The sequence below is a fragment of the Schistocerca piceifrons genome, chromosome 8 (genome assembly GCF_021461385.2).
Source record: "Schistocerca piceifrons isolate TAMUIC-IGC-003096 chromosome 8, iqSchPice1.1, whole genome shotgun sequence".
In the NCBI taxonomy this organism is placed as follows: Eukaryota; Metazoa; Arthropoda; class Insecta; order Orthoptera; family Acrididae; genus Schistocerca; species Schistocerca piceifrons.
In genome coordinates this window covers 205,114,825-205,220,470 of record NC_060145.1, presented here as the reverse complement: position 1 = coordinate 205,220,470, position 105,646 = coordinate 205,114,825, and the positions used below count along the sequence as shown (strand labels likewise).

At 39.4% G+C, this 105,646-nt stretch overlaps 1 protein-coding gene across 1 annotated transcript; it reads right to left on the bottom strand.

Annotated features, from left to right (window-relative positions):
• Nucleotides 1–41,110: 41,110 nt before the first annotated feature.
• LOC124712206 (odorant receptor Or2-like) lies at nt 41,111–85,936 on the bottom strand. Its single transcript, XM_047242503.1, has 5 exons — nt 85,164–85,936; nt 76,452–76,551; nt 56,239–56,340; nt 53,262–53,417; nt 41,111–41,232 (listed from the first exon to the last, which is right to left on the bottom strand). Exons 1-5 carry the CDS (start codon nt 85,934–85,936, stop codon nt 41,167–41,169), a joined length of 1,197 nt encoding a protein of 398 aa, XP_047098459.1. The 3' UTR covers nt 41,111–41,166.
• Between the last annotated feature and the right edge of the window lie 19,710 nt (nt 85,937–105,646).

Sequence of the window (105,646 nt, the reverse complement as noted above, 5' to 3'; positions counted from 1 at the left end):
AGGAGCGTAAACGTTGGACGACTCAATAGTGGAAAAACGTTGTGTGGAGCAACGAATCATGGTACATAATGTGGCGATCGGATGGCAAGGTGTGGGTACGGAGAACACTCGGTGAACGCCGTCTGTCAGCGTGTGTAGGGCCAACAGTAAAATTCGGAGGCGGTGGTGTTATGGTGTGGTCGTGTTTTTCATGGAGGGGGCCTGCACCCCTTGTTGTTTTGCGTGGTACTATCACAGCACAGGCCTACATTTATGTTTTAAGTGCCTTCAAAATGGCTTTGAGCACTATGGGACTCAACTGCTGTGGTCATTAGTCCCCTAGAACTTACAACTACTTAAACCTAACTAACCTAAGGACATCACAAACATCCATGCCCGAGGCAGGATTCGAACCTGCGACCGTAGCAGTCGCACGGTTCCGGACTGCGCGCCTAGAACCGCGAGACCACCGCGGCCGGCTAAGTGCCTTCTTGCTTGCTACTGTTGAAGAGCAATTTGGGTATGGCGACTGCTTCTTTCTACACGATCGAGCACCTGTTTATAATGCACGGTCTGTGCGGAGTGGTAACACGACAATAACATCCCTGTAATGGACTGGCGTGCACAGAATCCTGACCTGAATCCTACAGAACTCCTTTGGGATGTTTTGAAACGCCGATTTCGTGCTGTGCCTCACCGACCGACATGGATACCTCTACTCAGTGCATCACTCCATGAAGAATGGGCTGCCTTTCCCCAAGAAACCTTCCAGCTTCTGATTGATCGAATGCTTGCGAGAGTGTAAGCTGTCATCAAGGCTAAAGGTGGGCCAACACGATGTTGCGGGTTCAGGGGGGTCGAACGTGGGACTCCAGATGGTCGAACTGATGCCGGTACCCACCGCCCTGTATTTCGTCTGGAGGCCGAGCATGTTCAAGAGCGTCAAGGGGCAGTGCAGAGTGATACAGCGATATTCGCTAGCATTTCTTTATTCAGCTAATTTACAGTATTTGATGGGTGCAGCGTATTGTCAGTGTGCCGCCCGCAGCGCTGTCCCATGAGTCCAGCTGGCTCAGCAACTCCTGGTAGGCCGACGCTGCTGCTGCTGTCATCAAGGCCGCTCGGCTGGAAGTCGGCCGCGCTCTCCCTGGTCGCTGCCGCCGATGCGTCGCATCTTGCACAGCGTAGTTGCCCATGATTCCAGAGACTGCTACAGTCCCTGGTCCTTGCCGCCCCCCGCCCCTTTTGGCCTGCTCTGTCCGACCATGGGACAAAGGTGGATGTATTGGTCACCCGTGGTCGTCGGGCTGCCGCTGCTCCCAGGCAGCACCAGACCGAACCCGCACCCTTCTGGCCGCTGTGCCGCAACTTGCCGCTAGTGGTGCTTGCTGGATGGCAACACCCGCCGCCGCCGCCGTCTCTGGTGCTGTCGCAGCGCTGCTGTGCCTCCCGCAGCGTATGCCTCACCCGGACCCCTGTGCGCCAGGTGGGAAGTGATGTGGCCCATAGACTGGAGTGGAACCGAGACCCTTCTGGGCCTGCTGCAGACCGCTGTGACTGCTCTCTTTCAGGCAGACCATGTGATCTCCAAGTTCCAGGTTGCCGTTCTGTCCTGCCGTGGTGTTGTGTCCCTGGAGGCGGAATATAGCCTGAACAAGTACATAGAAACAAAGTACAAGTTTATGTCGTATACTTATAACATTGCTGATAGACTGGCCCCTATAAGCGTAGACCATCACAGGTCCATCCCGACACTTGACTTACCTGGCACGCTCTGTCCCGAGCTAAAATTGCCCGTCTATTTATACCGGTATTTCCCTTGCTTCTGACGTAGTGTCAGCGAGAGAAAGAAAATATGGTAGGGATAAATTCACACACATAAGCCACTTACAAATCACCCCCCTGACTCTGGCCTAGTGCCCCGCCTCATACATCATAATAACTTCAAGTAACGCTGCAGTTTCCCGCCTCCTTGTTGCTCCAATCAAAACAAATCGTGCATTCAATGCCGCCGTCACAGCTCTGCACCCGCGAGTGCCATGTTTGCCTTGCCTGGCCTGCTGGCTGTCGTCTGTTACCATACTCTGCCAGTGGCCCCAGGTTTCATCGCCCAACCCCGCCTTCATTGAATTTTGATAAAATTTCCCTTTCCCTCAACTAGAACTGACACTAGGGCAGCAAGCATATTGAATTCCAGCATTACAGGTAGAGGTCGCCATGAACTTGTAAGTCATTTTCAGCTGGGTGTCCTGATACTTTTGATCGCATAGTGTAATTCTCTCTGCTTGGCCGTACCCATCCACGAGTGTATCCCCTGCAGTTTGTGTTGATACTACAGACACAACACCCCTGTCATTCAGGGCAGTGCAAAAGTCAGGGGTAGAAATTCCATTTCATCCGTGTCTCTCATTCTATGGCAGCCAGGAGGTTCTAATCCCCACAGCGCTGATTTACAAATAGGAAATAGTATGCGCAAAATTTGGTTCAAGTCGATCAAATGGTTTTGGTGGCATATGCTGGATAACAGACATACACACGCATGCGTTTATATACAGAGCGTGTCTCCTAAGAGTCATCAGGTGCATATTCCCTTGTGTTTCGGCAGATATTTGTAACTTCGTTGTTGCAATATGTAGCTGGACTCAACAGAAACAACAGCTCATCAAGTCTTTCACGTGACGCCCCATGCAGACGGAAAGTGTCAGCTGTTTCTTGCTAACAACAAAATGATTTTTAAACTGGAATTTTACGTGGTCATTGGATTGAGTGGTCTCACATTGCTGTAATGCCACATTCGTTTCATCCATATGTATTATCAGTTACAGTAAAACATGAAGAATAAACTAGTGCTCCAGCAGGGGCAGAGCAGAACTGCTGCATATAGCCAACAGTGAGCCAGGGTGGATGGTGATTCGCTGCTGGAGTACTGGTTATTCTTCTTGTTTTACTGTCGCTGTTAATAGATGTCAATAAACGAATATCGCACTAGTCTAATTTGGGATGGTTCAATCGAATAGGCACGTAAACATCCGCTTTAAAAGCCATTTTATCGTAACGGGAAACAAACCAATGGACTTTCGGCAGCTGAAAGTTTTTTTTTTTTTTTTTTTTTTTTTTGTTGGATAAGTCAGCACATGAGATTTAAAATAGTACACGCATATTAAATCGCAACGTAACTATAATTTGCCCCTGCACCTTCACCAGTGAACGTGACAATTGGTGACGAACGTGATGCATATCCTGCCAAAACCATTGGACCGACTTTAACCAAATTTTGCACGTACTACTTCCTATCTTTACATTACCGCTGCGGGGATTAGAACCTCTTTGCTGCCTTTGCTGCCATAGGACTAGAGACACGGTTGAAATGGAATTTCTATCCCTGACTTCTGCATTGCCCTAAATGACGTGGGTATTGTGTGGGTATATCAGCGTACTGTATATATATATATATATATATATATATATATATATATATATATATATATATGTGTGTGTGTGTGTGTGTATCTGTGTGTCCGGGCACGGCATGCCCAAGAAAAGTTGAACTTCGCTGCGAAGTTTTTATTAATCCCTTTCGGTAACCTTCGGGTGTGCATTGTCTTTTGTTACAACTACCTGCAGCTTCGGAGGCACGGAATTAAGGTCCGATGAATAAATATTACAGGGGCGTTCGTGTTCAAATGTATTACTTCTTTGTAGTAATGAATATGAACTCAAATCAAACCAGTTGTAATACAACTCAGTGAGTGGAAGACAAATGACATTTAAAATATTTACTGAATACTTAACTTCGTGTCTCATGTCACATCGCGTTTTGCTTTTCGTTGCTCTTCGGGATGTCAAAATTGTACGTGACACTTACTGAACGAGAAATATATTCATCGTCATTACTTGCTAAATGCTTTATTAATTAATACGGTTCACACGTTCACCGTGCAGCTGCAGTACGTCTGTTTGAACATTCTGACTGGCAGCAGTCGAACACAAGATGTCACAGTCACGAAGACTACCATCTGATGCCGGTATGAATCGAGCAGAATTAGGGAACAAGGCGACACTGCAGTAGAACGTACGGTACCTATTGCTGTTTATCTTAACTATTGTGGTTTTATTGTTTTGATTATAAGAAATTATTTTTCGGAAACCTGAATTTCAGGACAGTATTTTGTAAAAACTGATTTCTCAAGTTTTATCACAGGCTTTCAAAAACTTAAACTTTCCATTTTTATGGGTCGGTGGGGGGTGGGAGGGGGATGGGGGGATGGGGAGCGGGGGGGGGGGGGGGGGGTCAGGCGATTGTGTGATGAAAAGCGCCGTTCCGACACCTAGTATTTCGGCAACTATTCTGTGAACCATTGCACCATACGATTTTGTAAATGCATACAATACGTCTGATGATGAAAGCGTAAATTCGAAACTGGCATGTTTGTCTTTTTCAATAAGATGTACCAAAAATAAATTGTGGCTAATTGCTGCTGTACACCACAGACATTCCTATTATACAAGCACGATTCTGAAATAATACTGTTATTGGAGAAAATACTTATTTGTGTGTTGGTTGTTGGTTCTGGAGGTTTTGCGTTGCACGAAAGTCTGTTGAGTCTTTTTTCTAGGACATATTCGGAGAAAAAGAAACAAATTTCAAACCCTACTCGACTAGAGCCTCACTGAAAATTGAGTGGATTTAGTATATTATCCAACAAATGAAAAGTTTTTTACAAGTCTTAAGTTGTTACTATATGCTCCCTGCCGCCATTGGATAAGCAGCTGCCAGCAGCAAGTCGTATACTCTTAGCTCACTTATTTGTTACATAGTTTAATTCTTAATTTCTTTGCGTGTTTTTAGGTACTTGCATTGTTTAATTCATAAATTTCGGGCGTATTATAGTATTTGAGAGTTGTAGCATCGCGTTTTAGTACCTGAATAGTGTAAAATCGCGTAGTCTCCTTCTGCCGCCGAGCAGTGTGTCAACAGTGCGCAAGTAGCAGCATTACTGAATTTACTAGGCAATCTTGTATTTTAATAACCGTTTAAATTTTGTGTCGAATTGTTTGTGCTCTCTGTAGATTAGTTCAGACGTTCTTTGCACAACAGTATTTAGCATGGATAGAGACTGCGACTGCTGTGTTCGGATGCAGGCTGAGTTGGCATCCCTTCGCTCCCAGCTTCAGGCAGTGTTGCCTTCGGTCACACAGCTTGAGGCTCTCGCCAATGGGCATCACTGTAGGGGTCCAGACGGGGGTTTGTCGGGGACGGTCAGCTCGTCCCAAGTATCCCCCGCTCGGACTACGGCTGTGGCTGCCCGGGATACTGCCCACATTGAGGCTGAGCCCTCACCTGTGGTAGAGTGGGAAGTCGAGGTGTGGCAGGGGGCGAAAGACATTCCGGAGGGCTGAACGGAAGGCCTCTCCAGTTTGTCTGACGAACCAGTTTCAGGATCTGTCTCCGGCTGATACTGATCTTAGGCCGGATATGGCTGCTTGTCCTGTTCCAGAGGTTGCCCCGCAGTCTGCAAGATCCGGGCGGTCGCAAAGGGTGGGCTTACTGGTAGTTGCGTGCTCCAACGTCAGGAGCGTAATGGGGCCCCTTAGGGATATGGCTGCAAGGCATGGTAAGGAAACAAATGTGCACTCCGTGTGCATACCGGGAGGAGTCATTCCAGATGTGGAAAGGGTCCTTCCGGATGCCATGAAGGGTACAAGGTGCACCCATCTCCAGGTGGTCGCTCATGTCGGCACCAACGAAGTGTGTCGCTATGGATCGGAGGAAATCCTCTCTGGCTTCTGGCGGCTATCTGATTTGGTGAAGACTGCCAGTCCCGCTAGTGGGATGAAAGCAGAGCTCACCATTTGCAGCATCGTCTACAGGACCTTTGCTTTCTATCAGTGCTTGAAGTTCCGGTACTTTACCAACGCAGCTTCGAAAGTTTACAATTACAATACCGTTTGCTGCTTGGTCCCCGCATGTCCTGACTTCGCCCCGCACCCTTTGAGGCTGTTGCCCTTTCTGTACTTGCCCGAGGCCATCTAACCTAGCCGAGTGGAGGGTCTGAATCAGAGGCTGAGACGGTTCTGCGACCGTGTGGGCTGCAGATTCTTCGACTTGCTCCATAGGGTGTTGGGGTTTCGGGTTCCGCTGGATAGGTCAGGAGTTCACTACACCCAGCAGTCGGCTACACGGGTAGCAGGGGCTGTGTGGCGTGGACTGGGCGGTTTTTTAGGTTAGATCGCCTCGGGCAAGCACAAAAAAAAAAAAAATGTTCAGATGTGTGTGAAATCTTATAGGACTTAACTGCTAAGGTCATCAGTCCCTAAGCTTACACACTACTTTACCTAACTTATCCTAAGGACAAACACACACACCCATGCCCGAGGGAGGACTAGAACCTCCGCCAGGACCAGCTGCACAGTCCATGACTGCAGCGCCTTAGACAGCTCGGCTAATCCCGCGCGGCTCGGGCAATTACAGAAAGGGCAACAGCCTCAAAGGGTGAGGGGCAAAGTCAGGACATGCGGGGACCAAGCAGCAATCGGTATTGTAAATGTAAACTGTCGAAGCTACGTTGGTAAAGTACCGGAACTTCAAGCGCTGATAGAAAGCACCGAAGCTGCAATCGTTATAGGTACGGAAAGCTGACTGAAGCCAGAGATAAATTCGGCCGAAATTTTTACAAAGGCACAGACAGTATTTAGAAAGGATAGATTGCATGCAACCGGTGGTGGCGTGTTCGTCGCTAGTAGTAGTAGTTTATCCTGAAGTGAAATAGAAGTGGATAGTTCCTGTGAAATATTATGGGTGGAGGTTATACTCAACAACCGAGCTAGCTTAATAATTGGCTCCTTTTACCGACCTCCCGACTCAGGAGCATTAGTGGCAGAACAACTGAGAGAAAATCTGGAATACATTTCACATAAATTTCCTCAGCATGTTATAGTCTCAGGTGGAGATTTCAATTTACCAGATATAGACTGGGACACTCAGATGTTTAGGACGGGTGGTAGGCACAGAGCATCGAGTGACATTATACTGAGTGCACTATCCGAAAATTACCTCGAGCAATTAAACAGAGAACCGACTCGGGGAGATAATATCTTGGACCTACTGATAACAAACAGACCCAAACTTTTCGATTCTGTAAGCGCAGAACAGGGAATCAGTGATCATAAGGCCGTTGCAGCATCCCTGAATTTAGAAGTAAATAGGAATATAAAAAAAGGGAGGAAGGTTTATCTGTTTAGCAAGAGTAATAGGAGGCAGATTTCAGACTACCTAACAGATCAAAACGGAAATTTCTGTTCCGACACTGACAATGTTGAGTGATTATGGAATAAGTTCAAGGCAATCGTAAAACTCTGAGGGACGGGAAAAACCCACCGTGGTTCAACAACAAAGTTAGGAAACAACTCCGAAAGTGAAGAGAGCTTCACTGCAAGTTTAAACGCAGCCAAAAGCTCTCAGACAAACAGAAGCTAAACGATGTCAAAGTTAGCATAAGCAGGGCTATGCGTGAAGCGCTCAGTGAATTCGAAAATAAAATTCTATGTACCAACTTGACAGAAAATCCTAGGAAGTTCTGGTCTTACGTTAAATCAGTAGTGGCTCGAAGCAGCATATCCAGACACTCTGGGATGATGATTGCATTGAAACAGAGGATGACACGCGTAAAGCTGAAATACTAAACACCTTTTTCCAAAGCTGTTTCACAGAGGAAGACCGCACTGCAGTTCCTTCTCTAAATCCTCGCACGAACGAAAAAATGGCTGACATCGAAATAAGTGTCCAAGGAATAGAAAAGCAACTGAAATCACTCAACAGAGGAAAGTCCACTGGACCTGATGGGACACCAATTCGATTCTACACAGAGTACGCGAAAGAACTTGCCCCCCTTCTAACAGCCGTGTACCGCAAGTCTCTAGAGGAACGGAAGGTTCCAAATGATTGGAAAAGAGCACAGGTAGTCCCAGTTTTCAAGAAGGGTTGTCGAGCAGATGCGCAAAACTATAGGCCTATATCTCTGACAGCAATCTGTTGTAAAATTTTAGATCATGTTTTTTGCTCGCGTATCATGTCATTTCTGGAAACGCAGAATCTACTCTGTAGGAATCAACATGGATTCCGGAAACAGCGATCTTGTGAGACCCAACTCGCTTTATTTGTTCATGAGACCCAGAAAATATTAGATACAGGCTCCCAGGTAGATGCCATTTTCCTTGACTCCCGGAAGGCGTTCGATACAGTTCCGCACTATCACCTGATAAATAAAGTAAGAGCCTACGGAATATCAGACCAGCTGTGTGGCTGGATTGAAGAGTTTTTGGCAAACTGAACACAGCATGTTGTTCTCAACGGAGAGACGTCTACAGACGTTAAAGTAACCTCTGGCGTACCACAGGGAGTGTTATGGGACCATTGTTTTTCACAATATATATAAATGACCTAGTAGATAGTGTCGGAAGTTCCATGCGGCTTTTCGCGGATGATGCTGTAGTATACAGAGAAGTTGCAGCATTAGAAGATTGCAGCGAAATGCAGGAAGATCTGCAGCGGATAGGCACTTGGTGCAGGGAGTGGCAACTGACCCTTAACATAGACAAATGTAATGTGTTGCGAAAACATAGAAAGAACGATCCTTTATTGTATGATTATATGATAGCGGAACAAACACTGGTAGCAGTTACTTCTGTAAAGTATCTGGGAGTATGCCTATGGAATGATTTGAAGTAGAATGATCATATAAAATTAATTGTTGGTAAGGCGGGTGCCAGGTTGAGATTCATTGGGAGAGTCCTTAGAAAATGTAGTCCATCAACAAAGGATGTGGCTTACAGAACACTCATTCGGCCTATAGAGTATTACTCATCAGTGTGGGATCCGTACCAGGTCGGGTTGACAGAGGAGATAGAGAAGATCCAAAGAAGAGCGGCGCGTTTCGTCACGGGGTTTTTTGGTAAGCGTGATAGCGTTAAGGAGATGTTTGGCAAACTCAAGTGGCTCTGCATCGCGGTGTAGCTTGCTGTCCAGGTTTCGAGAGAGTGAGTTTCTGGATGAGGTATCGAATATATTGCTTCCCCCTACTTATACCTCCCTAGGAGATCACGAATGTAAAATTAGATTCGAGCGGGCACGGAGGCTTTCCGGCAGTCGATCTTCCCGCGAACCATACGCGAGTGGAGCAGGAAAGGGATGTAATGGCATTGGCACGTGAAGTGCCCTCCACCACAGACCGTTGGGTGGCTTGCGGAGTATAAATGTAGATGTAGATGTATGTAGACGTCCTTACCTATTATACGTGGAACACAACAAGAAAAATCTTCCAACGACGAAACCAAGGAATTCCAGTTGAAAATCATCCAGGAATCATGAAAACAGGCGCACTTGGCAAAATGTATACCGTACATCCGAACAACGACGCATGTTTCTATCTCTGGACGTTACTAAACGAAATGCGGACATCAACTAGTTCCACAGATCTCGAGACTGTTACCTATGGCAGACGTACAGAGAAGCATGCCAATGCTTAAGACTACTGGAAAACGAGAACCACTGGGAATTAACACTACAAGAAGCCTCACTCACAGCCTTAGCCGACAAATGAGAAACTTATTCGCCATAATTCGCACAACATGTAACCTATCGAATGAAAAACAGCTATGGGACTCATTCAGCGAGAGTATGAATGAGGATATACTGTACCGAATCCAACAAGTTCATCCTGAACTGACCTTCGTATTCAACGACGATGTGTTCTATGAAACACTCGGTCGCCTAGAAGATAAATGTTTAGCAATAAACAGCTTGAGATGCAAGCACCATGAAAAGATGCTATCAGCCTGCTAAAACTCGATAATTGCAAACGAAAGAAGCTACAGCGTCACCGAAGTACTTCAGTACGTCGCTCACAACAAACCACTACTCAATGACAATCAAAATGAAGTTTACAATGTTATCAAGTATAGGATCGACAACACGACTGACAGTATCATTTACATGGACGCACCAGGTGGCTCCGGCAAAAAGTTTCTAATAAATCTAATGCTGGCGGAAATACGTGCTAAACAACACATCGCACTTTCATTCGCATCGTGTTGCATTGCACACATACTTATGGAAGGAGGACGAACTGCCGATTCCGCCCTACAGCCGAAGAATACTTCCTGGTATGTAAAATCTCAAGAGCATCTGTACGGGATGAACTTTTAAAGCAAGCTAAAATTATCTCCTGCAACGAATGCACCATGGCACGTAAAAAAATCACTCGAAGCCATGAACAGAACATTGCAAGACTTGCGAGGAAACTCTGAAGTGGGGGGAGGAGCTCTACTCATACTCTTAGGAGATTTTCGGCAAAAACTTCCACTTATTCCCAAGTCAATACCAGCAGACGAGATCGATGAATATTTGAAAAATCACGTCTCTGGACACACATACAAATACTGTGGCTAACAAAAAATATGAAAGTTAAACTATCGAAAGATGAAACAACAGCACCCTTTGCTCAGCAGCTTTTAAAAATAGGCAAGGCACATATCCCAGTGACCAAACGACCGGCCTCATTGAACTCAACAGAGATGTTTGCAACATAGCCACTGCTGAAAATGCACTCATCGACCAAACTTACCCAAACATTGTTCACAACTGTATCAATCCGGACTGGCTGTTTGAAAGGGCAATTTAGGTAACTAAAAATAGTATTGTCAACGATATCAACTTTAATATTCAAAAGAAAATTCCCGGTGAAGAGAGAGTATACAGATCGATCGATACGATGGTAAACGTTGAAGGAAGTGTGAACTTCCCTACAGAATTTCTAAACTCTTTGCAAGTACTAGGAATGCCATTACACTGCCTTTCACTTAAAACTGGATTTCCGATCATACTACTCATAAATCTCAACTCATCAAAACTGTGTTATGGAACAAGGACGATCGTCAAACAGCTATAGAATAACATCATCGACGCCGAACTTATGACTGGAAACTCCAAAGAACACACATTATTTATCCCCAGAATACCACTGATCTCTATTGAACAGCCATTTCAATTTGAAAGGCTGAAAATTGTAATCAAATTAGCCTACAGATTTACAATTAACAATGCACAAGGACAAACTACAAAATATTGCGACATCAACCTCAATGACTCCTGCTTCTCTCACCGTCAACTATACGTAGCTTGCTCTCTAGTAGGAAATTCGAAAAATTAGCTCATATATACGCCGGACAACAAGTACTGTAATACTTTAACAAACGTTATAAATAATCACAATACGTTTTCAATAATGTTTTATTATACTTTCAAGTTTATCCTTTTATTTCAGCTACAACACAATCTCATGCCAATTCCCTGGGTGAAGCCTGGTACCCGAGCTAACAGAGAATAAGAAAATAGGAATAAGCTACTATGAACAGCATAGTGAATGCATTATTGTAGCCAAGACAGACACGAAGCCAATACACACCACAGTAGCACAAGTTTATGTGCCCACTAGCTCCGTAGATGATGAAGGGACTGAAGAAATGTATGATGATGAGACGAAACGTTATTCAGATACTTACGGGAGATGAAAGCTTAATAGCGATGAGAGACTGAAATTCGATAGTAGGAAAAGCGAGAGAAGAAGGAATATTAAATGAATATAAGCTAGGGGAAAGGAATGAAAGAAGAAGCCGCATGCTAGAATTTTGCACGGAGCATAATTTAATCATTGCTAACACTTGGTTTAAAATTCATGAAAGAAGGCTGTGTAAGTGGAAGAGACCTTGAGACAACAGAAGGTTTCAGACAGATTATACAATGGTAAGACAGAGATTTCGGAACCAGTTTTTAAACTGCAAGACATTTCCAGCGGCTGATGTGGCCTCAGAACACAATTTTATTGCTTACGCACTGTAGATTACAAATGAAGAAATTGCAAAATGTAGTAAATTGATGGGAACTGGATAAACTGAAGGAACTAAAGCTTGTTGAGAGTTTCAGATGAAGCATCAGGAAGCGATTGACTAGAACAGGGGAAAGGAATATAGTAGAGGAAGAATGGGTAGCTTTGAGAGATGAGTGAAGGCAGCAGAGGATAAAATATGTAAAAAGATAATGCCTAGTAAAAATCGTTGGGTGAGACAAGATATATTGAATTTAACTGACAAAACGAGAAAATATAAAAAAAGTCAGCAAATGAAGCAGGCAAAGGGAATACAAGCGTCTAAAAATGTGCTTACTCACCAGGTTTTACAAGCATTAATTAATAACGTAGCACCGGTTGGTATTTTCTGCTATCTGTTTAATGCATTTGACTATGTGAATCACACTCCTCTCCTAGATAAACTGAAGTTTTATGGGATTGATGACTAAGGCAACCAATGGATAATGCCATTTGTAAGCAAAAGATTGCAGAAAGCTCTACTTAGTATCTGGGGACATAATTCTGACTGGAGAGAAATCATTTATAGGGATCTCCAAGGCTCAATCTAAGATCCACTGTTGTTCCTCATATAAGAAAACAATCCTTCATCTGACATATAACAAGCAAAATAAGTCCTTTTGCAGATAACGGTAGCATATTAATCAGTCCAACCATACATACAGAAACAGAAGGAATGGTAAAAAAAAGTTCTTAGAAGTATCATTCACTGGTTTACTGTGAATGGTCACACCCTCAATTTTAAAATGACTCAACATATTCAGTTCTGCAGTTCCTCATGCATTTTGTTCCAGATAATCCACTACAGTTCATTAGGAACTAAGCCTTTCACTCCTCCACATTAAGATTTACATTAGCGCAAAAAGTGGTCCACAATATTGCAAAAACAATTTTTCATCACTTACCCAATGATATAAAACGTCTGCCAGACAGCAAAACAAAATTTGGAGACACAATAAGAAAGTTTCTCCTTGACAACTCCTTCTATGCCATAGAAGAATTTCTGTTACTGTACTGTGTAACAGGTGATGGGCAGGAATTACTGACTCACATTTCCATCTCTTTTTCTTTTTGTATTAAAAGATTAGAATTGTTCAAAATGTTGTTTGCTTGATTTGGGGAGCCGGCCGGAGTGGCCGTGCGGTTCTAGGCGCTACAGTCTGGAGCCGAGCGACCGCTACGGTCGCAGGTTCGAATCCTGCCTCGGGCATGGGTGTGTGTGATGTCCTTAGGTTAGTTAGGTTTAATTAGTTCTAAGTTCTAGGCGACTAATGACCTCAGAAGTTAAGTCGCATAGTGCTCAGAGCCATTTGAACCATTTGAACCATTGATTTGGGGGAGGGGATCAAGCAGCGAGGTCATCAGATTAGGGGAAGGAAATCGGCTGTTCCCTTTCAAAAAAACCATTGTGGCATTTTCCTGAAGCATTTAGGGAAATCACGGAAGAGCTAAATCTGGATAGCAGGAGACAGGTATGAACTGTCGTCCTCCCGAATGCGAGTCCAGTGTGCTAAGCACTGCACCATCTCACTCGGTTTTCAGAATGTAACTAATTTACAAATTAAGTTGCGATATGAATTTAAAATGAGTCGTACCACAAAATTAAAGCCTGTCATGCAAAATGATCCTCGAAACATGTAATCACTAGCTCATCCACTTTTGTAAAATTCCTACCTAACTCCACTGGATTATCAGTCATCTGGGCCAATCATACACTAGGCTTCATAACGCTGGTGACCTGGTGTATTCGCTCCCCAATATTTCCTGGAACTGTCAGCCTGTGCCTCTCTCACAAGAACTGTTGTGAGTTAATAAGAATTTCGCTCTCATTTAAGTATATGGCCGAAAGAGTCAGCCTTCAGGAATTGTGAAACGAATCATGTCGTTCAGAACCGTGTGCTACAAAGAGCGCAGATTCGCCACGAGATGGGGAAACTGTTTATTGTGCTGAATGAGGCGTAAGCGCTTTAGTGCGCGAGTGAGACAGACGAGAACCTACGTCATAGGGAAACCCCATAGAAGCTGTTTGTGGCCAAGGAGACGTATCAGTGTTAAATATAGCGGATCTAAGATTGGCCATAAAGGGAAACATTTATGAAAACTATTAAATTCTGTAGCAATTCAGGGCATGAAGCCACAGTAATTCTAATCTGCCGTCCTTCATAAATTTTCATGGTAATCCCAATAAACCTTCAATATCGCTCATATCGATAATAGTTTAGGATTTACTGTTGTAGTGAAATTCACAAGTTTTCTAAGAACACCTGAATGCTAAAATCTGAACGGTTTGGTCGATCTTAACGGTCGATATTTCATATAAAAGAGCATCGTTAAAATGAGAAATGTTGTAAATATCAACTGTGTAACTTTATTTGTTTAAAAGATTTAGTAAATTTAAATTATCAGTGTTTTCAGTTATGAATCAGATCATCATTTTCTCCACACAAAACACATTGAACGATAACAGCGTGACACCTTATTGAATCATTACGTAATAGAATATTTGTTGTAATATTTAATGCATAATATTTACTTTTGTTCTTTATTTATTTATCAGGAAGCACATTGGTGCAATGCTACTGGCCGTGATATTCAAAGCTAAGAAGGAAATTGTATTTTATGCAAAAGAATTTAACTTTTTATTACATAATGGATATTATTGTTACTTGTTTATAACGTGAAAGTGGTGAAGCTTTGATTATTTAAATATGTTAAAATATAAAATAATGTAGAATAAGCTGTAGCCAATCAATGGCCGTCTTCAGGGAAGGGGACTGCACTAGCCAGTTGAGCGAGTATGTTCGGCGCGCGGGAAGTGCGACCGGAGAGGGGTAGAGGAGTGCTGATGCAGATGCGAAAGCAGACAGTTCGGCTGGAGACACCAAAGGGTACATTCGCATAGAGATGCGAAAGCCGACAGTCGGTCTTTAGGTAGCTAGGAAGTGAAACGACCTAGAAAATTTCGCGTTGTGTGGTATCCCGAGACTTAGTCTCTGAGCGGTGAGCAGCCGCGCGCCTGGTGTTAATTGCTACTTTTCGTGTAAATGACGAGTTGGAGTATCGGACTCGTGTTTCGCGATGAGATTGTAAATGATCGAACTGTGTCAAATGGATATGCCCTTGAGTGTAACAGTAACTCTGAATACGACCACTTCCACTATTACTACGTAGTTTGCTTTCTGAATAAACGTTATTCTAACCAAATCCCAACTGTGTGGCCTACATCATTTATGGGTCGTTAATTTAGTTCCCGATATTATTATTTCTGTTATTTTATGGTATATTAACTTTGTATTTCGCATACTTGCCCTTAGACAGAGAATTTAACCAAGTACGACACGTGCAGTTCAACTCCTAGACGAGTTTGAGCCAATGGAGCCTAGACATTTCGATGAAGGGGAACTGCATGTCAGCCTGAACATCTTTGGGATGTTAGCTCGCACTATGTAACAGAATAAATTTTCTATTGGTATTTACAACTGAATTTTGTTCCGTACCTGTTGAGATCTGCTGGATGTTTCCTACACTTATGAAAGCCTCCTATTCACTGTTCTCTGTTAGCTGGTCAAATCTACTGGTGACACTCAAAGTTCAGTTGTCTTAATATACACGTTCCTGTGTTGATGTGTAAAAATGTAACAAAATTTTAATTGATCTTACACATGAAAGTGAAATCTGGTGAACAACGTTAAGGAATTGTGAAGATACTTGCTTTTTCAAAAAAAAGTCTGTTACATGTAATCCTGGAAATAACTGTCTATCCATTTACCTATACTTAATGGTGTTTAGAATTTACCAAATAGTAGCCGCACTTACAGTAGATTATTTTTCTTAATACTAATCAACACAAGTTAAAAAAATAGTCAGTGATTCTGGAATCCTGTAGTATGATGAAGTTTTTATACGTAAACATATTCATCAGGAAATTATCCAATTTGAGAAGTTCGTTACGTCTAAATGCTCTAACAATTAACGTCCACCTTCTTTACTATGACTGCTCAAAGTTAACTTGCTTAATGGTGCCAACTTAACAGAGAACAAATTTCTCAAATGGTTCAAGAGAAACATTGTATAACCAACAGAGAATATTCCTAAACACGCTCAAGAAACAACGAACCGTATTAACCATACAAATGTCAATTTACATCTAACAACGCAAAATAAAATAAATAACATAGAATATTTATTACTACTGCAGAATGGCAAGAATGTATAATACTTGCAAGTGCTAAATCAATTCAACATAAAAAATAGTACTTGCATTGATATTTTATAGTGAAAATACTTACATGAAGTATTCAATTTTATTGCAACATTTGATATTCTAAAAGAATAGTTTAAGTGATTCTGCCAGAAACTAATGTGGTTGCGTGTCAACAATGGGAAACTGAATATGGAATAAGTAACAAGAAAGTTTATTTTGTATTGTACAAATTATTTCAAAACCCATAACAGCGAGAGGAGCCTTTCCTTACAATTACTGTATTGAGAGAAAGAAACTTAGCTTTGACAAACTGCAATTTGATTTCCTGTGTTGCCAACACACAAACATATTCCACTGATTGTAATCCTGATTAAGTAATGTTTCTAGAAACTGATAATCAGTATGAATATGCAGTAAAAGATCTGTTTCGTCTTCTCGTTGGTGGAATCGTAGGTGGTCGATGTGGCAGAAAAAATGTAATCTGTTCTGACTGAAATAATATTTGCCAACGTCACTGTATTTAATAAGTACTTGTAACCACTGGTAAGGACTGTCTGTATAATGTAAGAAACGTAAACACTAGTTAGAGAATGTGTTCAATACTGAAATCAGTCGACTGAGTATACCTGACTTCTATAGTCACTATTTCCATGTTTGTCTATTATAGTTTAGTTAACCATAAGAGACATGTTGAACTGTTATAAGGGATCCGTACTGAAATTATATCACTTAAGGAAGCTGTTTCCCAATCACTACTTTCTCATTGCTGTACGACACATTAGTTCACGAAAAGAGGCGTATCAGCACACTGCAGTTATAATATTGCAGCCCATTTTGCGCTTAATAAATTGTTACATTAACAGACACATCTCTGCACTATTGCCAGCCGCTGTGGTCGAGCGGTTCTAGGTGCTTCAGTCCAGAACCACGTGGTTGCTACGGTCGCAGGTTCGAATCCTGCCTCAGGGATGGATGTGTGTGATGTCCTTAGGTTAGTTAGGTTTACATAGTTACAAGTCTAGGGGACTGATGACCTCACATGTTAAGTCCCATAGTGCTCAGAGCCATTTAACCATCTGCACTATTCCTGTGTTGTAGCCTTTACGCTATTGTACTCTTGCACGATTAATCCAGCCATTTTAACCATCTACACAATTCCTGTGTTGTAGCCTTTATGCTATTGTAGTCTTGCACTATTAATCCAGGTTGCACAGAGTTTAAATACAATTTTTCCATTTTTTTATGGCCCACAATACATTGGAAAACTGTCTGTGTCTGTGGTTACACATTTGCTGTCCCTGCCAGTGCACTGGTTTACAACTAACCTTACACAGCTGTTCTTCTGTGTTATATGAAAACTCACTACTTATCGATATACTCGTATATCTATATTCCTTCTCTTGGAGAATATTATTAAAATTAAATGTTATTAAACTTTCATCTGTTTAAACAGACACAAATGATTTTAAAGCCAACAAAAGCAGTAAATAGAAAAACAACAAATAAACCAAAATAAAACCGATACAATTTCTGACAGCTGGAGAGGATATGCTAGTTTTTGTGCAGTAAGCTATACTCAAATACTGTATTAGTATACAAATTAGATTTATATAGATATTTGGATTTATAATGCTGTCTCAAAATGTGTCACATTCCTGGTGACCAAGTGAATTCTATTAATGAAGATGAGCCACATCCTATGTCTAATTATGAAAGGACAAGAACTCATCACAGTCATGGTCATTCCAGTCATGAGACTGTAGACAATGATGTGATGCCTGGTGTTGACTGCAATAATTTTTTATGTGTTCTAGTGTGTCAAGTTTTGAAAATTACATCAGATACTATTCTTCCTCATACACTGTTAGAGAAATTTTATATTTTCCATTCTCTAAACTGGTCTGATAGTCATCAAATTGAGTTTGTGTGTGAGTGTTTGGGACGTCAAACATTAGTAGTTATGTACACATTATCTAGGAACTGTAAGTATTATGATGAGTTCTGACATGTATTCTAATCTGCAGACTGGTATGAGGCAGAACAAGTTGGAGTCAAATATGATACACACTTATGGAGGATTTATCTGAATGGTATGAAAATCCATAAATATGACGTACATGTACACACAAACAAATGATTAAAAATTCAGAGAAAATTTATGATGTACTGAAGAGACAGAGAGAGCTTCCCAAATTGATCAAGTTAGTAATGCCCTGGTTTGCATCTGGCACTCATACATCAGTTATACAGCTTGACATTGACAGAGTAGTTGGATATCTCCAGAGGATATCATAGAAAATTCTGCCCAATTGCCAAGTTAGATAGTCAAACCCCAAGGCAGTTGGAAGGGCGTGCCCAAAATGCTCCAAATATTCTCAGTTGGGCACAGATCTGGTAACACTGCTGGGCAAAGTATGGTTTGGTAACCATAAAGGCAAGCAGTAGAAACTCTTGCAGTGTGCAGGGAGACGTGTGACAGTCTCCCAAGACAATAAATCATAAGAAAATTTTTATCAGAATATTTGGAGTATAACTAGTAAAATTGCTGAATTAGAAGAACATTTGCTTGATCGCCTAAAGGATATTTCAGTATCATGTGTGAATGAACATTGGTTAATTGAAACCAAGCATTTACTGCTAGAATAACAGGATTTGAAATTATTACTAGCTCCTATAGAGATACTTCCGTACGTGGAGGAACATGCATATATGTTAAGCAAGGAAAAGAAATTAAGTTCAGTAAGATAAATAACATTGAAGAAGTGTTTGAATATTCTGTTTGCAAATTCAAAGAATTCAAAATAATCATTGTGTGTGTATACTAATCCCCATCAGACAATTTTATGGCATTCTTAGACAGTTTAGAAAGACTCTTTAATGGATTAATAAATTTTGAAGAAAGTATTGTTTTTGATTTGAATGTTAACTTTAACATAACTTACCAAAATATACCGAAACTTAATAATTGGCCTCATTCACATAATTATCACCCGTTGTCTGTGAATACACGAGACTTGGAAAGACACTTGATCAAATATTTCTGACTTGCCAACATTTCCTTATAGTGTGTAAGTGATTCACACTATATTCTCAGATCGTGAAGTAATAAAATTTAATGTAAATAATGTACTCAGCACAAATTCCAGGAAAAGTGAGAAATAGTTCTACAGAAGAAGTATAAAAGAGGACAGCATTAGGATTTTTAATCCATTGTTAAAAAATTGATACTAGGGTTGCATAAATATGACAATGCAGATATGAAGTTTGAGTCTTTTTTAGCTTCTTACAAACATAACAATGAAACTACATTCCCTCTAAAGAAAATTAACGTAAAATCCAGAAATAACACTCGGATAACGCAGGGGTAAGAAAATCTTCAGACCAACTTAGAAAGTTAATTAAATCAGCTAGGCAAATTACATCTCTGACACAGTATGTAAACTGTTACAGGAAAGTTTGCAGGAAAGTCATTACAGCAGGAAAAAAACTAAGCAACGATTCACACATCAACTGAAACAAGGGTAGTAAAAAAATGAATTCAGTTTGGAATGTGGTAAATACAAACTCAGGCAGAATCAAAGCAAGAATCATGAACATTGTTCTTAAAAACGAAGGCAATGCTATATATGATCCTTTAAAAATTTCCACTATATTCAATAGCCACTATACAAGTCTTTTATAAAATTTTACAAAAATTCAAAGTCACACAAAGGGTATTCATAACATCTCTGTAAATCCTAAAATTATGTTTTTGTATCCTGTAACAGTGCCAGAGGTGGAGAATTCAACATCAAACTAAAAACAAAAAAAATTTCCTACAGTACACATGCCATTCCTGACAAAGTAATTCAACACAGCAAATATATGGCTCCACAGCATGTTGATAAAATTAATGTTTTTTTCAGCACTGGTACTTCCCTTAGAAAACTTAAGCTGTCAAAAACACAACCATTATATAAAAAGTGATCCTTATGATGTAGAAAACTACAGTCCCTTAGGAAAGTTGTCTTGTTCCTCAAAAATTTTTGAAAGGATTGTGTACAAAAGACTCTCTGCTTTTTTGAACAAATGTGGAATATTTGAAAATGAACAAAATTGTTTTAGAAAAAATAGATCAACGGAAACTACTGTATTTGATTTCACAAAATTTGTTCTATATGTAATTAATCATAATGAAATCAAGAGTGGATTGTTTTTAGACTTATCTAAGGCATTTGATGTTACTGATAATAAAATTTTGCTTGAAAAACTATACTGGTATGGAGTCTGTGGCACTGCTCATACGTGATTTAAACCATACTTATCTGATAGACACCAGAAAGTGGAAATAGTTCATGATGGTAAATCCTTCTTTTTTGGATATGAGAAAGTTACTCACAGAGTACTCCTATGATCAGTGTGAGGCCCCGTGTAGTTCTTGGTATTCATAAATGAATTACCAAGTTACCTAACATAAGCTGATGCTGTACTGTTTCCTGACAATACTAATCTCTCTGTCAAACCTCAGAATGTGACAGAATTACACAAAAAAGAAATAGAATGAAGAAATAGTTAAATGGTTTAGAGAAAACAGTCTATTTGTTAGTGAGAAGAAAATGTAATGGATGAATTACAGGCATACTTCAAATGAAGGAATCCCAAACATATTAGTGAAGATAGGCAAGCAGGAAATACTACTAGCTTAAAATACTAAATTTTTAGGAATTTAGTTAGATGAGTTTTTTGAATGGTATAAACATATAGAATCACTCAATAAAAAACTAAGTAAATGCTGTTACATATTAAGAATGCTCAAACATTCCTGCAGTGAAGAAACAGTGATGAGTGTCTCTTATGCATTCATGAATAGTCTACTGAGTTATGGTGTTATATTCTGGGGTGTTTCAAGTCTACCAAAACAGTCCTTTACTATTCAGAAACGAGCAATAACAATTATAAAAGGGATTTATATCTATGGATGTTTTTTTAAGTCCAATGCCCAGGTCTTTTCTTTGAACAGTGACTATCATGACTATGAAAGCAGACACAGAACAGACTTCCATAGAGAACTACATAAGGAAGCCCTGTATCAAAAAAGGGTAATAGAGCATTCCAAAATTCTTTTTAGTGGCATCTCCTTGAGAGTTAAAAAGATACCAAAGCTGCACATTTTTAAAAATGAGCTTAAGGGAATACTTATAAAGGAAGACATCTACAGTGTTGATGAGAACATGAACATAGCCATATGTCACTGGATATAATGTAAACTTAGAAATCTTTGGTTTATGTATTGGATTATCTGTATGATTTTATTTTTATCTGTATGATTTGCTTTTGTTTATTTGCTTCATCATCTGCATGAGTTGTATACAGACACTACTATTTAATTTTTTTGTATTAATATAGAACAAATGTTATATCATTGTAAATGATAAAATGGTTGATAAATAGAGATAAATGTAAATCCAGGATGGCTTTATGTGTTCATAGCTGTGTCACCATGGCACCTTGGCAAAAGCAGCTGCTCTAGTGGTTGATGTGTCACCATATTTTGTTTCAGTGATGCCGCTGGAGGATAGCAAGTAACTTTCTACAGCATTCGTAATATGGTCGCTTCCATTTCAGTATCTTGTCTGTCATCAAAATTTTGCGTGATTATTCGCCAATTATGAAGCATGCGCCGTCCTAAGGTAGCTATGTTTTTCAGTTTTTCCAGCGTTTATGAGTCGTCTGCACGAACATCTTCAATGATATCGACCTGGATCGTTTCCTTGATCACAGTCGGCATCCCCATGTGTAGCTCTTTGGTTTCTTAGCTGTCATGTCAGCCGTTATGTTACTATGACAATGGCGTCCCTTTCAGTATACACTGCTACGATTTCATGGCGGCCATGACAACGCCGTCGTTTTCAATTCTTATCTGAGGGCGCTGCTCAATAAATACACAACGACGTGTATATATTATAATGGTTGCATCTTTTAATGCAACTTTACCAGCTATTATGTGTTTACGTAATATCTTTATGTGAATATAATTTCTACACCCTACTTTATTCGTATATGGACAAAACATTAATAATAACAATGTGTTCGTCATTCACACCAGTGTCACTAGATAACAATGCCTCTTCTTCCCTTGTTCTGTAAGTTTGTTTATTTTAACATAAATGATTTTTTGTTTGATGGTATATAATGATTTAACTTCTTATGAACTCGTAATTGATCTGTGAGAATTTACTTTGCAAATTTCGTCTAGCAACGACGTTTCAGTTCTTGTGAAGCGTTTGGCATTTGTACTTGCTGACATAATTCATAGTCGATGCGGGAACTGCACACCATATAACCCGAGGCTCACAGTGTACGATTGTAGTATCACGTGAAAAACCGAGGATACGCCAGTAGCAGCTATAGGCGTAAACGTAACAGTGTTTCTCTATTTTATTTCAACGCCATATGTAGAAGTTCTGTTGGGAACATCGCTGTTCCTACCCTTGCAGTTCGCAAAAAAACTCACGATGACCTTAACGTAAGCCGAAACCAGTCATAAAAAACAAATGTTGTTGCGTGTTCGACTGTGGTTTTAACTATAGCATCAGCTGGCTGCGCTCGACGTCAATGTTGTCTAAATTTATGGATGTAAGTGTCAGTCTCGATCAATATTGCACATATTTCTTAATGCACCTTAAGGGGTGGGCGTTTATGAAACTGTCCAAAAAGGTCATTTTTAAATTTTTTATACATCTGTAGAACTCATGGATAATATGTTCAAAAGGTTTCAGTGATGAAATGGGATCCAAAGTGTCTCAGGAGTAATTAAATGTGTGATGCGATGTTCCAGTCACGCCCAATTTTTGTAGCAACACGTCAATACTTGGCCAGAGAACAACAATTACGTGCATTACTTTGAAGCAAGCTCGCACAAGATACATCTGGAAGGTTGTGACGTATACTCTTTGACTTAATAGATCATCTGTGACTATTCTGTTGGAAGACCGAAAGGCACTGAGTGGGTAAAACAGACGTGCAAAGAATAAATACAATTTCGGTGTTTATGGCAACGTTATCGTACAGAACCGGTCCACTGTAAGTGAAAAAAGTGCAGTATAGGCTACAGATTTCCACATGATGTCAACACATAAATATCCCATTCATTATCTGTGTCACATTAGCTGGTGTAAATATCTACAGGCTTAGAGAGATAACAGTTCTTATGTTCACAGCCAGAAGCTTCCAGATTGTATTCTGGATGTTGCCTAACCAACTCACAGGTTTCTAGCTCGCACTAAAATTCTAAAAATGTGTGTTCAACGCAAAACTCAGATGCAAATGAGTCTCTAAACTCCATTGTTTGGTAATGGTGTCCTAAAGCCACATTCTCATCTTTTACAGATGTCAGAATTACAATTTATGATGCAATTCTTGAAGTTAGCAATGGGAACTTAGGGAGGATGATAGTATCAGAGAGGATGGTCTTTAAGACAGGAAATTTAACTCAAGATATCTTGTGAAAAGTGGACCTCCAGTGCCTCTCTGCAGCTGAAAAGTCAGTTGAGGACCGCGTAAAGGGAAGAGAGCAGAAGAGAATCCTTCAATGGAAAGAGGATCCTGAGTATAAATTTGAGGTCTTCTGAACAGGTGACATCAGAAAAAAACGTTATGTTGAACTTCAATCTGCATTTCCTTAAAATTATGTTTTTTTAAAGTTTATTTATCTTTTCTCAGAATCTATTAATGATAGAGTTATGAAATTTTATACACTTATTTCTTTAAACACAGTAAATGTTTTCCCAAGAGCAAATTTTGTAATTCCGAGTGTAAGCTGAGATATGGGGCTAAGTACTTGCAAAATTGGTTGAATATTATATAATAATTACTAAAGTATAATTAAGAAATTCTCCTGTTCGATATAGTCAGAAAACCTCACGAGAGAAGTTCACTGTATTGAAAAAAAATTGAACAGAGACAATTTTCTACAAATCTGAGAAAGGGTACATGCGTTACTTTTTGAAACTAAAAGTTTTTAATTGCCAGAGAAAAGTTAAATAAATGCAATCCAAGGAGCTTAACAGAAAACGTGTTAATTTCATGTGAGGTATGGTGCAAAATTTCAATCCAAGGAGCTTAACAGTAAATGTGTTAATTTCATGTGAGGTATGGTGCAAAATTTCATTGCTGTATCTTCAGGATTGTGAATTTATTGCATCTTTTAAAGAGCATGTGCTTCTCATGAACGTCCCCCCTTAACGTGTTTCAGCCAAAACCATCATCAGAATCTGTCAGATAAACAGAACACATGACAAGTAATATTTCTACAAAAGTTACAGTAATAGACTGTATAAAGCAGAATGAAGACCTACCACATTTAAGAAACTTGATACCCCATATTTAGTCAGTTATATATTCAATTTTACTACGTCCAGCGTATTTCAATAAGGGAGCCTGTCTACAATAAAACTTCGTGACCGTTAAACGGCCGAAAAAACGATAGGATATGTAACTATCAACTACAAATAAAGCATGCAGTCATTTCATAAAAGAAAAGAAAAAGCATTGTAATTGTGACCCTGAGATGCAAAATAACGTCTACAAATCGAGCATACAGCCGTTACATAAAACTAATTTGTAATAGTTATGAATAGGACTCGTCACATTAAAAATTCAAATTTACATCATATACTAAACATACAAACATTTAATAAAAGTTATTCTGTAAAAATTGAAAAGGGAGGTTGTGCTGATAAAACACTTTAATATAAAGTTATAACAATACACAAAAAGGGATTTTCATATCTTTACTGTCAGGTATGTAAGGATGCATTTAAACTACTTTTTATTTTCGTAATTTGAGGATACAACACCTAATGACTTACATTAAAACACGTAACAAGACATAAATGTATTAACACAGAAAGACATGTAGGCTTTGGTACTATGGCCTTCTCGCAGCTGTTGTGTTTGTTTCCAGCGTTGATGCTGCAAACGTGGCCATGCCTGCTGCGGCTCATGGCTTATGCACACACGGTGGACGACAGGCAAGCAGCCTACGTGGCTCAGTCTACTCCTCACCACACTGCTACACGAGTAATATCAATTTACGAGTTCAGTCTGAAAATAGTTCGTTCATTAAAGGGGCGCTGTGGTTATTTTCTGCAACGAACAAGGATTTACGTTTCTTCTAGTAACGATTTACGATTCACTCACGGTGTGGACAATCACATGTTGTTACTATGCACTTTTTATCACTAACATCCTGTTTGCAGCCATTAGTCTGACATTTGTAATTGTATCTGTCTTCGTCGGCTTTCTGAGTACTTCAAATAAATGCTTCCCATCTTTTCTTTTGACAGTTACACCCAAAAATATTGTGGTACCACCTTTCCGAGCTCTATCATAAATTTAAATTTTGAATGTATTGCACTTGTCTTTTCGGCTATACTGCAGACATCGTCCAGGTTACTTTTATAGAGCAATGTGAAGTCGTCAACATACCTCATATAATAGACAGCTTAGTCAAAAATGCTGATCTGATTTAAAAAAAAAAAACTGATCTCCAGTTTGTTAGTAAGAATATGGGGCAAGATCCCTTCTTAACTTATTCCCCCCAGCTAACCCATCGGTTTGATAAAATATTTTATCGTAACATTTAAAATAGTTAAAGGACAGATATAATTCTAAAATTTCCAGGAGCTCAAAGTACTTATCATAGCAAAACTTTTATGTGCCAGGAAATTTTTCTTTGTGAAGTTCAAGGTTTCCCTGACAAGTATATTTACATATAGGTTTTCAGAATCAAATGAGACAAGTGGTGTACCTGCTGGAATCTCTATATCTTTGACCAAGTCCATGAACTGATAAGTGTATTTCACACTGAATGGTCTTCCAACAATATAAAACGTGACGATCGTTTTATTGAATTCCCTGTTAATTTTATAAGTAGGTGATGAGATATTATTAAGTAATGCCTAATTCGAAAATTATCTTTGTGCAATTTTATTTGTGTCCTTAGTTCAGAAATAGCTGAATTCATCATGTACAGTTTCTTCTTGTCACCATCGTCACTAAACAAGAAATTACTCTTGAAAACTTTCTCTTTAATATCTTCCTAAAGTTCAATGACAGTTGTTTTCGACCCCTCTGATACCATTACCATTTAAAACTTTCATCGTATTTTATATACAGACATCATATAGAATAATGATAAGGTTACCCATATGTGTCTCTGTGATTGTAGCTTTTCCGGCTTATGATTTAAATATCTAACTGTGCCTTTGGTGTTATGACTTCATTGTTTCTCTTCATATAAAGCTCTGTTAACTTCCACTGTTGTTCTAGCTGTTGCACGTATTGAGCTTAGTCACATCATATGCACTTCTGATTTCTGTGATGGTAATTTTTATTAGGTTGGAGTCTAATTTAGGTGATATATTAAATTTAAGCTGTTTGTTTAGCAATAAATTTTCTTCTTTTGTCCTTAAAATATCGGTAAGATGTGTGACACTATATCTACTATCCTCAACCTTCGCAAAGCATGTCTGTAAATTAAGAAACGTATCTTCGAAACTAATAATTGCTTACAGTTCTTATTATAATTGAATATTAGTAAATAGTGGCTGTGCAATGAAGATTATTTCACAAATCTACAATACAGTCTGAGACCTTTAACAATTCCATTTAACATGAATAAATCTAACCAAAATTTTTCCATTGGGTACAGATTTGTCAATCTCATGAGCCTGTAGGACAGCCACATCTATGGTTTAATTTTATTATTCTTTGTGAGTAACAATTTGCTATGATATACAGAATCATTTTATAAGGGTCATTTTATTAAGTCTATATTACACCCAAATACTTAGTTTTTGTGGTGTAACATTTCAGGATGTTAGTGTCTGTACCACTTTCACTGCCCCTATAGTGAGGCCATACTCAAGTACTCTTTTAGTTTTTTTATGCATTTATATAAGCAACGAGCTCTTTGTGTTCATTACAATCACTGAAGCTAGAAAACAATCATAGCTATATTTAGTTTTCCATTTTAAGCATATTGTGTAGCATTTAGCGTGAACGTTAATAAAACTGACAAACTGTAGGGACCCTATGAACATGTGTCCAGAAATGGGCAACAAATCGTCTTGGAACACACTACAGAGGTGCATCAAACCCACATCAAAAATATGTTCAAAGTGACCTCTCAGGGTTGCAGGTGATAGGGGTAGCAGCGGATGCCACGCAGCATCCACATAATCGTAATTTGGCTTGCATTACGCTGGCGGGCCACTTGCCTGAAACTTGCACTAGGGTTCCTCCCAATATCCTGTAGAACCCGGTCCTCCAAATCCGGTGTATGCACAGTCTGTCGCCTCCCTGCATGCTCGCCAATCCAAAAACACCTGTGATCACATAAACGGCCAAAAAGGGCTTGAGTGTTGTGTGATATGGTTGATGAGTGTGAGGGTACTTAGCCGTGCTGCCTCTCGACAATTTCCATTTGCTTGATCGCACACAACCACGATCTTGGTTTGTTGCCGACATGAATACTGGACCATTCTGCTAGTTACAGTAAGTACAGTGCGCTGCGCCAATCATACAGCCTGCAATGCACAGGGAACACATCGCATACCGTCAGAGGGCTGTCATTTGTTATCGCCATCTACTGTGGCAACGATGCATTTCTGGACACATGTTCATAGGACCTATTTTCCTCCACTTCTAGTCAGGAATCCTTTCTGCAGTTTGTCGGTTTTATTAATGTTCACCCAGTATGAGGATGTTTGTTTCCAGTTGCACCATCATTGAGTCCATAGTGAGGACATATTCAAGTAACTTTCTATATTTGTCCACTTAGGTAACATTAGAATAACTATGCTGCATAAACTTACAAAGATTTAACCGACAATGGGGTCACATTTTGCTCACACCATTAATTTGACTAACGTGTAGCTAATCTATGTGTAAAAAAATGTCATTTAGACCACAGTCAGGTCTTACAAAATAAACAATTATGAGATTCTGTACTTAGGCGTGTAATTTTGATTAATTGTATGAATATGCACTTACTCTTTACCACAGTGAAATCACATTTCTGGGATTAATTATTCGTAAGGAGACTTTCCCACCCGAATATTTTCATTTTGTGAACTAAAGCAAATATAAACTCATTTAAGTAGCTACTTAGATACGATACATTTTGTAATCTTAAGTTGATGTCAGATAGTAATCACATCATTGTGAACCTGTTCTTGTTTCTATAAGATTTTGTCAGACTAACGTATTGATCAATTGCCAGACTACAAATAATACAAGTTTTGCTATGTTTGTAAATGAGAATGGTGTTTATTTATACGATCAGCTTGGTATGTGTTCTTCTGTTCACTCTACAGAAAATGTTCCAAGCCTCCCCTCTGATTAAAGAGAGTCTGACGAAAGTTACCCGTAATATTTGTCAAACTGAATATTTCTCACATTTCCCACGTCTGCTAACTCGCAAGCAATGTGGCATGATAATCTTAGCCTTTTAGTCGGCACCTGTGCTAAAGGCAGTCCCTCATGAGTTGTTGCATGTAGTCTTGATGACATTCCTTTATGAGCGGTATGGATCGTCGAATAGTAAATCAGTGTGACGTGTATGGGGCAGCATGTCTATGTTTCAGTGGGGAACAAAAATTCTGTTCTACACTGTTCTGTGGTGTGTTGGGTATAAGGTGGAGAGATTGTCTGATGAGTGTACAGAAAGAGAAAGAGGGAGAGGGGGGGCAGGGAGAGAGGGAGAGAGAGAGAGAGAGAGTGAGAGAGAGAGAGAGAGAGAGAGAGACTGACTGATGGGTGCAATGTAGGTAACGTATTGTAATATACTGCTTGATGTACCATACTGATACGAAGTATTCACGTCCATAGTGAGCCATTTGTTCAGTGCTATTTGATATGGCTTGTACGTAGACCAGATTGTTTCCTCGATGGTATGCTTTTGAATCATAGATGAGCTATATAAATCAGTTTTTCATTCAGCTCACAGTTCTTGGTACGTCTGTCAGATTTCTTGAGTTCTCTGTGAGTGTAGTCTTAGTTACATCTTGGAACAGATGCGACAACCTTCATATAATTTCAACTATGTTCTTTCAACCAAATTTAAGTTTTTTGTTTTTGCACTGAAATTATCAAAAATTGATACATAATTTTTCTACATTTATTCACGCTTTTTCCCATTATCACACTGCGTGTTATTCTCTTCACCAAGCCATGTGGTCATGCACTTATAAATTATACAGTATTGGAGAGCCTAACACGATAATTTTCCTTCGGCAAAGGTGTTTATTAAGTAAGAAGTCCAGTTGCGTTACAATAATACTTTCATGAGTCAACATTCATAGATATGAGGGCATTTTAATGAGGGTGGTTTCTGTAGTCGTTCTTATATGTACTTAGAGTTTAAATACAACACAGACAGCTTATACCTCTGTTTCATACAAACCCCTACGTCAAATGCCGTTTTTGAACACTAGTCTGTTGCAGGATATTAACCCATTAGTGCCCAGCATTAAATTAATGGTACACGGGTTAGGAATGAAGTAATGTTGATTTCTTTCGTCAGAATTAACTTCTATAATCTTGTTAGGCTTATTTAATGATCAATAAACATGTTTTCTTTAAGACTTGTATCAGTAGTTCTGAGAAGCAGTCCACTACTTGGAGCAATCTTAGGTCCGCTATTGTTCCTCCGATATATAAACTATCTGCTATCTAACATACAACGAGCAGTATCAGTTCTTTCTGCAAATAACGTAAGTACTGCAATCAACCCAAGCATACACACAGCAGTTGAAGAAGTGGTAAACAATGGTCCCTTAAAGTATGAATGACTGGTTTTCTGCGAATGGTGTCACGCTCGGTTTTAAAAAGACGCAATTTATTCATTTCTGTACCTACAGGTACAGAACATGATGAACCAACTTGAAATTTTTTTGGTGTTACTACCGATGAGAATTTAAAATGGAGAAAGCATATTTTGGATATTCTATAACAAGTTGGTTGAGCCACATTTACGTCTAGAATCACTGAACATGTTGGGGGAAACAAATCTGTAACATGATATATTTTGCATACTTTCGTTCAATAATGTCATGTGGAATAATGTTCTTCGTTAACTTATCTTTGAGAAAGAAGGTCTTCATTGGACAAAAACGTGCTATAAGAAATATGTAGTTCTCACCAATGATCATCCTACAGACATCTAAGGAGTTGGACGTTCTGACTGCTGCTTCACATTATATGTATTTACTCATGAAGTTTGTTGTAAATAATCGACTACAGTTCGTTAGGAACAATGATGTATATAGCTACAATACTACAAGAATGAAAGTACATTCACTGCGCCATGTTAAGGTAGTTCTTAGCACAAAAAGGGATGTATAATGCTGAAACCAAAATATTTGTCACTTACCCAGTGATATAACCCTATAGAGATATGACCTTTCCGCTATCCTATCACGGACATAATGGAACCGTTCTTTGGGTGCAGTAAACAAAAGATAACGTCGGCTGATTCTGAGAGTATACAAAACGACAAAACCTAATTACAATGTACTTTTGGACTGAACTCACAGATACAGTAGACGCCAGTTTACACGACTGATGGCACCGCGTTAGAACAGACCTACCCGTCATTACTGAGTCCTTACTGGCTAGCCGCACTGCTCCAACCTGGGGAACTCACCTGCCTTACCTTTCGTGCACTTATACGTTCGCAGCACTTGTGTGGGATGTGGCGCTACTGTGCATGTTGTGTTGTACAATTTCAGCATGATTACAATTGGTTACTTATTATTAATGTAACATAAGGTTTTATCACTGCTTACCCGGCTAATGAATGTTGTTTTGTTAGCGAAATCTCCATCTGGTAACATGTAGCAATGTTGCCAGTCACGCACTGTAAATGTCACAAAGATCATTTACAAAAGTAATCATTTATAAGCAACAAACAATCTAAATGTATGATAAGTAATCTGAATTAAAGAAGAGTAATGATTTTTTAGTAAGTTCAGTGTTGTTGTTTAAAAGACTCTTTGCTAGTTGCAGATCGTTAATCAAATTTAACGTTACTGTTACCTCAAGGTGGCAACACTTTTCTTTTAGGGAAAATGAATAGTTTTGTCAGACAATACCACACATATACAACACTAATGTATTTTCTTGTGGAAATATTTCCTAAAACTTGTTACGAAATTACCAGGCTTCATACATCAGCAAATAAGAATTTATATCACGGAAGATGCTGTTTGCATTCATAGATGTTCCATACGTTCACAATATAACTGCAATTTATTAGCTCAAATTGGGTCCTCAGCAACTACTACAAAATTATTATTGCAATTATAGCCAACAACATTTAAGCCTGTATGGAAAATCAGTTTAAAAGTGCCGCTGCAATATTTTAGTAAGATGGCGGATAAGATAAGACAATCACTTATCGATTCTGCTTCAGGCTGTTTTTAATCGTAATTAATAATTATATATAAAATCTTTTCTCACCTTATGCTTCAGGCTGTATTTTACTCGTAACAAATAATATATATTAATTCTTTTCACACCTTCAGTCTATGCATTAACATTCGAAAGTATTTTTCAATTTTTCGTGACACATTAATATTTACTATTTACCAAAAAAATGAGCTGTAGATCAATAGCGCTAATGGCTGCCCTCTTTGGTAGCTGAGCCGAAAACTTAAGATTTATATAAGATGAGAATTACAAAGAAATAAAACTCCAAACAAAGAAGATTCATTTCAATAACTCATAATCTGTGTTTTCAAATATCAGTTACAGCTTTATATTGACCTTGGTGTTATGAGACATCAATCACATCCTATAAGTAGAACAGTTCGAACAATAAGGGTTTTTCTACAAAAATTATAGGTAACAAGAGATTGATATTTTCATTATCTTTTTACATAGGTATTGTCTAAGATATAATTTTTACAAAATATTAAATTATGTGATTCACAATAATTATTCATTATTTTATTAACAATGAAGTCTCTTTTATACGTGTCTCGAGAATACAATCAAATTTCAGTCACATTCCACATACAATGCTGTTGTGAATATTATTTTGAATAAAATATAGGCATGGATATAATGCACTCCAACATGTGACTCCTAATGAATCTTTTACGTGTAGTGGCACCACCATTTATGATGGGAAAAGGTTAGCTTTGGTGCACACAAGTTACAGCCAGGCGCAAGCCTGTTGACAGGAAGTTATGCTACCAGTGGTTCCGAAGTGGAATGGAGGCCACAGCGCCATAGACCCGCTGAAAAGAGTAAATGCAGCGGTTTGCATGGCACAAGTGACAAGCAGAAGGGGCCCACTGGCCCAACCCAGGTGTTATGAGTACATGACTTGGAGTCGACGCATTACCAAAACAGAGGTGCACAGCCGTGTATAAATAGACGCCGGTTCACTAACAAGGCATTCAAGTGTGACAGCTTTCCTGGACTGTGGAGCGTGTCACACCAGAGGCTACACGTAGCAGCAAATGGGGCGCCACCGTTCCAGTTCATGGCAGGTCACTGGTTCGACCCTCTGAGGCCAATGCGGGGTCCGCAGCCAGGCAGATGCGGGCCATGCCATGGCTCGCTACCATGGGCAGGAGGCATCCCAAGGCGAGGTCTGTAGATTTGGCTGTTGGATCACAGGCGCTTGTTGTTGCTGCGATCCTAATCATGACAGAGAAGAAGTATGCAGCTGGCCACCCTTCCGCTTCCTGGCGAACGGCGCTGAGGCAAGTGGGAATGGAGGCTACTGAGTTAGCTGCCGGAGCATCCTGATGTCGTCACAACTCCGCGGCCATACAGGGCTGACACACAGCAGTGTGCTACATGGGTCGCTGAGGCAGCTATTCTGCGCCAAGCTATTTTGCAGACAGCAAAGTGGAGTCCTCAGCATTGTGGGACCCAGTGATGCAGACCGAGAGGAATAGGGACACTGTAGATGTAAATAATAAATCACTTGAGAAACTCGGATGAGTTTTATTACAACGCATTCTGACAGTTTCCATCCATGTCCAACATCCATCTACACACGAAAGTAGGCTCTGGGATTTTAATTACAGCAACCAATACAAACTAATTCTGATAGAACTGAACTATGCTGTGGAGACACAGTGACCTCATATTAAGAGGCTGTGCATTCATCATTACATTGAAATATATTCAAAACAAACAAACTATAAGAACCCATAGAGCTTGCGCAAGTGTTAGTGTGTGGTTACCAGTGGTACAAAGGCCACACATGAAACTTCACTCACGTAAGAATTTATGTTTCATAAATACCGTAACACAGATAAACAAGAGCGCCCATACCCAGGGGAAGGGGGTGGCACCCCATCTCCATCTTCACTAGCTCCCACGGAAAAGAAAAGATTTAGTGCAGTCAAGTGTTTCGCTTTCAAGAAAAAGATTCAAAAATTGGTATTACCCATAAGTTTAACAGGATCAGGACTGGACGTTTTTAATGGGTACTAGCAAGTCGCCATTTTTCTCCAAAAATATTGAAAGTATTCGATGCCCATAGGCCTTGCCACCCCACATGGGCGCCTTTGCAGATAATCTACGTTGGGAAGATGTAACTAATGCTCTTTGCCACGCACAGCTTCTCACACCTTACCATGCTAGTTAGGGAAGCCATAAATGTCTAATCTGATATTCTCCAAGTCAGTAAACTTCACAAATTGTAAATCATGACCTTAGGGTCATCAGCCACAACCATACAATACTTGAGTAGAGAGCATCTCGTCAGTATGCCTCTCTAACCTATCCTCACACATGTCGCATATGACATAAGCTTTGTTCATGAACTGTTCACATCTAAGTCTCCGCAGTAGGTCTGCAGGAAGCGGAAGGGTGGCCACGGGCTCCAGGAAGTATCACTACGCCAAAACCTGATTAGCTATAGACAGTTATTTAGGGGCTAGAACCAGCCCCGAAGTTCAGTTCTTTCCGGATGCCGACCTCGTATACTTCGACCACTGAAGATTATGTCTTCGTCTCAGAATTGGACTTTTACTAGTGTGTATGTATTACCACAAACCTTTGTTGAAATTTAGAAGTGAACTTTTGTTTGCCTCAATCAGGAGACTTTTACTGGCATCGTCTGCTGTTCAGTCATCAACCTTGTGAACTTATATCAATAAAAGTTTGTGAAAAACTGCGAACTGTCCGTCACAACAGAGAGTATTTCAGTCAATATTGTGAAAAGCTTTCTCTAAGTCTACAAATGCTATAAACATAGGTTTGCCTTTCCTTAACCTGTCTTCTATGAGAGGTCGTATGGTTGGTATTACCTTTCATGTGCTTACATTCCTCCAGAATCCAAACTGATCTCTGAGGTCAGCTTCTACCCGTTTTTCCATTCTTTAATAAAGAATTCGTGTTAGCACTTCGCAATCTTGACTTACTAAATTGATTGTTCGGTAATTTTCACAACTGTTAGCACCTGATTTCTTTGGAATGGGAACTACTATAGTCTTCTTGAAGTTTGAGGGTATTTCGCCTGTCTCATAGATCCTGCTCACCACATGGGAGAGTTTTGTCTTGGCTGGCTCTCCCTTGTTTATATGGTACCATTGAATATTAAGCAGCTGAGTAGTCGGCCTTTGTCTGTGCCCTCTTTTGATTTCAGAAAAGAAATTTAAGTGTTCTATAAATTTCTTTCTGATTTTTCGATGTTACATTACAAACAGCTGCACTGGGGAACTCTTGTGTTAATATATTCTGGTTCTGATAAAGTGTTTCGCTAAAAGTTTAGCCTTATTTGAGGTTTGGTCTTTGAACCACATCTATTATGTATGATCTAATCCAGTCATTAGCTATGCCTGTTATTCCTAATGATTCCACATTATTTAGCAAAATATGATGCTCAAAGTATCAGCAGCCTTTGAAGGATCTAGTAATGTGCCTCTTAGACACTCGTTCTCCTCAAGAGCATCATGTACCACCTTTCGGTATTCTACTACCTTTGACTGATTCTAATATTTCATTTTTATACTATCTTCGGCTAAAAATCGTTTTACAATCAATTTATACCTGTAATGATCATATTCTGGTCAGTCTGCCTTAACGGAATGTATTAAAGCATCAAAGACTTTGTTCCAAGAATAGCAGCACCAGAAAGTAAAGAACGAATAACCTGGCTCACTATATGGGTATTACAGAATGTTTGTCAATCAGGTTTATCATGTATTTTAATTTCCTTAACACAAAACCATAGTGATAAGAGTTGGTGATGAAATGAAATTTCAAAACGTTGTATGTCAATGACTGGTATTAATACCACAATTTGTTAACAATCTCACTAGCAGCTGTTACTGTACATTAACAAAAGAGAACAGTAACGAAAGCAAATTAAACACTACTTACAAATGTATAATAAACTCAACAAATAGATAGTAGTCATCACCCATGTATACTTTAATAGAGCTTTTTAAAAGTTCAGTTTCAGACGATACTGCATTTCCACCGCTCATTACCAGAGATTCTTAAGGAAGTTACTGAATATTGTGGGAGAAAGCATAATCGAAAAAAGTAAAGATAGTTGAGAGTGAGATTATAGAAATTTCTTTTGTAAGAATTGAAAGATTTGTAAATGCAAAGTAAGCAAAGTGTATGGATTGAAGAGACAAGCAAAATTCAACATAATGCTTTTGAAACTGTGTATTTGCTGTTTCATAGACTCATATTAATATCATTTGAGTTCTCGAACTTACTAGCTGATTTTCTCATTAAACAGGCAACAATTAATATAGAGCAACTCAATTTCACAAAATCACTGTCCTAAATGATGAACAGCTACCTTCTTTCTGTTCTGATTTCTTTATGATGTAGAGCAGTCTCTTCTTTCTAGCCTATCACAAGAATCGTAGTAGGAACTACTGTCAACCTGTCCAGCCTTACAGACAAAGTGTCCCAATGAAATACAATTTGCACTTCCGACGATAGATTCAGACTGTACGCAAATTTACGAATCGTTTAATCTATTTAACGATTCGCTCCGCATAATATGCTGAAAGTTGATGAAATTAATCATTAATTAAATAGTATAAATCTTATTTTCCTCTTCATTTAGAGATCACTATACTATGTGTAATCAGAAGATGTTTTCTTGTGGGGCGGAGGAAATTTCCGAGCCTTAATTTCATTATTCGTAATAATTGACAAAATGACGAATATCCACAAAGTTTGGTTTTTTTTAATTGTTTGCCTCGGCTTCCTCACTGCTCTGGGACATTCCGTCCACCCTTTCTCAGAACGTCACCACTCCAGTAAGTACAACCTCTGAACCCTTAGAGCAGGCTTTTGTGGTCAAAATAAATCGTAACTTTCACTCTAGCTAGCGGGCGCTTACTGAGAGTGGCAATCTCGTCCTCAGTCGTTTGCAGTCCTTGGGTGGAGTCGGTTTGTGATCTTGAGGTGTTAACGCCATTTCTCTATCCATGTGCAGGATTACTGTTCTTAGTAGCAGTCATGGATCACGCAGTTCCGATTACAGATTTTTCGCATTCACTGCAATACAACTGCGATTATTTCGATTCCTAATTCATAGAAATGCAAGGGTCTGCATCTAAATCGGCAGACGCGACGAAGATTGCGATGCATTGGTAATAGTACTTTGTACTGACTCTGCTGCAATCTATTCTGAGCTCGCAGCTATTAATCATTTGACGAATCTCCCAGTGTACTCTATCTCTCTCTGATCAGGTGCTGGACGAGTTATCAAAAGGCTCGTTTATGTCGTAACTAGTTGTTCCTTTTGTCTTAGCCTGGAGTCATACTTTTCAGGGTAGGTTGATCAACTGTATGCGGGCAAGTAGTAATTAACTTGTTAGCTACTCTATCGAATTTCCATGAGTCTATAACAATATATGTTACTTTTATAAGATTTGTCAGACGTCTAGTCTGTAGAATTGCCCTGTTGCCTCCTTGAACTATTTGCTTTAGCAATCAGAAACAGCTGCTAGACGAGATGGGATCTGGTTCTGAGCACGGTAGAGACAGCAGTAATTTTGCAAGACTAAATATATGTGCTCATTGGGAATCAGCGGTCAGGCAGTGTGCTATGTCAAAACGCACGGGTTACGTTCGCCTTTACAACTGATGACCATCCGACAGGATAAATGGCTACTGACACCTGGTGATTACTATAAATATACGTGTACGATGTATCAAGGGTGACAAAACATGTTATAGGTGATCCGAGAGCGTCGACGAAAAGAAACAGGTGAAGAGCGCGCGCGACTTCAGCGATGCAACAACTCGCCATCGCTGGGTCCAGAGATGCTGCCTGAGCGACGAGCAGCAGCCGGCCGCTGTCGTACAGAACCGACAGCATCAACGAATAATTAATTAACTGTCAAAAGTTGGATTGGCGCTGCGTGTCTGTTTGTATAAATGGTTCCTATTGTATGACGTAAGAAGGTAGTTAGCTCCAGAGTGATATATCGGGGTACGTCTGGGTCGGATAGGACACTGACCCACTGCGTGGTGAACTGAGGCACCGCAGTTGGTATTTAAGGCTTGGGAGGGGGAAAGAAGTTTTGCTGGTAAAATCAGTAAGCTATTTAGGTGCAGTTCACGGAGACAGCATGGATGCTTTGTCTTTTAAGCCCCTGTTCATATACGTGGGTGTGAAGGTAGTTTCCTCCCAAAGCTGAGCTACGGAATGTATTTAGCCTCTGTTTGATTTTATAAATAATCGCGGACGAGACACTGCTTTTGGCGATTTTATGTGCTAGGGAGATCGATTTATCGTCGTCCTGTGAACAGTTCGGCAGTGAGGAATAGTTTGTTGTGATAGATACAGAGTGAGCCGTGTTAGAGAGAGATTTGCAGTTAATGAATTTTTGGGAATCGTTGGAACCGATATTCTGTCCGTGGTGTACCATTAGTGCTCGCGGCTCGCCCAGAGGTAATTGGGTTATTAGCTGTTTTGATGGAGTGGTGTAGTATTGACTGGTGTGTGTCGAGAAGGGAAAGCCTCGAACACATTTTTGTTGTTGTTGTTTAAATACCACGATCATACAGCGGACCTAGAACTGGCTCGTACAGATTCGAACTGTTTCACTGTAATATGATAGATCGCATAAGTAGTTGAGTTGATAAGCGACGAGGATAAAAGGAACCATTTACAAGCAACACGCAACTAAACGAAAACTTTGTTAGTCAAAGTGACGAGTAGCCTATTTCGATTTAGGTAACTTACCGGGTCGCATTCTGCTAACGCCTGAAGAGGCTTAGAATTGTGTTAAATTGTTACTTAAAGTTAGGGTTAAAGAGGCTGCCGCGCCTAGGATTTTTGTATATTTATTTTGATGACTGAATTTCCGTTTTTGTGGGGTGTGTTAGTCTTTGCTGGCACTCGCTCACTTACGTGAATTAAATTGTATTAAGATACCTAGCCCCAATAAATATTAGTTTTCTTGGGTTAAAAGAAACCTTTAGGTGTGGTCAATTAGTAGCTGTTGTGTATAGCTATATTTTGTGAGAAAAGCAAAGGTTTAGTTTCAGAGATATTAATAACGCTTTGCATGAGACAATTTTACGATGTTATTTGTAGGTTTTGCCTTATCAAAAAGTTCTTTAATTGAGTTGATCCACGCTAAATGTACAGAGGGTGGATATTCTAAGCAGTTAAAACGATTTCATTGTTGGAAAGAGTGTCCTAAGTAACTTCAATTAGAATTGAAGTTGTCGAAAGTTATCACGGACAAGTCACCGATTATGCTAATAACAAAGATTGGTAATTCTGTGGAATATGTTACATCGTATTATTTCCATAGCTACGCTGGACGAAACAGAAAGACATTTACTGGTAGGAGCAATTATCTTAATCCTTATAGATATCGGTGAGAGTAACTTAAAGTGAATTGGTCGTAACACGACGGAATATTGTATAAAAATATTGTAAGTAATTAAAAGATTAGGAGACTTTTCCAGAGATAGTGTGCTGCGTTGTGAGAATTTTGTTGTGTGTGAGAACAACTGCAAGCTTGAGGTGACGTTTAGCTTGACATAATATAACCAGTTATTGTATTTAAAGTGGTTTGGTGTTTTGTTTTGTCCGATAGTACGATACCGGGAGTTGTTATTGAAATCTGCCTGTCTCGTAATTGCTGCTTCATATTGTTTGTCTGCGTAATTGGAATGTTTTAGCGTGTCTATTCGTGGTGTAATAGTGTCACTGTACGATTACGAAGTTTTGTATAGTAAAGGTGCTGTTTATTATTATTCGACATTTGAGTCAGCCGCCTCGTCAATGTTTATGATTGCTGCAGTAGAAATTATCTGACAGTTGATCAGTCTTCAATTTGTCTTTTAAGAGTGCAACTATGGTACGAGCTAGACTTCGAGTATTTGCCAGGCGCTCTGCTACGACTAGAATCTTCTGAAAACTAATAGCGATCCCCAGTCATCGACTGTAAAATTAAAACTGTACCAAATTCATGCTGTAGTGGTCGATTGGTTCGCTCAAGCTATTTTGCGCGGCAGGAAGCCATACATCAGCGGCATAGCGACGATGGTAGAGTACGATCCCTTGTCGTTGTGAGTTCGATCTTGAGTACCACCAGTTGGTTCGTTACAGCAGTTTTCATCAATTCTGTCTCCGCGGATGGTGGTCTTGCGGTAGCGTTGTTCCTTCCCGTGCGCGGGGTCTCAGGTTTGCTTCCCGACTCGGTCAGGGATTTTCTCTGCCTCGAGATGACTGGGTGTTGTGTGTGTTTCATCACCATTTCATCCTCATTCATTCACAAGTCGCCGTAATGGCGTTAAAGAACTTGTGGAGCGGCGGCCGAACCACCCCGCGAGGTGCCCCCCGGCCACCAACGCCATACGCTCATTATTATTATTATCAATTCTGTGATCAGTGTTATCACGTTCTTGTAAAGAACACAGCCGCCTACACAATATCTGACAGTATCACATGGTTAGAACGAACTTTAGTTTTCTTTTGTGAAAACTATTACATATCTAAAATATCATATTTTTCTGGAAATGTCATTTCACAGCAACACTTTATTTCTATTTTATTTGTACTGTTTTATTTGCTATTAGATCTGGTTTGCATTCCCATTCTCAGGCACTCCCTGTATGACACTCTTTCATGGTCTTGCCCACTACTTAGAAGGAGAATTTTATGTGTGGGTCCATAGCTACTAAACTTTTTTTCTAAAAGTAGCAGTTCCACAGTCACACTTTATGTCCTATTTATATTTCTTTGCAAAGAATCAAATATAAATAAAAATGAACAACGAAACTGCTGCTTCAGAATATTTCTTTATCTTCTATTGACAGGATACGTTCTATTATCTACAAAATTCTTTGGGAAGCACACTGTTGAATTTAAAATTCAAGTAACTTGTCTTGTAATAACATAATGGCAAAGTGTATACCTGTTATATTTTTATTCCAAAAATATAGTGTGTTGCAATTCACAAAAAAATTTTCAGTTGTTTATATATTTTCAGCAGCAGAATAACGTAACATTGAGAATGTAACATTTGATACAAAAATATAAAGTTAATGAAGTTGTTAATGCGTTACACAATTTGAAATATCACTCCATATGATATTGTCTCAATTTGAACTTCGCATAAGGTAATGACAGAGCCACTGCTAAAAGAGTAAGAAACATGAAAAATATAACAGAGGAAAGAACTCCATCTTCCCTCAGAACTTTATCAGATTTATAGGATCCTCACAAAATATTTGTATTTATTTCTAAACACATTTCGTTCTCCACCTTAAGCATAAGGAAATGTGGCTGGTACATACAGAAATATTTCAAAATAAACGGAATAAACAGGTGTTAATGAATCATAAATTGCGTTTATAATTGATATAAATAAAGCTAAGTGTACGCATCTGCAGTGCTACAGCATTTCTAATTTTGGGAACATTTTTTAATTTTAATAACGTAAGAAAACTATTTTGTCGCTGTATTTTTTTCTAAATATGGTACTTTTGCAAAGTGGCCTCCTAAAAATCGTATCAACACTACGACTAGCAGATTTGGATATCAATACCCACTGGACTTCAGCTTGCCGACCGCTTGTTCATCTGACCCAGCAATGCGTAGTACGAGTAGGAAGCATTCACCAGCTGCAAGGGATGAGGCGAAGAATAAGAACATTTTCGAAGGAAATTCATAACAATAACAAATATTTATTCTAGTTGAAACGACGTAAATCTCTGATTTTTTCCGAAATCAGAGAACTGAAAATAATTTTTGCACACACACACACACACACACACACACATAAATAAATAAATAAATATATATATATATATATATATATATATATATATATATATATATATACACAGGGTGAGTCACCTAACGTTACCGCTGGATATATTTCGTAAACCACATCAAATACTGACGAACCGATTCCACAGACCGAACGTGAGGAGGGGGGCTAGTGTAATTGTTTAATACAAACTATACAAAAACGCACGGAAGTACGTTTTTAACACAAACCTACGTTTTTTTTAATGTAACCACGTTAGTTTTGTTAGCAGAACTGAACATACAAACAAATCCGTAATCAGTGCCGTTTGTTGCATTGTAAAATGTTAATTACATCCGGAGATATTGTAACCTAAAGTTGACGCTTGAAACCTCCGACGTTCAGTTGCGTGTTGTAACAAACACGGGCCACGGTCGGCGAGCAGCATCTGCAGGGACATGTTTACGATGACGACCGTGTTTACGAGTGTGGCTGTAGTGCACTGTTGTGGTTTGGTCTAGCTGTCGCAGTGTCCGCATGTAGCGCTTGCTGCTATTGTTATTCTGCATTCGTCTCCGCACGCAGACCAACTGTAGTACACCGTGTTACCAGACGTCTCTGATATTGTAGTGTTGTAGGAACTGTGACCATGGTGTATTCGAACTCTGAAAAGGTGGAGATGATACTCATCTATGGCGAGTGTCGACGAAATGCAGCTGAAGCATGCAGGGTGTATGCAGAACGGTACCCGGACAGAGAGCATCCAACGTGCCGCACGTTGCAAAACATTTACCGCCAACTGTAAGCAACAGGTATGGTCGTAGCACGCAATCGAGTCCGTAACAGGCCCGTCACAGGAGAAGCGGGTGCAGTTGGTGTGTTAGCTGCTGTTGCCATGAACCCACACATGAGTACACGGGACATTGCGAGAGCCGGTGGACTGAGTCAAAGTAGTGTGATGCGCATACTGCACCGTCACCGCTTTCACCCGTTTCATGTGGCGCTACGTCAGCAATTACATGGTGATGACTTCAATCATCGAGTGCAATTCTGTCAGTGGGCATTAACAGAGAATGCGTTGCAGTTCTACCTTTTTACCGATGAAGCGGGTTTCACCAACCACGGGGCAGTGAATCTACGGAACATGCATTACTGGTCGGTGGACAATCCTCGCTGGCTCAGACAGGTAGAGCGACAGCGACCGTGGACTGTAAATGTATGGTGCGGAATCATTGGCGACCACCTCATTGGTCCTCACTTCATTGCAGGGGCCCAAACAGCTGCAATATACATCGCGTTTCTACAGAATGATCTGCCAACGTTGCTCGAAAATGTCCCACTGGAAACGCGTCGACGTATGTGGTATCAGCATGATGGTGCACCTGCACATTCCGCAATTAACAGTAGGCTGACCCTTGACAGGATGTTCGACGAGCGTTTCATAGGACGTGGAGGACGCATATATTGGCCAGCCCGTTCTCCTGATCTTACACCTCTGGACTTCTTTCTGTGGGGTACGTTAAAGGAGAATGTGTACCGTGATGTGTCTACAACCCCAGAGTATATGAAACAACGTATTGTGGCAGCCTGCGGTGACATTACACCAGATGTACTGCGGCGTGTACGACATTCATTACGCCAGAGATTGCAATTATGTGCAGCAAATGATGGCCACCGCATTGAACATCTATTGGCCTGACATGTCGGGACACACTCTATTCCACTCCGTAATTGGAAACCACGTGTGTACGTGTACCTCACCCCTCATGGTAATGTACATGTGCGTCAGTGAAAAAGACCAATAAAAAGGTGTTAGCATGTGGACATAATGTGCTGTTCCAGTCTCTTCTGCCCGCAGCTCGTGGTCGCGCGGTAGCGTTCTCGCTTCCCGCGCCCGGGTTCCTGGGTTCGATTCCCGGCAGGGTAAGGGATTTTCTCTGCCTCCCGATGGCTGGGTGTTGTGTGATGTCCTTAGGTTAGTTAGGTTTAAGTAGTTCTAAGTTCTAGGGGACTGATGGCCATAGATGTTACGTCCCATAGTGCTCAGAGCCAGAGCCAGACTCTTCTGTACCTAAGGTCCATCACCGTTCCCTTTGGATCCCTACGTAATTCGGTGCTCTCCAATACACACGATCGAACAGCGGAGGAGTGGTACTCAAGCGTCAACTTTAAGTTACAATATCTCCGGATGTAATTAACATTTTACGATGCAACAAACGGAACTGATTACGTATTTGTTTATATGTTCAGATGTGCTAACAAAACTAAAGGGGTTCCATTTAAAAAAACGTAGGTTTGTGTTAAAAAACATACTTCCGTGCATTTTTTTATGGTTTGTATTAACCAATTACATTAGCCCCTCTCCTCATGTTCGGTCTGTGGAATCGATTCGTCAGTATTTGATGTGGTTTACGAAATATATCCAGCGTTAATGTTAGGTGACTCATCCTATATATATATATATATATATATATATATATATATATATATATATATGATGGTCCATTGATAGTGACTGGGCCAAATGCCTCACAAAATCGAAACTTGTCTATCTTAAAGGGGGAAACCAGATGGCGCTTTGGCTGACCCGCTAGATGGTGCTGCCATAGGTCAAACAAATATCAACTGCGTTTCTTCAAATAGGAACTCCCATTTTTTATTACATATTCGTGTAGTACATAAAGAAATATGAATGTTTTAGTTGGACCACTTTTTTTCGCTTTGTGATAGATGGCGCTGTGATAGTCACAAACGTATGGCTCACAATTTTAGACAAACAGTTGCTAACAGGTAGGTTTTTTAAATTAAAATACAGAACGTAGGTACGTTTGAACATTTTATTTTGGGTGTTCCAATGTGATACATGTACCTTTGTGAACTTATCGGTTATGAGAACGCATGCTGTTACAGCATGATCACCTGTAAATACCACATTAATGCAATAAATGCTCAAAATGATGTCCGTCAACCTCAATGCAATTGGCAATACGTGTAACGACATTCTTCTCAACAGCGAGTAGTTCACCTTCCGTAATGTTCACACATGCATTGACAATGCGCTGACGCATGATGTCTGGCGTTGTCGGGGACGTCTGGCCCGGTGAACGTGCGGGCCATGGTATGGATGGTGCTTAGACGACCAATCCACCTGTCATGAAATATGCTATTCAATACCGCTTCAACCGCACGCGAGCTATGTGCCGGACATCCATCACGTTGGAAGTACATCGCCATTCTGTCACGCAGTGAAACATCTTGTAGTAACATCGGTAGAACAATACGCAGGAAATCAACATACATTGCACCATTTAGATTGCCAACGATAAAATGGGGGCCAATTATCCTTCCTCCCATAATGCCGCATCATACATTAACCCACGAAGGTCGCTGATGTTCCATTTGTCGCATCCATCGTGGATTATCCGTTGCCCAATAGTGCATATTATGCCTGTTTACGATACTGCTGTTGGTGAATGACGCTTCGCCGCTAAATAGAACGCGTGCAAGAAATTTGTCATCGTCCCGTAATTTCTCTTGTGCCCAGAGGCAGAACTGTACACGACGTTCAAAGTCGTCGCCATGCAATTCCTGGTGCATATAAATATGTCACGGGTGCAATCGATGTTGATGTAGCATTCTAAACACCGACGTTCTTGAGATTCCCGATTCTCGTGCAATTTGTCTGCTACTGATTTGCGGATTAGCCGCGATAGCAGCTAAAACATCTACTTGGGCATCATCATTTGTTGCAGGTCGTGGTTGACGTTTCACATGTGGCTGAACACTTCCTGTTTCCTTAAATATCGTATCTATCCAGCGAACGGTCCGGACTCTTGGATGATGTCGTCCAGGATACCGAGTAGCACACATAGCATATGCCCGTTGGGCAGTTTGATCACAATAGCCATACATCAACACGATATCGACCTTTTCCGCAATTGGGAAACGGTCCATTTTAACAAGGGTAATGTATCACGAAGCAAATACCGTCTGCACTGGCGGAATGTTACGTGATACCACGTACTTACACGTTTGTGACTATTACAACGTCATTTATCACAAAGCGAAAAAAGTGTTCAACTAAAACATTCATATTTATTTACGTACTACACGAATACCTAATAGAAAATGGGGGTTCCTATTTGATAAAACGCAGTTGATATCCGTTTGACATATGGCAGTGCCATGTGCGGGCCAGCCATAGCAATTTTAGACGAGTTTCGTTCTTTGTAGTTTTTTTTCCCTTTGATGTTTATTTCGTGAGACATTTGGCCCGGTCACTATCAATGGACCACCCTGCATATACAGGTCGGTCAGAAAATGTCTGAAACGCTTGTCGTGATGTTGTAGGGCAGATTGTACTGAGACATAAATGTTAAGAAAAAAAATGCGATACGTTGCGCCGTTTCCTAGTTATTTAGCATTGAAGTTAGCCAATCGGGGCGTCGCGCGCTCACATTCAAGCGGCCTGCCAGGGGCGGTGTTACCTAACGAGTGCTTTGCTTGGTTAGCAGAAACTTGAATTGACGCGCGCAACGATCTTATTGACTAACTTCAATGCTAAATAACTCGGAAACGGCGCAACGTATCGCATTTTTTTCTTAACATCTATGTCTCAGTACAATCTGCCCTACAACATGACAACAAGCGTTTCAGACATTTTCTGACGACCCTGTATATAGCGGGTGTAAATTTTAAGTTCACGAACCAGAATAACTCGGAAACTAGGCTTCACACGAAAAAATGTGTAGAATTAAAAGTTGATTATTTTCGAGGGGGACATCTGATGGTGGTAAAATTAGCCCGTCACCCCAGCCCCCTGGGGGCGGGGCGGGAGGCAATTTTAAAATTTCAAATGGGAATCCTCATTTTTTATTGCAGAATCAGATTCTACATAAAAAACTACGTACATTTTGTCTTAAACATTAGCCTTGGTTCTTGGTAGTCGGCGCTGTAATTGAAGAAAATTAATGTGGAGAATGGTTACGGATAAATTAAAAATACTTATTTATTTCGTAAATTTTGATTCGCTGGAAGTAAAACTCTCCCTCTCTCCCCATAGGGTGGGGTTTGAGAAAGAGGAATTAGAGTATTACAGATGTTGACCCAAATATTAATTTGCCGCAGATTCGGAAAAACGGCGTCTCTTACCTTTGGAATGCTGTAGCTGGAGGGTACGGCTACAGAATTAGGTTTACTTAAGAAAATAAAGCGAAATGGAATGGTATGCATGAGATTTACAAAGGGAGGAATCTCTATGGAGAATTTCATAAATATCATCAACTACGAAGATCACCAAACAAATTCTTCGAATACATGTGAATGAGCAGACGAGCATTCGACTCTCTCATCAATAAATTATACAAATGCTTTTTACGCGATCGAGAACTTTTAACAACCAATAAATGCTGAGGAATGACTATTACATGACTAACAACGATAAATACAAACATTAGTACACAGATTGATACCACCAGACAAAAGTTAGTTGTGGCGTAGGCGTTGTGTATACAGTTCGTGATCATGAATGTGGAAAACGTACTGTGATCGAATCTGGGCCGTTTTTATATTTTTACTGACTCAGTTACAATTCTATGTCCTAAGTTATATGTATACTGTTTACACTGCATCGCTAAGTATATTTTTAAAGTCTTGCCAAAGAACTTAATCTTCACACCTATCCCAGTATATCACAAACAATTAATTCCTAATAAATTACAATGAACCGTGAAATTTTACAGATATTTGATGTTGCGAGCGTAATTCATCAGCAGTCAATGTTAAGTCCAAGCGTTTCAATTACTGTAAATAGTCTGTAAAAGTAAAGCTTACAAAATTTTTGTAAAGAAAGTCAAACTTTTTGTTTGATGATTTGTCCGAAAGTATGAAAAAAAATATTAGGGAAACGTTTGGTGCACCTGATTTCCTGTTCATGATTTAGAGCATCATTCAAAGGCACATAGAACGTTTCTCTGATCTACATATTTCTTTTACGCAAATCATTTCATAAAATATTTGACAGATTTCTTTCATTTTTAATTTCAATTTTTATTCAGAAAGCATGATATTACTGACTCCTTGTTTGCCTACCTAACGTACTTGATTCGAAGGAAGCGTTTTTGACATTTAAATACCACAAAAAGGTATCTTTTTATATGCAAAATACTTAGGTCTTGAACAGATGAAATTTTTGACACATCATTTACATAGCTTGGCAGCAGCTTCTCGTGATATATTTCAATTTTTCCTCATTTTATTAATTAAGTTTTCGTGAATTAGTCAGATTACTTTCAAGCAGTTAAATATTTTCATGACACTAGACCTCATGCTGGTCACTATGATATCCCGATTACCTGTTTCTCTCCCTCTGTTTGGCTATGAAAATTTGGAAAAAAACCTCATGGTGTAAGTTATAGAGAATCTTGTTTTCGCTTTGCTCAGGCGTTTAAAAAAACGTATCGAGTGTTAATCATATGATAAAATAGTCTTTTCTGCGTGTTGTCATTTCCAAAATTCATCGTTTCGAAATCTTGTACCTTTTATGAGATACGATGATTTTTACGACCACTTGATTCCCGAAACGCAGGAGAAGTTCGGACGCGCCGTGAGCGACCCGTCCGCGGCTATAACAACCAGTATCTCATAAATGAAAAGAGATATCATTCCGGTGTCAGCATTAAATATAATTTAGATATATTGGTTACACTTCATACGCAATAATGTATGACCTTAACTGAACTGTACGGAAAGTCTACACAAGGGGATTTTACCTCTGCAAATTCTTAAAAATTTCATGCAGTCATGTACTCAATTTCGTGCAGCACAGTAACTATGACAAATAACGAAAATAAATTCATACCTCTATCGTTTAAAGATATGAAGCTATAGGTTACGGAAGAATCAATTTTTTCACCTAATAGTTTCCTTAAAATCGGATGTTAAGTAATTCATAGCTGCCGTCGCGTCCGCTCCACTGCTTTGCCAAGAAGACGCGTGGCTGTCGCTCTCTGTCGCGCGTGCTGCAGCGACAAGATTCAAACACATTTGAATTCAAACGTCGCCAGTTGCAGTGGGAGACAGGCAGCGAAACAGATGTCGCTCACGTAGGACACTACCGTTAACTACACCTGCGGTTGTGTTTTGTCGCCTGAAGCGCGCACTGTCGCTCGCTTCTGTCGTTCACGTAGGACACGGCCTTACGAGGCTGTTTGCGACAACTTTTTATCGAACATCGTCAAAGGCGATGAAACACGGATTCATCAGTCCGAACCAGAAAGAAAACAGTCACCTTGGAGTGGCGCCTCATGAATAATAGAGGATATTTTACAAGTAATATGTAGAAACTGGTAATTCTCTACAAGAGTGTGTGCATTGCAGGTACATTATTTACTACAATGCAAGGACAGAACGTGTGCGTGCGAATTACTTACTCTCTGGCTTGCTCTCGCTGTAGTTTTTTTTTTTTTTTTTTTTTTTTTTTTTTTTTTTTTAGAATAGACTGCAAGATCGTCGCAGCAAATCCGTGCCTTCCCGTGTTAATCTAAGTTCACGAACAGGGCTTAATCACACAGAGCACTTTTGAATTATATAAAAAATCGCCTTCCATTCATAACATACATGTTGCTTAAAAGTATACTTATCAGCTTGCGATTGATAAACGCTCATTTTTTGGACCAACTGGATGAAGAAAGCCAGAGAAACGCTTTTGAAGAAAATGGAAGAAGTATGTCTTTCATCAAGAGGAGACACCTCTTCACAATGGATATTTTTACAATAGAGAACTGAGGGAATTTAAGAACGATGTAGTGCTTTATCAACGTATTCATCAGATTTGCGATTCAACCACTGACTTCCATTTCTATCCAAATGTGTGACTGGTTAACTTTTGCATCGAATATGTTACGATGGTTGTAATATTTTGTAGATATTTTACAAAAGCACGATGAGGATGAATCGCGCATTCTGGTAAAACGACTGGCAAAATCCGTTATTGTAGAAAGGGGTTCTGTTAAAAAATAAAAGTGTAGTATTGGAATAAAATTGTGGTCATTCCCTAGCAGTCCGAAACATCTTCAGTTTGTCCTCGTTTCTGGACGTAGTAAATCATACACAAAAGAAAGTGGTTATAGAATCCTGAAAGTAAAACTATGAATAATTTTCTGGTGGAATAACCAACAAATAAGTTAAGTTTTTTATAAATACTTTAACAAGAGGTCCACAGTTTGTACAGAATTATGAAGTTAAATAAATTTTCTTTTTTTCTGGATTATCAGCCCAATGACTACGTATCTCACACAAAATAGATAATGGTAACTGAAGAGAATTTCACTGTCCATGATCGCTGAAACAGCACTTTATTAGATTACCAGTTTCAGCAAGGCTACGATGTCATCATCGGATCTGCAAGAGGTTGAACAGAAACTGATAGTAAAATATTTTACGGTCATGATAACTCGATACAATGTCGTATAACACAACCTATAGAATTGTAACGTACCTTATACTTTAAAATATTGCAATATATTATCCCTCAGCGTTGCAAGTCGTTTCATATTGCATATACACTTCAAACTGTGATGAAGATCACTACAAATCTCTCTGTCAAATGTAAAATTACTACGCACAAACATAAACATAACTGTACAAGTGTTCGTGTTTACCACCAGCCGGCGACTGACAGAGAAGGGGTATACACACAACGACCACTATGTACGTCCACTAGGTCGCAATGGGGCAGTGGACTGCATTTTCATCTTGTATACGTTACAAAACATTGATACGTAGCATATAACTGTTGATATATTATCAAGTATCATTTTATTTACATTTACATACTATCCAAATCAAAGAAATATACAATGTGATCAAAAGTATCTGGACACCTGGCTGAACATGACTTACAAGTTTGTGGCGCAGTCCATCGGTAATGCTGTAATTCAATATGGTGTTGGGCCACCCTTAGTCTTGATGACAGCTTCCATTGTGGCAGGCATACGTTCAGTCAGCTGCTGGAAGGCTTCTTGGGGAATGGCAGCCAATTCTTCACGGAGTGCTGCACTGGGTATCGAGGTCGATGAGGCCTGGTACGAAGTCGGCATTCCAAAACATCCCAAAGGTGTTCAATAGGATTCAGGTCAGGATTCTGTGCAGGCCAGTCCATTACAGAGATGTTATTGTCGTGTAACCACTCCGCACAGACCGTGCATTATAAACAGTTGCTCGATCGTGTCAAAAGATGCAGTCATCATCCCCGAATGCTCTTCAACAGTAGGAAGCAAGAAGGTGCTTAAAACATCAATGTAGGCCTGTGCTGTGATAGTGCGACGCAAAACAACAAGGGGTGCAAGCCCCCTCCATGAAAAACACGACCATACCATAACACCATCGCCTCCGAATTTTACTGTTGGCACTACACACACTGGCAGATGACGTTCACGGGGCATTCGCCATGCCCACACTCTGCCATCGGATTGCCACGTTGGGTACCGTGATTCGCCACTCCACACAACGTTTTTCCACTGTTCAATCGCCCAATGTTTACACTCCTTACACCAAACGAGGCGTCGTTTGGCATTTACCGGCGTGATGTGTGGGTTATGAGCAGCCGCTCGACAGTGAGGTCCAAGATTTTCAACCTCCCGCCTAACTGTCATAGTACTTGCAGTGGATCCTGACGCAGTTTGGAATTCCTGTGTGATGGTCAGCATAGATGTCTGCCTTCATTACGACCCTCTTCAACTGTCGGCGGTCTCTGTCAGTCAACAAGCAAGGTCGGCCTGTACGCTTTTGTGTTGTGCGTGTCTCTTCACGTTTGTACTCCACAATCATATCGGAAATAGTGGACATAGGTATGTTTAGGAGTGTGGAAAACTCGCATACAGACGTATGACACAAGTGACACCGAATCTATTGACCACGTTCGAAGTCCGTGAGTTCCGCGGAGCGTCCCATTGTGCTCACCCACGATGTCTAATGACTACTGAGATCGCTGATATGGAGTACCTGGCAGCACAATACACCTAATATGAAAAACATGTGTTTTTGGGGGTGTCCGGATATTTTGATGACATAGAGTATTGAAACATGACGAGAAAATTATTTTAGACTGGTAAACACAAGTGGTGTTGATACATCATTAAAACTTTTCTTTGTAAATGATGATTTACTTTGTAGATAAGATGTAAATGAAGGTAGTGGTCATATGTACCTCTTGATTTACATTATGTCGTTGAACAACATGGACCACTTATACTGACCCTACGATTTTTGAAAAAAATATAGATTATTGATTTGGATATATTAAGTGTATTACAGAGTCTTTGAAGTTCTGTAATAAAAGACAGTGTACTCTTTCATAAGGATACATTGTTCTTAAAATTTGTTCCATATTTCGATATGTTGCTTATATTTATGGTACTTCCTATATAAATTCCAAATACAAGTCAAAATCATTTTAATTTTTATATTTTTATGAGACAGGTTACGATGATTGTCGTTCAACACACATTCACACCGAGTAACTTAAACAATGGGTGACATATGTGATGCAGATGAGCATTGTATTTCTGTTGTTAAAATTATATAAGTTTTGTTACTGTTTCTTAATGTTGAGCTGTTTATAATATTGTGTGCATGGCATGACTTTTTGAAAAATATTAAGTAACATGTATTGTCTAGCTATTTGATGAGAAAATCGAAATGTAACTATAGGCATTCAGATGTACTTTACAAGCACGACACAGATTACCCCACAACACAGATATACGTCCTTGAAGATAACTTTCTTTTTAAGCACTTATTTACATGTAAAATACTGAGAGCCTAATAATTTCTTTGTTCTCTACTATATGTCAAAAGTATCTTCATCCTACTTAATTTATCAAAGTTATTACTTTAATTGTATATCAAATTTCGGTATTTTCTTATTTAGATTGTATGTTAAAGAAAATAAAAATGGTCCTTAATAATATATTAACAGATATATCTAATTATAGATGTATGTTTTGTGCTATTCACAAGATGGCAATCCCCTCATATGCTGCAGTGCCACCTGATGAATGTACGATGTGGTCATAACGTTTACACCATTCCTCTGTCAGTCATCAGCTGGTGGTGAACATGAACACTCCCATTTGGAGCGATACTGTTATGTTTGTGTATAGTAATTTTACATCTCACATGCCGATTTGTAGTGATATGCATGAAAATGGGAAGTATATATACAATGTGAAACGCCTTGCAACACTGGTGAACAATATGTTGTAATGTTTTAACCCATAATGTATGTTACAAATCCATAGATTGTGTTACAAGACGATTTATCAAGATATGATATAATTACTGAAAAATATTTTCTGGAGAATTTCTGTTCATTCTCTTGCGAATCTGATGATGGCAGTATAGCTCCATCGTTAGCAGTTATCCAATAAAATACGTCTTTAGTGATATTGGCTTGCAGTGTTTTCTTTAGTAACCATACATTGTACCTCGTCCCCATACTGACTATGTCAAGGATATACAGCCTTGCTAAGTGCGAATCGTAGCAGCTGTAATGTGAAATTGGTTTAACTGTGATCAGTGCATTCCCTACTCAGTCATTCTATACAGGTATTGGTGATACACTATTATCAAGTATCGGTATTCACTAAGGAGGGAATTACGTAAATGTATTTGCAGCTTATGCATTCACATACGCAGCCAGACGTAATTTGGAGTTTACATGTAGTTTTCAGAAATATCGATAACTTGAAATTGGCATTAAGTTAAAAGTCCGGTAATTGTATGAGAGTTAAGAACATTTATCCAATAATCTCCGCCACATAAAGGGAAACTTACGCTAATAAATTGCACTGATGAGAGACACAAGTGTGCAATGCAGCAATAGTGCCTCCACATACTAACCGAAAGAAAGGCTCCCCTGTTGATCGGGTAGATATATCCAGCAGTTAGAAGGAGTGGCTTCTGGGCGCGGCTGATGAGGATCCTCATGGCTCGCTTGAAACGAGGATCTGCATCCACCCAAGAACAGCAGTACGCTGCAGTCGAAACCGCATCTGCCTGTTGACATCGGAAAATTAATATTGTGTATCCTGTAACCTCTACTGCAGAGATTGCTTTTCTTCCTTATAGATGGTTATTGAAATACCCAATACATTCTGCTGAGAAAAGTATTCCTACAGCTGCAAACTCTACGCTCATAGAAGAAAGGGAATGTGAATAGTAAATACTTGCCGGCTAGCTGCAGACTTAATCGTTAATAACTCACGTTCCTCGGACAATAGATGGCACATAGTGATGAACTTAGTCAGCTCTGGAGGTAAGCAGTGTTATTCCCTTCTGGGTGAAATACTCTCAGTAGTCATACATTTACCTTTGATTAGGGATTGCTCCATTTGCATCTGCACTTGCTAGAACAATAGATTTGTTTGGTGGTTCTACTTTGAGGCATACGTATTTCTTCTTTACCACTGTGCACCCACATAATCTTTCTGTGATATCATACCATCATCAAAGGATTTCATCTAATTTTATTGTCAAATGATAGGTAATTGTTGATGAGCACTTATATGCATGCTCATCAATTTTTTTGTGCATTTTACTGAGTGTTTATCAAACTAAAAAAAGGACTTTTGCATTTTGGTATGGGGAAAACTCTCTATGACAAAGAATGTCGGTTAATAATACTGTATCTGGAGACTCTCAGTGCAGTTTGTCTGAACAAGCATATCTAAACCAGGAAGTAGAGGTATTTATCCATGTCTTACAGTAGTTGCTACATTTATAAATATAGAAATTTTTTAAATAATTAATGCAGGGGATCATGAGCAGAGTTTCGGTAGGCAGAACTATTTATTAGTTAGTCAATTTCATGTTCCATAGATCATTTGCACAATAAATCATAAAAGTGTCAGTTTACACTCACATTGGTAATGAATTTCTAAATATGGTTTTATACCACTGGGTAAGCGATGAGAAACCTTTGTTACAGTACTATGCATCTACTTTCGTGCTAACGACGACTTTAATGTGGAGCAATGACTGTCTTTTCTCCTCCTGGGATTTTAATTATTACGTCATTGTTTCTTTAGAACAGAAGTTGGTTACTTTCAAAGAGCTTATTCCATATGACATTACTGAATGAAGTGTGGAAAATGTGGAACACGGAATATGCAAAGTATGTTATCTTACTAATTTGTCTCTCTCCAAGATCTGCATTGCTTCTATGTGCAGATGTGACTAAACTTAATAGTTTTAAAAGTTGTAAAACGTTCTTTAAAAGGATTAAAGCCTCATTAATAAGTACACCTAAAATTTTTAAATTTTGTATGCTATTTATTATTTCCTCAGCATATGTTACACTTATCATTCTTCTAATTCCCCTAGGTGTGTAGAATGAGTATATTGTGTCTTTTTAAATTTGGGCGTGAGACCATTCACAGATAATCACTCAGTTATACTGTCAAGAACTCTGGTTACCATTTCTTCTGTTTCTGTATGTATACTTCGACTGATTACAATACTAGCGTCATTTGCACAGAAAGCTCTTTCTGCATTTTGTATGTTAGATGAAAGATCGTTTATGTATATGAGGAACAATAACAGACCTAAGACTGAGTCTGGGGGACATTGTACGTGATTGTTCCCGTCAGAAGTAAGTCCCGGACTACATTGGTTGATTTACGAAGAACAACTTCCTCCCTTCTTTTGGTTAGATATTATGTTATCTATGGTTAGCTGTATACCATGAATCCCACAAAACTCCAATTTATATAGGAGAATACTGTGATTCACACAGTAAAATGCCTTAGACAGATCGCAGAAAATACAAACCCTGCGCTATTTTATTATTTACTGCTAGCAGAATCTGGTAAGTGAACATGCAAATGGCACATTTTCAGTAGAGCAACCCTTGTGAAACCCAAACTGTGATTTTCTGAGGATATTATTCTAGCTAATGTGAGACATTATTCTAGGATACATCAACTTCTCAAACATTTTGGGAAATGATGTAGTAGTGAAACAGATCGCTAGTTATTTACATGTATCTTTCAAATGTCTCTGGAAAAAATGTCTTGACTTAGTGATACACTAAATATTTCAGAGAGGACAAGGCTTATTTATTCGGAACTAAATTTTAACAGTCTGTAGGAAACACTATGAAATCCATATGAACTTTCAGTTTTGAGGGAAAATAAAATTTTCTTTAATTTCGGAGGAAGAAGTTGGTGATATATTTATGTGACTGAATTTTATAAGAGTTTTTTTCAATGTAGTGCTGTGCTTTCTCTCTTGAACGGTTTCTCGCTATATTTTCCGCTATATTTAAGAAATGATTATTAAATATTAGGAATGCTACCGGTAGCAACTGCTACCTGTGGCCCATCATTTACATGGCTTCCATTTAAGTCAATAGCTATGTTATCCTGTTATTTGGCTGGCTGCCGTACCTCTCGTTTCACAACACTCCTAATAGCCTTGAATCAGCTTAATCACTCACGCTATGCTTTTCTTTTACGTGTAGTTCTTGTGCCAGTAATTGGGTTTTGAGGTTTCTGCATTTCGTCATATGCAGAATTTAACACTTATAATTCAAACAACACATGTTATCTTCAAACCATTCACTATCATTCGGTGCATATATCGTATTCGCTTTCGATATGAAGACCTGGAAAGCAAATATTCAGATCTTGCCTTAGTGAAAAACGATTTCACTCACGTTTCTAAGTGTGAGGGTTCTATGTAAGATTCATATTATAATCATCATTTTTGTTGAGGTGGCAACCACCGCAGGTTAAAGAAATATTTATACACATTGCAAAAGGGAAGTATGGCAAAGACAATAAATACAAGAAAAAATTTAGTGCGATATATTTCTTACCTGATCTATTATGAGGTGAGCAGCCCAACAATAAAGATAAACCTGGCCTCCTGGAATGGGAAGAAAAGAGATGCATTTGATAACTGTAGTGATGTCAGTGCTCTGTGAAAAGAAAACACGGGAATCACACATCAGGAAAAAAATTGCCTTCACATTACCATATATATATATTAGACTCAACAATGTATACACTCGTGGGACTTTAGGCAGTTTGAGTACATTAATAAGAAAGACCAATCTGTCAGAAAAAGCAAATTTGAGGGTGCCAAGACTTAGCACTATAATTGTTGTAGCCCTATTAGAGATGTTCATCATACAGTGAGTCCCACTTAAGGTGAATACCCTTAACATATAGTGTCTGTTTCAATATATAAAAAAGAAATATTCTGTTAAGTGTTTGTACACAAAGAAATAATAATTTACTGTGTAGTTAACAATCATAACTTTTATTCTCCACTACACGCATATGGAACCATTCTTCGAGTTTAACGACGTCGCTCGTGAAAAGGAGAAGAAAGTAAACTAGAGTCTGGAGAAGGTATTATCGCTTAAATACCTTTGTGATATGCAACAAGTGAATGGCGGTGGTTGGTGGTGGTGCAAGTACAGTGGAGCTGTAGCTTCATTACGTCATGCTTATTTTGTGATGGTGTAGCTCGACGCTATGCCTTATTTCTCTGGTAATTGTGCAAAACTGTCGCAGCAACTTCAGAAAATAAACCACCCCGTCAAAAAATCGGGTTTGTTATCACCATAACAAAATACGTATCCCGCACTATCACTATTCGAACATATTGTTTCGAAACCTTGAGTTTATGGATTGAGACGTGTGTTTATGGCTCGTATGCGCAGAACAGTCTGGGTGTTATGTATGTGTGTGCGTCCCAGCTTTTCTCCTAAACAACTGGACATATTTCAACCAAGCTTTGTACACAAATCCCTTACTGTCAGGCAACAATCGCTGTTGTGTTAAGAACCAGTTACCAGTCATAGTTTAAGAGACATGATGCCATAAACAACGAGATGAGTGAAAAACTGTTGCTTCATGCATGACGTTCTTCACTACTAAGACACTTCTACAGTCGAACCAGTTTAAGGAAATCACTGACACCGGGCACCGCTTTTGACGTCTTCAGTTGCGAAGCACAAACGGCTGTGGGCGAAACTGATAGCGTTTTGTGGGGCCACGAAGATGCTCTGACATAGAGATGTTTACAAAATGCCGTTGCAGATGCGAGAAGTAGCTGCGCCCAGCCTACAGAAACTGATCGGGATCTTTGTACGACTGTTTTCACGAATACATGGAAATGAAATTTTTTCGATATTGTACTACAATCTCAGTTCATTTCTTGTTTTCGTTTCTATTAGAAAATTGGCAAATACAGTGTCCGGGAAATGCCTAGTTTTGGTCAGCTATTACTTGGAATGAACATTACCTGCACAGCAGCAGAATAGTCAGTTTCCATCTTGCCAACTTCTAGGTCCCTTGTATAATCAGAATCTCAAATGGATTTTTATGTCTCCCTTAGGTGAATAACACCATTCACAGATATAATATGTGTAGTTACAGAGCCGCATAGAAAGTGATCCGAATTGTGGGTTATGTACTGAATTGTGTGCCAAACGACTGCACCAAGGACAACCCTGTCTGTTGTCACGGAAAAGGCTGCTGCCGGATAGACCCATAGTTTCTATAGTACTGGATATGTCATTGACATTATGAGTTCCATTTTTTTGAACCACATGCATAAATTAGGGGAACGTGTTGTACCTTAAAACGCTTCTCTTCGCTTCTAGGGAACCCTGTAGAAGTACTCTTATACATGTTCATATTTAATTTGATATGATAGCATCCACCTTACGTGTGCTGCAGCACTTTTGGGAAATTACAAAAAATTACTCCAGGAAAGTAAAATTTTACAGGTTTAAGAAGTTTTTCAAGGTATAACTTGGTCGTATACCAGGGAACAAATTTTCTACTCGAACGTAATAGTGTTGCAATCAAGAAAAATGTCTTTACTGTACTTAGTAATCTGTGTGTTACATTATTAATCTACTACACACCAATAATCAGTATGCAAAATCAAATTAAGGAGAAGTATTATAAAAGTCAATCACAAATTAAAAATATTTTGAAACAGAAGCTGTTAGCATCTAACACAAATTTCCGTTTTGGAGACAGAGATAACTGTTCAGACACTAAAGAACCTCAGTTCGTTTGCAAGCATCACGTTTTCCATTATGGAAACCTTCCTTTTCAAAATAGAAGATGGTGTATGATCGATGACGTATGGCTTACTCGTCATTAGATTATATATCTAGCTTGAACAATTTACAGAATTTTATCCACTATAAAACTCTGTTACTGAACAATTAACAATATCCTCCTAACAGCTTTAATACTCGTTTATTATATGGAACTTATGTATATATAGAGCTCTTAATATTTGCGAATGGTGCACAAAACACAACCTCATCTCCCACAACAAAAAGTAGTAAACGTCTGATATTGCTTATAGTGGTTTTGTCGAGCGTATTCTTTCATGTGGTTCTAAGATCGGTCACTAGAAAACATCTCTGACACACTATCCCCCAAGTAGAACATTCTCCTCTACTCAAGCGGTATTGTCTGCGACATACAGGAACTTTGGTGAATGATAATTTCGTAAGTGACCTTTTAATACAAGCTTAGTTAGAGCTATAGTTGTTCACAGAGATTCTGGCGTGCACTCTCAGTTATTAGGATGGTATTGTTAAGAAAGCAGTTGGGATTAAATTAGCACATGACCTTATAAACAGAGATATTAGCTACTGTTGAAGCCATCACCTGGCTAAATTCCCATCAGCTGTTTGAACATTACAGATAGGCAAGGACAAATATATGGAAGCATCACAAACACAACACATCACCGTGCCTAATACAGTGCAGGAAGCTCAATGGAATTAAAAACAGTTTCTAGCCACAAAGTATTTTACATTCTTGACAGCCACAGCTGTTGAAAGGCATTATGTTAAAAATAATTCCTTTGACAACTGGTAAATTCTTGTTTTATTGATACACAATCGGTTTCACAGCCCAAAAGCCACATCATCAGGTGCAACAATGTTGAAAGGTCGTAGGGTATTCATCTCTCCAAGTCAAGCTATATTATTCAGTGATATTGTCTACTTTATAGTGGCGAACAAAGGGTGCCTTGTTGTAAAATTTGCCTGGATCGGTGTGACGGAAGGGCAACCAGTGTTGGAAAAGATAGAAGCAGCCCACACAAGCGACTTAAGCCTTCACTGTTCATATGATGGAGCTGCCATAGTTCCACACAGCCGCGGCTGCTGTGTAAGAGCACAAGAGCACGTGAAGACCCTAACTTTCGACTCCTTGCGGATTTTATTGGCTATTTTTCCTTCAATGCTGTTAAACGTAACGTGGTTGCTGCAATCTAAAAGATACAGTACCTAAATCTACCGCGCTACTGTTCCTGTAGACTCAGTGAAACTTGGGAACAGGGTCGCGAGCACACCTTCAGCTGCGCACGTGCTAAGGAGGTTTTGCGCTTTACGTACATACGGACTTGATAAACAACGTGCACGGTTCGTAATGCGCGCAGCTAGCCCTTGTCACTCAACTAGAAGCTTAGGTCAGTGCCCCAAGTGGTAGCACACTGTGGCAAACTTTTATTCCCTTTCGCTCGGCATAAATCCTCCTAGATGACAGGACACTCCTCAGATATGATAATTTACTCATCATATCCTGTAGTAAAATTAGATTGGACGTCAGTATATGTTAAAGTTGTACTGACAGTAACCTACATTGTGGGTTTCTGAATGAGTTATATTAAATTATGAATTTTACAATACAGCAATCCATTTAAGGCACTGAGAATCATAACGGACTAAAGCACATCAAAGTCGGCTGTGAGACTGTAATACTTATGCTTCGGAAATCTGTTAATCTTATAGTGAGTCGGGTTTATCTGTGCTGAGAGGCTACATTGTATATATGAAAATTCACAAAAAACTATATTTCTGGATTTTATGATATTTATTTAAACGTGGGATCGACGGCGATGTGCTTTAGGCACTTAAGGATCTCAGCGCCTCATTTGTATTCTAGACAAGTGACCTTTTTGACAGACATCACTACTTTAGAGAAATCGTTTCCACAGACGGCACTTTGTGTTTGGACTTGGTTGTTCACTGTGAGGGAACTGCAGAGTAAACATGAACTGTGTTGGATCCATTTTAAATGCTAACAGAAAAGTAAAGCTGTGGGGACGGGTCATGACTCGTGCTTGGGTAGCTCAGTCGCTGGAACACTCGCCTGCAAAAGGCAAAGGTCCCGAGTTCGAGTTTCGGTCTGGCGCACAGCTTTAATCTGTTAGTCTCCGCTGTAGAGTGAAAATATCATTCTGGGAATAGGAAAATAAATTACCAGGAAAAGTTAGCCGCAATTGGACTAGGGCCTCTAAGAATCGATCCTTTGATTGAGACAGTGACGAAATCAAATAAGCGTGATCACAAGCGAACGTTTAACAAGGAAGTGTACATTAGCACAAGTTGTTGTGTGTGTGTGCAGCGTAAGATTATCTGATTTTCAGCCTGGAAGTAAATTCGTGGACTAATACATCTGTTAGGCATCTTGTACATTTGTCCGAGAAAATGGAAAAGCACGAAAATTCTCATTTACACTAAAATGCTAAATGGAGAGCTGCGGAAGCTTACACATTATTTTGTTATTGCCATAAACTGTACATAATTATGTACAAAACAATTCTTGCGTTTGTCAGATAAGTTACACATATTATTATTATTATTATTTCTTTCTTGTCTCAGACGTTATGTCTGGTTAAAAATGGAAAGTGACGTGGACCTTGATCAAGCGTGACTTCCTTTTAACTGTACGGTATATGTTACATTGCATTTAGGAACTTTCGGGTAATTGATCAAGTGTCAATAATTACAGATTTCTGTAGTTGTATGTATAAGTTTGGATGTAGCTGTATTGCATTGATGTACTGGTGGATATTGTGTGGTATGACTCCTGTAGTTGATAGTATAATTGGTATAATGTCAACTTTATCCTGATGCCACATGTCCTTGACTTCCTCAGCCAGTTGGATGTATTTTTCAATTTTTTCTCATGTTTTCTTCTGTATATTTGTTGTATTGGGTATGGATATTTCGATTAGTTGTGTTAATTTCTTCCTTTTATTGGTGAGTATGATGTCTGGTTTGTTATGTGGTGTTGTTTTATCTGTTATAATGGTTCTGTTCCAGTATAATTTGTATTCATCGTTCTCCAGTACATTTTGTGGTGCATACTTGTATATGGGAACATGTTGTTTTATAAGTTTATGTTGTAAGGCAAGCTGTTGATGTGTTGGTTTTGCTACATTGTCATGTCTTCTGGGGTATTCTGTATTTGCTAGTATTGTACATCCGCTTGTGATGTGATCAACTGTTTCTATTTGTTGTTTGCAAAGTCTGCATTTATCTGTTGTGGTATTGGGATCTTTAATAATATGCTCGTTGCAATATCTGGTGTTTATTGTTTGATCCTGTATTGCAATCATGAATCCTTCTGTCTCACTGTATATATTGCCTTTTCTTAGCCATGTGTTGGGTGCATCTTGATCGGTGTGTGGCTGTGATACGGGTGCTTGCCATGTAGTGTTTTCTTTTTCCAATTTACTTTCTTCGTATCTGTTGATGTTATGTGATCTAAAGGGTTGTAGAAGTGGTTATGAAATTGCAGTGGTGTAGCCGATGTATTTATATGAGTGATTGCTTTGTGTATTTTGCTAGTTTCTGCTCGTTCTATAAAGAATTTTCTTAAATTGTCTACCTGTCCATAATGTAAGTTTTTATGTCGATAAATCCCCCTTCCTCCTTCCTTTCTGCTTAATGTGAATCTTTCAGTTGCTGAATGTATGTGATGTATTCTATATTTGTGGCATTGTGATTGTGTAAGTGTATTGAGTGCTTCTAGGTCTGTGTTACTCCATTTCACTACTCCAAATGAGTAGGTCAATATTGGTATAGCATAAGTATTTATAGCCTTTGTCTTGTTTCTTGCTGTCAGTTTTCAGTATTTTTGTTAGTCTTTGTCTATATTTTTGTTTTAGTTCTTCTTTAATATTTGTATTATCTATTCCTATTTTTTGTCTGTATCCTAGATTTTTATAGGCATCTGTTTTTTCCATCGCTTCTAGGCAGTCGCTGTGGTTATCCAATATGTAATCTTCTTGTTTCGTGTGTTTTCCCTTGACTATGCTATATTTCTTACATTTGTCTGTTCCAAAAGCCATATTTATATCATTGCTGAATACTTCTGTTATCTTAAGTAATTGGTTGAGTTGTTGATTTGTTGCTGCCAGTAGTTTTAGATCATCCATGTATAGCAGATGTGTGATTTTGTGTGGGTATGTTCCAGTAATATTGTATCCATAATTTGTATTATTTAGCATGTTGGATAGTGGGTTCAGAGCAAGGCAGAACCAGAAAGGACTTAATGAGTCTCCTTGGTATATTCCACGCTTCATCTGTATTGGCTGTGGTGTGATATTATTTGAATTTGTTTGGATATTAAGTGTGGTTTTCCAATTTTTCAAAAAATGGTTCAAATGGCTCTGAGCACTATGGGACTCAACTGCTGAGGTCATTAGTCCCCTAGGACTTAGAACTAGTTAAACCTAACTAACCTAAGGACATCACAAACATCCATGCCCGAGGCAGGATTCGAACCTGCGACCATAGCGGTCTTGCGGTTCCAGACTGCAGCACCTTTAACCGCACGGCCACTTCGGCCGGCTTCCAGGTTTTCATTACTATGTTTAGGAACTGTATCAATTTAGGATCTACTTTGTATATTTCCAATATTTGTAGTAACCATGAGAGGGGTACACTATCAAAAGCATTTTGGTAATCAATGTATGCATAGTGTAGCGACCTTTGTTTAGTTTTAGTTTGATATGTCACCTCTGCATCTATTATCAGTTGCTCTTTACATCCTCGTGCTCCTTTGAACAGCCTTTTTGTTCTTCATTTATAATTTTGTTCTGTGTTGTATGTGTCATTAATTTCTGTGTAATGACTGAAGTTAATATTTTGTATATTGTTGGTAGGCATGTTATGGGGCGATATTTAGCTGGGTTTGCTGTGTCTGCTTGATCTTTAGGTTTCAGATAAGTTATTCCATGTGTAAGTGTATGAGGGAATGTGTATGGGTCTGCAATGTAACTGTTAAATAATTTAGCTAGATGTGAATGTGTTGAGGTGAATTTCTTTAGCCAGAAATTTGCTATTTTATCTTTTCCAGCGGCTTTCCAATTGTGAGTAGAATTAATTGCTTGGGTGACTTCATGTTGCGAAATTATCACTTCAGGCATTTGTAGTATCATCTTGTATGTATCTGTTTCTGCTTGTATCCAACGTGCATGCCTGTTATGTTGTACCGGGTTTGACCATATGTTGCTCCAGAAGTGTTCCATGTCTGTTATGTTTGGTGGATTGTCTATTTTAATGTGTGTGTTATCTATTTTCTGGTAAAATTTCTTTTGGTTTGTGTTGAATGTTTGGTTTTGTTTCCTTCTACTTTCACTTTTTTTGTATCTTCTAAGTCGTTTGGCCAATGCTTGTAATTTCTGCTTCTTTTCATCTAATTGCTCTATCACTTCTTGTTGTGAGATTTCACCTAGCCTTTTTTGTTTTTTTTCTGACATTTCATTTCTTATAAATTGTGTTAGCTGTCCGATGTCTTTTCTCAGTTTTTCTATTCTGATCTGTAGCCTGTGTTGCCATGCTGGTTTTGTGGGTTTCTTTTGTGTGTTGGTTGGTTCTGATCTCTGCGTAGTGTGTATATTTAGTGTAGTGAGTACTCCCATATAAACCAGTAGTTGTAGTTCTTCCATAGTATGTTTTCATTTATTTTGTTGTGTATGATTGTGTTGATAGTTTTTATTGTTGTTTCGACTTGTGGGTTATTTGGCGGTCTATGCAAGAATGGTCTAATGTCTGTATTTGTGTCTTTGTATTCTATATATGTCAGCTGAAATTTTTCTTCTATATCTAACATGTGCGTCACTTCGTGTTCTGTTTGTGCTTGTTCTGGTGGCTGTCTTAAGATTTCGTTTTCCTCTGACTGTTTAATTGATGCGTGTTGTTCTTTGTTTGTTTGCTCTGGGATGTTTGAGTCCATTACTGTATTTTCTTGTTCTTCTGATTGCACATTATTTTGTTCCAGTATTTGTTGTACTTGTTGTTTGAAGTTTTCTAATTCTGACTGGGGTATCCTGTTATTTTTGATTATTACACGGATCTGATCAGCTAGTCGTTGTTCTGTTAAAAATTTTAATTCTGGGTATCTGATAATAAATGTTGTGTATACTTGTGATCTGTATCCAGTTGTGTTGGTTCCTAGGTTTGTTGCTTGGTAATAACAGAACATGAGGTGTCGATTAACTTCATCTGACCATCTCATCCTCTGTCTTTGTTTTCCTTCTAGCGTGGTTGCAGGAAGCATATCCTGCAAAACACCTCTATTTGGATTTGAATCATTTTCCAGTTGGCTAGCAGTGTCGTTACCATTGTGGGCTGGTATAGGGTTCAAGCATCGTCCCCGACCATGACGGCGCTTGTCCGAGGCTTCTTTAGTTCTGTCCTGAACCAACTAATCACACTAAAAGGGGGGTTAGCCCTATTAGTGGTTTGTTCTTTTCGTCGCCTTTTACGACTGGCAGAACATACCGGAGGCCTATTCTTTTCCCGGGCCTCCACGGGAATTATTATTATTATTATTATTGTTATTATTATTATTACTATTGTTATTACTATTATTAGTATTATATTCACAGCGACTGTAGTTGTTGATAAGCATAACTGTTGTACATTCTGAAAACATAACTGTTGTACAGCCGATGCTATTCATTTCACACTTTCAAATTCAACTGAATCTAAGAATTTGTGAACATACAGAAACAAAAGAAAAATTCGGAGTAGGAATTAAAATCCATGGAGAAGAAATAAAAACTTTAAGGTTCGTCGATGACATTGTTATTCTGTCAGAGACTACAAAGTATCTGGAAGAGCAGTTGAACTGAATGGAGAGTGTCTTGAAAGGAGGATATAAGATGATCATCAACAAAAGCAAATCGAAGATAATGGAATGTAGTCGAATGGGAATGTAGGTGATGCTGAGGGAATTAGATTAGCAAATGAGACGCTTAAAGTAGTAGATGAGTTTTATTTTTTGGGGAGCAAAATAGCTGATGATGATCGAAGCAGAGAGGATATAAAATGTAGACTGGCCATTGCAAGTTAAGCGTTTTTGAAGAAGAGGAGTCTGTTATGATCGAGTATAGATTTAAGTGTCAGGATGTCGTTTCTGAAAGTATTTGTAGGGAGCGTAGTCATGTATGGCAGTGAAACATGGACGATACATAGTTTGGACAAGAAGAGAATAGAAGCTTTCATAATGTGCTGCTACAGAAGAATGCTGAAGATTAGATAGGTAGACCACATAACTAATGAGGAGGTATTGAACAGAATTGGGGAGAGAGAGAAATTTGTGGCACAACTTGAGTAGAAGAAGGGATCGGTTGATAGGACATGTTCTGAGGCATCAAGGGATTACCAATTTAGTGTTAGAGGGCAGCGGGGAGGGTAAAAATCGTAGAGGGAGACCAAGAGATGACTATACTAAGCAGATTCAGAAGGATGTACGTTGAAGTCAAACCAGTCTCTGGACTGAAGACCACAACAACAACAGAATGCTTCCGCAGAATGGTTCAACAAACACCTTAAATGAAATTGCATAAGAGTCCATAAGCAGAAATATTACTTGACGATATTATTATTATGTCTCTTAACTACCATTCACCCGACCCTTGGTTTCATCAAAAGATGAAACTGTTAAGACAGTGTTCAATAGTGTAACCTTGCTTTCAACATTGAGCTGCACATTATTCACTTCAGTTGTTACGATAAACTTTAGAAAGGTGCAGTAAATATTAGTTACTCAGCTATTGTAATTGATTACAACTTGTCTTACAGCGGCCGGCTCTAAAAATTTGTGAACTTCCAGGATGCATACTCATTAGCCGCCACTCTTTCCACAATCACTTTAAATGAAATTCCATAGGCGTCCATAAGCAGAACTATTACTTCACGGTATTGTTAATATCATGTCTGTTGAGGACCACTCACTCGACTCTTGTTTTCATCAAAAGACGAAACGGTAAAGACAGTGTTCATTAGTGTAACCTTGCTTTCAGGATTCAGCGAATCACCAGCATCGGTGCAACCGGAATGTGTAGGCCAGGATAATTGGCGACTGTATTTTGGAATCAGTCTTCCTTCCACATCGCCTAACAGACCGGACCTATCGGCGTTTCTTGTGAGTGACTTTGCCTCCCCTGCTGTAAGAAGTGCCATTGGTGATTCAAAGGGTTATTTGGCTGCTAGATGACGATACTCCAGCCCACTTCGCCATTAACTTACAGTCCTGTCTTCCCTGGTCGATGGATCAGATGAGGGGGCATGGCCTGCTCACTCACTGGATTTTGTGAGATTTCTGGTTATGGGGCAATCTCAAAGGTATTGTGTATATAGAGCGCATTCCAGATGTGGTGACAGTGGAGCGGCGTATTCTCCTGTCTTTGACAGTGTTCGGATGCAGCCCTCGCAATTCGAATGTATCAGATAGGACATGCTATGGCGCATACACGCATCTACCTGGGCACATGGAAAACAATGTCAACACATATTGAAACTGTGGCTGCGTGGTGCAGCGCGTATTAGGCCACAGTCTCTGCAGCAATGTATGATTAGATAAACGATTTCTAGCAAGGAAACGATGCTTTTTCCAGGTGTAGTTCATTGTATTTTTTTTTGTTCCACATCCCCTCATCGATCAATCGCTAGAGTTTTTACACAGTGGAAAAAATCACCCTGTGTGCCCGAATACAGCAGACATAGAGAGGGCTTATCTGTTACTCACTTACACTGTCTCACAGCTTAACTATTTTGATATCAGTGATTTAGTTGAGGCAAAAGACAGTTTCTGCTTATGTATATTCTCTGAATTACATATTAAAAAGTATGAAATATATATTCATTATACACAATATTTACGTGAGTACAGGTCATATTAACCATTTTAGTTTTACTCATATCCTTTGACTTTTACATAGATGATGTAAATAGGTTTTCCTTTTAATGCCATTAGGTACCTAACTTCTGTATATATCAGAGATTTTATATATCTGGACAAACTTGTATGTGTATAGAACCTACAGCTACTGTACTTATTTCTTTAGGTCTTAGTGAGGGTACAGTCTTTTAATTCTGATTGAGTCAGGGAAGACAAGTAGCCCACATAGTGAGATATTCTATTTTAAAATGATCTGAATAGATCAGTAGCCAATTGCCGTTTTTATTCCCCAAAGGGATTGTTTTGGGTGTGTTTTCAAAACTATTTATCCTGCACACCAAGAATGAGATTGTGCATTATGTCCATAGAATATTATGGATTCATAGAATATTATGGATTCTGTAGTGATCTGACAGTTTATCAGTGGGATTCTGTAGTGGTACCTGTTTAATACTTTCTCCACCTATGGTCAGCATCCTAGAGAGTTTCCATACTCCTGAAACCGTCTGTGTAGTGTTACCTGTAAGTGTCATCTTTCTCATGTACGATCCAGTAGCCTAATGTTTGCTAGACTAATTTTGAAAATTCCGGAAATCCTTGGGAAAGGTGGAATAAGGCATCTGTCACCACATTCATAACTATGACCACTAACATAGATTATTTCAAAGTCATGTCCTTGAAAAAATGGAGACCTACACACTAGCCATGTACGGCTTTGTAGCTTAAAAGAAAACACAAAGCCTGATGATCACAAAAAATTCTGACATGATCACCATAAAAAGAATAACAGAATTTTTTAAAACTGCATACAACAGCTTAAGTCTCTAATTCAGTGGCACACTATGTTCTTTCATTCTCAAACAGAATACAGCTAGCAAATTTCCTGACAAAAACCTAAGGGTTTGCCACCACATACATATTTTGGAATGAAGAAGCTCCCAAGCCACAGCAGGAAGCATCTGTTCTAATACAGAAGTCCTTAGACATATCAGGATGGTGCAATAGCTGAAAATCCATTAAGGCTTCTTTAAAGAATCAAAAGCTATTTGACAATTTTTTAAACAAACATATTAATATTTTTGCTCAGTAAATTCAGGATCCCATTAATACTGAATGATGGATTAGGTATGAAAAGCCTGAAAAACGAGGCTAATCCTAGGAATGCCTAAAGTTTCTTTATACTTGGTGAAGGAAACATTTTGATTGCATTCATTTTGTCAGTGGCCTCTGCTCCTAAAAATTTCTGTAACCCCCATTTTATCCAACTAAACTGTTCCTACCATCTACTGCTGTAATAAAGACAATGGAACGACATTTAAACCAAAGGGCAGAACACGAAATTGCCATCTTCTACCAGCAGTCATATATGCAGTATATTTGAGAGATTTCTCTGTTAGTAGAACCTGCCAATAGGAGGAACTCAGATCAATACCTGAAAAAAACTTTTGTGTCTTCAATTTTTTTTGTTGTTCATCCTAATTCTCAGGCCTAGTACATAAAGGAAGAATAACTTAATTAACGTGTCTGTCATGAAGCTCAAGGTGAGTGTCATCACCAGGTTTAGTTATTGCTAATAACATGCAACAACATGGTGCTAATGAAGGCTCAGTTATTTTCCAGGATAATATTTTATGTATTTCTTTCGTAACAGCCTGGACCAGTGGATGGAGTAGGTCGTATGACAATAGGTTCTATGAGGAATTACCTCAATATGGTATTTATAACCTTGGATGATGAGTGTCTTTTTTTGCAAATAAAGCTGCATGCTTTAGTAACAAAATAAGTATTTTATTTCACGGCTGTGAGTTAAGGTACTTGGAGTGTGATATTTTGTCACTAATATGATCTTCACTAGAGTTCATGTCCATGGAATATGATTGCTGACTGTTGATAAGCAGCACTTCTGTTCTAAAAATTTTGACCTTAGCACTGTGACATTAGGGGAACATAGGACAGAATGGAATAGCAGGGTACAATGGGATTGTGCTGTTTTTTAAACAGGAGAGTGCTGCAACCTATTATAGGGCTATGTAAACTGTCTCTGAGTAGACAGAAAGCTACACAGCAATTTTGACTTGGTCTGGACTGTGTGTTATAAGTGAATGGGTGTCCCTTAAATTTTCAACAGTAGTTTTGTAACTTTTGTTGAATTTCAATGACAGATAAGCCACTAATTATTAATTGTACGCTCTTAAATTACATGTAATCTTAAAGTGCATTTCATTTGCTTTGTCATAATTATATAATACTACTGTATGCATCAGTTAACATGCTCTACAAAAGTTGCTAACTACAAAGCGTTCTCAGGTCAGAACCAGAGAGGACAGAAGTAGATTTCAAACTACTTCTTTCTTTTTATTTTTTTTACTTGCTTTTGCAGATGCTGTGAACTTACATTAGGAAAAGTGATAGACAGTAATGAGGTATTAAGTCAATGTAAACCGCACTTTTAAGCCGTTTTATGTTCCATAGTTGTACTCTTTAGAAGCACCTAAAGATTTTAACACACCCAAATCAATGTTGAAGAGATACATTCTTAATGTTAAGAACAATAGCAACTACAGACATGATAAATCAGATGGAAAATTTGAAAAATGCGTTCACTGCAGAAAAAAAGTATGAGCTGGCAGCATACCAATGATCAATGGAGAGCAGACTTTTTAGTCCAACTATGAAACATATCATTGGCAGATCATTAGTGTATGCAATAATTTCATAAAAAATTGCCTTATCCCATTCTGCCTCATGGATGGGAGAGAACAGGAAATATGCAAGCATTTCTTTGAAAGACATAAAAAGTAAATAACAAACCGTTGTAAGTGATTTTCATGTAAGACGCATTAGTTCATACTACAAGGTGATTTCTTATAACTTTAAGAAGTGTTTTTTTTTGTTCCTTTAGTTTACAAAAATCGTTTAACATTGAATATCCCATTCTACCATTAGTTCCCCTATTTCTGGTGTTTGACTTTTGTTTGTTTGACTTTTGTTTTTAATAAAACTACACTAATATTCTTCCCATGAGTACACAGATTGCATTTACCATTAGAACCATCTAATTTGGCATCCTCGCTCTTAGAAATTAAATACCAAGAAATCAATTTACACTTAAACTTTCTACTATTACGAACATTCATGTAATGACTCCATTTCCCAGAATTATAGGCACTTGAGTTGAAACACTGAGATTGCTCAACCTACAACCCACTGCGCTAATAATCTTACAATTTTGAACTGGCAAGGTAGGCAGTTTTCTAATCTCACTCATTCCGCTGAAAAGGTCAGTGGACATTACATTTTCAATAGCTCCAGCATCTAGTACAGTCGCAGTTGAACATTCACCTCTACAGTGTTAACAGCAGCCTGGATTAGATTTATGTGTTGTTCATTACATATGTTAAGGTCAGTACATAACTGGTCTCTAATATGTGTTCCACCATGGTATTGCAACAGATTCATGTAACTGGAATCATTTCCTTCACCCCAATCCAGCAACTGACACTGGAAGACATAATGAGGCTGCTTTTAGTTTTTTTAATTTGCCACAAGGGGGTGGCCATTTTCCACCACTTGAACCACAATAACTGTTGGATTCTGATTGTGCCAAGTCAGCAGTGCTGTTTTGCAGTTGATCATTTGTATCATCCTCCATACGTGGGTAACTTCCAATGTTAACATTTGCTCCGCATTACCTAGGTTTATACTTCACTTTCTCTATATAGTTGCCAAGGTGCGATTTTGAATTTTAAAGACAATAGAGCATTCTTCACATCGGGACAATGAGGCTATCTAGCAGCCAGCCAGTGTGGACCTGTAGCCATCCAGTTGTTTTAATGTTTAGCAATTTGCGTAATTCAACAAATGCACTATTGCTATGATTTGGAACTGGCTGAGGACTAGCTCCTTTCGAGTATGAAGCGCCGGCCGCGGTGGCCGTGCGGTTCTAGGCGCTACAGTCCGGAACCGCGGGACTGCTACGGTCGCAGGTTCGAATCCTGCCTCGGGCATGGATGTGTGTGATGTCCTTAGGTTAGTTAGGTTTAAGTAGTTCTAAGTTCTAGGGGACTGATGACCTAAGATGTTAAGTCCCATAGTGCTCAGAGCAATTTGAACCATTATTTTAGTATGAAGCATATACATATATAGCAGTACTGTCGTTCTGCATTAATAAAATCCCGCAATAGTCGCTGGGTGTATGACTATGCCTTCCACAGAAACATGGCATAGCGAATATTATACACTGTGCACTACCTGCCTCTTGTTTAACTAGGCGATTACAATGTCATTGCATCTGAGAGTGACGGCACTTTGGTTGGTTTCTCATGAGTTTCTATAATGATATTCCATGACGCCACTCTGAACCACTTGGCAGTATTTGCACAAATGTCTTGAATTCATTCACAATGTGTTGAGATTTCCTTATTCACCAGTGTATTTATTTACCGCAACACCACAACATGTGTTCAGTAATGGCCATGGGAAACAAAATGCAATACTATCGTGGCTGGGTAGAAGTTACTTAAATGTAAACTATGTAGTCTACTGCTGCTGTTGTCGTTGTTGATTGGCCCACTTCTTTCGTTGATGATGTACTCTTCCTGTAAGATCACTGCAAATGAATATGCACCATGCATTCGTATTTGTTCGATCCAGATGCTTACTCATATCATTTCACGATAGTTAATGCTTGCAGTCATAGTACAGAACATCAGTACTCCTTATTTACCATCATTTTCTTAAGCAGGATAACTTTGCTGTTTGCTCTGACTATTGAATTTCGAGCAAGAATGAATAGGTTCTGATAACGTAATGGGATGCTGGGGAGAGTGGGGAGCCAAATACCTCCTGGCACATGGAGTTTCCCGCCTTTTTAACACAAACAGAGCATTGTCTTTGGCCTCAGCACTTCAATGCGAGATGCCTTTAATAGGTTCCACAACGAAACATTGTCTCGAAATTTGGTGGAAAATCCGAAGAAATTCTGGCCGTGTGTAAAGTACACAAGCGGCAAGACACAGACAATACCTTCGTTGCGCAGTGTCGATGGTACTGTTATCGACGACTGTGCCGCTAAAGCGGAGTTATTGAACGCAGTTTTCCGAAATTCCTTCACCAGACGAATGGAATATGCCAGAATTTGAAACACGAACAGCTGCTAGCATGAGTTTCTTAGAAGTAGATACCTTAGGGGTTGCGAAGCAACTCAAATCGCATGATACGGGCAAGTCTTCAGGTCTAGATTGTATACCGATTAGGTTCCTTTCAGATTACGCTGATACAATAGCTCCCTGCTTTAGCAATCATATACAACCGCTCGCTCACCGATAGATCTGTACCCACAGATTGGAAAATTGCGCAGGTCGCACCAGTGTTTAAGAAGGGTAGTAGGAGTAATCCATCGAACTACAGACTTGTATCATTGACGTCGGTTTGCAGTAGGGTTTTGGAGCATATACTGTATTCAAACATTATGAATCACTTCGAAGGGAACGATCTATTGATACGTAATCAGCATGGTTTCAGAAGACATCGTTCTTGTGCAACGCAGCTAGCTCTTTATTCGCACGAAGTAATGGCCGCTGTCATCAGGGGATCTCAAGTTGATTCCGTATTTCTAGATTTCCGGAAAGTTTTTGACACCGTTCCTCACAAGCGACTTCTAATCAAGCTGCGGGCCTATGGGGTATCGTCTCAGTTGTGCTACTGGATTCGTGATTTACTGTCAGGAAGGTCGCAGTTCGTAGTAATAGGCGGCAAATCATCGAGTAAAACTGAAGTTATATCAGGTGTTCCCCAGGGAAGCGTCCTGGGACCTCTGCTGTTCCTGATCTATATAAATGACCTGGGTGACAATCTGAGCAGTTCTCTTAGGTTGGTCGCAGATGAAGCTGTACTTTACCGTCTATTAAGGTCATCCGAAGACCAGTATCAGTTGCAAAGCGATTTAGAAAAAATTGCTGTATGGTGTGACAGGTGGCGTTGAAGCTAAATAACGAAAAGTGTGAGGTGATCCACATGAGTTCCAAAAGAAATCCGTTGGAATTCGATTACTCGATAAATAGTACAATTCTCAAGGCTGTCAATTCCACTAAGTACCTGGGTGTTAAAATTACGAACAACTTCAGTTGGAAAGACCACATCAATAACATTGTGGGGAAGGCGAGCCAAAGGTTGCATTTCATTGGCAGGACACTTAGAAGATGCAACAAGTCCACTAAAGAGACAGCTTAGACTACACTCGTTCGTCCTCTGTTAGAATATTGCTGCGCGGTGTGGGATCCTTACCAGGTGGGATTGACGGAGGACATCAAAAGGGTGCAAAAAAAGCAGCTCGTTTTGTATTATCACGTAATAGGGGAGAGAGTGTGGCAGATATGATACGCGAATTGGGATGGGAGTCAATACAGCAAAGACGTTTGTCGTCGAGGCGAGATCGATTTACGAAATTTCAGTCACGAACTTTCTCTTCCGAATGCGAAAATATTTTGTTAAGCCCAACCTACATAGGTAGGAATGATCATCACAATAAAATAAGAGAAATCAGAGCTCGAACAGAAAGGTTTAGGTGTTCGTTTTTCCCGCGCGCTGTTTGGGAGTGGAATGGTAGAGAGATAGTATGATTGTGGTTCGATGAACCCTCTGCCAAGCACTTAAATTTGAATTGCAGAGTAGTCATGTAGATGTAGATGTAGACCTATCGTCTACCTGCGGCCGTTTTATCGTGGTCGGAGTGCAAGTGTGGGCAGGAGGTACTCTCTATATCACGACAGCAGTGTCATTCCACCGTCAACTGGTGGGAGACTCACGTATAGTGTACCAGTTTAGCGTTCTGAGTTGGCAGTTCCCTCAATATGCAAACACAAGGCATGTGGCAACGTGTTCTTCAGTGAAATTATGGCAAATAGCAGTGGGAGGTGGGAGTCCATAAAGTAAATGCCATAGCCGCAGTACTTTAATTTAGTCACAGATTATATTCTCGTAAAACATTACATTAATTTTATGTCACAGCTTCCCTTCACTGCTTCCGCCTGAAAAGGAACGATAATAATGGAAAGAAAGAGGGAAGAGAGGCGTATGTTGATTCCTATTGGCCCAGGGCTTGACGTATGTCTTCATCTGTCACAGAACTCTCACAATTGTGTGCCGATCTTCATTTGTAATCACAAAAGAGAAAGAAGAGGCAGCAGAATCAGCAGACTTTGATTTGCTATTTTCTAAGAGGCGCCAATGGTGGCACTTCACGTGCAATTGTCCAAAATGTGTAATGTGGGGGTTCCCGGAAGAGGAAGACTTATAAGCATCTCTTCAAATCACGTCCGTTTGAGTCGCACCCCATTAAATCCACTGCATATCAGTAACTTCAAAATCGCTTCCCTTTAAATCATGCCCCGTTAGATCTAGAACCTGCACTATTACCGTGGGTACTTCAGAGGTGTGCAGTTTGGGTTTTATTGGGGAGCATATTTGTTGGAGGAAGTTGGAAATGTATTAATGGAGAGATTTCACGAAGCAAAGACTAGGATGTGGATAGAGGTGAGTGGTGAAGACAGGAGACCTGAAAATGGAATGAACATGGGACCAGCAAGATTTGGTAGGGTGGGGAGGATATATATCTCGACAGATTTCATGATCGAGTAAGGGGATGTCATCAATGTTTCGTTGCGAGAGGATGTGGAGAGTGTGCAGCTGTAGTGCTGGGGTAATGTGTTGTTATAGGTGTTTCTCTCCCCTTCTCTCAGTGATCATATTTGAATTGTTGTTGGAACAGAGAATCAGTATGGACACTAAAATTTACATATATTGCTCACTGGCAAAACAGTTTCTACATTTACGTCATTCTCTACAGCCCAACCCTTGTTACCTCTTAGACGATGGCTGCATCAGTATGAAGTAGGAGTGTACATCTAAAGCTTTATAGGATTGATCCTACTAAACGCCAACGCAACCGTCGCCTAAGAAGTAATGTCGAGTACTTAGAATGTTGTGAGTGTAGAAACTGGTTTATCCAGTAAACTTGCAGTCGTATATCTCCATGAATAGTGGATAGCGGTTGGGTGGTAGTGGTTCGGGGTGACTCTGAATTCATCCTCACATGGTACGTGTTTTTCATTACACAGCACGACAGATATGCTCTCCGTCGGGGTTGCTGCACGCTATGTAACAACCTGATACATCTCACAGAACGTGCTTGTCACTATCGTTTGGGACCGCAGCGCTCTCCAGCAGCCGTTGGTAGTTGGCTAATCACTCAGATTATTTACGAAGAAGGACGCGCATAAAATAGTCCGTTAGCATTTGTCAAAGCAGAGCGGAGAAAATCTTGGAAAAGCCTCTGGTCTCATCGATGGATTGAACAGCAAACTGCTAGTAGAGGAATCCTACATAATGTTGTACAAAGATCTGAGATACGCGTACATACTGGTGAAAATTCTTTGTTCAATCTATTTAATGTTCATCTCGTTTTCGGTTTTAAATAGAATATAATTAAAATATACTGTCTAATGTCAGCTTGTGCGTGCATAATGTATATATTCTCGATATTGCATTGACTACCATCACTCTGATGTAATATATAACTTTCTTGGGCGGTGATTGTTATTCTTTTATATTTTTTACTAAGCTTGCTATTATATGTTTTGGGTTCGTCACATAAACTTCAAGACTGTGATTCGTTTCGTAATTTCATTTCAATGGAAGAGATTTTTCTAAGCTTCTCACTATCACTGAAGACGATATTTACCAGTAAGATGCAAACATGAGACAGTTAATAAAAGCAAGAGATATGTGTGTGTATATTTTACTCAAACTGTCATAATTTCTAAAAAAAATTACAGTGTGTAACTTGTGTTTACTTTATGACATAGACAAGCAGAATTTATAATAAAAAAACCTTGTCTGTATCAGATACCACTTTTATTCAATTAATAAGAAAGATCCAGAAACTTTTATAGAAAGTGCAGCAGCCGTCATCAGTGAGAAACCGGGCGCTACTCGCAACTAAATATATCTACGTCAGCTGTTCATTACTGTAGCTGTAGATAATACTGAAGATTATGGAAGACCTTACGTATGTTGCCTGGAAGAGCACCAAGCAGCCGACGAGAACACTGAAGACAAACTGCGTCATAGCTATTGGGCTCATCACACCATTTAGGTACCTGACGAACCTGTAACAGGAGAAGCAATTTAGTAAGTCAGTTAATTTCAAGGCTCTTATCGTCAACAGACATCGTCCTTCAGATGAAAAACTTTAGCACTTGAACTCAGAGACTCTCTTAATCTAATCAAAATAGCGATTTACACAATGTAAACAACTTTTGATTCTAGTACAGAAACGCAATTTTTAAATTAACTTTCATTACAGCTTCACCTAATAAACATTATTCCAAAAATATGTTACATAAAGGAACTGGCCAGACTTTTTATGTCAAAGCCCGTCATACTTTTTTCTGGTAGCAGATAACGCCAAGTTAAATTTCAACCGTCGACACACACATTGAAAGCCGATTTCTTTTGTCACCTGTAGCTACGAAAAAGGTACCTATAGATGTTGCTAGGTATTGTCATGGCACTTCCTGCGCATGGTCGAGGAAATATGGTCGGCTTATATCGGCGCAGTGCTGTTTGAAAGGAAATCCCGATTCAAGGGTTTGTCAAAAACAGGAGCTAATATTCGGCTTTCTGTGGTACTTAATTTAACTTATCAGTGGATGTTCGAAATTACTCCGTTATAACCATACTTTACAATTAATAGAATGTTGAGTAGGAACAATGTCGCTATGCAGGTGACTGGAACCCTGTGAATACTTCGTCGTTTGCTATGGAGGCATACCATGCGAGTCACGGGACGTGATCAACCACGAACTCACGAATTTATGTCTTATAATTCAAACGATTCAAATGACTCTGAGCACTATGGGACTTAACATCTGAGATCATCAGTGGCCTAGAACTTAGAACTACTTAAACCGAACTAATGTAAGGACATCACACACATCCACGCCCGAGGCAGGATTCGAACCTGTGACCGTAGCAGTCCCTCGGTTCCGGCCTGATGCGCCTAGAAACGCTCGGCCACACCGGCCGGGATGTCTTGTGGGAAAGAATGGTTACACCAGTATGTTGTGGTTGACAATACGCAATTTTTCTCAAACACAACTTTTATTGAGATAAGTTCACAAGTTTGATGACTGAATAACAAACGAAAAGGTGAAAATAACGATGAAAGTAAAAGTCTTCTAATTGAGGCAAACAAAAGTTCACTTCCAATTTTCCACAAATGTATGTGGTAACACACACACACACACACACACACACACACACACACTAGTAAGAGTCGAATTCAGAGACGAAAACGTAATCTTTAGCGGTAGAAGTACACGAGGTCGGCATCCAGAGTGAACTGAACTACAGGTATGGTTCTAGCTCCTAATAGCTGTCTCCAGCATATCAGGTTTTGGAGTAGTGATACTTGCTGCAGGCCGTGGCTCGAGCTCCCCCTGCAGGAAATAGTGCTCTGAATGTCTGTTTCCATTATCTTGTATGTTAATAGCTGGTGTTTATCATGGTGCTTTTGATACGTCTTGTACATAGATAACCTCATCCTCTGTGCTGTAATATGGGTTGCCGGCCCTCAGAGGGTACCGTGGCTCCGGCGTAATACTTTCGATGACCTTATATTATGTAGACACACGGTTAGCAACGACTGAAGCGCTCAATATAATAGACTGCAAATCCACTAGCAGCTATCAAAAGTATCCGTACATCCCCAAAAGCATATGTTTTTCATATTAGGTGCATTGTGCAGCGACATACTGCCGGGTACACCATATTAGCGATTTCAGCAGTCATTAGACATCGTGAGAGAGCAGAAAACGGTGCTCCGCAGAACTCACGGACTTCTAACGTGGTCATGTGATTGGGTGTCACTTGTGTCATACGTCTGTACACGAAATTTCCAAACTCCTAAACATCCCGAGGTCCACGGTTTCCGATGTGGTAATGAAGTGGAAACGTGAAGTGACACGTGCAGCACCAAAGCGTACAGGCCGATCTCGACTGTTGACTGACAGAGACCGCCGACAGCTGAAGAGGCTCGTAATGTGTAATAGGCAGACATCTACCCAGGCCATCACACAGGAACTCCAAACTGCATCAGGATCCACTGTAAGTACTATGACAGTTAGGCGGGAGGTGAAAAAACTTGGATTTAATGATCGAGCGGTTGCTCATAAGCCACACATCACGCCAGTAAATGCCAAACGACGCCTCGATTGTTGTAAGGGGCGTAAACATGGGACGATTGAACAGTGGAAAAACGTTGTGTGGAGTGACGAATCACGGTACACAATGTGACGATCCGATGGCATAGTGTGGGTATGGCGAATGCCAAGTGAATGTCATCTCCCAGGGTGTGTAGTGCCAACAGTAAAATTTGGCGGCGGTGGTGTTACGGTGTGGTCGCGTTTTTCATGGAGGAGGCTTGCAGCCCTTGTTGTTTTGCGTGGCACTGTCACAGTACAGGCCCACATTGATGTTTTAAGCACCTACTTGCTTCCCACTGTTGAAGAGAAATTCGGGGATGGCTGTTGCATCTTTATTTTGACACTATCGAGCACCTGTTCATAATGCACGGCCTGTGGCGGAGTGGTTACACGACAATAACATCCCTGTAATGGAATGGCTTGCACTGTCCTGACTTGAATCCTTTAGAACACCTTAGGGATGTTTCGGAACGCCGACTTCGTGCCAGACCTCACCGACCGACATCCATACCACTCCTCAGGGCAGCACTCCGTGAAGAATGGGCTGGCATTCCCCAAGAAACCTTCGAGCACCTGACTGAACGTATGCCTGCAAGAGTGGAAGCTGTCATCAAGGCTAAGGGTGAGCCAACAGCACACTGAATTCCAGCATTACCAATGGATGGTGTCACAAACTTGTAAGTCATTTTCATCCAAGTGTCCGGTTACTTTTGAACACACAGTGTAAAACACATGCAATAATACCTACAATAAAACAAAAGAGAAAAAGAAAGGTAGCCAATAGAATTGACTAGTGTCTATGGTGGGATCAACAATTTCAAAAACTTCACTAAAATTGCTTTTATTTTTTAAGAATGCGATTACTTTGAATAGTTCGTCACAAAAGAGAAAAAAATTACTGTTGAAATTACGTGAGAAGCTTTGAAGCTTTATAAAAGTAGAGCGCTTGGCGTTGCATCTTATCTGTGTTAGGTTTATCTACATCTACATCTACATCTACATCCATACTCCCAAAGCCACCTGACGGTGTGTGACGGAGGGTACCTTGAGTACCTCTATCGGTTCTTCCTTCTATTCCAGTCTTGTATTGTTCCTGGAAAGAAAGATTGTCGGTATGCCTCTGTGTGGGCTCTCTGATTTTATCCTCATGGTCTCTTCGCGAGATATACGTAGGAGTGAACAATATTCTGCTTGACCCCTCGGTGAAGGTATGTTCTCGAAACTTCAACAAAAGCCCTTACTGAGCTACTGAGCGTCTCTCTTGCAGAGTCTTCCACTGGAGTTTATCTATCATCTCCATAACGCTTTCGCGATTACTAAATGATCCTGTAACGAAGCGCGCTGCTCTCCGTTGGATCTTTTCTATCTCTTCTATCAACCCTGTCTGGTACGGATCCCACACCGGTGAGCAGTATTCACGCAGTGGGCGAACAAGTGCACTGTAACCTACTTCCTTTGTTTTCGGACAACATTTCCTTAGGATTCTTCAAATGGTCTCAGTGTGGCATCTGCTTTACCGACGATTAATTTTATATGATCATTCCATTTTAAATCACGCCTAATGCCTACTCCCAGATAATATATGGAATTAACTGCTTCCAGTTGCTGACCTGCTATATTGTCGCTAAATGATATGGGATCTTTCTTTCTATGTATTCGTAGCACATTACACTTGTCTACATTGAGATTCAATTGCCATTCCCTGCACCATGCGTCAATTCGCTGCAGATCCTCCTGCATGTCAGTACAATTTTCCATTGTTACAACCTCTCGATATACTACAGCATCATCCGCAAAAAGCCTCAGTGAACTTCCGATGTTATCCACAAGGTCATTTATGTATTCTGTGATAGCAACGGTCCTACGACACTCCCCTGTGGCACACTTGAAATCACTCTTACTTCGGAAGACTTCTCTCCATTGAGAATGACATTCTGCGTTCTGTTATCTAGGATCTCTTCAATCCAATCACACAATTGGTCCGATAGTCCGTATACTCTTACTTGGTTCATTAAACGACTGTGAGGAACTGTATCAAATGCCTTGCGGAAGTCAAGAAACACGGCTTCTACCTGGGAACCCGTGTCTATGGCCCTCTGAGTCTCGTGGACGAATAGGTCGATCTGGGTTTAACACGATCGTCTTTTTCGAAACCCATACTGATTCCTTTTTTTTTTTTTTTTTTTTTTTTTTTTTTGTCATCAGTCTACTGACTAGTTTGATGCGGCCCGCCACGAATTCCTTTCCTGTGCTAACCTCTTCATCTCAGAGTAGCACTTGCAACCTACGCCCTCAATTATTTGCTTGACGTATTCCAATCTCTGTCTTCCTCTACAGTTTTTGCCCTCTACAGCTCCCTCTACTACGATGGAAAACATTCCCTCATGTCTTAGCAGATGTCCTATCATCCTGTCCCTTCTCCTTATCAGTGTTTTCCACATATTCCTTTTCTCTCCGATTCTGCGTAGAACCTCCTAATTCCTTACCTTATCAGTCCACCTAATTTTCAACATTCGTCTATAGCACCACATCCCAAATGCTTCGATTCTCTTCTGTTCCGGTTTTCCCACAGTCCATGTTTCACTACCATACAATGCTGTACTCCAGACGTACATCCTCAGAAATTTCTTTCTCAAATTAAGGCCGGTATTTGATATTAATAGACTTCTCTTGGCCAGAAATGCCGTTTTCGCCATAGCGAGTCTGCTTTTGATGTCCTGCGGAGTAGATTTCTATTCTCCAGAAAAGTCGTGGTCCTCTGGTTTTGAGCCGGGTGGAAGGCTTAAACCACGTTGTTGTGTTGTCGATAACAGGTCGTTGATGCTGGCCCCTGAGTTATTGTAGCTACTCCAGTCATGAATTAGCCATGGATCTGTCCTGCTTGGAATATGGTTTTCCGGGTAGTACTGTTATCTTTTGTATCACAGGCCCAGTACACGAAATTCATATGTGAGCAATGACGACGTTTCTTACACACAAAATTCTGTCATCAATGTTTCGTAAATAATTTTAAAATAGTTTCAAATTCACTTTCATCCGCCGATCGCGGAACTGCATCCCATCGGCTTTTCGCAATCAAAATCGTGAATTCACAGTCCTGAATAAAACGGTGCCACACATAATAATCAACCTGAAAATCTCCAAGGCGACAGTTATTGTTTTAACACATACGGCAGCTCTTTAAGCTGCAAACAAGATAGCAAATTCAAAGAATCCCTTAAAAGGAAGTATATACCTTACAGACATGCATGCACTTTTATTTTGTGCTTACTGAATATTCTATGAGCTTGTGGGATTGCAGCCGGATCATGTTGAGTTCTTGATCCGACTGCAATCGTGGAACCTCCTAGAATAGTTTCAAAAGTAATATTTTTATTTCTAGTGAGAGGAGTTAGATGCAGCTAATTTTCGTTTCTGTTAGACATTCATTTACTTAACAAGGCCTAGCATTTTTTCAATATATTACTCAGGTGGTAAAAATGGAGTAGGTTCCATCTACGTCACGAAAAAGAAGACGAATAGAGGTATTGAAGTAAGATCCAAACTGTAAACACAAATATGCTGGGATACAGGAAGAAGTAGATGGACAGGAAATAGATATAGATGTTTGTTTTTTGACTTTTACGATTGTGATCCCCTATTTTCTTCTGAAAAAGCTCCCTTTAGGTCTCCCCTCTGATGAACAAGACTGTTTCAGGTATTGACTTTTCCTGCACGTATGACCAAGAAAATAACGATATTTCACTTCCTTTTGTTCACAAAGGAAAAGTGGATTTTATGTGGAATCAAAATAACCAACTAAAACTAAACGTGTATACCATGGTAACATAATATGGGGAATACCGGATATAAAAAGGGCTGTTAAAAGTTTAGGTGATAAGTGCAGAGTTTGTCCTTACCAGAATAACATTAGCACTGCTTATAAGTGTGTGAACTGCGATATAAAGGTATGCCTGTAATATTCCAGAAACGTATGTATTAAAGATTTAATAGATTAATTAACTAAAAGTATTTGTAAATTTTAAGCTTATCACTAGCATTAACTTTTTATTTACACAACTCACGCACTTTTATGGAATTCTATTATGCAAGTGTTCATGAAACAGTACATATTAGAATACTATCATGAGGATGTTAAGTGAATTATTTTTCAGGTTGTTCATTGTACTAATGTATTACGCACCTGCCTATTTGCCATAGAGGCAAAATTCATTCAGTTTCTTTTTTTTGTTACCGATTTTGTGAGACACATATTTCCTGTTAAGTAGTAAAAATCATTCTTCCTGTCAAGGGGTATTTCAGTTTGTGAAATCCAGTTAGATTTAAATTGTATGGTTCTAACGACGAAAATCTTTACTAACAGTCGTATGGGATCTAAAACTAGCATCCTCTAAGCAGTTGCGAACGGTTCGCGAGCATCTAGCAACATTGGTCTATTTCATGAGCTGGATGCCGCTTAAAAAGGGATGTTCCATACATGGTGTCACATGACACGTTGTCTAGCTGAGGCGTCGACACTTTTCTAAGACCTGCTCTCGAAGCCTGCCAGTTATGTTAGTATATGTGCGTACTCATTTCTTGAAGATAGTTTAAGAAAATTTTGTGCTATAGAAACTTTAATTGTTATAATACTCTCAGACGTTACAGATTTCACGGTAAAAATATCTGAGTATTCCTTGTAAATAATGTTTTTATTATACATTCATGACAATACTACACATGTTTTGTATATGTAATAGGAACATGAAGCTGTGATTAGCATCACAAACCGATTACAAACTACGGATATTCTTTTTGTAAATGAAACTGGTGCTTATTCACATTATATAACGTTTCACCGAGTTGATTTGAAGGACACTTACACTGAGTTGTGATGATGTTATTATATATGCTTTGAGAAATACTTTTATGTGTTATGATAGAATATGGCTTAGTGAATAAATAAGATCACGCAAAAAACTGCACGAGTTTTGTTTTTGCAAATTTCGTTTATTGTGAATATGATGTGATTATCTTTACGTAAAACTTAAACTATTATTTTTAAGTTGAAAATGGAATATGTTTTGGTAACCTAAGTAAATTACTTCTGTAATATGATGTAATAGTACTAAGGTAACGCTGTAACGGAATTTTAGGGAAATGTGGTAACGTTTGTCAGAGACTAAATATAAAAGACGCCTCAGTAAATTAACTGCTCTGTTCTATGGTAATAATCAGAGGCGAAGTTCATTCTAGAAATCCAAGTTAAGTTAAATCAAAGCTAACTTAAATACCATTTTTCTAGTAAACCAACATTGTAAGTCAAGCTTCAAATTATCCCCCTCTTTGCTTAACGCTAATTATCAGAGTGGTATTTTGTGTTGGCTTGACTCGTATTACGGCGTATCAGATATGTTGAAGGTCATTGGTTAGTTATTCATGCCAGTGATTCCCAAATTAATTACAGTATTTCAACGTGCTTAGCTTGCAAATTCCAGAAACTTCGTTCTTGTAGGCAAACATTACTGCGAGGTTACGTAATTATTATGATAGTAAAAGTTGCCTCCAAATTCATCATTCAGTTACGAGAGTTTATTATTATTCTAGATTACTGCGTTTGGATTTTATTAACCATCACAACTGCTTACATTTCCCATTATTACTTTGTATCGGCCGGCCAGAGTGGCCGAGCGGTTCTAAGGCGCTTCAGTCTGAAACCGCGCGAACGCTACGGTCGCAGGTTCGAATCCTGCCTCGGGCATGAATGTGTGTGTCCTTAGGTTGGTTAGGTTTAAGTAGTTCTAAGTTCTAGGGGACTGATGACCTCAGAAGTTTAGTCCCATAGTGCTCACAGCCATTTGAACTTTGTATCGTGTTATACTGGTGGAAACGTGTGTGCGAATCTTCGGTAGTCATACGTGCAGTTAAACTGATACAGGATCAGTGGTGTTCTCATTACCTTTTAGCTATTGAACAGAGATTACCCAATTGGGCTGGCGACCTTGTTGGTTATTTGTAAAATGTTTCGTTTGAGATTGTTGCTGATATTTGAGTTACGTGGGTCTCCTGTTGTTTCGCACTTTATATATGAGACTGCATTGTTTTATGTATATTAATGAAAACAAAATAAGCTGAGAGTAGAGGAAGTGGAATAAGTTGTTCGTAGGGATAACTTGTTACATGTCTCCCCAGTAACCGGTACTCATTCTTCAGTAACGATTACCTAGTCAAAATTTATTTTTTGTATTAGGCGCACACGATCATGGTCATGATTTCGCGTTAACCGATTAATAACGGGGACGGGGATTACAGAATGATTTTAGAGTCTTGTGTGAATGTAGAGAAATAGCTGCACATTTTTCTTTTTCCTATCTTTGCAGTGTGACTTACAATGTTGTTAAATTTAAACAAAGTCTCGTTTCTATTTCGCGATTTTCCACTATAGTTTGTAACGCAGTTTGACACAACGCACAGTAGTATAGGCTATAAAATCCCCCACGTAACATACATAACGAATTCAGTTGAATGTAACCTACCTGAGTATTTCCTGATGGCTTTCGATACAACGACACAGGTCTCTGTACATTTTGTCGTGAGCCACGGAAGATTCGCGACCTTCACCTGTTCCACTCTCGTCTACCCTCAGCTTCCCGACCCTCAGAGCGAGGACCTCCAGCTGTGCCGCTACCAGTATCATGATCGTCGCGAACAGGCAGTCCATGCCGACACTGATCTGGGCCATCCACAAGCCTACCACGCACTGGACGGTGTAAGACAGCTCGTAGTAGGCGGTGTTGTTGTCCCAGAGGTGCTGCGCAAACGGCAGGCGCCGCTCTCCTGGGTGGCCGATAAGCGGCATGGGGAACCACACCAGGCCTTGCGATGCCATGAAGATCAGCATGCCCTGCGTGAGGCGAGCAGTTCGCCTGCGGGATGTCTGGACGATCTTCTCCAGCGCAGGATCGCTGGAGCAGCTCTCGCTTTGAAGCGATATCAGCGAGTCGACGCGCCGGGCCATAGAGTTGTACCGCCGTCGGTCCCGAGTGAAGAAGAGCATCTTGACATTTCCGCAGCCCATGGTGAACATGTTGGCCGCCACCAGTGTTGTGGCCTCGAGGTCTCGCCAGCTGTAGGAGACACACAGCGAACCTTCGACGAAGTTCCAGACGCCCATAGCGAAAACGATGATGACGTAGACTTCGTAAAGACGGAAAGTACTCAAAGGCCACACTCCGACGAGCGACAGGTGACGCATGTTCACTCTGAGGACCGCGCCTCCGCTGGAGGACCAGGAGAAGGGCGTTTCCATACCCGCTCGCCGTCCACTGTGCACAGAATTAATTTTACGAGCCAACTGCACAGAACCCAACTCCTGCCTCTTCCGCTTGCTTAGTTCGATGCCAGCCTTGCAGTAAGTGAACACTGACTGAACCGCGTCCTTACCGATGCGGGACGGACGAGTCGGAGTGCGAAATGCAGTTGAAAACTTCAGATCACTCACTGCCCTAATCCAACCGAGTTGAAAGAGGCCAGCGTATATATATTCATAGCAGGTGAGAGACACAAGTTACTGAGTTAGAGATGAGATGTAAATTATCCAGCAGCACACTAGCGTTTAGTATATGACTTATTTAATTTCTTCGACTTTTACCCTCCCCTTAGTTACATAATGTAAACAAACGTAGTCCGACAGTCGAAATAAGTAATAGGAGTTCTCCTTTATCAGTTGTTATATTTATAAAGCGATAAATCGACGTATTTGAAAATTGCATGCCCCTCTTTCGGCTATCTACATTTACCTGCGTCTGTTTTTTGCTTCCAGAAGGAAGTCAGAATGCTACTTAATTAAACGCATGTCTCCACAAAAAGTTGCATAAATAAAATAAAACCGTTAAGATTTTCTTTAAAAAAAAAAATATATGAAGGATTGGCAACTACTGCCGTAACATTAATACTTTGGCAGCAGTACTCACTATCCATTGTCCCTCTCTCATTTGGTGTTATATTATAAATCTGTACGCAGTAGCACACTGATTTACGGAAAACTGTGAAGATGATGCCTAAGTTGTGTTGAATTCCATTGCTTAAAATGTGTGTGACTACGATATAAAATCTACGTGTACGCGAGAAAATTTTTTATTTTTTTGAGTGCATTGTCATGTAATTCTACACTTGAAAATGACCATCGTAATATCGATAGCGCAGGTGAAATGAATGGAATTAAAGAGATAACTAAGGATGGATTTTTAGTCCAAAAATGTTGTACATGACTGTGAATCCAACCCAAGAAAACATAATTACTAACTACTTTGTAGCGAGCAGAAGCTGTGACTATTAAGAAAGCCACAGACGAAATCCCTTGGCTGTTCCGCTGTTTTAAAGAACAGAAAATGGTTACTGCAAAGTAGACGAGGTGAAGAACATCGATTATCATTGCATCTACGTTCTCCTTGTTGACTTTAATACGAATTTCATATCAAATTGAGTTTATGCAAAGTCGAATGCAAAATAAAGACAAATTTGTTGTTTATAATTTTCTTGATTAGCAATCGTAGTGATCGTACGCATAGTGGTTTACCATATCGTTGGCTACAGCATAGTTTAAAAGTCTGGTAATTATAGCTTCAAGTGGGATTAACACCAGCTGTTTAAAGAGAGTTTCTGATGCTATAAATTACAGTAGAAATAAAACATTTAGACACCTTTTTATAAACCGTAGTTTTCTAAGAGGAGGGCAAGTGAAAAATTTGGCTACATATCAGAAAAATAACATGTATTTTTTGTAGAGGTAGAAATTATATTTCTCATGATCCCCTCTTTGATTAACGCATTTGTCCAACGATTTTCCTTCGAGCAGATTCCGTACCTGACGTGTGATTCACGAAGATATAAGAGATATCCGTCTACGGCTGCCATAAAATCCTCACTAGATTCAAAAGATATTTCATTCACGATTTTTTTAGATACAGGCATAAATAAATAGTTAAAATCTTAAAATATCCCAGCTTTGCCTTTCCCAGTGGACGTTCTTGAGCAGGTGCATTAGATTGGAGGAATATGATTTTTTTTTTCTTTCAGTTAATGATTTTTTCATAATTTGGTCCAGAAAACTAGTATACGTTTTGCCAGTTCTTTGTTCATCCATTGCAAATAAACCGTAAAAAAGGATCCAGTTTGTTATCCGTAACATCACCGCCTACTTCTGTCTGCTTACATTTTCGTTTCTATCCACAGTGTAGAGTGTATAATAACAGTCAACAATAATAATAATAATAATAATAATAATAATAATAATAATTGTCAATAATATTTATGGTTGCTCAAAGCAGTAAAACACGTTAAGAGTTAATATAGGTTAAGTGAACATTTTAGAGACTTTGACACGTTAAGCTACAATATTCGGAAGCGGCAGCACTCGGACAAGAAAAGCTGGCTCGTGTGTGACACTGGTCACGTTTCTGTCCAACTGGAGAAGGCCGATGACCAGCCGAGTTTTTACAGCAGCAGTCAGCACTTCGGCAAATCAACGTCTGAACAGACGGGCAATGCTTACAAGGAGAACAACAACCAGCACTGTTCTCAAATCAGTGTTGAATGCTCCATGAACTGTCAGCATACGTGCGTGACGTATCTGACGATCTGGAGGAGACGACAGGGCAATGCCCGACCACACTAGCATAGAGACAAAACAATAGATAGCCGGCACGTGTGTTAACATTGGTCGCGTTTCGGTCAAACGTGAGAAGCATAGATGAACGACCGAAGAGTCAGTCGCCACCCTAGAAACTTAGCAACATTGGTTAAAACACCGAATAAATACTTCCGACCAACTGGCGTGAGGTGGTCTTTTGAGGTGGTCCATTGGAAGGTCCTTTGATGGGAGAAAGAAGACAAGAAGAAACGTCGCGTGAACGGACGGACTGATGGTTAGTCAGCAAACTTGCCGCTATGCTACTCGACAGAAGGAGATGTCGATACCAGGCCAATAGATCAATGAAGAAGCTGCCATCGCAGCTGTTACCAGAGAGAAGTTCGTCTGGTACTTACCCAGGTGGCTCGTGAGGACGAAGGGACTGGGGCCACACCAAATGGGTTAACTGTGAATTTAGGGGTTGATGAACTAAGCCAGAAGGCGCCGAACATGACGGTCGCTGGTTCGACTCCGGGACCGAGCACTCCGCGTCACTCCGTAGCCGCTTGTTAATGCACAATGCGCGAGTTCAAAAGAAGAAGGCCACGCCGCCGCCGCAGTGGGTCACGGGTACGGTAGTGAACGGAAGAATATGCCATCGGCGTGCAGCTGCAACACGAGCCGTCGCCGCAGCAGCTGTCACCGTAATCTGCACGCTGGGATAATAAATGACTCTTAGTGGAACCACCAATATTTCACTTACACCTCACCCACTGAGACAAGGAAAGAGCCCACTCCACCGCCCACAGTAATGATCTTTACTCCTCTCTGGCGCTGACGCTCAATATCTAGAGTCGCTAAACCCCGACCTGCTAAAACAGCAACAAATTGGCGAATAAAGTAAATTGGATTGTTATTAAAAACCTATTTCATGCACTTTTAATCGTCTATAAGGCAAAACCACAATTTTGACTTCCTTGATTTCATTAGTAGTTGCAGTTTTGGCACGCCCTTGCCGAAGAACATCTTAAATAGAAGTACAGACAAGCTTTAATTCAGTTAACCATTAATCATTAAAAATTAAGTAGTAGCCTCATTATCAAAATTTCTCAAGCTTTGGATGAATGTTCGTTGGCCATAAACCGTTCAAAAGAGTACTGCGTTCCAATGCCGATTTTTAAAAGCCATGGAAACAAAACTACAAGGTTGCTGAAGTTGACACCTGATTCACTTCGTTTCGCAACAGCTAGAAACGAAAATAAAAACACCTTTACGTATGTAATTTATTTCCAAAGTCAACAAATTCTTTCCAGACTTCCTAACAGCCTTCATGGCAGGACAGCTTTACCTATGTAATTTATTTCCAAAGTCAACAAATTCTCTCCATACCTCCTAATAGTCTTCATGACAGGAAACTATTAAAAATTTGCGTGGCACTTTTATTTCTACATAACTTACGGCTGTGATCGTAACATACGGATTTTTCCTCCTTCTTTCGTACACTGAGTGGGAATCCTGAAGTTTTTCTAACTTGATTAATATTGTCAATCGCAAAATCAATTAGCGAGTAGTTGTATAGCTGCAGATTTTGTAGATATCAGTGGACGTGATGAAGTTAATGATGCGTTACTGAACATGTGATTCGCTTACACTTGCAATAACTTAAATTTTGCTGTTCATTGTATTTCGTAGTTCATGTATCCTATATTCTGGGTGGAACGTTTCGTGAAGTTAATTTTCGGTTCAGTTGAAAGTATTGTCAAATGATGCTTGGCTTCGTAAAAGACTAAAAAATCTAACGACAGTGCTTGAGAACTTAGTAGCATTACTGGAATAGTTAGCTCCTAATGCCCAAACCTAATTAACACAAGTCTGTAGTTTCCATTTGAGCAGCAGAAATGGAAAGAGAGAGCTTAAACCTAGATCTCTAAACTCTCATAAAATTTACGATTGCAATTGCTTCCAGTAAGCGAGTACCGCCAATCTAATATTGTCAGTGTATGGCGTAAAACTGGACGTTTTGAACTTATTTTGTATGTGACATACCATTTTAATTAGCTAGTGCAAAAACTATAAATTATTCCTTCTTCTGAATAAAATATGGAGTAGTAAAAATTACAATGGTTTAGTAACAATGTAACACTCCCCTCCCCTTCACTATTCAAGCGTTACTGTGAAATGGAAAGTATGTAGCCTCTCACATTGCTCTGTCGAGAAATACCTGGGAGTCAAGCTTGATCACACCGTTTACTAAGACGAACGCTGTATGAGTAGAAACATGTAAGTACGCTCTTGTAACAACATAATACGAAATCTGACAAACAGCAGTTGGGGAGCGCAACCCATAGTCGTTCGTAAGTCTTTTTTGTACTGTGTGTTTTCCGCTGCGAAATATGCGGCCCCTTGTCTGGCGGAACTCAACTCTTGCAACGCAGGTAGATGTAGCCCTAAACGAGACAGGATTTATCATCAAAGGACGTCATGCCCCACCCCTGTAAATCTGATCTGTCAGCTTAAGGGCATAGCTCCGCCATAAGTAAGGAGAAGAACGGCTGCAGAGCTTGTGACGTCAAAGCAGGAGACAGATCGCAGACAACCTAGGATTAGACATTTTTCTCAGCCACTGAAAATGACTTTTCTACAATCAGTCAAAGCAATCCCGTTTCCACCTAAGGAGCGCCGAGCAGAACTGTGGTTTCTTTCGTCAGCAGTAGGCTCATGAGACGACCCGAAGGAGAAATTTCTGGGGTTCAGAACTCCCTTATACGACTTGGGAAGTACTTAATTATCTAAGAACAGAATGTTGGTTGAACCGTGCACCTTAGACGACTTCGTCACAGCAAATAACAAGGCTATTTAGGCTGCTATTTTCTGGACTAATTTAGGAATTTGAATACTTAAGAACCCCGGTGAAAAACATTTTTCTTACCATGTAAAATACAACGTATTATTTAACATGTCTATAATGTATTGTCTCGGTTATCTGTTACTGCTGTAGGATGGTTTGGTCAAGAATAAATAAAAACTGTAAAAGACTGTTGGAAAGTATAGTAAGACGAATGTTGGAGTAGACACTGTGTGAAATGTTCAAAAATTCATTATCTTCATATTCTACGCATTTTGGAACCTAATGTTTTCCCTTCCGTAACACAATTAGTTATATTTACAATATGAAAAAAGAAAATATCCGCAGCTACTTGTTTGGGTGATAGCATTCCCTCCTGGTATGGTTTCTTGTATGTAACTGTAACATCTTTCATGTTTTGATGACTACACATAACGAAGTTTTCATGCATACGATCAGCGAGTCTGTAGTTACTGTAAAGTTTTCCAAGGTGGAATATATATATATATATATATATATATATATATATTCACATTTTTCTTCCGGGCTGTAATTCACATAACGCTCCTACTGAGTTCGTATCTTACCGTTTAGCAACGTGGTAAAAGAAGTTACAGAAAACTGTTACGGTTGTCAATGATTTTTCAGAAATATCTTGTGATTTGGTGATGTTGTGCCTCAATTGAATATTATTTAAAATACGACACTTTAAAATGTAAAAAATTACATCTCTGGTTTAGCTGAGTATGCTTCGTACACCAGAGACCAGCGAGTTTAATTTAAATGTCTACCATTTGCATATAATTTTGGTCACCGACTTCTGTCTCATAGAGGAAGACGAAATAAATAGTTACTGTATCTTGAGATATTGTTCAAAAGACATGAATTACGGGTATTGTCCTCTACGATTAAATCGCCATAAGAGAATAATTGTGGTGAAAATTATAAAACGTACTGATCTTCGTACTAATGTGCGTTCTCTCTCAAACTGACCATACGAATTAGTATCGCATTTTCAGAAGCTTTCATTTCTAAAAGTGTTATAATTTACTTTGCCTCTTAGTTTCCCAAAAAATTTCTCGATTGCGATTCAGTACGTATCAATGCAAAAGTTTCATATAGAAACAGTTGGCAATGTAGACTGAGGATATCTTATGGTTTTTGAACAGCAAAGGGCGCCACTGAGTGAAGCAAATACGAATAAAATAACGAGCAACAAACAGGCAATAAACAGCTCTGACATTATGGATAAAATCAAGGCTGGCTATGATAATCGCTACTAATTAAGAATAACCTCATGTACAGTAGCAGCAGAAGATCTAGTAGCGGTAGTGGTAGTATACTACTACTACAACGCTGTCGTAGTCTCTCGATGTAAACGCACATGAGCGCATTTCTTGCTGAGCTGTAAGGCTTCATCTGACAAGTTCATTCACATTTTCTTCCAGGTAATCAGGTACTTATTAGATCGGATCATCTGCACACACATTCTGCGTCTCATCAGTGTTGTTGTTGGTGTTTTCAGTCGTGCAGTCAGCTTCAGAGTCGGCAAGGGGTTTCGGTTCTGTAAATGGGGGGGTTACAGCGTGTTACTGGTGTTCTGGCTCTCCTCTTCCCTGCACCGTTTCATGATCCCCTCCTCTCAGATATAGCTTATTCTCACTCTCACTAATAGTAGTAGTAGCTCTTACTGAAATATGTGTGATCCTTAACGATTAGGACGTTTTTAGAACATTTCATTTAAAGAAACACTTAAAATAGCAAGTTGCGGGCTTTGCTCTTGTTGTGTTCTTTTTCTTCTTTTTCTCGACACTTGTTCTATAGTCAAATTATAGAAAACGACTTTAGGTCGGACCAGATGTTTGCCCCAGAAATTCATCTCTCTAGCTTTGGTTTTCGAAATCTCAACGTCTTATTACTTACAATTTGATTCAGTGCACGTTTTAAGTCGTCTTTTTTTTCTTGCAATTTTCAAGAGGTCGTCTGCAAGAAGTAAAACATTTAACATGTTGTTATTTGATATTTTAACACCTTTTTGTATGTGTTGCTCCTAATTTACATTAATATCAATAATTTACATTAATATCAATTTTTGGGCACCCTTGTCATACACGTTTATTAAAATTTATTCTGTTCTTGTTCCACCTGGATTTATTACAACCTTTCATTCTTTGTAAAGGTTTCTTTTGGAATTTACTAAGCTGCTGAGATACGTATTGCATTCCATTACAGTCGAAATCTTCTTTGTGTACACATTGTCACTTGCTTCAATCTAAACTATAAAATCTACGTGTGTATGTACGTTACATTTCGTATTTTCTTTATTACTTGACGCAAAGTAAATACATTGTCTGTGACTGTTCTTCATTTTCTAAGTATTGTTTGTTCTTCACTAATGAAAATTTCCGAAATTGTTTTAAGTCTGCTCTTTCATATTGTTGCACGTATCTTCACGTATTTCTATTTTCTGCCAGCATTAGCTAAATATTTATAACAGCCTCCAGGGAAAAATAGCTCTACCTTTATATTTATTCGTTCCGGTTGTTTTTCAGTTCTTAGTGTCTCCTACGGACTTCTGAAGCTCTTCCACTGTAATGGGGTCAACTTCTTTACGTTCACCGACTCCTTATTCTTCTGACTGTTCTCCTCCTCCTCTCTGCAGGCAGCATAAGCGTTCATAGAGCTGAATCCATCTGTTCATCTCCATCAAATCTTCATCTGCAATTCAAACTTAAGTACCTGGCCGAGAGTTCACCGAACCATTTTCGCAATACATCCATACCGTTCCGTTCTCGAACAGCGCACAGGAATAACGAACACTAAATTTTCCATGCGAGCCCTGTTGGTTCTTGTTTTATCACGATGAGCATTTCTCCTTAAGTAGGTGGGTGGTACCAAAAAAAGGCGCTGCAGTCTGGAACCGCAAGACCGCTACGGTCGCAGGTTCGAATCCTGCCTCGGGCATGGATGTTTGTGATGTCCTTAGGTTAGTTAGGTTTAACTAGTTCTAAGTTCTAGGGGACTAATGACCTCAGCAGTTGAGTCCCATAGTGCTCAGAGCCATTTGAACCATTTTTTTTGGTAACAAAATATTATAGTTTTGGGGGGAAGAATATCGGAAATCCAAATTTCCAGAAAAGATGTCGCCACAACAATGAACGCATTTGTTTTGATAATTGCAACCACAAAGCGTCATCCATATCGATGACGCTCTCTCCCCTCTTTTGCCATAATTCAAAACGAGCTGTCATTCTTTGAATCTATTTAATGTCCTTCGTCAGTCCTATCTGTTGAGGAGCCCATACCACACAACAGTACTCTAGTAGATGACAGAAAATCGTAGTGTAGATAATATTTTCTTCTAAGTGTTTAGCCAATGAAACCTAGACCCTGGTTCACCTTTCCCCCAACGTCATCTATGTGATCGTTCCAGTTTAATTTGTTCGTAATTGTAATTCCGTGGAATGAAGTTGAATTGACAACAATTAGATGTGTGTGGTTTATCGTGTAACCGAAATTTAACGGATTTCTTTTAGTATTCATGTGTATGACACACATTTCATTATTTAGGGTCAATGGCCACTTTTCGCATCATACATATATTTCGGCTAAATCGTTTTTCAATCGCTATTGGTTTTCTGATGACTTCACTATGCAGCAAATGACGACATCCTCTGCAAGCTACCTAAAATTTTTGCTCAGATTCTCTCCTAAACCACTTATATGTAGAAGGAACAGCAGAGAGCCAATAACACTTGATTAAAGAATGTCAGATACCATTTCCGTTTTTCTTGATGACTCTAACAACCGTGGCCTTTCTGGCCGAAAATCGCTAGGTCACTCACATCTGAGACGGTACTTCATAGGCACACAATTTGATTGTAAGTTACTTGTCTGGAACGGTATCGAAAGCCTTCTGGAAACCGAGAAATATGTAATCAGTTTTAGGTCCCCTGTCGACAGCACTCATTACTTTGTGACAATAAAGAGGTAATTGTGTCAAGAAATCTATGACAATATTTGTTGCGGAAAATCTTGTGTATTAGAAAGATTACATTACTAATGATAAGGCATTAATCCTGTCATTTCTGAAACTCTCAAAAGCAAAGTTGTACGCTTAGTGCCATGTCCAGAGCTAATAATTCGGATCAATTTCACTGCTTAGCTGTAATTACGGAGGCAAGCAGTCCATTAGGTGGCAAATATTCCATATCACCAGGTGGATTCGTGTCACAGCAGTCGCTCAGCATGATAGATAACAGTCATACATTTGAGGTCTGTTTGCGTGTGCTATTGCACCAGTATTCGATACAAATACAGAAAACGTTCCCAGGGAAAAAGTCCAAAAGAGTAGTGAGGTAGTCTACAAGATGAAATGCAGGAACAGCTAGCAGACGTAAGTTGCAACACACCTCTACGATAAAGCAACCCAGTGACGAACTCTTAGCAGCAACGAACACCACTGAACAACAGTGAATGTTTTGTATCCAATAGAGTGTCGCAGCTTTTCAATAGTGAAGCCATTTAATAAAATGGTTCAAATGGCTCTGAGCACTATGGGACTCAACTGCTGAGGTCATTAGTCCCCTAGAACTTAGAACTAGTTAAACCTAACTAACCTAAGGACATCACAAACATCCATGTCCGAGGCAGGATTCGAACCTGCGACCGTAGCGGTCCTGCGGTTCCAGACTGCAGCGCCTTTAACCGCACGGCCACTTCGGCCGGCTGCCATTTAATAAACGAAGAATACAACACAATGAACCTCCGATAAGAGCAATCAACAGCAACGAAATAAAAATAAAGAGAGACCCAGCAAGATGAATCGATCAAAACTGTAAGTACATCGAGAAGAAGCAAATGTTCAGAAAATTCACAAGAGTGAACATCAGTCACAGAACTATTGTGGAGATGATTATTTTGTTGCCTGCTACAATATCGTGACAGAAAGTCGACATTATCGAGCAATAATCTCCATATATGATAGAAAATTAACCAAAATCAGTTTTTTTGAGTTCTTTCGTGTCACACGATTCGTGCAAATGCCTCTCAGAGGTATTGAGTGTATTAAACCACTGATTTTGTTCGCTAAGGTTGCCAGTAGATATCAGCAGTTTATTTCAGCTACACAGTTGCAGTTGACACGTGACACAACTGGAAAAAATGCCACCTAATCATATTACCCAAAAACTGTTGTTGAATTGCCGAGCTGCACGTCATCTTTTGATTCATTTGCAGTACCCTGCAATTGTAATCTTACGAATCGGTAGTGGAGCGAGAGACTATTTAGGCGCCAACACACCGCTTAAGACCCAATATTGATACACTTAATACAACGGAAATAGTCCATCTTAAATTTGGTCCTGACGTGATAACCTAAGTTGCGGAACTGCTACAAATTTAATGAACAACTGCATTTAAAAACCTTATGATGAAAGTGGGATGAAGGAAACACTACCTGCTTTTAATTCAGTCTAAAATATACTGGTGATTTATGACAGAAGTTCGACTTTGTACACAAGAAAACTAACAAATTGACAATACAAAACTAAGATGATAGACTGTCAATCAGCACAAGTGTGACGTCCAGGAAACGATAATGAAGCTACACATTCCCTCAATGACGTGAACAGACCCGAAGAATCTGAATTTTACTGTGCGGTGGTCGGTTGAAAAGCATCTATCTGCGTAACTGGAAAGTAACTGCACTGTGCCATCGGTGTGCCCTTATGAAATAGCAAACTCCCACCTAAAGATCCAGTGCTGCACAGCATGCTCACCAGTCTCTTGTAGTCTCGCGGTGGACGTGGGGATGTGGGTCAGGACGAAATCTGCAGCAACCCGGAATCTGCGAGGATAGTGCTACGTCGTCATCACGATGTCCCAGCGCAAAACACCAGAACGGTCGCTCCTTCAGCGATAGAGCACTTGGAAGTCTCCTCTGAGGCAACAGGTGGCAGAGTGTGCTGGTTGATGCATCCCTCCGTTCAACTCCCCTGTTTGTGCCGGCACGGCAGCAAACAACAATCAGGCACGAGATTAAGCTTATCTATAAGCATTTTTTAGAATCCGTAAGTGCTTTAATAAATGAAGCATGGCAAAAATGGTTCAAATGTCTCTGAGCACTACGGGACTTAACTTCTAAGGTCATCAGTCCCCTAGAACATAGAACTACTTAAACCTAACTAACCTAAGGACATCACACACATCCATGCCCGAGGCAGGATTCGAACCTGTGACCGTAGCGGTCGCGCGGTTCCAGACTGTAGCGCCTAGAACCGCTCGGCCACCCCGGCCAGCAGCATGGGAAAGAACATGTGCCAACGTTAATAGCAAACTAGGATTTGGGAAAGCAAAAGAAGCATGGTCAGCATTAAAAGGGCTTCGACAGGATATAAATAGCTAATACAATCTCAAACTGATAACAGTAAAGGAATGGGAAGAGTATTTCCAAAAATTATTAAATAGGATAGAGAAGAATATCTAGGAGAAGGAACAGTGGAAGAAAATGGACATGAAGGTGATGAGATCCAGATTTTAGAAAGTGAAGTACTTCAGGCGTTGAGAACAGGAAAGAATGGTAAATCACCGGGACCAGGCAATATCAATATGGAGTGTCTGAAATATGGTGGTGACGAAATTATGAAACTGATAACATGGCTCTTGAACAAAATGATACATGGAGATTCAGTACCGAACGAGCGAAGCTAGGAATGGGATCGCAAAACATGTTCCAACTATCGAGGAATTTGTCTTACAGACACGTTAAAGAGAATTTTTGCAAAAGTAACTAAAAAGAAACTGGAAAAAAATTTTTGAACTGAAGAAGAACAATGTGGTTTCACTGCTGGGAGATCATGTGTAGACCATACTTTCACATTACGACAGATTTAGGAGAAACAAGGGGAAAAATCAAAAAAATATAGGATTAATTTTAACAGATCTAGAAAAGCGTATGATTCTGTTCGAAGAAAATTACTTTAGTGAGCACTAAATATGGGAAAAATAAACCTTTCCTTGATTAAAGTAAGACAACAGATGTATAAATATAACATTTGCCAAGTGAAAATTGGTAATAAACATTCACAGGAATTTAGAACAAGTAAAGGCCTTTTATAGGGCTGTCCCATGTCACCATATTTATTTAAAACCTATATAGATACTACCGTTACAGCATGGTTTCGTAAATGTAATAGTATGGGATTAGAAATAAGAGACTGTTTGCTGATGATCAAGTAGTCGTAGCACTAGATGGGGAGGATGCTAACTGTACGTGCAATCAAGTAGCAGTAGCATAAAAAACTTGGGGTTTGAAGATTAATTACCAAAAAATAGAATACTTGACTAGCGATTCAGATGAGCTATACATTGAAGGAAAGAAAATAAAAAAGATGAGCACTTTCTGTTATTTAGGATCCATTTTAGAAATCGAGGGAAAATCAGAGTCAGAAATCAATAAAAGAATTAGTAGCGGACGGGAGGCCATTGGGATGCTTAACTCAGTCTTATGGAGCAGGAATGTAATGAGCAGAACTAAAAAATGAATATAGAAATCTATATTTGAGAGTGTGGCTCTATATGGAACGGAGACCTGGACAATTAACCTGAAGCAGATTAAAAAATTACAAGATCTAGAGATGGGCTTCTGGAGACGATCGGCAAGACTCTCCAGGAAAGAGAAGATAAGGAACACCGAAATAATAAGGAGAATGGAAATAAAGAAAAGTATATATCACATAATGGATAGGAAGAAATTACAGTGGAATGGGCATGTACGACGAATGGAGGAAGCTAGATTACCAAAATTGGTACTGGAGTGGGACCCGTAGGGGAGAAGAAGAAGAGGACGACCTATGACCAATTGGCTCCAAAATGTACAGCACACAATGAAGAGAAAGGGCGCAGAAGAAGAGGACACACAAGATCGAAACACCTGGAGGAATATTTTGAAAATGTAGTTTAAGAACGTTTATTCTTTGTACAGTAATTCCCTAGTAAATTATCATGTTGGAGACAAGCCTCTGTAATGAGGAAAAGCTCAAAAATAAAAAGAAATTGTTTATTCAATGTAAATACATAAAACTGCAACCCGTCACTTTTTTGAAACATTTATTTACTCCACGAACCGGTTTTCGAACTTTTCAGGCTCATCTTCAGATGGTTTTCCGGAAGTTACATAGCTATTTTAAGCGTAATTCTTGGTCCTGGTGTGGGGCGGCGGGTGGAATTATTTGTCATAAAATGTTCCGTATTTTTACCAGCCGATTAGCAACATATGTGGGGTGGGGGGTGGGGGCGGGGTGGAATAATATTGTTATTATAATGTTCGTATTATTTATTTATTTAATGCTGTTGTTTGCCGTTCTCAAAACTGGCTCTCTAACTACAACATTGGCAACCAGAAAGTGATTAGCTAAACGTGAAGCCTGTAATTAGAATTCCTAGTACCCACTTCATCTGAGAAATACATTTATAGCTACAGCTTATAGCTCTGAGGAATTAGGAGGCTGTCTGGGATTCATAATTATAAACCATTCTCTCTAAGATGTTCACTACATTCTGAAAGGCACAGACCAAAAAGAATCCACACAATCTAACTACCAGGGCAGTTCAGAGTCTAATGCGCTGATGCAACTATAACTGTCCAAATTAAATGTTTAAGTGAATGCTCGCCATAATTTGATGATAATGTTCATCAAACGCCACGCTAAATAATGGTAGAATGTCTGTCCCGCGGCGGCACGTGAAAATACGACATACGCAAACTGAAGATAGATCATTAAAGTCATCCCAGTAGACTTGGCCACTGTTTCTACGTTTCGATACAGTGTATCGATACGTGGAACTGTTTCAGTGTTTCGGAACGGCTGTGGTTCACTGTTCCGAAACAGTGGTGTTTCATTCCGCCCCTGTGTCGGATAACCGGACCAGATTCGATCTCGAGCGAGACACAGAAACTGTATGGTTGTTTCAAAATAAGGCTGTTTCAGTCCACCTGTGCTTGGAACGGACTAATTGTATCGAAACAGTGATGTTTCATTCCGCTCTGTGTCGGACGAGATTCGGGTTCGGCACAGGTACTGAAACACTACATAACACTTTATGAAACACTTTCAAGAGTGTCGAAATCTTTTTGACAAGCAATAGCATGAAGCTTAAGATATCCGAAAATAAAGCTTCGTTTCTAGCTGACTGTCCTGTTACGAAATGGCGTAACATCTGCTTTATAAACACTAAACAAACAAAAAAAACGCATACTATTCACATTCAAAATAATAAATATGGGAAAATCATTCAGTTAAATTACACTTTTTATAACATACGCTTCTCTGTTCATGTACAGTAATCACATTAAGAAACGCAAGTAAGCCTACAACATTTTGAATAAAAAAGGCGTAGAGTGACAGTTGTTAGACATATACATAAATTTGACGTATCACTGATAGTGTAATGGTGAATGGGAAGGGCTGGAACGCATGGTGAATTTATAGTAACTGTTCGAAACACCTTGAAAGACAAAATTTTTTTCTGTTATATTTTGTTATTTATTCGAATTATTTGGTGTTATTTGTGAGTCTATAGTCACTGTGCCTATTATACACAATGATTCCCTTTGTGTGAATGGAAATTAGCAGGATGGATATATTACCCATACTAACAGAATATGGGAATGCCAGTAGCATATCCGTTGTTTCTGCAGTTTGCTCCCACCTCCAGTTCCGTTCGTGTTGATTCTTCTGTCTTCAGCTATGGTTGTCCTCAGCCAATTGAAAAGTATGAAAGTCACACGACACGAAAGTAGCGCATTTGCTGCAGGAAATACGAAACTGCCAAGACGCCCAAGTGATAGTTTCATGCCTTCTGCGATATGATTAGCGCTCTCGCACCTCATTTGTGTTTATATGGACATACTTATAGAGTAGACATTCAAGATGATAAAATGTGTGGGTTTATTAGAGTACAAAACACAAACTGTTTCACTGTTTCGAAACAGCCTATCGAAACATTACATTGTACTCTTTCATTTGTTTCGAAACAGTTAGGTGTTTCAGTATGCCCATCTCTACATCCCAGAATTAACACATCACTCGAAAACTATTTCATAGCAACGCATATCTCGAGTAACTTATTACGGCATCCGAGGCTGTTTATAGCAATGATACCGATGCGACGCGACTCCCGGCACAGGTGGTGCGCTAATCAGCATCTGGAGAGAACTGGGGCCTTCCTCTCTCGCGCAGCATTCTTATATATAAAGCCGCGGTGCGGACGGCTAAGGGAATGCCTGATCAAATCCGCTCTCCCTACTAGCCGCTGGGCTAGTAATGCACCACTTTAAGATATTGAATAAATCATTGCTTCCTTTGCTGATGGCCAATGAAGCTCTCAATTTAAATGTACAATCAGCACACAGGTAAGAAATCATAATAAAAGTATGACATGGCTAAGTCAATTATTTTGGGCGAGAGAATTAATTTAATTACACTATACGCAGTAGACGAGCTCTGAACTTGCCCTTTGGAGATTCGCTATCGCTATAGTTTTATAGTTATTCAGTTGAAACTTCTAACATCTTTATGATTATAGCGGATCTCGCTTCTACCTAAATGTAAACATCCTAGCCTTATTTATCCACCGACTTAATCTATCTTGCTTCCTTAATTTTTAAGACAAAAACCATAAAATCATGAATTTCAACTAAAATTTTAATTTGTGAGATCCAGAATACTGTTTCTACTAAATTATTATGCAAAAGGAATCTAAATATAAATTTTTTCTATTGCGCCAACGATTTTTACAGGAAAACGTCCAAATTTCGAAAATGGTTAAAGTTATTGAACTGATATTCAATACATAATGATTTAGTATTAGTCCTGACATGCTAGAAACGTTTCAGGTTATTTACTTGATTTTTAAAGTATTGCGCAATATTTATGACGTCAGAGCTAGTTACAGCGGACTAGCCTGGCTCACAATCGAAAGACTGATGTGAATTTTATACGGCGTGAGTAGGCTGCTTCCCTACATCACCCTCTACTTCATTTTTTTATTGAATATAAAGGAAAATGGAAAAAAAATTAATTACAAAAAGGGAAGCAAGAGTACAGCTTAACTCCCTATGAAAAATTAAAATTGGAATGTAAACATATAGAAATATTAAAAGAAAACTTATTACCTACTTCAATTATTTAAATTGCTGGCATGTTCACATCCTCTTAAGCAACATTATCACTCAAAATTTAAGCAAAATCAATGAAACACTTTCGCATACATATTGCCTTAGACAGATACACACATAAAATATGTAAAATTATGAAAATCTTAAATCCATTTATCACATTTTTACATACACAAATTCAAAGAAAATAACACAGTTATTCATGATACATAAACGATAATTATATCTTACCAGTCTTTTCCAAACCTGAAAGAAAATTTCACAAATCATGACAATTTCATTTTTACACACGTGGTTGTAGCCGCTTTGGCTGGCGTTCTACACTTCCATTCACAAGGGTAGAGGAGGAGAAGTTGCTATGGTGTGCGTCCTTCACGTTCATTCTAAATTACATGGGGAAAGGGGAGGGGTCACTGTGAGTTGTGTCCAGGTCACTCCACGCTTTCACGCAGCTACCAGGCTGTCATTACCTGGTTTGTCCTGTAGAACAAACAAAAAGAGTATCTCAGACTCTGTTCACTTAATATCTAAGGGTGGGTCACAATGAAATGGGGATATATACATTTTATTTTTCAATATGTTACTGGAACAAAGTTAACAAAACTTTTTCAATTTTACTCTCGCAGATACTTAACTGTCATAAAATCGATAAACAAATGGCTCAAAACGCCGTTAGTCACATACTAGGGAAAATTTATGCTCAAGGCATACAATCGTAAATCCTATTTAATTTCAATTTATTATTCGGTACATTCTTGATACATTTGTATTTTATTTATTTAGCTGACTCATCTGTGATTACCTTATTCGTAGAGATAGTATGAGTATATTTGATTAGTAGTTGTCTTCTCAGCTTCTTTGTACATGTGAGTAACTTGTGGTAATAGTACAGTTCTGAGTGTTCAAAACATACTACGTTTAGTTGACTACTAAATCCATTTATTGGTCTTCTGCTGTTGTGTCAGTTCCACATTTGCAATTATGTACTTACTTCATCGAAGTGTATTTATACTGAGCTATAAATAATGTTTCACGTCTGTCATTATGTTACTCAATTATGTTGCTAGTGTATGTAATTAAGTAATACTCACTCCATTAAAATTTAAAGCATAGGATAGCACATTTGTTTCATATCTATAGTGTATTGCAGCTGATCAGTTCGCTCACGTGGCAATCCATTTCGACTCGATCGGACGCTGAAACCACAGGTAGTCTCTCTAGACCTACCACTAAAGTGCATTAAGTAATTATGGACGAGCGTAATGCTAAATTCCTTAAACCTATAGGCCACCATGAGCTGATCTGTCTCATCTAACATAAGGGTACCTATGGTCGCATTCACGCCTCCAACTCATAACCTCAATACATGTAGGTGTGTTCTGTCACACACTACACGAAATAACGGCCAGCTCCAACCTTATAAATATTTCAAGGACGTGTCCTTCACGTCTCAACCACAAACACTGTTCAATTCTATTACACTGCCATTCCTTGCTACACAAGGTGAGTTCATTCTTACAACTTTTCTGCATATTTTTCATGACACTAAGCAATCTCTTTTACTATTAATTAGTTATCTCTAATGCATACACTAGGTCTCATTGCCACTTCAGATCCTGCTTATAAACGAATTTGTATATCTTTTTAAATTACTGTTGGTGGACCATTTCCAATTAAACAACACTTTGCACTTACAATATTACCAGGGTTCTATACATACTTGTTACTCAAATACATTTGTATCTTAATTACGTCATACTTCTCTATTGTTTATGTCACTGTTAGGTTTGTCACATTAGGTATTTTCTTCACTAATCGGTGGATAGAATGGTTACAGAACTCATGGCTTGATAGCCATGACGTAAAAATTTTATATTGCAAAGAAGGAGTCGAAACTTTGGTGGACAGGAAAGATGAAGAATGAGTGAGACCTGAAAAGGAAAGAAGATCTCACACAGCTGGGACTGCACAGCAGCCACACTGTGTAGAGGTTACAGAACAACCTCCTCCCTATAGAATTCATTAGTTTATTATTGGCTTGATAACCATAACTGAAAATTTAATGTGTTGGAAACAAGAGGTCGAAATTTTAGGGGGATAGAAAAGATGAAGAGAGAGTGAAATCTTAAATGGGAAAGAAGATCTCACACAGCTGGGACTGCACAGCTGCCACACTGTGTAGAGGTTACAGAACAACCTCCTCCCTACAGAATTCATTAGTTTATTATTGGCTTGATAGTGATACCGGAAGATTTTAGTATTTGAGAGTAAGGGCCGAAATTTTGATGGATAGGAAAGATGAAGAATGAGTGAGACCTGAAAAGGAAAGAAGATCTCACACAGCTGGGACTGCACAGCTGCCACACTGTGTAGAGGTTACAGAACAACCTGCTCCCTACAGAATTCATTCACTACCTATGAACTTCTTTAGGCCGATCACGTTCCTGAGACGTAATAGCTTTTTACTCTTAGGGTACTCTAGCCTATATGCATTGGCATGTGGTTTTCCTATGATTCTGAAAGGTCCTTGGTATTTACTAAGATTAACACCTTCGTCCCAACGTCTCTTATTTTTCAGAACTCGTATAGGCAGCTCCCAAGTTTCATCGTTAGTTACTACACGTTTATCAATAAAAGGTACCGTAATTACTCCGGTTATCGGCAAGACCAATTTTAACTGGCTTCTTTCAAAGTCAACAACACTCTGAAATTTCGACAAGAAATCTATGCCAATTAAAATCTCAATACTGAAATTATTGACAATTAAGCATGGATGATCAATTAAATTACCAGTAATGTTAAAGGGCAGCAAAGCTTCTTGTTTTACCGTTTTTGACACCTTGCCATTAGCACCAATTATTCTTAGTCCTGATACCCCCATTACTGTAAGCTTGTCTTTACCAGGTAATGCATCAAAGAAGGACTGAGATATCGCACTCACCTCACTTCCACTGTCTAAGAGACAACGTACATTGATACCCAACGTATTCACTATAATTATAGGGTGGCTAATTCTAGTTTGTACAGGTGGTTCCTCAAATTCATCCAATAGTTCCTTTTGGATTTGTCTCCAACTAAAGTGATCGACATCTGTCTTCATTACATTTAGGTCAAAGTGTGTAGGGGTTTCCTGAATTACATTTTCAGTTGCCTTTTCCAGTCGGTCTATTAATTTCAAATTGAAACACCGCACGACTTCATTACATTTAGTTTGCTGAACATGACCCAAATTACTATAGTCTGAGCGATTCTGCGCCTCCAGATCGGGCATAACACTAGTTACAGCTAAACCACTTTCACTATTATCGTCGGGTTCCTTCTCCAGTGACAACTGGTCACAGCTACTGGGTTCATCGACCCCCAA

What these genes read in the sequence shown, in the direction of transcription:
- LOC124712206 (XM_047242503.1), bottom strand. Translation starts at nt 85,936, where the DNA reads ATGGAAACGCCCTTCTCCTGGTCCTCCAGCGGAGGCGCGGTCCTCAGA. An exon ending in TGCTCTTCCAGGCAACATAC is followed by an intron (nt 56,341 to 76,451) that starts GTAAGGTCTTCC and finishes TTCTTTTCACAG; the next exon opens with AGCACTGACATCACTACAGT. An exon ending in CTCACCTCATAATAGATCAG is followed by an intron (nt 53,418 to 56,238) that starts GTAAGAAATATA and finishes CGATGTCAACAG; the next exon opens with GCAGATGCGGTTTCGACTGC.